The 127,904-nt window shown below is 43.1% G+C and overlaps 4 protein-coding genes across 11 annotated transcripts in view; 1 reads left to right on the forward strand and 3 right to left on the reverse strand.

Annotated features, from left to right (window-relative positions):
• Positions 1 to 19,979: 19,979 nt before the first annotated feature.
• Positions 19,980 to 24,479, forward strand: fhl1a (four and a half LIM domains 1a; the record flags this gene model as incomplete). Its single annotated transcript, XM_080745577.1, has 5 exons — positions 19,980 to 20,135; positions 20,904 to 21,081; positions 21,232 to 21,401; positions 22,778 to 22,964; positions 23,897 to 24,479. 5 exons carry the CDS (start codon positions 19,980 to 19,982, stop codon positions 24,049 to 24,051), a joined length of 846 nt encoding a protein of 281 aa, XP_080601703.1. The 3' UTR covers positions 24,052 to 24,479.
• A 533-nt stretch (positions 24,480 to 25,012) lies between these two features.
• map7d3 (MAP7 domain containing 3) lies at positions 25,013 to 70,372 on the reverse strand. Of its 3 annotated transcripts, none has more exons than XM_080745444.1 (20): positions 70,305 to 70,372; positions 54,990 to 55,094; positions 54,304 to 54,384; positions 53,302 to 53,465; positions 52,756 to 52,867; positions 51,815 to 51,892; positions 50,145 to 50,252; positions 48,996 to 49,091; positions 47,594 to 47,692; positions 45,395 to 45,520; positions 42,485 to 42,600; positions 35,967 to 36,097; positions 35,586 to 35,839; positions 33,332 to 33,461; positions 32,639 to 32,924; positions 31,451 to 31,504; positions 31,291 to 31,360; positions 30,415 to 30,604; positions 28,866 to 29,137; positions 25,013 to 28,334 (listed from the first exon to the last, which is right to left on the reverse strand). In XM_080745444.1, the coding sequence occupies exons 1-20, from the start codon at positions 70,348 to 70,350 to the stop codon at positions 28,327 to 28,329; spliced, it is 2,526 nt and encodes an 841-aa protein (XP_080601570.1). In that variant the 5' UTR covers positions 70,351 to 70,372; the 3' UTR covers positions 25,013 to 28,326. The 3 variants fall into 3 exon arrangements, with proteins under 3 accessions (XP_080601570.1, XP_080601569.1, XP_080601571.1); XM_080745443.1 differs by having other exon boundaries at positions 42,485 to 42,624; XM_080745445.1 differs by lacking the exon at positions 51,815 to 51,892 and having other exon boundaries at positions 42,485 to 42,624.
• A 2,302-nt stretch (positions 70,373 to 72,674) lies between these two features.
• Positions 72,675 to 85,113, reverse strand: LOC308302525 (uncharacterized protein; the record flags this gene model as incomplete). Its single annotated transcript, XM_080746781.1, has 9 exons — positions 72,675 to 72,943; positions 73,362 to 73,401; positions 73,562 to 73,706; positions 74,084 to 74,240; positions 74,903 to 74,953; positions 84,236 to 84,351; positions 84,483 to 84,661; positions 84,821 to 84,934; positions 85,066 to 85,113. 9 exons carry the CDS (start codon positions 85,111 to 85,113, stop codon positions 72,675 to 72,677), a joined length of 1,119 nt encoding a protein of 372 aa, XP_080602907.1.
• Positions 85,114 to 126,626: 41,513 nt separating this feature from the next.
• LOC308301687 (uncharacterized protein) overlaps positions 126,627 to 127,904 on the reverse strand; it is a 2,684-nt gene continuing 1,406 nt past the window's right edge. For all 6 annotated transcript variants that reach the window (XM_080745763.1, XM_080745764.1, XM_080745760.1 and 3 more), the window contains 2 exons: positions 127,599 to 127,713; positions 126,627 to 127,166 (listed from right to left, as the gene is read on the reverse strand). In XM_080745763.1, the coding sequence (XP_080601889.1) occupies positions 126,993 to 127,166; positions 127,599 to 127,713 (289 nt within the window). In that variant the 3' untranslated portion in view covers positions 126,627 to 126,992. The remainder of the gene's footprint in view (positions 127,167 to 127,598; positions 127,714 to 127,904) is intronic.

Below are 127,904 nucleotides of genomic sequence, written 5' to 3' on the forward strand. Positions count from 1 at the left end.
TTCTTTCTTATTATGAGGCATGCCTCTTGACATCACATTGCCCGGGAAACATTTTCCCTGACATTTTATACGTTTTTTTCCCTTTTTTGCTTTGTTACATTTTATTGTATAGAAAAGGGAACTGATGAAGAAGTATTTGCACTCGTCTTTTGACAATTGTTTGGATTTATTTTACGTTTGATTGTATCACAATACTTGTCTTATTTAACAGCTGCTTTTGGATTTTGTCTTTGTTTTCGAAGGTGGGGGGGGGGGGGGGGGGTTGTGTGGATCCATGGAATGGAACGGTGTATTCATCTTCAGCAGAAACTCAAAGGTTTTAACAGTCGATCCAATTGTTCTCTTACTCTTATCTGTAAACGAGTGTTTCCATTTTGCAATGGAAGTCAGGAATATAGAAAAATCCCTGTCTCACCACTGTCATCCAGTTCATCGCTGTGTATGTTAGCAACAGACTACTTAGAATGCTATTGCCGTGACCTACAGTATACAGAGCATGAACCAGTCTACATTCATCTTCATTGGTCTTGGGGGAGAAAAAAAAAGAGAAAAGAAACCTCAAACCAGAATTGTGTGCCGCTATTCCTTGACTGACACATTAACCAATGTGAACTCTGCAAAGGCCCATATAGGTCTACGTATTTTGCCTGTACTGCTCTGCCAGTATGTGTTCTTTCTCTGTACGTTGAATGGTACCTTGATTGGCTTTTGATCATTGGAAATCATGTCTGAATTAGCTGACCAAAGGGGCTTGCTGTGCTCTTGTGTTTCCAGACAGTCCACCTGTCTTTATACTGCTAATTATGTGTGTCTGCGTTTGTGCACGAATGTGGGGGTGTACGTCTCTGTATGTGTACACGTGGGTTTGTGCCCATGCTGATGTGTGTGTGTGTTTCAGAGAGGGGAGATGCAGTATTGTCTCTTTTCCCCCAGTGTTACAGGTACTGACTGTTTACATCTGTGTAAATATACCCTTACCTGTTCATGTCCGTGCAACAGTCAATAAACGGAAGCCTGTGCTTTTGATTAAAATTCCTTCCTGAAATGCCTTCATCATTTACTGTACCTCTGCAGGCAGCAGACCCCCTGATTTATATCGTCATTGTCGAGTGGAAACCTTGTATGTCCAAAACTGTTCGTTTTGCATTTATCATTTTGAAAACGATTTTAAATAGTGAAAATAGCCGATCTACAAGCACACAAGGCCTAGCGGTGGTAGGCCTTGTGTGCTTATCGATCTGCTATTTTCACTAGTTTTGTGCAACAGTCCTATGATGGGGAATTTACACAAAAAAAAACGTATGAGTTTTCTGCCCGACAGTGACCATATACAGCACCATTTGAACCTGGAGAAGTGATGATTGAGGTTTATCTCATCAGATGTGAGTTACATTAGTTGTCAATTACAAATTAATATAAAGATGACTTTCAAAGACATCCTCCTGGTGAATCATGTCCTATTTGATACTCATGCATTTCCCCAAGTAATAAACCCCATCCATCTTCATTTGGTGCTTCACAAAGGTTAAAATGGCCAAATACAACTTGATCCAGGTCTGTTTTTGTACCATCAGATGTTTGTGTATGATGTGAGAAAGTTACTTACTCCTAGATAGTTAGAATTGCACAAAGTAGCTCCCAGTGGTAAGTTAATGACTTGTCACTGAAGAAGCCAAAAACATTACGTGGAAAAATACCATTTGAATACCATTCATATGACATGATAAATTGTCACACATCTCTCCAGGGAATGGAAATGGAGGCAGCTCTCTCCACAGTGGGTTTTTCTATTAGATATCAGGTAACATTATTCCTAATATGGGCACAACTCTCTCCACTCTGCTCGACAACGCCTGTTTGCTGGCGTTACAGTCCAGGAAGGAAATATTAGCTTTAGGGCGCGTAACTTGGCACTGTTCTGTTCTCTCCGATTCTGTTCATCTGCTTGTTCTCTCTCTCTCCGTCATCCTCCCTTCTCTCTGATGTCGCTGAGGCTTTCATCCATTCGACCATGTGTGTACTGTGTACACTAGGTGTATGCATTGAGTAGCTATGCGTTGCACCCCGAACTCGATGACCTTTGTTGCGTGTCACTCCCCTTCTCTCTCTCCCCTTTTCCTGTCAGACTACTCTATAGATTAAAGGCAAAACAAAAACAAAAATATATCTTGAAAAAAGAGAATATGGGGCATGAGTAACTGTTTTTGTGCCATGATAAAACATCTCCAGAGTCCAGTACACATGAGTGCAGTAAGGCCCTGACCAGAAGCTAAAGACGTCTCATCAATATCTGGATTTGTAATGCAAGGTTCCTTGCTGTTTGTAAATGATACTAATAGAGCAGCATGTGTTTACATTCATGCAATGGGTTACTAAGTGCTTGTTTATATAGAAGTGATCTGTTTATTGCTGCGTCCTATAGTAGATGACCGGGGCATTCCCATTGGGATACACAACATGTTTTTGTTCCACACAGTTCTCTCTCTTTCTGTATTTGTGTGTGACAGTAGGGCCTATGTGTCTCAATTGCTTTGTCATTCTAATGTGCATTAAAGTGTATCAGTATGCTTGTAAGTAATACGCATCAGATGACCAGTCACACTCAGCTGTAGTAAAACAAAATATACTGAGCTACTGTTCAGCTTGATGTTTGGGTAACCCAGACATGACCTAAAGCCCCCACACACCCTCTGAGCAGAGGGGTGTGTGTGTGTGTGTGTGTGTGTGTGTGTGTGCGTGTGTGCGTGCGTGCGTGCGTGCGTGCGTGCGTGCGTGCGTGCGTGCGTGCGTCGCGTGTGTGTGAGGAGTACAACTTTAGTCCAATCTGTATTGTAGAATATGTTAATACAATATTAGGGGTTTTCTCCCTGCTCTTCTATTGAGACATTTGGACCTTGTCAAAGGTCTCACCTCTAGACACAGGGTCTGACACAATTTTCTGCCTCCATATATGGGCAGGTCAGCCATAGGCATTGAGGTCAGCTATAGGTGTTATGGACCTACTGTTATGGACCTACTGACAGGATGTGCTGGTTTAATAGCTTACAAAATATCTCAGTTAATAGCTTGTATAATATGCATGAAGAGAGTTCACTCTTGCCTGCACCCTGTAACTAATAAATAAGGCTCAAACAGTCCGTGTATGCTCCAGTACATTCCTTCAGCTTATATAATATCTCAGTTAAAGGAATAGTTCACCCCCAAAATGACCTTTTTCTATTGATTAGTCACACCATGGAGACTTGAGTTCAATAATATGTTTTTGTATTTGTCGCATTCCTAAGACAAAAACATGATTATATAGTAAATTTACCCCCATTGATTCTGAATGGGAACCCAATTGCATGGGCCTGGATGGGGACCCAAATACAAGGCCCTGGATGGAGACCCAAATGCATCTGGGTGAGAATCAATGGGGGAACATTTAGGGTTAAGGGTCAAGTAAATTTACCCCCATTGATTCTGACCCAAATGCATTTGGGTCCCCATCCAGGGCCTTATTTGGGTCCCCATCCAGGCCCATGATTGTGGGTCCCCATCGAGAATCAATGGGGGTAAATTTACTATAATCAGTTTTCTTTGTCTTAGGAATGCGACGAATACAAAACAAATATTATTGAACTCAAGTCTCTATGGCGTGACTAATCAATAGAAAAAAGGTCATTTTGAGGGTGAACTACTCCTTTAATGTATGTTTTGTAGATTAATCTAAATCTGCAAAATACCCAGTAATGAAAGCTGTCAAATAATTGCAGTGGAGCAGAAAGTAGGCTACAATATTTGCATCTGCTCTGAGTGAGATGTAGTGGAATTAGTATGGCCTAAAAAATATGAGTGGGATTGTGGATCAAAGAAGATGATGGAGTCAGTCAGGCAGTGCTGGGCCTCTCATCCACAGACTCCCTCTCCTTGTAGTCTAGTAATTCTAGGAAAAAAAAACACTCAGGTTGGAAAAAATTGTGTTATTTAGTTTCTCAACTGATTCTGACAGGAAATTAGGTCTACTAGCCAGGATAAAAAATCTACCATAATCTGCTCACTGCAAATACCCACAGTGGCCAAATCAAGTTGGGCTCCCATCGACTTTCTATACAGGAGGAAAATACCCAGAAAAAAATCTGCTTTAAGTAGGATGTGAGGGGTCTAACTAGGGGTTTGTCATGATGCTGAATCCATTGCAAGCATTTGTTTTGCACAAAAAACATTCCTTGGGCTAAAAATGGCCCCAGAAAATGATGGTTTAGTGATGAAAAGTGATGAGTCATCACTTTTCATCAGTTTTGTGGGCGTTTTCTGGGGCCAAGGAATGTTTTTTGTGCAAAACAAATGCTTGCAATGGATTCAGCATCATGGCAAACCCCTAGTTAGACCCCTCACATCCTACTTAAAGCAGATTTATTTTCTGGGTATTTTCCTCCTGTATAGAAAGTCGATGGGAGCCCAACTTGATTTGGCCACTGTGGGTATTTGCAGTGAGCAGATTATGGTAGATTTTTTATCCTGGCTAGTAGACCTAATTTCCTGTCAGAATCAGTTGAAAAACTAAATAACACAATTTTTTCCAACCTCAGCTTTATTTTTACTGGACTATTGCAGCATGGACCTCCCTCCAGCTATAGCCTAATTACAAAATATACCCATGAAGTATAGACCTAATATATAGCCATATAAAAACGAATCCATCAACTTTTTATGGGGTACTTGTTTTTATTCTGTTGCTATAAACAATGGAAAAATCATTCATGGATGATGATTGTGTAATTGAACTGCATGCACTGTAGTGGTTGTTAAAATGATAGGTGAGTTTGCAGGCTATTGTATTTACTCTGGGTTTAGAGTGAGTCATCTTGATGTAATTCCTCTATGTTGACTATTCTTTACCAAAGAAGGAGGCAAGTGAGCGCAAAATAGGCTACGTAACACTTGGATGAGAGAGGTACGTGCTAAGTAGGTTGGTCCATCTTTTGTGAACAGCATGATTGAAACCGTGCCAGAGGAATTGATCTTACGTGGTGACTGCAGTGAGTGGCAAGCATGGCTAAAATCACATAAACTGCTATAGTTGGCTGCTTGCTTATACCTTTCTGCCTCTCTCAGAGGCTAAGCTGCTCATTTGTGTTAAAAGTTGTAGGCTACAATATTTACTTTATAATTGTACACAAGCTCCAGTCTAATAGGCGAATGAGAACGGCATTGGTAAAAGGCTAAGAACTTGTAAATTCCTGGCTGAGGTCATTGTTTAGGCGAGCGTACAGAGGTTTGGATCATATCCTGCTGAGTTTTTCTCCCTCCCCTCCCTCTGTCTTTTAAGGGACAAACGACACAGCTCTAGGAGTGGAGTAGGCTAGGTACCACCTCTTTGACAAAACCCATCGGAGGCGCAACTGGTGTTGAGAAAAGGCGCACATCTTTACGCATAGAGAGGTGAGTCGAGGAGGGACTTTCTTACTGCTACTATTTCACTGGTGTGACCAGTTATTTGACTTCAGTCACTTCACATACTAGGCTACACTAATTTGAATTGTGCTAAATTATCGACGTTATGTTTGATTGCAGGTGCAAGTGTGTTTGTAATACTTATCCAGTAGCTAATCAGTGTTAATTGGTGTGAATAAAAGGGTGCCTCTAACGTCTCCAATGTGCACAGAGTCAGACAGCTGCACAGTGCACACGCAGGATGTGAATGAGAGAGGTCTGAGACTGAGTGATGCCGCTTTGTATCGCCGCCGGCAGTTTAATAATAAAAAGATCTGTGGCTACTTTAATAGACCTATTCCTATTCGTTTCATATCAATTTCTTGATTGACCTTCACCTGGTTTAGGCTATGCCTGTGTATTATTGCAAATTGAGCTTAAGGGATTGATTGATTGATTGATTGATTGATTGATTGAAGACTGTTAGAAGTTTACATAGGAAAAGGTATAGTTTCATGACAGTACAGTTCACTGGCAGTGGTAGAAGGTCAACTAAAATGAAAGCCTTTGAACTTGTTTCAATTGAGGTCATTTTTTTACTCATATAACATTGAATGACAGACAAATAGTACTATGTAGTATTGTAAAACGAAAATAAGGGGAAAAAATTAAAACACAATGCAAAATAAATTTGTATTTAGTCTACAATGGATGGAGAGTGGAGATGACTTGTTGTCTAGCGTCTGACTTTAACATAGATATGCAAATGTCAAAATCGATAAAATGCCATGCACTATCATCTCCCCAATGAAAATATTGGAAACACTTTCTCATAACCTCCAAAAAAAAACTAGTAAGTAATACTTAAGTGATACATTAGTTAACTATTACTTAAGCATTACTTAAGCATTTATTAAGCTTCAATTTATGATGAAGTACAAGGAATTCATCATTACTTACTGCTTTAGTAACACTATTAGTTAAGGGTGTTACTTAATATATCACCGCTCCACTCGCATCCGACTCTGGGGCCTCGGCCTCGGACCGCAGAGTGGGGGACCACCCCCGGGTACCAGGGAACCCCCAGGACGGATGAAAAAGTGGTTGGAGGGGTAATTTTTTCGCCAGGGGGTCCCCAGAGCTCTGCGATACCTCCAGGGGTCCCTGGAGGGGGTCCCTGAGCGTGTGCCACTCTGCAGTCCCAGGCCAAGGCCCCGAAGTCGGATAGGAGCAGAGCGGCGGCCTCCTGGTTCTCCAGAGCCATAGTCCACAGTCATATCGCCAGAGGTCCCTGGAGGTGGTCCCCGGGGGTGGTCCCCCACTCTGCGGTCCGAGGCAGAGGCCCCAGAGTCGAATGCGGGTGGAGCGGTGAAGGCCCCTTGCGCCTGGTTCCCAAGTCCCAATTTCCCCCTCTAGCCCTGGATCCTTGGTATCCTTCCCCTAATACCAGTAAGACTCCCTAATCGGGAGATAAGCGACCGTAGGTGGCTTATCTCCACAAATGGGGCAAAAATGTGTTTTTCCCAAATCTTCCTGATCCATGTTGATGACATGAGTGTAGACATGCTGTGTAGTGATATTCGTGATTTTAGGGCAAAAACTGTAGGAGCAGTGTCCAAAAATGTGTTTTAAAAATCGGCCTGAAGGTGGCGCTAGCATAGGGCCATGTGAGAAATGAGGGGTGGGGTCTCGACGTTGCCTTGGCGGACGAATAGGTACCGGCCCCGGCTCTCCCGGACGCTCCTAGCCCGAGTTACGGCATTTTATGTGCGCTGCAGTGGCAGGGGGTCCTCCACTGGGGGCGCCACCACTTTTGCATCCGTTCTGGAGCAGCAGGAGTCGGTGGTCCCCGGGAATTCCCTGTGAGCAGCCCCGTTGGGGTGGTCATTTGGTCATTTTTGCACATTTGGTCATTTTTTACATCTGGGGGTGGGCTCCGGGGGTCCTTGGAGGTTGTAGTTTGGCAGGCAAGGAGTGTGTGTGTAAAATCTGGCATGGATCGGGTCAACGGGTGCGGAGATATAAGCAGGGAAAAAGTGTGACGTGTGACGTGTGAGCACATCTGGTCATTTTTTACATCTGGGGGTCCCCCAGGGACCTGGGGGTCCCTGGGGCTCCGGGGGTCCTTGGAGGTTGTAGTTTGGCAGTTAAGGAGTGTGTGTGCAAAATTTGGCATGGATGGGGGCAACGGTTGTGGAGATATAAGCAGGGCAAAAGTGTGACTCACTGACTCACTGACAGACAGCCTGTGGAGGTTTTGGTAGTAAATGCGACGAGCACTCGTGCTGGGCATAAAATTGACCGAAAAAAGTAGATCTACAACCCCCCCCCCCCATGTAGGCTCATATGAATTCATATATTAAGTAACACCCTTAACTAATAGTGTTACTAAAGCAGTAAGTAATGATGAATTCCTTGTACTTCATCATGAATTGAAGCTTAATAAATGCTTAAAGGAGGAGTTCACCACTTTTCTTCATATAATAGGTCCTCACTAATGTTCATGATAAAATATCACAATTTTTTTCTACTCAGTCTAAGTCTCCTAGGAGAGATGTGGGAAGTTCAGAATCCATCGTCTTGTGACATCATAATTTTCCAAAAAAAGAATTTAATCAATATTTTTGAAAAAAAGATTTAGATTTTTATTATCGCGAGAACAATGGCTTCCACTCTAAAATTGCAACTTTTCAGGAATAGAAAGCCTGCAGTTTCTATAAACTGGATTGGCAATCGATGATGTCACAAGACGATGGGTTTCTGACCTGCCCACAGCCCTCCTCTGAGAAAAAAAAAAGAAAAAAAAAAAGAAAAAAGCTATTTTTGAGTGAGGACCAATTATATGAACATAGGTTGAAAAGTGGTGGAGTTCCCTTTTAAGTAATGTAATAGTAATAGTTAACTTAAAGGAGCTATAGTCAACTTTTTCTTGAAAAACGGATGCTAAAATAAAAATAATGTTTCGAAAATATTTTATAAAAAAATAAGCTTCATTTATGTGTTTCAATTAAAAAATGACCACAAAAAGCGTAAAATAATGATAAAATAATCATTTTGGCCCTTTGTTTACATTTACAGGGCCCGTACTTTGTTTACATCCTAGTCTGTAGACTAGGATGTACACCTACAATGAAAAAGTTGACTATAGCTCCTTTAAAGCTATACTGTGTAAGTTGCTCAACTAGTGGTCAGTAGCGTTATAGCAAACCGCGGTCGCGTCTGCTTTTTTCGGCCGTTTTTCGCCGCGGACCGGGCCTTCAGACCACCGCATCCGCCTCGCCTCGCCGAGACCTATCCATAGAGGTCTTTCGTGTCCCTCTACGAGCCTCGGTTGGGGAGCTACATGCTAAACTCCTAGCCCAGTGTAAACACTGCAGTGTAGTTCCTGAAGAGCTCGGCAGTGTATGATCTGGGCTTTGATTGGCCGGTAGGGAGACACGTGTACAGAATGATGCATATGACAATTTTGCCGGAAAAACAGCCCCGGTCACGGCCACCAGGGCTCAGTAGAACACATATAAAGAAAAGGCTTTGGGAGCTGAAATGAACAGAGTGGGTGTTCTAAAACTTTAGCGATTTAATAATTAGGACAATTTTAAGATTTGTTTTATTAAAAAAGTTACATAGTATAGCTTTAAGTATTACTTACTAGTTTTTTGGGGGGGAGGTTATGAGAAAGTGTTACCAAAATATTGAATGCTGTCGCCTACTATCTACTGTAGGAGTCAATGCTTCTCTGCATGCTTGCTTAATAGTGCCATAATGCAAATGTAGTGCCTGATATCTAAGTGCTTGAAACTATTAAAAACAAACAATAGCTTATACTCTGTCCTCTATAATGATTTTCTCTGGTTAAACTGGTAATATTAAAGGGTTAATGGGGCAAATAAATCTTGGGCAGCTGGCAAGCCAAATGCATGATGTCATTAAAAAGACCTGGTGTCCTTATTCTGGCACTGTGGTTCCAGTGTGACATCACTTCTAGACTGGAAAAAAAGCCATTAAAACTCTGTGCTTAACTGTAAGTTTGAGAGCACACTCCCCCCTCCCTTAGAAGTGCCAATGATGTCATGTTTGACATTGCTTCTTTATTGCTGCTTCTATTTATATATTTTATGGCTACTACTTAAAATAATCTATTCCATGTGAAATATCTTTATATCACGATATACAGTAATTATGTAAAACGAACAGTATAGGCTAGTCTGGGCCTTGTGTACAAAATGTAAAACAGATTAACAATCGCTCCATACATAATGCACTAACGTTACATCACTGTGAAGTATTATTCCTAATTCCAAATTAGAGAAAAATGTACAGTTCTCATCAAGGAAGCTGCCAAATCACATGGCCTCTGAGGTGTACTCTCCATCAAGTCCTTCAGATAGCAGAATGGCTGTCCATGAAGGAACCTTTTGTCCCAGCTGTTTATTCTGCTGCAGTAAAGTGTGCAATGGAGAGAGAGAGAGGGAGGGACGATGAGCAGATTGATAGAAAGAAGTGTGTGTGTGTGTGTGTGTGTGTGTGTGTGTGTGTGTGTGTGTGTGTGTGTGTGTGTGTGTGTGTGTGTGTGTGTGTGTTTGTTTGTTTGAGTGTAGATGAGTGAAATGCATGAAAATGGCAATGGCCCCTTGCGATTCCTAATTAGGCAATACTGGTTGGCTGGCTGAAGCAGCATTCTCTCCCCCCTCTGTGGAGGGAGAACTTTACATCCTCACCTCCAAGTCCAACCTCTTTAGCCTGAGAAATTGGAACATAGCCACTTGGTATGAATGAAAGTCTGAGACAGCAAGAGGAAAATAAATATTGAAAGAATGAAAGGGCGAGGGAAAGAGGAGAGGACTGTAGTAGAGTTCCCAGATGTATTTTCAAAATGATGAGATGTGTTTTCAAATACACGCTTGGCTAACATTTGAACATGTATGCTCTTCTGAGAGAGAAAAGGTGAATGGTAGCCTACCATTCATTAAATAGTAAAGTGGGAGTAGGCAATGTCCTTTTAAAATGACAGTAGTAGGTCTACTGGTTTGGTCATGGTGGAAGGGTGGTGTTGGTGGTAAACAAACATTGGACGATTATGTGTTTCATTTGTTTGACCTTCTGCTAGATCTGTGTGACACTGGTACTGTAACATGCCTCCACATGTGATACACAGAAGTAAGTATGTGATTTATACAGTGACCATTGACCATTGAGTATAATAGTCTCGCGAGCCAGACTGTTGCCTCCCACAATTTTCAAACGTTTCCAGTCTGGAACACAGAAGCTCTGAAAATGTGACGCCTCCTTCCCACTTCCGTTTCGTGTTTACAGTGGCACGAAATTATTCAAATATAAATCAAAATCACCTAAGCATAATATAGATTGCTGCTTAGCAGAAATTGTTTTGTGTAAAGATATTTTTAAATATATTTCTGCGAAAGAAAGGTTGAACAGATGACAGTTTCCTCTCTCGGATTGAGTATAATGGTTTTATGGTTCATTATTGTTAATTGACAATTTTAATCAAACCGATCCTTTTTTGTGTAGTAATAGAACAAGCCTTGTATTATCAGGAGGGGTCTGGCCATCCATGAGTCATGGTTCCGAGTAGACCAACGAGAATAAATGTGTTCGCTGGCCCACTGTAACATTTTTATCTGAGTGGAGTGTGTGTGTGTGTGTGTGTGTGTGTGTGTGTGTGTGTGTGTGTGTGTGTGACGTGTGTGTGTGTGTGTGTGTGTGTGTGTGTGTGTGTGTGTGTGTCAGTATCTTATCTAAGACGTGTGTCCCTTGGTAAGGAGTGTGAGTGCACTGACAGATACGTATGTGCCCTTGTGGCCTTTCGAGCAGCCTGAACTCACACAACTTTGACCTCTGTCTGTGTCTAGTGACCGCAGCTGACTTCTAGCTGCTGTTATAGTGTTGTGTTGTGCGTCAGCTGTGTGATGGTGTGTGTGTTGGTGTGCCTGTGTGCGGGGTTTGTTTCTGTTTGTATGCCTTTGTGAGTCACCGCCACTTTCCATTACCCTGACAGAGATTAGGTTGTTCTATTTATCACCGGACTGTCAGTCGGTCTGCTAACCAGGAATGGAGGATGACTGAGTCAGATTGCTGCTTTGGGCGAGAGGCCATGTAGAGAAATGGGGCCACGCATACGTAAACTGGTCTTTTGTGTCGCATCTGCAACCTTTCCATGGGTAACAGTGGAAAGACAGATAGAGAAAAAGACAGAGAGAGAAGGGAGTGGGGATTACGTACTTGTTCCAGGGATGCTCGAGAGACCTCTTGCTAGTTCAGCAGCTTCAAACCCAGACTTCCTGTGAGTCTGGTTCTCAACCTGCTGCTAGAGGTGAAAATTCAACAGGAAATGCCTCACAAAAGGTCCATGTTCCAGATGATATCTTTGAAAGGTTACATGGAAACATGAACACACGTTTGATCATTAGAGCTAAGACTGCCAGAGGCACCAACATGAAGACCTTTACTGTATATGTCTAAGCAATTAAATTGTTCTTTTGCCCGAAACACATTGTAGGTCATCCTTGCTCCGCTAGATCAGTGGTTCTCAAAGTGGTGTCCAGGGACCATCAGGGTTCCTTGTTGAGGGGCCTGTGGGCCTGTAACTCTGAGAGTATACAAATGGAATCAAATGGACCATACAGGTCCATTTGGTTCCATTTGTAGTTCGCTCTCAGAGTTATGCGGGGTCCTTGAAATTAAAAAGTTTGAGGACCACTGCACTAGAGGTTGTTAACCCAAGAAGTCCCTTTTGTTCCCAATCAGCTCCCATGAATGTTCTTAGCTCTGGTCATCAGGGTTAATGGAACCCTTCCATTAAGTTCAAGACATTTGTGTCTTGATCTTGTGTTGACCTGGTGTCCATCACAAACTAATGTCAATTTATTCTTTATATTAACTGATTTGTTAGACGTCTGAATTTTGGAAATCAATGTACATTCAAGTACTGTAGGCTATCTCATTATGCTGTGCAGTTCACTCCTACCTATTTCATACCCACATCTTTCAGTTGATTTCCACTGACTACATTTATACCCTCCAAAAAGAAAAATTAAGTCTGCACACAGGATCAGGCTCCAGAAGTGATTTATTGAAATACCACAAATTAGTACCGTCTTTGGTGGTAGTGCAATAATTCACTTGTGGGAGCTTGATGCAGTGTGCAGACTTTATCTTTCCATAAGAAGAGTGTGCTCATGTCCTGCAGCTGGCATTTCATTGCTTGGATGTGCATCATGGCTGCGTGTGTTCTTTGTTTACTTTTTGCTTTACATGAGAAATGTCGCAGCTTGTCTCCGTCTGTCTGTTTGTGTCAGTCAGTACACATTTTACAGTCTATGGGTTGGTTCCCTTGTCACTGTGACATCACAGGTGATATCACCTATGTAAAAGTCCATATAAGGGTATTCCCCAGAATCCCTTTTATGCCCATATATGAAGATCCCTGAAGATCCATATGGGTAACTGTTCCGATATACATCACTGGCCAGATGGCCAAGAATCGGTGTCGCCCTGAGGCATCTTACTAGTAGTACCCTAGGACCTCATCTTTCTATCCTAGTGAGGATTTGGTCCTCACAAGGATCATTCACATAATCATTCATTTAGGCAACCACTTCTTCTCAATGTTCCCCTCAGACAGGCCCCAATCCATGTCGGATGAACAGAAAGGGGAGGACTGGCGAGGGATAGAAACCACAGACACATTTACTTGACACAACAACTGCTGGGACAAGGGATTCATGCAGAAAGCATGGAGAGAGGACAGCTACAAGGAGGGAGAAAGGAGTTAAGGAAAGAAACCTTGTATGTCTTAAAGCAATATTTACATTAAGCATGAATGCAGTAATACTTAATATTTACAAAAGCCCAGACAGATTTATAACTACTTTCAACCTGGCATCCCTATTTTGAGCATGTCATTATACAGGCAAACAATTTCAAAATGTTTCAAAAATTGTGAAAACAGCAGATCTATTAGCTCACAATGTCTCACATTGTGAGCTTGTAGATCGACAAGTAACAAATATGGAATGAATTCATGAAAAAAATGAAGGAAAAAAAACAGTCAATGTGGTATGAGGGGGAAACAGATTCTTCAAATGAACGAAGGACATATCGTGGGAAGAATGTTCTCGGGTCAGGCCCTCCACTCTTCCACCATGGCGCCGTGCTGCTCGTTAATTAGCCTTTGTAGGTTTAGTTTAATTGGGTGAGAGATTATAAATGTGGAGCGTTATTGAAAGGACAAATAATGTTCCTACAGTAATGGACCAAATCAAATCTGCAATTATGTCCAGATGCCCTTATGGAATCACCCCCACCCCACACACACACACACACACACACACACACACACACACACACACACACACACACACACACACAAGGCGAGTTTTGCTTTGTTGTACTGGACTGCAAATAACAGCCTGAAAGTTAGCAGTGTGACAAATAAATGGAAGGACGGACGGACGGACGGACAGACGGGTGTACACAGTGTGATATTGAGGTTTCCTTTTTTGCGTATGAAATCAATGTTTTCTTGTGCGTCTGCCGTCTGAATGAGGAATGTATGGACATGATCCAATCTTCTTAAAGGAAATATTCTCCTTTGGAATCCAAACTGCTAATGTCAAAGAGAGAAGCTTAATCATTGCTCAAAATAACCAGCCTGGGATCCAGCCTGCTATGCTATAGCAGGCTGGATCCCAAGCTAGAAAATACTGTAACATTTGAAACTACACTTCTTTCTCCCCCTGCCGCATTTTCATGTGCGGGGTTGAAAAAAATACTTGCGCAGAATAGCTTTATCACCTTTATGTACAGGCCGACCTTAACGCAAACGCCGCAAACACGCACAAACACTGCAATGATGATTTGAGAAGTACAAGGCACAACGCTTTATTCCTCCTTAACTCACTCAACAAACGTCAAATGACAATGAGTCATACATTTGACTTAATGATGTTAAGTGATCCAACGTGTCATACCAACATGACCTCAACAGCATTTGGTGATGGGGGCAGTGGGAGTATCTATTATCCCCAGTGGTTCTCATTCAAAACCTTTGTACATTTCTTTTTTACCTTCTGATGTTACAGCAGTGGAATCCACTGATGCATTCCCTAAAAAGGAGTGGAGGAGTTGGTTTTGGGCCTGGGGGGTGTGTGTTGGTGTTAGGGCGTGGGTCAGTCTGGAGTATATACAGCAGCCCATACTGTGCCTTAATGAGGTGCAGGGCAACTCAAATCTGACCCTGTGTGGATGCTACTCTCTCCTCCTCGATTGCTGCTTTTGTTTTGCCAACTTTTCTCTGTTCCCTCGCTGCTTACAGGAAGTAAACATGGCGTTCAGGCACTCAGGTAAAGAGACAAAAATGCTGATGTCAGTGGTGATTCAGAGATGCTCGTAAAATTGTTAAATGTGTTAAGTTAGGACCCAGCGCCAAAGCAGAGATCTATGTGCTGTTGGCCAAGGTACTTTTTCTCAAGCCCATTATTTATAACATAATTTTAGGAGAAAAAAAACATCTTTGATTTTATGTAACTCTCTTTAGTTTCTGACTTCTGACTTTTTAATCTGTGGCTGGGTGTAAATTAACAGGGGAAGGTATGAACAATGCACATGAATCCTTCCTGACAAAGTCAAAGGTTACAAGACAAGATGGGTGGATGGAAATTATAGTAGTGCAACGTTTCCTCTATGATATGGTATGTGGGACCTTGTATTGATATGTACAGTATTATATTATATATATATTATGAAGGTAGGGGGTCCTTCTCTTGATATTTGAATATATATGTGTTTATTTAAAAAACATTTCCCCCCGAATTACCTCCTTAACTTGATGGTTATAAGCTTAGATCTACGGGTTGTATCATCTAATTTCCTCCTACGTTTTGTAACTCTGCACTGTTTCAATTGAGGGCTCCGCCCCAGTGTGTTTTCATTGCACTGATTAAATGTTCATTGAAGTTTAAATAACTAATAAAAAGGACCTAGAGAGCACTAATGTAAGATTCTGATTAAAGTTTATTCATTAATTTTATTATTTTATTTTACATATTGCTTTTAGGGATTTATCGTTTACAAGATCTTATCATGTTTCTGCAACAAAGTACCGAATTGTAATTGCATGGTATATATACATTCTTAAAATCCTGAAACATACACATACTGACATAGTATGCTCTATTGAGATTCTCAACAGGACAGCACGTTCTAATGTGTATATATTACACATTCTGGGTTGCAGTCATTTGACTGGTGGTGGAATACACGTAAAGACCTACTGTACTTTCTAACTAGCTGGTTACAGCTTTATCATTCACCTATGACTTTACATTTACTAGATATAGCTGTATACTGTCAGTAGCTGCTGTTTAGGGTGATATGTTGGCTGGGTCATGCTGGTCAAGTTGTCTTTGATCTACTCAACACCATGTCATGTCCAACGCATGGCCACTCTGACTCATCGCTCAAAGTGGTCCCATACTGACCTTTTGATGCTTAAGTTCTCCCCTCCCCACAGGGACTTTAGAGTGTAGTACCCCAGCCCCGCCTCCACTGAGTGATGGTGCATGCCATGGCTGTTTTTGAGGTGGCAGCTGTCAGACTTGTTTGTAGAAAGGATTAGAGCTAAAGTACTGGGCAATCATATATGGCACACATCAACCAAAGTCACAATGGGTGCATGGGCTCCGTTGCCTCCCCTCTGCCTTTGACAAAGGTCTTTATGTCTTCTCTGGAAGGTCAATGCCCTAAAATAAGCAATCCACATTTAGAATTGATCTCTGCTCTGGCTAACTGCACCAATGTCACATCACGTCATGTGTGATTGGATAAGATTGCCTGTGTTGGACTATTATTCAGCAGGGCTCTGCCCAGTCTTTATCCCTATGGCACAGCTGCAGACAGGCCTCACTGGTCATCCTTCCACAGAGGCTGGGGCCACATGCCTCAGCCCTGCAGAGGGCTGTTTACTCCATCCCACTCAAATAGCTTCCAACCTACCGCTAGCCAGGGGTGTCGCACAACCAAATTCTGGGCCCTGGGTACCTTAACTATTGAAAAATAGCAGATATACAAGCTCACAGCGCGGCACTTTTGAAAAATCTTGAAAATCTGCGCAAGTCTTTGAATATTTCAAATCCCTCTAAGGTTTTTTGAAAAACCTATGTTTCTATGTCAATGGTGCTCAAATTTGTTCATGTTAAGGACCCCCAAAATGATATGTATTTGGCCACGGACGCCCATCTCAAAAAAAAAAAAGAAAATAGCAGATCTACAAGCTCGCAGCACTGTTTTTTTAATAGCTAAAGTATAAAATAATTCCAGGCCCCTCCACCTTGGGCCCTAGTAACTCAGTCCCACTTTCCTCCCCTTGTGACGTCCCTGCCTACCGGTAGCTAAGAAATATTTGCTGTGTTCCTATGGCAACCAGAGCAAAATGGTGTTTCCTCAATTGTAATAAACTGGATTAAGATGCCAAGACCTGATAATGATGTCACCAACGTTCGGTAAGGCAGTGGTTCTCAAACATTTTCAACCCAAAGTCAATATTTATTGGCCACGGACCATCTTTTTAAGACCATCGATGGACGGATCGGGTTGTCGCATAATATTCTATGACTTTTCAAAGATTAGTGAAAAACTCTCAGAAAGATGATGTTTTGATTCTGGCAGTCAATGTGTCAAAACTGTTTAAAATACAGTAGAGTATATAACATTTTTCGTATTTTTTCTATTTTAAATAGCAGATCTACAGATGACGCCTCGGGACGGCACTAAAGTGGTTCTCCTCCTACCTGTCGGACCGTACCTACCAGGACTCATGGAAAGGTTTGCTTTCATCCCCCCGAACCCTCCAAACGGGAGTCCCCCAGGGATCCATACTTGGCCCTCTGCTTTTCTCCCTGTACACCAAATCCCTTGGTGCTGTCATCTCTGCTCACAACCTATCCTGTCACTGCTATGCTGATGACACTCAACTGTTTTTGTCCTTCCCCCCTTCTGCCACCCAGGTGGAAGAACGCATTGCTGCATGTCTGGCCGACATCTCACAGTGGATGTCAGCCCACCACCTCAAGCTGAACCCGGACAAGACAGAGCTTCTCTTCTTCCCAGCTAAGTCTTGCCCCAGGCAAGATCTCACTATTTCCATAGATAATGCATTGGTGACTTCGGTTCCAACTGCTAGAAACCTTGGTGTGGTCCTGGACAGCCAGCTATCATTCAAGGCACACATTGCATCAGTCACCCGGTCCTGTAGGTTCACACTCTATAACATCCGTAAAATCAGACCTTTCCTCACCCAGGAGGCAGCCCAGCTCCTCATCCAGACATCTGTCATATCAAAACTTGACTATTGTAACTCTCTCCTCACTGGTCTCCCGGCATGTGCACTTAAACCTCTCCAACTGATCCAAAATGCAGCGGCACGACTGGTCTTCAACCAGCCTATAGTTCTCACATGTCTCCCCCTTCTCCGCTCCCTCCACTGGCTCCCGGTTGCGGCCCGCACTGAATACAAAACACTGATGCTGACCTTCAAAGCAGCCAAAGGTATGGCTCCTCCATACCTCCAAAACCTGATCAACCCCTACACCCCCACCCGTTCACTTAGATCAGCCAACACAGGGATGCTGACAGAACCCTCGCTAAAAGCCTCAGGACAAAAATCCACTTGTCCGAGACAGTTTGCCCTCCTGGCCCCCTAGCTGTGGAATAAACTCCCTGTCGCACTTAGAACAACGGACTCACTCGCTAGCTTTCGCCGTGGACTGAAGACTCACCTTTTCAGACTCCACCTAAACCCATAGCACTACTGATACACTCAATGACCATACATGAAGCTAGTTAGCATTTGCTTTTAGGTTTTTTAGAATCCTTTTTTTCTTTACTAATTATATTGTTTTTTTTTAGATTTATATTCATATGCATTTGTTATATTGTTGTTGATGTTCTGACATGTTATCTTGTTTATTATAGTGATGTATTATCTGCTTATTGTAAGTCGCTTTGGATTAAAAGCGTCTGCTAAATGCCTAAACTGTAAAATGTTGTAGATTGAGTATTATCCAGGGTTAAAGTGTTTAAATTGATTTTGATAGTTTCTATACTTTTGCTGGGGACCCCTTGGAAAACACTGCTGTAAGGGACTCACTGTCTGACGTGCTGTAAGACAGTCGTCGCTTTGGTATTGAGGACATTGTTGTTGTTGCTTAATCACATGAACCCTAGCATTCCTATTCTGGTCATATCATGATAGTCGAACATTCTTCAAAAATATTCAATCTGACAAGCGGACAACCCTTTGCTTATGCGCCTACCCTACTCTTGGCAAAGCAATTTGGTGTTGAGGGTAAAAAGAAGGGGACCACGTGCAGACCCCTGGGGGACCCCAGTCAACCAAGTATATAGGGCTAAAGATGTGTAGGACACATAACCCCACACCACACAATCTGTCCAGGAAGATGGCTTTTCTCTGGCGGCAATGCAGGAATGTTGATGTGTGTACTGTATAGGAGGAACACAATGGACTTTTTGATGTCATAATACTTTTAGCCTTAAAGTTTTACTGGACCACGTGCTGTTTACATTTCTGACCTAAAAAGCCACTAGCAATACTCCTTGACGCTGGTTAGTCTATTGGCCTATAAAATTCACTGACCAAAGCACAGACAAGCAAGACAAAAAAAGACATGAGGGAGAGAGAGAGGTTAGATAAAGGGGTTGAGCCAGTATTTCTAATTATATAACATCACCTTTCCAGTCAGACCCTGATAAACCAGCCAACCCCCATCCCCCTGTGGAGCAGAGTCCAACACACTGTCTGTGACCATAGGCCAAAACAACCAGACAGACATCCCAACACATTCCACACACTTGGCTCAGTTGTTTGGTATGCTGCTTGCTGCGTGGAGCCAGTGACAGCCTGTGTCTTGCTGCGTCTGATTACATAGAAAACACTGGGCAGCATGTACTGTAGACTACGGCTGGCACAAACTCTTAGTGTTGGTGTTTAGGGGTTTTATGTTGGAACACTATTCAGATTATGCAGTAAGTGTGAGACTTGGGCATTGTTCTGACAAAATGTCAAATGGTAGCTCACTCTGTAGACTCAGAGCTCGTACATCCTACCCAATAAGTCCTTGCCGCAGCCCAGGGTTTGAATCTGACCTGAGGCCCTTTGCTACATGTCAGATCCTCTTTACTGTCACTATCAGCGAATGCAAAACATACTAATTAAAACAATAATGTGTCAAGAATTAGTGTCTCTTAAAAAGTAATCCCTGGGGGTATTGTGCAGTAGTCAGTGATCTGCCAAGGCAACACTGCCCCCATGTGGCATCTAATATGCAACATCCAAAAACATAGAAAAACCTGTATAAAAATAAGTTGGTTTCCTGATTTCAGGGTCAACACAACATTCGAGCTGTGTTGCGAAAGCTAGTTGGAACGCCACTGGGAAAGAAACCGCAGAGAAACCTTGTGTCCTGTGCCTCTGTCATTAGTTTTCTCCTGTGTTTACAGGCAGTCCCAGGAGTTATCTCACCTCCACCATGACCGAGCGCTTCGACTGCTACTACTGCCGTGACAACCTGCACGGGAAGAAGTACGTCAAGAAGGATGACAAGCACGTGTGCACCAAATGCTTTGATAAGCTCTGTGCCAACACCTGCGCTGACTGCCGCCGCCCCATCGGTGCTGATGCCAAGGTGAACACATGGCATGTTTGAGTATGTCAGGGAGTGAGTTAATAATGAAACCAGAGTAGAAGAGATACATTGATTGATAGCTAGACAGTGACTTTCGAAAGAGTTATATAGTATGAGTTCGTTTTCACAACGAGACGGCAGTGGCTCAGGAGGTAGAGCTTGGCATCTGGAAGGTTCCCAGTTCGATCCCAGGCTCCCCCAGAGTTACTGCCAAAGTGTCCTTGAGCAAGACGCGGAACCCTCAATTGCTCCTGATGAGCAGGTTGGTGCCTTGCATGGTTTCCTCCGCCATCGGTGTATGAATGTGTGTTTGAAAGGGTGAATATAATGCACAACCTCTGTAAAGTGCCTTGGATAAATGTGCTATATACGGTAAATGCACCATTTACCACAACTCTTCTCCTATACATTCAAATGAATTCAGCTGAAGCCAGGCGGCTGTTATTCTCTGACAAAAGCCTCTGCCACATAGCAGCTCTTCTTCCATTAGGGGCCTCCTCCTTCAAAATGGAAACTCATCACCACTCAGTCACACATAGTTACCTGTGAGAGAATGCTGGACAGTTACTGCTTAAATCACACTTAAACACTTTATCCTGTCCATGAGTGGCTTCACGGCTCAACACATCCCAAATCACTTTGCTACCCACCAGATGTTCAGTGTTCTGGCCCCAGGCCTCAGTCCAGATGATGAGTAAACTATCTCCATTAGAAAGCGGCACATACTGTATGACATGTCCTCACCCTTTGCCACATCTCTGTGTCCAGGAACTGCATCATAAGAACCGCTACTGGCACGAGGACTGTTTCAAGTGTGCCAAGTGCTACAAGCCGCTGGCCAATGAGCCCTTCAACGCCCGGGATGATGGCAAGATCATGTGTGGGAAGTGTGGCTCCCGTGAGGACGGTAACAGGTGCCAGGGCTGCTACAAGGTGGTGATGCCAGGTGGGCTTGCAATAAATTATGTAGGACATCTTCCTCAGTTTATTTGGTATCTGTCCAACACCCCCATTTATTCTCAGCCTAGCCAGCAGTTCGAGTGAGTGGATCGAGCAGTGCATCGCAGACAGTTTTAATTTGTATTTTGTCTTTCAGGATCCCAGAATGTGGAGTACAAGAACAAGATCTGGCACGAGGAGTGCTTCACCTGCTTTGAATGCAGGGAGCCCATCCGTACACAGAGCTTCCTCAACAAGGGTGATGACATATACTGTGCCCCGTGCCATGAAAAGAAGTTTGCTAAGAAATGCTTCCACTGCAAGAAGGTAAAAACAATGACCATGACCACTTAAACCCTATACTTAAAGGAGCTATAGTCAACTTTTTCATTGTAGGGCCGACACTTTGTTTACATCCTAGTCTATAGACTAGAATGTAAACAAAGTGTCGGTCTGACAATGGCCAAAATTATTATTTTATCATTATTTTACGCTTTTTGTGGTCATTTTTGAATAGAAACACATATAAACTTATTTTTTTATAAAATATTTTCGAAACATTATTTTTGCCAGACCCAGGGGGTCGGCCTACATAAGGCTTTGTCGGTCTGTCGGTCTGTCGGTCCCTCTTTTCCTCAGTGTGCCTGTGTTTGCCTCTGACTGCTCATCTGCCCCTCCCTTCCCTTGCTCGGCTGATTGCCTTGAGTGCCGTCACCTGTACGGGACCAGCTGAGTTGAGTTGGCTGACGAGCTGCTGAGACTATAAATTCCTGTGTGTTCATGTATTAGTTCAGTGCTGCAAAACATTTGCCCCACAGCCATACTAGTGAAAACAGCCCATCTACAAGCTCACAAACATTTCCAGCTGCTCAGCCTATAAAATCCTGTGTGTTCATGTGTTAGTTCAGTGCCATACTAGTCAAAACAGCCGATCTACAAGCTCACTACGCTTTGTTGCTGAGACTATAAAATCCTGTGTGTTCATGTGTTAGTTCAGTGCCATACTAGTGAAAACAGCCGATCTACAAGCTCACTACGCTTTGTTGCTGAGACTATAAAATCCTGTGTGTTCATGTGTTAGTTCAGTGCCATACTAGTTTTCATTGCGGGTCTGGCACAACCAGGTGACCTGGTCTAGTTATATTAGCATCCGTTTTTCAAGAAAAAGTTGACTATAGCTCCTTTAAAGATGCAGTGCCATGATTCTTTCCCCCCCTAAAACATGATTATCAGGTATTATGATTATACTAGGAGGAAGGGTTTTTCCAAAAAAACAGTGATTTCACACTTTGTGAAATCACTGTTGTGATTAGAATGTTCACCCCAGAAAAGGACACTAGGGTTCATACGCTTGATCTGTTGAACATGCACAATTCTGTCCCCTCCATATTCGTAATGTCATGCTTTAAAAACCAAAGAGAAGTTCTGATTCATGGATAAGTGCATATCGTCATTGTCGGGTGGAAACCTTGTATGTCCAAAACCATTCGTTTTTATCATTTAAAACAAGCGCACAAGCGAGGCGTTGTGTGCTTGTAGATCTGCTGTTTTCACTACTTGTGTGCGACGGCCTTGTCTGATGAAGCAGGACTTTACTTCACGAAAAAAACGTACACGTTTGAAACTTGGAGATACAAGGTTTCTGCCCGACAGTGACGATATGCTTCAGATTGAGATGAATGTGTTCCTCTGGCCTTCCTAAGCCCATCACCTCTGGAGGGATCAGCTACCAGGACCAGCCCTGGCATTCAGACTGCTTCGTCTGCCGCACCTGCAAGAAATCCCTGGCCGGAGCGCGCTTCACCTCCCATGAGGACAGCGTGTACTGTGTGGACTGCTACAAGACCGAGGTGGCCAAGAAGTGCCACGGCTGCAAGAGCCCGATCACAGGTACTACTATATTGGCATTTTCATAGTATGATGGCACTGTAGACTAGTTAATAATAGTGTAGTCTCGAGTGGCCAGACTGTTGCCTCCACGATTTGGGAAATGCTCGCGGCATACAGTCTGGCAAACGGAAATAGAAACGATGAGTGCGAGATAATGCGGATGTGACGCAACCGCTCCCTTGGTGCAGTAGCAATAACATGTCCTACTGGAAACGTTATGTTTCCTTTCAATATTTCTGGGGGCGTTATTTCATCTTTCTCTGGTGTTATTGGTGTTACCTCCATGATGTTTTCAAACATTTTCTTAAACTATACACCCATAACAAGAATAGGCCGCTCAAATGACTTTGTCTGAGCTATTGTGTTTCTGTTATGTTTCCAATGGGACTCAGCACTGGCTACTTCTGATACTCGCCGTTCGGTAGCTGCCGTTCCAGAATCTATATAGCATTCGGAGATTGTGGAATAGTTGTCTGGCTACGCGAGACTAATAATAGTGTGACTTTCGTGTGTGTAATGACTGGGATTTGCTTTCACATCATATTTATAATAATAATAAACTATAATAAATGTATTTGTGTTATTTTTTTAAAGGAAAATAGCCAAATTTACAAGCTTGTGAGCTTGAACAGCTCGTGGCTTGTGAGCAATCTTTATTTATTTTGTGTGACACTATTGTGCGACACATTTGTGACACCGTCAGGGGTGTAATGGTACTTTTAGAAGTGGGGGAGTACTGCTGCCCTACAGTCTACCCCTCCACTACACCCCTGGACACTGTTGTTGTACTTGTAGCACAAAGAATTAAAATTAATCTATTAGCACACATGCATGCTTCTCGATTATTCAATGAATCAAAAAAAGGTTATTGTGTGTGGGGCACAGCCCTACCCCTGAATGACAGATGTTCTCTCCTGCGTGTGGTGATGCAGGGTTTGGCCATGGTACCAACGTGGTCAACTATGAGGGCTACGCCTGGCATGAATACTGCTTCAACTGCAAGAAGTGCTGCCTCTCTCTGGCCAACAAGCGCTTTGTCATCAACGGAGAACACATCTACTGCCCTGACTGTGCGAAGAAGGTGTAATGATAATTCTTTAAGCAGAAACAGTCAAAGCAATTACAATTTGGGAATTTCTTTGGACAATGCCTGCTTTTGAAAAATAAAAAGCTCAAAATGATTTTCCCATTGAACCCTATTTGGGTTTGGGTTTTTAATTTTAGTTACTTAAACTGAAATTACGCTTTCAACAAAGTATGTTCAACAGATAAGTGATAAGCAACTACAGTATACAACATGGCAATCTGTTTCAGGGTCATGGTTTAATACTAACATACCAATGGGTTTTCTTTTGTGGATTTGTGATATGTAATATTAATCAATTCTAATTCAGAATGTTGTGCTGCCTTTTAAAGCAAACCCCTTTTCAGTGCCTTACTGGAATTGTTCAAGGAGAATACTGTGCTTTTTACATGCTTACCATTACTCATGCATACACATTTTTGTGAATCTGATCTCTGTCAAATCTATCTCTGAATAGATTATTGGAAAATGCTGTGTGAGCAATTAACAGAAAAGAAACATCTTTATCGATTGTTCCTGCAATATAAACTAATATTACTCAAGGCTTTACTAATTTTACACAATGCTTTTTGGTGTGAACCGAAGAGTCTGGAACTTTAACATGAAATAAATGAAAATCACGATCCGAGTTCTCCGTTGTACTTTTTATGTGCTCATATCAAAGATGGCGAATGAGTAGTAATCACTAATAGTAATAATTCAACAGTTACAATTTCGGACATTTTATTACAATTGGCATGTGGGTGGACCTTACACAAAATGTCACAAAACGTAACATGTCAACATGATGACATACTGTACTGTTTAGCGGCACTACTACATTTTCTAGATGGGAATCTGAATTTGGTAATATTTTGCAAAAATAATCAAGAAATTAAAATAGTATCAAAAACGGATGACAAAACAAGCTTTTTGCAAAACTTTATTATTTTTTAAACAGTTCAACATCTTGGTACACTTTAGATATATTTACAAATATAATTTGTGGACAGGTCTTAGTTAGGTTTCAAAAGCCTCCAGAGGGAAGTTAATAATTCAAACGGTCGCCCTGGTCGGGTATAGACTGATTGTCATGGCCGAGGTAAGGACGTGACACATTAGTTATCTTTTTAATAGTTATATGACCAAGAAAGAAAAAAGTAAAAACTAAATCTCAATCTAAGGCACCATTCTATTCTACTCTGATGACGGTCTTGAGGATTAAGAATGCTTGGCTCGCCACTCAAGACCTCCATGTTGCAGAAATGTATAAGGAATTAACAAGAGTAGGTCCTCCTGGAGTATATATATATGTATCTGTTCAAGCAGCAACTGGAATGGTCCCCTAATAGGTCTGGTCTTATTTATGACTGGATGTACCCCAAGTGTAGCAAAAGCCTCTTAACAAGTGCCAACCCTAGGTTTCACTGCAAGGGGTTATGGAGTGGATAAGAGTGTTGTGGAGTTTGGGCTGTTAATAAGCATGCTTTTGGGTTATGGATCAAAAACACACGTCTGGATAAGCGAAGTAGACAAACAACTTTCATTTCCTTCAAGAGCAGCGCTGCACTTCAACTCTGAGGAGTCGGTACAGTAAAGCTACTCCTCAGTAACCTTCATAAATTCCCAAAGTCCTTTATCCAACACAGGTGGGAATGAAAACTGAACGTGGGCTGCTGTGGAAGACATGTTGAATGATTCAGGGGGGCATTTCATTGAATGTTACATTCGTTATGCTGATTAATCAAAACTAAGCTCTACACAGCCTGTAGTGTAGACAGAAGCTGGGTGTACAAAGCTGTTTTACTCAATGAGGAAGGGAGGAATAAGAAAAACAACAGGGTCCACAAACCACTAGTTTGGACTATTCAAGCATAGGGAAATTCAAGCTTTCAAATGTTATTTTTTTCTTTTTTGTATACACACCAGAAGACAAAACAATGGTCATGCAGGACAAGTCTACGGCCAAATATCACGTTGTTCATATCTAAATGTTTTGGGTGGATTGATTCACACTTTCGCGCGCAATGTACAAGCTGACAACACGACACATTCCGATTTCGTAGAAATTAAAAGCGCTGGAAACGGCTCTGCGCTCTCCCTACTTCTCCACTTTACAAGGGAATCAAGGCAATATTCAAGGCTCAGGGGTTTTAAACGTACACACAAATATACAAACGGTACACTCACAAACACTCAAACACACACCAATCCTTGGGCGACAAGTAGATCCACTCTCCCTGCCCTGGTTTTGCAGAGTTCTAAAGAGGGAGTTGTGTAAAGCTTGGGTTTTGAGGCTGGGCCCGACTATGGTAACAGCACTGACTGCCCTGCAGCGGGCAGGAGTCCAACACAACTCTTATTAGTACAGTAACAGACACCGAACATCCTGACAACACCGCTCCACCAAAAACACGGCTTCGCGGGCCTAATACTGATTATATACACAATGTAATAACATTTAAATATGTAGAAATATATTTTCATATATATATACTGTATATAAACAGACAGCCAAATTATATATTATAAAAAATAGTTGAAATGATTTAGCCATGGGAAGTATAAAAGCAGCAGCTAGTGTGTTCTCTAAAGAATCTTAGGCCTTAGTAGCAAAGCACTGGAACTGTTTAAAGGGAGAAGAAATAAAGCCACGCAGATGGAAGGGTAAAAGAAAGTGACCATAAAGAGTAACGCCTAATTTATACACCAACGTACGATGATGTATAAATCAGGCTTGACGCAGAAAAACGTTTTCGCCGCAGCCCTGAGGAACTTTAGGCATTGTGTGACAGAGAACCCCGGACCTTTCAAATTCAGTTCATGGACTAGTAATGTACATTATTCATATGTGCACACACTCTTTAGACTTTAGTGCCCATGAATAATAAGTCATGGACCTTATTTGTACAGAAACAACTGGCATTACAAGTTACGGTCCATCGCGTAGGCTAGTTGAGTGGAACAGATACATAGAGGCATAGACTACAGGCAACATCAACTTTCATCGGGTGCAATTAAATTAGATTCTGACGCATGTAGCCAACATGGAGTCTATATACACACATGTAAAACCTGTAAAGTGTCAACACCTCAGACAGTGACACCCGACCAAAACAAAAACAAAAAAACACCACATGAATGCAAACTTAACAGCCAACAGGTGAAACTTCACTGAACACATGTATTAATTACAGCGTTCTCTTGAATACCCACATTTGTTAGCTCCAAAGATAAAGTAAGAGGTCCTAAAGTCTCATTTATACTTCACAGAATGAAAGAAACTGCATTTGGGTTGATGAACAAAGTATAAATCTGACTTTACAGTTGGGAGTTGTGCTCCTTAAGCCCTCTACTGGTCAAGAAAGGAAAGACACGGGGTGAAGGAAGTGGGGAGTCTGGAGGGCTTTGGGAAGAGCGATGTGTGGCATGCATGCCAAGGGAGGGCACCATGTGATGCTGCACTTAGGCCCACATTTAGAACCTGGCATCACCAAACAGCACGCAGACAAACAAAGATCAACATCACCACTCACAAGCAGCTTGGGCGTTTGGGGACAAGACAGTAAGGCCATGTTGTCAGACGCTGTGGATAAAAAGCCACTGGATCAAATCCAAGACTCGATTAAACCTTAAATCACATTTCCCAGTTGGAATCGTAATTAAATCCTGAACCTGGGACAGTGCAAAACGCTCCACATACCTCAGCAGCCTCCCCACCACAGAATGTCTTAATGATCCTTCCGTTTCCTCACAATACCTTACACTATTCACAAAGCCATGAGTGTGCATGCATTCTGGAATATTCTTAGACAAGACAAAAAATAATAATAAGAAAAGTACTACACATGTGGGAACAGAATTTACATTAACACATAAGCCAAAATTAATAAATTACAACAATGCACCATTACAAACAAGAATAAAAAGAAACAAAATATGAACAAAACAAATTATAAAAGAACTGAGAATCAGTAGAAGAGAGAGAGAGAGAGAGAGAGAGAGAGAGAGGAGAAATGGAAGCAAGAACATTAAGGAATAATCTGAGATTTCCCTGAACTTGAATCATACTTGTTTCTTTCACGTTTTTTTTTTTCCTTTTCTTTTTTTTTTCTCCTCATCACACTGGGTGCAAACTTAGCACTGGGTGGGTGGACTCTCCCCTCCATCTGGTGGTCCTCGTCCGGGCAGGGGCGGAGCCGAGTGGAGCGGGTGGAGGAGTCTTTTTGAGGAGCTCGGCCGGACAGAAATTCTGGGAGTGCAACAGGAAGGCGTCCCCCCACAGTGAGGAGAGCAGCATCACATTTCTAACAGAGAGAGAGAGAGAGAAACAGCCAGTAGGTATTGGGGTTGGTGCGGGCAACATGTAAAGAAAATGCAGTAGTAGTTTCACACCGGAAAAAGGCGTGCGACGCTCTACAATAAACCCAAAAGAAAATTCAATCCACTGGGAGATCAGTCATGCAGGAATGCGCCCCCTCCTTACCGGACGCTATTATTGAATCCGTAGGAGACGGTGGGGGAAGGAGCGCTTCTTTTCCCTTCACCAGCGTCGGCAGGTTATAGCTACTCACCAGCGTCAGGGTTACTGAGGTTAGGGTTAAGTTTAGGCATAGTTTTACTGAGGGTAGGGTTAGGTTTAGACATAGTTTTACTGAGGTTAGGGTTAGGTTTAGGCATAGTTTTACTGAGGTTAGGGTTAGGCATAAAGGTTAACATTCACCCGCCACGGTCCAAGTGACCACAGCCGAGCACTCCAGACCTCCGCTCGAGCCAATCACAAGCCGCGCCTTCCAATTTATTCAACCCCGTCTCCTACGGATTCCATTATGGCTTACCGGACAGGGCTTCGATGGGTTGACTGGAGGAGTGGAGGTTGCCCACGGCGGTCCCCTTGTCCTCGAAGGCTACCCTGGGCCCGTCGGGGGCCGTGTCGCAGTCGTCGGCCTCCATGAGCGGTCGGCCCTTGCCGTGGACGTTGAGGTCGATGAGCTCTTCGAAGCTCCAGGGACCGGGTTTACCGTTTAGACCCGGGACCAGCGCCACCTTGTTGGAGTCCACCTCATTGAGGAACTCCGAGCCTTCCACCAGACGACTCTTAGGCACTGGACTGGAGAGAGAGGACATATCGTTGCTGTCGGGCAGAAACCCATCATCTCCATGTTTGAACTTTTTTTTGTAAATGTACATTTTATTTGTAAATTAATGCCCTACTTGATCATACTGTGCATACACAAAAAAATATCAAAAGTAGCAGATCTACAAGCTTGAAGCACGAAGCGATGCGTTTTGAGCTTGTCGATCTGAAACTTTTGCTATTTTTGAATTTGAACCCTGAATAGTTTTCTCCAGACGACATAATGTATTTATGGATAGATCGATACATGCCTGTCTTAACCACACAAACCCTAGTGTCCCTATTCTGGGCATGTCATTAGGTGAACATTCAGCAAAAATAGTTCACAATGCATTATAATGTGACGCATTGTGAGCCTGTAGATTGGCAAAGAGATTTGGTGTAGAGGGATAAAAGGAGGGGGCTCAAGATTAAGGCTTTGACCCGGTCAATTGGTTGAAGAGGTTATGTCACGGCCCGAAAACTAACATTAGATAGGGAGATAGGGTCGGCAGACAGAGACTACAGTACAGTAGAGGCGTCATCACTCATACATTAGCTGATCCTGATTTACTCCTTTTTTAATGACATACAGTCTTTAAATGAGGCAGGTCAACTGTACACACTGTGCAAGTGATCATCAAGAATTAATCTGCCCATCTATTTGATGTGGAAATCTAAAGCTATGTAGCAGATGCTTGGCTTTTGAAAATTATTAGCATTTGCATCACCTCACTTCAGTATATGGGTGGCAGTTACACACACCAGTAAGTACATTTAATGTTCATTTGCGCTCATTTAATGCAAATGTATGATAAATAATTATAGGGTAGCACGGATGATATGTCTGTCCTTTTTAATGCGCCAGCTGACTATATATTCTTGTAATTCTGTGCCTTTTTGGAAAATTTGTACTTAACGGAAAATCATTTATTATACTGATTTCCGACCACATCCATAAACTCTGGATGATACAAGCACATTACCAAGATCTCATTTCACTTTTCCTTCATTGTTAAAGTCAGGGGTAACATGGAAAACTTTATTTTGTGCTGTTGTGATTTCCTTAAACCAGGACTGTTCATCGGCGGTTACAAAGCCGAACCATAGGGCAAGTGTTTAAGGCACAAAATGCCCTGATCAGAGAGTCCCCAGTTTGGTTTCCGTCTGGTCTGACCATTTGCTGTATGTCCCCCAACAATGATAATATTGTCCCATGTCAGCCGCTGCAAGGGTGCAAGGGTGCAAGGGTGCCACAGCTTCAGTCATACCTCACTGCTTGAGTTTCATCCCCACTCATGCCGTTATTATTCTCTTGGTCATCAGTCTCTGGCTTTCCATTCACACTGCCCACGGGCTCCTCTCGTTCTCCCATCGGCCTGCCAGACGACAGGCCGTGCTCGTCTCTGTCGGCCACGTCCATGTCCATGGCGACGTCCCCCATCTGCTCTGCGTCGTTCTCTGAGAAGACAAAAGAGGGGAAGATGAGTCACGAGTCACGCAGAGACAGATGAGCCATTCATATAAAAGGCACAGACTTATGCCTTATTTCAAACATGGCAAAAATCTTGCAGATCAGCTATTTTGGGGGAAAGAAATGTAAACTTTACGCCTATAATGACTAGGTAGGGATGGGACGATATGAACATTTCATATCACGATTATTGTGACAAAAGAAATCGCGATTTACGATATTAGCGTGATAATCAAAATTCTTTATCCTGGGACAGAACATTTGCCAAAACATAGCAGATCTACAAGCTCACAACGCGTCGCTGTGAGCTTGTAGATCGGCAATTTTTGGGCAAAGACACTTGATAGAGAGATAGAAGACTGTATCGAGTACGTATACTGTACCTTTTACGAATTATAGAAGGTTTAAATGGTACCGGATATGCAGCTCGGCAAATAAAAGGTGAATTGATCCCAGTGCATGACAGAGGACAATATCACAATGAATTAAATCTCCACGATACGATTATCGTGAGTGTTTCTTATCACGATAAACGATAATATCGCTTATCGTCCCATCCATAATAATGACATGTCCAAATCGGGACATCAGGTAGAAAGTGGTTCAGGTGTAGCAGAATCACATACACCTGCATTGCAACCATGCATCAGTAGGCTGAAGCACAGACACATACCCCTGTATTCATAGTCCTCTCCGTCCTCTCCGTCCTCATCAATGTCTTGAGCATCCTTATCCTCGTCTCTCTGCAAGGGGAGACAGACGATGCATCAACAAAACGCACTCTGCCGACGAGCTCATTATCATAAAACGCTTGGCTGCTATAGCAACCTCACCTTCGCGTCGTTCTGCTCCCCTCCTCTTGTTCTCTTCATTATTTCCTCTATTCTCTGAAAGCGGAAAAGGGTGTGATCAGAATATGAATTAATCACTTCACTTTTATTCCTTATTGAAACGCTATAATGATGACGATGAAAACATTTAACTGTTGATGTGAGACTTGGGCCAAAAGTACATTTTAAACCAATGCAAAATAAATATAGCATCACTTTCTGTGATTTATGTTGCACCATCGAGTGGGTAAAACGATATTACATTCACCAATTCCTATTCGAATCAGTCCTCACTGTCATACAGCAACACAGCCATATGCTTTTTGTGGGTTCGACTCTAAAGCCCTCAGCCCCAGCATCCCTATTCTGGGGGGAACATTTGCCAAAAATAGTGGATCTACAAGTACGTAGAGTGAAAAATAAGTGTACCAAGTACGGTGTCAAGTATTGATGGTTTAAAGTCGGCTATGGGTCGTGACACAAAGTAGGGTCGCGGGAAGGTGCCATTGGTGTTGTGTATTGGCAACCAAAAAAAATGAAATGTGCGGTTGTCGCCACCAACCATAGAGTTAAAGGCAACTTGTCTACACACTCCGCCTCCAACACCGAGGGAGAAGCAGAAACACACAGACACACTGCAGAGGAATTATGTGAGCGGGACAGCTTAAAAGAGCCATTGTGGGTGTTTTTGTTACTCAGAGAGCGAGGTACATGCAATACATTGAGGTGATGGGGACGCCAAAAAAGTTTGTTAATAATATGGGGTCAAAAAGTTTGAGAACCCCTGGTTTAAGTGGTTAAAAAGACTGAGATTCTCTCCATCCCTCACCTTTTTCCTCTCCTGATGTTATTGTTACACTCATTGGATGTCAAAGCATTGTGGATAGTGCAGTACTTCTCCATGACATTGCAAATTAAATTCTAGTTCTTTAAACTAGATTGGTTACATATAGACATGTGACTAGTGATAAATAAGTAAGTCTACATGTACATTAGAGTTCTCAAATTCTGCCCGAGCCCGATGCTACCTGCCTCGGGCTCTGTCACTCAGGCAACAGAGAACAGGTGCATATCCCTATGTCTGTCTGTCTCTTTACCTCGCCAAAAAGTTTGTTAATAATATGGGGTCAAAAAGTTTGAGAACCCCTGGTTTAAGTGGTTAAAAAGACTGAGATTCTCTCCATCCCTCACCTTTTTCCTCTCCATGCGTTCATGCTGGTTCTGCTGCATGACGCGGTCTCTCTCCAGGCGGACCCTCTCCGCCTCCTCCAGGGCCCTGGCCTCGGCCTCCTCGCGCTCCTTCTGGAGCTCCAGCTGTCTCTGGGCCTCCTCCACAGCCTGCCTGGCCCTCTCCTCCTCCGCAAGCACCGCCTCTTCCTCCTCTCTCTTCTTCCTCTCCTCTGCCAGCCTCGCCTCCTCCTCCAGGCGCTTAAGGCGAGCCTCCTCCGCCAGGCGAGCCTCCTCCTCCTGTCTCAGCCTGCGGATGGCGTAACGAAGAGCTTGAGGTTAGGACCAGCCAATTAACAGGTGTTTTAGAACGATGACCTACTTAATCTTGCACATGGAGGTTAATCGAATAAATGAGGAACAGTTTTTCCCCACCTTACATCAACAAGTCAACACAAAACAATTCTAATACATTTTTCATAATATATATATAATAATATAATCTACTTTTTTGCAGAGGATCACTTTTACAACAACATTAGTGAAGCTGCATCTCCCCGGCCAGGGCCGGCCTAGCGGTCCGGGCACCTAGGCTGTATGTCACTCCCTCCTCGTTTCCTGTCTGTCTCCACTTATTCTATCAATAAAGGCAAAACAGCCCCAAAAAAACTATCAAATAAAAATATATATACAAAATGAATAAACTGCATCTCCCACCTCTCCTCCTCCTCCCTCTGTATTCTGAGTTGTTCCTCTCTCTCCTTCTGCTCTCGCATAAGTCGTCGGTTCTCTGCCAGGATCTTGGCAGCCTCAGCGGCTGAGTTGGTGCCCATCGTGGCCTTGGAGTCTGGAGGAACAGAGAGATGAAGGTTCGTTCAAGCAAAATCCATCTGTAACAATTTCTACGTCAAATTCATATTTTCTTTGTTTTAGAAATAGCTAATCTTTTACTCAAGGGGGACAACACAGGGCACAGGTTGATGATGTAATTTGTCCATGCGTGGTCCAGCAATAAACAATCACATTTAACCTAACATAACTAAAAAACAATGTAAGTGAGCAGCAAATGCATTCCATAGGGCTGGACCACAAATGAACAAATTACATCATTAACTTGTGAAATGAATTGGAAAACACAAAAAGAATGAAGCCTACCTTTCCAATGCTTCAAATCAAAACATACGTTTAGCTTGGTTCTTTTTAACTGTAATAATAATCAGTGTCTTCATTATATTGTCAATAGTGTTGTAACATATAGATTCGCGTTTGTGTCTCCAGGCTATGGGATCAAGGAAGTACTAACAGACATGACATACATTCGCAGGGGGGAGCGGAAACATTTCCATTGTAATGCCAGCTCCACCAATCAAAGATGTCGACGTCAGATGTTCCACTCATTGGATGTCACAGCATTGTGGATAGTGCAGTACTTCTCCATGACATTGCAAATTAAATTCTAGTTCTTTAAACTAGATTGGTTACATATAGACATGTAGACACGCGACTAGTGATAAATAAGTAAGTCTACATGTACATTAGAGTTCTCAAATTCTGCCCAAGCCCGATGCTACCTGCCTCGGGCTCTGTCACTCGGGCAACAGAGAACAGGCGCATATCCCTGTGTCCGTCTGTCTCTTCACCTCGCCACTGAAGCCTAACCAATGGACCAAGGATAATTGGTGATGCATACGGAAGTATAGCCTACTAGCGGCCTGGTTATTGGAATGACATCACAAACATAACCTTTGGATATGTGGTAATTCTGCCTCAGGGCAGATGTGAAAGCCCAGAATGCAAGCCAGATGAACACGTTTTTGGGTTTATAGATCTGCCCTGTCTGCTGCTGCTGTGTTTGGTGCACCACCGTTGAAGGACAGAATGTAGATCACACAGGCAGCGAAACGCCAGGGAGAGAGAGAACTAGAGATGTATGACAACAGGGATTTAACTTTAGCCTATTTTGTGCAGAACTTAGCATGTTCTATGAACAACTGAACACGTGAAGTTGCCATTTTGCCAACTATTATATGTCTGTTTTCTCACTCTGATATAATTTGAGACACTGATGCTGCCTACTGGCGATTTCTTTTTCCCTCTCTCTCTGGCTTTCGCGTTTTCAGGCCTAAAATGACGATAATTGTTAGGGCCCAGTAGGGCCCAGTTAAGGCCGGGCCTTAATTTTCAGGCCCATTGAGAACTCTAGTCTACATTGGATTGTTACGACATTATAGCCGATAATGAAATCTCTTCCGGCAACTCGCTGCGAAGGTCTATAATAGTGTTCAACAACTAGTTTATATCATGCCAATAGTAAGTAATACTGTGTGCAGACAGAGCATGCTTCTGTCCAGGAGGTGGCAGTGGCTGCATTCATTCCTGTGACAGGATGTGTCTCCAGCTGGGAGTTAATGGCTCCCCTGCTCCTCTGAGACTGTACTGCTAACTGACCTGCTGCCACGTCAGTCTCATAAAAACAAACCAAACAACTTCACAACAAACACCAAAACACCAACACATGACTGAAAGGACCGGGACATCAAAATAAAAGGAGGACACTGCAGCGCTTGTCATACAAAACTGACCCTATTCCTTATTGCAGCCCAGAACTGTCGCACACCTTTCTGTCAACATGCATAGGTGCAAACATCCTGGTCAGCGGCATAATAATCCCTAGTGACAAAGACACCCGTACAGGCATGCAGACCTATATGTCAGCAGACCATGCATTGGGCCTGGGCTCAATAAGCCACAATTACAATGGAAGGAAGTCGATATGGACAAAATAAGCGGACGGAAGCCACAGACTTTGCCTACGTGTCTTCCGTCATTGTTGACATTGGCAACACATTATGGTAGTAAGAGAGTTGTTTGGTATTAACCACTCAACATACATGTATTTTGTTGCATGACAAATAGTGAAAATAGCCTCAACATGTCGCATTGTGACCCGTTATGACCCGTCTTCCCTCACCGTCTTTGTCTTTGGCCTTGCTGGAAGTGGCCGAGGGGGAGGGAGAGGGACTGGGGGTGTGTTCAGCAGACAGAGGGGACACAGCCTGGACAGGGCACAGGTCCCTGGGCTTGGAGTCCCTCTTGCGCAGGGTGGGGGGTCCTGTAGGGGTCAGAGCCGGTTTCTGGATTGGTGGCGGTTTAGCCGACGTGGGCGCTGGGGAAGGGGGGCGCTGTTTCCCCCCGGGTGAAGGGGGGCGATTGCGGGGACTATGCCTGAGGAAGGTAAAGGGAGATTTACATGTTATGTTCGTCGGGATGGTTAATGGTACGCAGTCACAGTCACACAACTCAACAAATCCTCCCGGCTGTGCACGACAAGGAGGGTTTGGCGGTGTCTTACTTGGCTGCTGCCGGGGAGGGCGTCCTCTTCGGGCTGGGGTTGGGGGCCGGCGAGGGTGAGCGGTTGCGTCCCAGGGCATTGGAGGGGGAGGCCGGACGCTTGGCCACAGGCGATGTAAAGCGTTTGTCCTTCTGTAGTTCCACACAGAGAGGGGGAGGAGGAAGAGCACAGGAGTCAGAATTCATAAGACTTTCACTTTCAGTCTTAGCGGGTTCAGTCTTAATGCGTTGAGAACTCACATGGCTAATCCCCCAAATACCTCCAGGGATTAGAGCATGTCAACAGGCAGTTTCATAAACAAACATTTATACGTTATGTAACTAAATTGTTGGCAGCGACATCGGAGAGGGATCAAGTCTACACAACATGGCCATAATCACAGGTACGACTACCAGCAGGCAGCCACTGCTCACTCTACTCACTGTGCTGTGAAATCTTTTACAGGGATGGGTTCAGAAGTAGAAAAGTAGAAACTAGCAGGATTAAAGTGGAAACTAATAAATAACAGCCCATCATAATTGAAGAGCAGTAGTATGGTTAACATCCTTGAGGAGGGGAGCAGGGGAGAGATCCCGTCCTCACTCGTGACAAAGAAGCAACTGTAAAGAACGTCTAGAATGCCAACATGGAGAAGTGACCGTATCATTTGATTCACGAGACCCGGTGACTCAGTCTGTCTTCCCTGGCCTCTCTGCAGTAGTGCAGGCAGATCTCTGATGGTTTCAAATAACCCCGCTGAGGCGTGGTGGACATTAGGTGGCCATGTTGTCAGGCTTCTAATTCATCTATTTTTAATGCTCATGTGCCAAGCACTCTGCTGGGGCACGGCAAGGTCACCCACAGACACAGAGATACACATGTATTGTCGTATGTATGCACCTGCAGCCTAACCCTCCAGAAGATTATGTGCAATGCACACACATTGGATCAAATACGTGTTTAGGTAACATTTGCCAAAACTAACATAACACAGCATCATTGTGAAATCACAGACATACACAGATGTATAATTGCCAAATGAATATGCCAGATTTTAAAATAACATGTTTTGACTTTTGAGTGATGTGAAGTGGACATTCCTAGATAGTTAAAACATGCTGCTTGACAAAAATTATACGCTTTCAGACATCAACACTTTTCAGATGATCACCAGACACTTCATGACGAGGTACAGTGGCCCTCATTTATCAATGGAATTCATTTATCCAGCCACTTCCAGCGTATAAATGGGCTCACTCTGGACAACTGCTCCACACGGACTAGACTTTTCTCCCTTCTGGATTTCAAACTGCAGACTAAACTCTCCATTACAGTCACACTCACAACTGCCGACTCACTCTCAATTTTCTGCCGTAGTCTTAAAGGTGTCTCCACACCAAACAGCCTACTTCCAACGGCTCCAAACTGCCAGTCTGTTGTAGTCTGCTGGCATTAGTTGGCAAACTTGGCATTTAAAAGTCGAGTGATCATTATAAGCGACTTTGGTCTTGTTTTCCTGTAAAGTCTCTATTTGTGGGTTGCTTTTGTTGGGGCTTGTTTCTGAAGTGTAGTTGCTTATTTGGCCTTGCTTTCAAAATTCTTTTAGAAAATAACTAATGTAATAGAGCTCAAGTGGTGAAACTTTTGGTCTTGTTTTCGTAGACCTGGTCGCTTGGTTCACTAACAGAATCTGGCAACCGGAGATATTTCCTCTTGGTGCGGTGCGTTGATTTCTCTCACCAAAAGCACTATTACTAGCTTTGCTTTGGGGTCCATTAGTCTATAGGAATTGAGAGTTGAGATTGAGAATATGGTATTTCGCTGGTTAAAATGTGCGACGGGAAAATGTCTCTGGCTTATTTAGGCTTGCTTCTGGAAGTTCTGCACTGTAGCAGACTAGACTCTGGTCCATTCTAGTGGAGGATTTACCACCGACCGCAAGCACCGACTGAACAGGCTCAGTTTTCCATTGACGGGTTCCGCCAGCCTTATTGACAGCAAGCGCCTCTTGCCGATAAGCTCCCAATGGCTTCCTGTCGGCAACGACGCTTTTCGGCGGGAAATCGTCGGAAAATCTGTGCGGTTAAAAGCTACCTTAAGACTCATCGCTTCTTCAGACTCCACCTCACCCCCTAGCAAACTATTATTTCAATTGGAGCTATTTCACTGGCAACTGTGATATGTTTAATGTAGAGAATAGATATCCACATAATGTATTTATTTTCTTTTGTTAACAGTCAAAAGGGCATTGGCAATGTGGAAGCAGCTATGTTAAGTCTAGGTGACTCTGGACACGCAACCATCATCCCCAAGGCACTTTAAAGGACTGGTCATTTCCTCAAAAGTCTAGAAAGCATACTTTGGAAAATGGTCAGCAGTAATGTGACTCCAAATCACTGGGCCAAAAATGCAACCTTCTGCTTCTGTCTCTGTGGAGGACAGAGGTTGAGACAGTGAAGAAACCCACAGCCACAGGCCATTAACACCAGGCCCGAGGGTCAGGGTGTGGCTCTACTTTGCATGGTCTGACCTGTTCCTACTGCAGCCACCCTATTGTGGATCCCATTGTCTCTGGTTGGGACAATGTGGCCCTTCATGGCACGCAGGGGAACAGTTCGGCAGAAAGAGCCAGGCACCATGTCCCTACTGACTGAGACCCAGCTAGGCCTGATCACAGTTATCTAAGCTAACTTTCAATTCATCTGCATTAATGTAGCTGGATGAAATTAATAGTAACTAGAAGCTCGGCCGCCCGAAGTCATTAGTTTCCATCATTATGAACATGTTGCTATCCATGCTCACTATTTGGGGCATTTTGGCATACATAGAAATATTGCTAAAATAAACGATCTACAAGCTCATAAAGTGTTGCATCGCAATGCGAATTGATATGGACCGTTTTGGCCATAGTGGATTATGTATTTTGATTAATGGTACCACTGATTAGCCATTGAGTCCTGCCGCCAGCACTGACTACCGGTCATTGTCAGCCATTTCTAAATTGTATATTATTTAATCTCATATCTGCCAATGTTTGTTTACACAGCATAATGGTAAATGTTAATTGTACATGGACTGCATTTATATAGCCATTGTAGTATTTTTGACCCTTCAAAGCGCTTTACAATGTACTTCACATTTACCCATGCACGCACAGCCGCACACATTCACAGTACACACACTGGAGGAAACCATGCAGGCACCAACTTGCTCATTCAGAGCAGTTAAAGGACAACTTTAGTTTTTTACAACAAGGGTTCATATTTTAGATTGTAATTAAAGAATATAAAAGATGAGTGTTAAAATTATTTCATTTACTTCTTTCTATTGTTTTAGAGATTCTTATTTCAGTGGTTGGGGGCATGCGTACAAGTGGCTAAATATGTCATTTTACACAGAATAAGCCCGTTCCCAAGATACAACGTAACCTTTCATGGTTAGATGTGACTTATGGGGGCTAGAAGTGTTACTGTAATTAGCAATAAAGAAACTGCTGGCTTATTGTGTCTAAAAAGACATATTTAGCCACTTGTACACATGCCCCCATGCGTACGCATGCCCCACATTTTAGCACGGTAAACGTGATAAAACAATAGAATGAAGCAAATGAAAACATTTTAACACTCACTTTTTCTTTTCTCTAATTACAATCTAAAATATGAACCCTTGTTGTAAAAAACTAAAGTTGTCCTTTAAGGGTGGGTTAAGTGTCTTGCTCAAGGACACTTCGACACGCAGCCAGGAGGAGCAGAGGATCAAACCTGAAACGGTTGGATTCCAAGACAGCTACTCTACCTCCTGAGCCACTGCCGCATAAACGGCAAATAGAAATGTAGTTTCTATAATGCTCCAATGTTCAATTCGATGACAAAAACACAATTAAATCATTTATCGTGGACCCCAGGTAGACAAGCGAACACTTTGTGGGAGCTAATAGGGATTCTAATTTAAAATAAAGAATCGCCATTTGTATGAACATTAGCATCAACAAACATGTCATGATCATGACAGCCCTACCACCACACATCTGCAAGCACTAGCGAATACATCACAGACTAATAAATATACTTCGGTAGGATAAATGCAGACTGTATTTTCGATAATGAATATGTACAGGATTAAGAGCGTCTGCTAAATGCCTGAATTTTAATATGAGACATACCATGCAAAACACTGCTACTACTGGTAGTAGCAGTGGTAGTACTGTGGCATAACATCGTGACTGTATATGAGCAAATTCAAATCAACATTATGACCTCCGACAGTGAAAGTGCAGCAGAGAAACTGGTTTTCCCTATGACTACCATCTGACGGGGCTGTTTTGACAGGCAAATGTACCAGGATATTTGCATATAAATCTGGCATTGGTGCCTTGGATTCACTTTCCTTAAGCATGGTGATCCTGGCTTAAGTATTTGGCTGTCCATCCAAATAGCAAGGCATGATTTGGTTATCATTGATTTAAACAAGTTTTTCTTTTCATCTTTGTCCTGGGTCCCAGAGCACTTCTGGAAAAGTTATAAGATTACATTTCCGCGAGCAAAAATGTAACGTGTCATTAGTTCAAAATTGCTACAACAAATTGCAAAATGGTCAAAGCACTTTTCAGTCACTATCCCAAGGGTAACTGAGAATTGACAAATATTTTTCAGCACCTCTCAAGCAAAGCCAAAATAATTCAAAACATTTCTGTTGAACGGTGTAAAGATTTTTGCTGGTAATTGAGGAATAAACATACCATTTTCAACAACAAACTTATTTATAGCACTGGCTTATAAATCATCTCATTTTAACTAAACTGTATTCCAACTACTCTGACATTTTTTCCTTAACTAGCAACTCCTTGTTCTTTCTTATTATCTTTTTTCTGACTATATCTACTGTGTTCTATTCGTCTGTCATTCAATGTTATATGAGATACTTTAATGGTTTCCTGTGGAAATAAGCTTAGTCTTTTCTAGGATCGCCTTTTAGTAGACCTTGTACCAGTGAACTGTACCGTCATGAAACTGTACCTTTTCCTATGCAAACTTCTAATAAAGTCTTCAATCAATCAATCAATCACTCCCATTTTTATTTTTTTGTCTCATTCCTAAGACAATAATTAGATTTTAGTAAATGTACCCCCATTGATTCCGGATGGAGACCCGAATGCATTTGGGTCCCCACTCCCCATCCGGAATCAAAGGGGGTACATTTACTATAATCACATTTTTGTCTTAGGAATGCGACAAATACAAAAAAGTATTATTGAACTCAAGTCTCCATGGCGTGAGTAGTCAATAGAAAAAAAGTCATTTTGGGGGTGAACTACTCCTTTAAAGGGATATTTCATAAACTAAAACTAAAACTAAAAACCAATAAGGCTTTTGGGAGCACCTGGGACAAGTTGCTTGATTCATTTGATAATAATTTGATCAGACACGCCCCCTACCTACACAAACATTGTAACTCCATTTTAACCATGATAGATTCATCGAAAACACCTGTCTTTACTTTTCCTCTGGGACAAGCTCATAGCAACAGCAAGCCTACATCCATAGCAGACTTGTTTTGACTGTACCAAATGTTTTAGCCCGTTTAACATTTTCAAAATAGTTTATAATGTCAAATGTCAACAGACATTTAACACCTGTAACTATTAATTAGAGGGTTAGGGTTAGACTAAGATTTATGGGGACAGGCCAGAATTATTATAGAACAAGAAAGAGGCACTCCGTGGAGTGCACATCTCTGCCGGGAAAGGCTCGTTATTTCTATGTGTCATTAGTTCAACTAAGGGTGAGGTTTTAGGGTTAGGTTTAGATTTAGTTTTACTGAGGTTAGGGTTTGGATTAGGTTTAGGCATAGTGGTTAACATTCACCCGGTTAGCATTCACCAGTGTCGAACTAATGGGACGTCGAACAAATGCTACGTCGCAATATCGTCACGCTCCCATCTCTGCCAGGAGTAAAAGCATAATCTCTGCCTTCAAAAGACAAAATAAATAAATAAATAATAAGATTCAGACTGTGAAATACCCGACTATGTGATTTCAAAGACATCAAGTATGCACAAATGATTCGTTTTTACTCAGAGAGCCTCCATCTGACAGAACTTCATCAAAATAATTAATTCTTAAACTTTTCGGCACTGTATATAATAAGTATTTCCAACACACTTGTTTTACATTTTATGCTTTGTAAGTAACATTTGTATTTTGTACAATTCTGCAAAAATAATAATAACAGGCTAAGGCAGTCTTCCAACCTTTAAAGTATTGTATAAAACAAAGCATTTCCAAAACACTCGTACAAATCTTTACCTACAAAGCATAAAATTACAAACATGTCTGCAGAATAAATGAAAGCATTGCACGTGTGTATGAATGAATCGGCACCCGGCATTCTGTATACGGCTATCAGTGATCTAACAACCCTGGCCTCTTTGCACAAAGCAACTTGTGTAGTGGACAATGAGCCGTAACCATTCAGCCACTGAATGAACATTGTACTGCTGTGCACGGGTGGTGCATGAGGTGGTTGGTTGGGGGTCTTACCATTGAGGGGTCCAGGGCTCCGTCTGCAGAGGCGGACGTGGTCATGCCACTCTTCTGCCGGTCGATGCTGCGGCTACGCAGTGGTCCACGCGGCAGGTGCAGCGGGCTGGCGGTGGCTGAGCGAGGACACAGGTGACACTCTGGTCAAGGATACAAGTCATCGCAGGGGCCAGGGGAGCACAACCAGCGGGAGTGGGGGAAGCAGCCGAATTGGATCGGCGAAGCGGCAAGAAAGGCAGGGGGCAGAACGGGAGAATGGAAGGAGAGAGAGAGAGAGAGAGAGAGAGAGAGAGAGAGAGAGAGAGAGAGAGAGAGAGCAAGAGAAAATGGCAGACAGAAAGGCAATGGTAGAAAAGAGAGCAAGAGAATGGATGTTTTCGTAAGGGAATAAGAGCACAAAAAAACAAAGCTCCGTGTTAGGTATGACTTTTTAGCGGCACACTGCTTGGTTTGTGAAGCTTATGAGTTGGGGCTGCAGGGATGAGAATGAGAGACTCGTATACAAAATATGAATAGCCTGACAACTCTGTGGCCAAAGCCTCTAGATAAAATACTGAACGTTCAACAACACAGATAACCAACAGACAACGTGGGCAGTGGACACGTACCACCACCATAGCAATAAGGGACACATCACACAAAAGACCCACAGCACACCAAGCAATGGCCCACCAAGCATCAGCGGTTCACATAAAACATGTTGCACACACGCACACACACATACATACATACACACACACACACATGCAATGCATAGATAAAACACCACAATATCCACAACACAACTGTTCCATTAGCAACACTGAAAGCATGCTGAACATTGATACATTTAGTTTTAGCTGTATTTTATTGATAAAGGTGCAAAAACTAAGGACACCTCCTTAGAACTGTAAATAAGATATCGGATATGGTTCTGGGATATAACCGATCGTATGGTTGCAACGGTGGCAATGCTCTCATAAGAAAAGAAAATGATTGAATCCTGAAACAAAACATGTGGAGGTGCAGACTGTCTTGGCTAACCAATTTCCAGTGGCTAACGTAATGCTACTAACAAACCTTCGTGCCAAATGACGGAAAAGTAACCACAACTTCCTTGGAGGGAAGTCTGTAGTTAGCTAGTTGACTAAGCACTGTTGGTCCAACAGTTTTGCTGTGTCAGATTGGGGGATTAGCAATGATAATCCTAAAGCCCAGAGAGTTCTCCCTACAAGTGCCACATCACACAATGTGGCCCGTAATCCTGACCAAACACTGAGCAGCGATGAGGGCTGTGAAACACCCTACCACTGTTTCTCCTAAAGCAGGTACGTGTCATGTTTCTGCAGGGCTATATTTAGTGGCCGATCTATTGCGCCTAATGGGCTTATAATGGCTGATCAATAAAAACAGCAGCTCTAAAAATCAACTGAGAACATCTCAACAGTTTCCATGTGAATGAAATGTTATTTTCTTTATGGTTCCACCAGGCCATTGTGAATCGAGCCATACACTCAAAAACCACACTGATCACCTTGGGTCATCGGATGTGAACGCAGGCCTATCAGTGTTTGCTTAACAGCAGCAGCTGTCCCCATACTGCAGATCATTTCCACCCCAGCATTGGGCAAGAAAGAAACAGCACACTTCAGCACAAACTGAGGCATGTATGCTAGCCGAGCGAGATAGGAAAATGAGCATAAATGGCTTCAGAGCATATCAAACTACAGTATGCAAGTGCTGACTCAAAACCCAAGTTTGGGTATGTCCTGTGTTTTGATTAGCACAAGTCCCAGTCAGGTCTGATATTCCCCATCTGTGGTAGTTCCTGAAGGACTGGAGAACCCTGGCTCTCTAGTCTTGTTCCCACAATGCCATGTAACAAACAACGCTCTGGCCGTCGCGTGACTGAGGTAACAGGTAAGCAGCTTACAGCAAATCTCAGCGTGGACACTGAGGCGACGCCAACATACTGTACTGCTACCAGCCAAGTCCCTCTCTGCCCAACGCAACAGTCTCAGACCAGAAGTGCATGTGAGCTCAATCTGACAGAGTATGTGTGTGTGTGTGTGTGTGTGTGTGTGTGTGTGTGTGTGTATGATATGCATGCATTTGTGTGTGTCAATATTTCCAGCGAGTGACTTTGCTCACGTGAATGTATTTAAATACGGTATAATTAGCATTCAAAAGATCAGCAGCCTACGCAAGCAGCTTTCAACTGCAAGTTGCACTACAATACTCCAACCACCGGTCGTACATTTCAACCACCACCAAAAGTGTCGACATTGAGGCCACAGTTAGCTTCACAGTGATTGGTGCAGAAGGCAGCTGCAGTGAGTGAGGGTCTGCGATGGGAAGTGGGAAGTGAATATAGCAACATACTTATTTCAGAAAAACGTTAGGATTTAGAAGACATTCTGAGCTAGTGACTAGCTAGTGAGTCGATACTGACAGCTTGGCAGACTCTAGCGATGGAATGAGTTGGGTGGGGCGGGGTGGGGTTTTTTGTCCTCTCTGTGGGGATGGAGGGGTCTCCTCTGCGACCTGGCGTTTCCCAGGGACCCTGAGCGCAACGGTGGGGGCCAGTGGTGGGCAAGGAGGTAGGGAGGGAGCGCTTCGCTGTGTTCACTTGGACCGCACGGAGATGCCGAAAGTCGGGGGGACGAAGATTTACAATTCTGTCCATAACGGCACATAACTCGGTAACGGCGCTGAGTCGGCTCATGCGTCCGTCGCAATGCTCGACGGCGCGACTCGCTCGCTACCGCCCACTCGGCGGTGGCTCACTTGGCTCATGGTTGCCTGAGACGGTGCGCCTCCGTCGTCATCACCGAAAACAAGCGCTCCTTTCCCTTGCAGCCCCCCGCGCCCCCACCGTTGCGCTTAGGGTCATTGGGAAAAACGTGGACGCGTCTCCTCTGTAGAGGTTACCTGGGGCGTTGGCTCCTTCCGCTGACAGGGCGGCAGCGCTCTTGCTCCTAGCTAGTGAGGCCTGGGTGGGGGTGAGCAGGCGACTAATGACACCTCCGTCCACGATGCCGGCCAGCGGCCTGCGAGCTACACGACGAGAAACCACCCCACAGAAGAAAAGAAAAAAAAAAGTCCAAGAAGAAAGAGGAGGCAAGAGATGCGGGGAGATGGGGGGAAAATAACACAAAGAAGGGAGTTTGGGGGGAGTGAGTGGAGTGTGAAAGGTTCACCATGTGATTTAAACCAGCAGGAGAATCAACATAAAAGAACCAGAGGTTGCGTCTGAATAGTCTCACATGGGTTCCTTCCTTTTCAATGTTTGCCCACATCTTTTCACATCTCATTATCACCCAAGGAAACAAATGAGAATAGGAAAGGAAGGCATGGAAGAGTATTGAGACCCAGACCAAAAGACTGATTGTCCAGTAACTGAGGAGTGATCAAAGTGGAGGGGAAATGGGGTGATCGTGGTTCCTTGATGCAGAAGAGGGAGGGGCGTGCTGGCGGGCTAAAACAATGAACCATTAGTGAGCTCCAAAGACAGGAGAAGAATTGCTATGGAGCAGATGAGGAAAGAAACATAGCAAGGACTTCAAATTAAAATACGTAGGCAAGTGTTCATGACCCGAGCAAGTGCTTTTAGCTTCCACTGGGCAAATCCTTAGATTGAATAGACTAATTTGATTGGCCAAGTTAAAATGAAGAGTCGGGTGTGGCTTTGCCTACATACATAAATTAATACAGTAGACATAGTATAAGCCAGGGTAAACTGAATGACCCGACACCAGCAGAAACAAAGAGCACTTGCTTCCATGAGATGGAAGAAATAACACCTCCCCCCTTTGGGTCCAGTTTTCAACTGTGCCCCCTGGCCTCTCTCTTAAAGTTGAAAACAATAACGGAGGGAAAAATAAATACAAAAATAGTAAAAGAAAAAAAAAAAGAAAAGAAGGTGTTATTGGGCTTAAGTCACTATAAGGCTTCCTCTCTTCTTGGGGCCCTGACATAGAGGACTTCTGTTGCAGACAGATGTGTTTATTAGCTGTTAGCTTGGAGTACTAGCCTGTGGTGCAGCACTACATACTGCTTTTTGGCCCAGCCTTTGAAAACCAGGCTCATTAGTTTGAGCTAAAGTCAAAGCTGTGATGAGACGGTGCGTAAGAGATTGGGGCTTTGTTGTGTCAAGAAAGGATTGTCATCAGAGGCAAACTTCTAGCTCTGTTTGAGAAGTGAAGACAGTTGCCTTGCACGGTTACATTAGCGACCCTAAACATAAACAGGACTACTTAAAAAATACCAAATGTTAGGCACAGGACAGGAACAACGTTACGAAACATCATGTGCACATACAGGATTGACTTGACTATTGACCACAGTCACACGGCGGCTATTCTGCTCTTACTGCATACCCGAGGGGTGGTGTGATGCAATAGCAAAATGGTCACCATGTGAATATGATCAATGGGACAAACAAAAGCGGCGGTTAATAGCATTAACAGTTTCAGCAGCATGGCACTGACAAACGCCGTGCTGGGGCACGAGACCAGCGATCGCATCCAGCTCTACCGTCATCTGGCAGGGAGGAAACAACAAACACATTGTGAACAAAATAAACAAAACATTGTGTTAGTGCGAACTGCACACAAAGGAGCCAATTCTGGCACAAGGCTTGGACAACCAACTAACTATTACTATGTAGATGCAAGTGAAGAGAAAAAAAACAGTCCAAGAAAAAGACCAAAGAAGAAGTTGAGCCACGCAAGGAATTAGAACAGCATTCCTAATTCTGCACAGACAGGAGGGAAACATTTGAAAAAGCTTAGAAGCTGGTTAGAAGAGGTGGTTTTGTAGGCCAGTGAACAGAATCTATACACATATAAAGAGAGAAAGTGAAAGATGCAAATAGTCAAAGTGGAAGATGCAAGTAGTGAAGCCGTGTTTGGACCACTAAACCCAGTAGCACCAAAGGCCCTCAGCCGCACCGAAACACGAGAATGATCCTGCAACCTCAAGCAAATTAGAAAGAGCCTATTCTGAATGTAGGTTAAGTGAGCGGATCCCATCAGAAGAGATGCATGCTTGTTATTTACAAAGAGACCCGAGCGAGGCAGACAGGGAGCGCATTGAGCAAATAAATTTATCCTGGATCATGCTAGCCACCTGGATCATCCGTCGTCCCCTTATCAGGTTTGGTGGGGGTCTGCGCCCTGCCCCCACCTACTCGTGTGAGGGAGGAGCTTCTCTTCTTCAGGGAGGGGCCTACGGACAGGAGAGTTGGGTTATAGCCAATCAGGTACAGCGAGAGAGCTGCACAGACTCTCATGAGTACCCTTACAAACCGTGTCTATTTCATTTGGCTTCATATATATATACTGTATATTTCAATAGGCTGTGGCTAAGAGCAGCTCATGTCCAACAAGAAATGGATTGTGCCTGAATTTGTATGCTGCAGCTCCTCCTGGTTACCACTTTAGAGCTGGATCAAAGCATCTACCACATCAATCTTTCTGTTATCTTTGTCATAGCTCTGCTGTCACTAACGCTAGTTTAAAGCACAGTTATTCTTAAAAGTTTCAGGATTTGGATTTGATATCGCACATCCCAAGGTTCTGGTCAAAAAGCTATAAACCAAGTGGGGTGGTGGAGGGAATATGATGGTATAAGTCGTATAGCAGGTATGCGCAAGCATAAAGTGAGTGGCAAATCGAGTGGCAAAGTGAGTTGCAAAGTGAGTTTAATGCAATCAGAAGATAGGACTTTCCTGTTTGGATGTATGGGCTGTCAAGGCCAGAAAGTAGTTTTTTGCCACTCAGTAGGCGTTCCTGCATTACTTCCGGGTATGATGATGTCAGTGGGCATTGCGTACACTCAGTTCTAGTTTGCACAGAAACCGTTTCATTATGATGTGTTATGATGAATATAAACAATTTAAACAATTAACAAATGTGGATGTTTCTGGGCTGGTGACAATGTGAACTTTGTGAATTAATAACGTATACCCTCATAACTCTAGTTTTCTTTAATTATCTTGCAGTCACGACATAGGCTATATCAGGCATGGCAATATCAGGCATACCTATAGTTTTTTATCTTTTAGTCAGAGCACACAATGTGTATTATCAATCGCATGTGAATAAAGGCATATTCTCACTGATTGATTGCTCATTCAGAACCATACATTTCTTCAGTAAATGCCCACTTCTACAAACACTATTACACCACTAAATAATAGGGGCTACCGTTATTGAGAAATGTCGACTGGAAGCTTGTTAGCATTTAGTAGCAATGCTAATGCAAACGCATGGGTACAGCTAGCCACAGTTTTTTTCCCCAAGAAAAAAAGACACTTGCTAGAAAAAATAATATTTGTCCAGAATCTTGTGATGTGCAATAAAAAATAAAAAAAACAACCACCAACATCCAACCAACCAACCAACCAACCAAACTACCCCTTTAAAGTTAGTTTACTGTCTCTCCTTGCTCAACACCACTGAGGTTACAGATATCCATGAACAGATACAGTATATCTGTGCAATGAGAATATAGAGTGGGTCTTCTGCACCTGTCTGTTCCACCTTTTTGCTGTCCTCCTTATTGGGCTGAGAGCCATCTTTGTTGCTAGGCAACCGGTTACAAGACGCACTCCTCCTCTTAATACCTGAGAGATGACGATGAGATGACGCATTGAAGTGACATTGTTTTGTTTTTCCTTAGAACTCAATGACACAGACCTGACACTGATGCATTCACACACCGGCATGCACACGCACGCATACACACTCAAAGATCCCTCACCCCCACCCCCACCCAGTGCGAATCTGTGTCTGTTTTCAGAACCCTGCAAGAGGAAACTGACAGTGCAATATTATACACAGACAGGTTGAGATGTAGGGAGGAAAAACTGCATTATCAGAGATGAACCAGCGTGGCCGACCTCTAGGCCTGCAGAGAGGAAAAGGAAGCTGTGGAGAGTAGTTTCTGATGATTATTGCTACTGCTACAGAAAAACAAATAAAAATGTTAAAATGAACACTGCTTGTTCTTGTAAATCAAATCATACATGATTAGAATGAAAAGGGGAAACAGAATTAACATGAGTAAAAAAAGATCAGTGCTGCAGAGTGGAATGGTTTGATGTCTGTGTATGCGTGCACATGCAGTGGATGCAGAGGAATCAGGAGATCATGCTGATTAATCATTGGCTGGGAGGACAGGAGGGGACAGCGGGTTTACCGTTACTGATATCTGACAAGACAAATGATGGCATCACATAAGGTGCCCGTAGGGCTGGGTGATAAAATCATGTTATCTAATACAACAGACACTATATCCAAATGAGTGATGTGGAAAAAGGCGTTCTCCAGATTAGTGGAAAGATTATTTTAAAATTGTGTTAGCAATGTACAGTTGAAACTAATTTAACAAACTCCCATCTCCAGCCCTTCTGCTCCCCCTTACTCACAAATATGTTTCCAGCCAATCAAAAACCACTGATACATCGTTGAACTGTGCGAAGGAGAAAACCGGACACTGTGTAATACAATCATCAATGCTTGGCCTGTAAACATTGTGCTAGTGCTTTCGGGTGACATCGGTTAGCTCTAGGGTAGAGTATAGTCTGGAAGAAACACAGTCTGGGTTAGGAGGAGACGGTACGGAGCACGGATGAGACGGAGGGAGGGAGGGAGGGAGGGAGGAGGAGGAGACTTACTTTTGTCGGGAGATTTGACGAGAGCTGCAGAGGACGACGAAAGGCGCTTGTTGATGCCAGCCTCTGCCGGCTGCTTCAGGTTCATGGTAGATGTGGAGCGTTTGTCCACTGGGGAGGGAGGGGAGAGGAGGAGGAGAGACAGACAGGGAAAAGGAGGGGTTTACAAGGGAGCTCGGCCCAATGGGGGAGGATAGTTAGTGGGGCAGAGCGTTTGAGGGCTTTTCACAAGGTCCTAACACCCTCCACAGTAGAATCCCCAGAAATGTAACCAATAGCATGAACATTGTTACACTCTACGACAAAAGTGTCAAATTCATTTTGGGTCACATCATGCCTGACTGGGCAAAATTCAACTTCATGCTGGGCATACAAGTTGTGCACTTGTACGCTGCATTCATTCTTTTACAAACTGTCACAGTCTCTGCTATAACTCCGAATAATTCACTTCACAATTGTCATTACCACTGAGGATTCTACTGTGTAATAGTGAACAAGTTAACAGAAAAGCTAGCTAAAACAGTCTAGCATGATGCACATGACGGTACACAAAACGGCTAGATGTGACAGGCTTGAGATCAGCCTGATATTCTGCGACATCCATATTCAAAACCAGTACATCCAGGTGCCAAACCAAAGCCATTCCAGTGCCGTAGGCAGGCACACACAGAGGTTGTTAGTAAGGACAGCTGGAAAATCCTGTACAATTCACGACTGAAACATTCCTTCCATTCCACAGATTCACCCCCCCCCCCCCCCTCCCCACAAGCACAGAGCCTTGACAACAAAAATTAGCACCACGTGAGACAAGGCAGTTCCGTGACACGTTAGTCATCCTGAGTTTTGTGTGGAGTGCATTTCCGTGTCCCGGCACCTGGAAGTGCTTGAAAATGAGTGAGAGAGAAACCTGGGAGCCCAATGCTCCAAACAGACAGAGAAAATGCAGGCATCAGACTTAACCACTTTCAACCTGGCATCCCTATTTTAGGAATGTCATTACAGGCGAAAAACCGGTGATTTATAAAATAGGTCTTAACACATCGGATGCCCACGTGATCTCTGACGTCTAATTTGCTGGTGCCCATGGCAACGCGTCAAACGCGCCATTTTACCTACCGGCGAGAGTACTGGCGAGAAAAGTAATCCGAGTAAATGTAATCCGAGTATGTCCTGTTTATTTCGCGAAAATCTTTTCTTTCAGTCAGGACCGTTTTTTATCATTTCTAAGCCACAGTGTTTGTGTTACGGCAGGTAGAAGAGGCTGCCGTTTTGAAATGAAAGTGATTTAAAAGCTAGATTAGGAGAAAACAGCGTTTTTGTGCAGCCGCTAGACAGGAAGTCAACGACACACAGCACGTCCGGGTGACGTAATTGCGCGCTGCATGTTGGGAAATGGAGTTTCTTTCATCACCGCGGTAGCCAAGTGCAGTAGCTACAGTACAGTATAGTTTACTGTACAACGCGTCAAACGCGTCGTGGGCCTCCAGCGACATCAAAGAAATGTACTTGTAGACACCACGTGGGCACCCGATGTGTTAATAGAAGTGGTTAAGCGTGCTTGTTAGCATGGTAACTGCCGGTTAGAATGCAAGCGAGCATCCGTGTAAGACAACGGTGTGCCGCTACATGCTGCGTTGTGCTGCAAACCTGGAGGGTTAATTAACAACCACAACCTTGCTCTTTCCTTGGGGGTTTTTCTGGTGAAGCAGGGGAGATTATTATAGATACTGGTGATGAGGCCTCAGAGTCTCCTGTAGGGTGGGAGGGAGGAAAAAGAGCTCTCAGGTGACGAGCAGTAGATCACAACAAAGAGATCAGCGCAGGCCGTAACCTGTCTGTCCATCGATAGGTTTCGTCCTGTCGACATTTCCAGGGTCGCCTGCCGCGGGGCAAACCAATTTAAAAACAGTGGTGAATTTGAAAATAACAAGCCATTAAAAGCACTGCTCAAAGTACAACTACAGTTTCCTTTTCACTATAAAACTTTTACAATAAACTGTGAGACCAGTGGACACCCTTTGTAATTAGTATTTCTAATTAATGACTTTGAACATAATGGTACAATTAAAATGACATTTTGGGCAGTGCTGTGCTGCCAATTTTGTGGTAACAGATTGCAGAAAGCCGTTTCCCCATTTCATAATGCCAAACCCCTCTTGCCCCCCCACTCTCTCCCATACAGAACAGTTTTCTGAGATGAGTGAGGAAGCACTTGACTGAGTTCTGACCCAAATCCTATAAAACATCATTGGAATGAATTGGCACGCCAAATGCAAGCCAGGCCTAATCGCCCAATGTCAGCGTCTTGACCTCACTTATGCTCTTGAATGGAGGCAAATCACGCAACATTGATGACACTGATCATGTTGGGCGATTCACTGGAACAAAGGGCACGAATTAGAAAACGAATTATAAAGGGTATCACATTACTTTTGGTTATATAGTGAACATCCCTAAACTGCAGATCATGAGAGGTTTGTAAAATGGCCGTGGGTCAGTACATTTTATTGGCAATTTCTTACAGCTCTGGGAGGTGTATCGCCCTCCATTCGAAGCACTGCAACGTCCCGAGAACTTGTGCTGTAAATGGGAATGAATAAGACGCTCCCTTTACCTGTCCGTCCATCTGAGTCGGCGGACAGTCCTCCCCAGGACCACCGCTTCTGTCTCTGCTCCACCCGCTGGCTGCGCTCCAGCGTGCGCCGCATCACTGCCTCATAGTGCTCCTGCAGCACAGCACAGAGAGAGAGAGAAACGCAAGTCATCCTATGCAAGTTGTATAGCACAATTACCGGTCTGTAATGGAACTAAATGGAACAAAATGCATGGATCAAGATGTGACAATCATGTGACTATGCTATACATTAACTCTGGCAAAAAAATGTAAACACAAAAAATGGTTAAATTAGCATATCTCAAAGTTCACCTCGGATCATGAAGCGTTGTCGGCTAATTTTGCTGCCCAAAACGTCTCATGGCAAAGTATAAAATAGGGCTTGTGGGTTAAGTCAGATCCTTCTATGTAAACTAATCCTTAGGTTCAACAGGAGCGTTTGAAAAAACACAAACGTGGGTCCCAGTACCAAACACACTAGAGCCCAGCCCAGACTAGGCTAGGCCAGGCCACTTGGTCTTGCAGCTCCTTGTGTGCCAAACGTACCTTCTCCTCTTCCTGTTTCTGTTTCCTCTTCTCCTCCACGGCGGAGCGTCTCTGCTCCTCCTTCCTGCGTTGCTCCTCCACCTTCCGCTGTCGCTCCTCCATCTGTCGCTCTACTAGCAGCTTGGCCTTGCGCTCCCGTTCCAGGATCTGAGACTCTCGCAATGCTGAACGTGCGTGCGCATGTGCACATATGGTCATACATTGTGTGTGTGTGTGTGTGTGTGTTTGTAAGAACACAAAGAAAAACAGATCACAGGGACAATTATTAGACACATATTTTACTGTATCGTCTTACGTCTTGTGCTGCCACCTCACAAGACCTCATTGCCTGCATTAGCCCTCAAGCTCTATCACTGCTTTCCAGGAAAGGGCATTCTCAGTTATTTAGTCTCTGGGAAGAAAAGGACCCGTAAAAACCTACTCTTGGCCAAAGACCAAACAAAAGGGGGCTTTTAATGGGGGTATTTCCCTGAGGATGTTACGTTAAATGAGGAAGATTAAAAGCCACAACATCTTTGTTTCCTTAGATGAGTTCATTTTCTCATTGGGAAGTGAGAGGAAGAATAGAGCCACTTATATAACACTAAATCAGCAAGTCATTCTTCTCTGTATTCTGGCATACCTTTATGAACCTTTAAAGGAATACTTATAATACTTACAAATGCACATGTTTTAGAAGTACCAAGTATACAGCTGGATACACACACTTGCCCGGGCACACTTCACGTTCATATGTGAGACTGTTTAATAGTAAAGTTACAGTTTCAGAAGAGGAGCATACGACTAGATATTCTGTTGTATTCTTGTTAAGTTGTGTTACAGTTTCAGAAGAGGAGCATACGACTAGATATTCTGTTGTATTCTTGTTAAGTTGTAATTTCCCTATTTTTGCCAGGACATGTTGCTGTAGATCCTATTGATCTTATTCGGTGTGTGTGGTCAATTAGATGCATATGAATGCGGCAAGAGCTCTTCTTTGAGCTACTGAGATTATTCTCTCACCTTGTTGTTTGTCTGCCTCCTCCCGTCTTTCCTTAGCCACTCGGAGACGGTCGTCTATTCTAAGTGCGGCGCCGTCGATGACTGCAAATGCAAACACACACAATCAAGACACCCACATTTACCCTGACTGCCGTTGTCATAATCTGCACACCAAAGGACTCATGGATTGCGTGGATTACAATACAGTGCTGTGTCATGCAGAAGAGATCTGATGGGCAGATGTGTGCATGTGACAAAGACAATAATGGGATTTGTGGGCCGTTACAGTATATGAGAGGATAAGCGAGTGTAGAGTACAGTGAGGCACATCGACATGGTGCTGCGACCGATACACAATATGCCAGACTGCGGAGAACAATTACAGACACACCATGAGAACGTGGTGGAAATGGATTGGACACATGATCAGGCGGGAGAAAACAAGATCATCGCAAGAACAGCTCTTCACTCGACACTGGAAGGAACACTAAAGTGAGGAAGACCCAATGAAACCTGGCCCTTGAAACGCTTGCATAAAACAGACAGGAATGGAGAGAACCTTTGTTGCTGACATACATACACAATAGGCATAACGGGCAGTAAGCAAGATAAGTAAGTGGAGGAGATGGGACAATAGCGTGGTGGAGGTGGGGGCCTGTCGGATGTGACTGTGAATGTGTTGTGTGTGTAGGTGCGGTGTATGTTACCTGGCCGCGGCCCTTGAGGTTTGGAGGTTGTGTTTGCTGCTGTAGGTCCTGGACTGTTCCCCAAAAGGCTGCGACGCTCCTCTGCTTGCGCCTGCGCAGCTGCAGCTGTAGAAAAGAATGTGCACACACATACACTTAGTTCCAGTGTGCCATTTAGGGATGGGACGATAAGCGATATTATAGTTTATCGTGATAAAAAAACACTCACGATAATCGTATCGTGGAGATTTAATTTATCGTGATATCGTCCTCCGTCATGCACTGGGATCAATTCATGCATATTTGGTACCACTTAAACCCTCTATAATTGGTAAAGGTACTTATAATATATATATATATGTACTTGATACAGTCTTTTTGTTCACTATCAAATGTCTTTGCCAAAAAATAGCCGATCTACAAGCTCACAACGCGTCGTGTTGCGACGTGTTGTGAGCTTGTAGATCAGATCAGCTTGTTTATTTTTTGGCAAATGTTCCGCCCCAGGATAATGGATTTTGATTATGATACGATAATATCGTAAATCTTTTGTCACAATAATCGTGATATGACATTTTCATATCATCCCATTCCTAGTGCCATTGCATTGATTGTGCCAAACAACGTCAACAATGTGAATGTCGGTGTCACACATTCGTCAATGATGGAGAGATGCTTTTTGGACACGAGAAGCTCAATGCAGTTTGCAAACCGATTTGTTTTGTTCAATATAGGAATGCGAGTTTTGGGAAGATCCAGCGGATTTGAGGCTACAGAACAATCTAGCTATTCAGCCAGCCAGCCAGCCAACCGGCATTACCCCCGCCACCCCCACCCCCACCGCCCAGGCCTGGCCCCGTCTGTGGCTAGCCATTTACTGCTCTACTGTGCGACATGCTGGGAGAGATGTGCGGCCGAAACCACAGCAAAACGTTGAGGAAGAGGGAGAGGAGAGGCGAGACATGACATCCTTGGCATCAAACACTTGTTGTTAGTTAGCCTCCTCCTATCCAACTGGTATGCAGTCACACACTGCTTTTTTCTCCCAGTAGAAAAAAGCACTGCCCGTCAACAGATCGTGTCGTAGCCGGAACTGAAAGTGATTGCACACAGCCTATGAACTCCGGAGCTTTAAGAATGAGAGGAACTACTATTTTCCTTACTGTGATACAGATAAAATACAGTACACAAGCCTGTTTCTGTTTATGAAATGGCAGCAGCACTGTGACTGTCTACACATTTTTATATTCAAATAAAGGTCTTGAAATAAAAATATATACTACTACTACTAGTACTAATAATAATAAACTGCCTACCTACCTAACAAGTTCTCGCATTGGCCCTGGGCCCCTGTAACCTTGTTCTGCGGCTGGCCTCGTGACATCACATACTAACCGTCTGTCTGACTAGTAGTGACTACACTTCAAGTTATGCCCATGTCTTGCACTCCGGGCAGACAACACAGCACTGAATGCAGTCACTGCAGACACCACAGGAAGTCACACCACAACGTCACTTTAATATACTCAAAATGATAGTTAATAACAGACAGATAATAAATGTAGTGTACGTCAAGCTTAAATTAGCATATGGTGGCAAACTGTTCGCAAAAATCTGACTCGACCAAAGAAAGATTGATTTGCACATTGCATTGGAATTGCATGCCTTAGTTTTACTTAAAAATAAAGGGGGCTATTATACAGAGATCTGTTTCATGTCAAGAAGAGTAATAATGATGAGGCTAGGCTATAGAAGATTCTAAGTAGGAATCATTCACAAGAGAGCGCATTTCTCAGCACCATTCATGACAGAGAGAGAGAGAGCGGGGGGCGGCGTGGTCTGCGGATTTTAAGAGAAGTTTTATAGCTTACACATTTTTATATTAAAAATAGATACTTAACAGCAAGCCATACAGCACTGGGTCTGATTTTGGCTGGAGTCTGGTCGACACTTCATACCATTATGGGTTACAAAGGAGTCTCACAGGAAAAATACCGATTGCCATGGTTAACCGTTTTACCCGCAACCGTTAAGTTAATTGGTAATTGGTAATCGGTTAATACTTAATACCAATGGTTAACCGGTAAATTCATTAAAACATTTTTCGGTGAAAAGTAATTATTTTACCCCTAAAATGAAGCAGCAGTCACACCACAAAAGTACAACTGCTTATTGCTGGCCTTACCAAAGTGTTGTGACTGAATGAGGAAAAATAAACAACCTTACGCATTCACAAAGTGGCAGGCTGGCAGCTATTGGGATTTAATTCCAAAATGCCTTTTCACAGTGTTTCACAATAGAATTATGATTATGAATCAATATTTTGACAGATATCTCTCAGTATGTATGAAGTTATTCCTACCGGAATGGTAGGAATAGGAACAGTGTTTCCCCTACATGCATTAAGCAGCGGCAGGCCGCCGCTGCTTCAAATCTGGCCGCCACTGTATGATTTTCACTTTTTTTTTTTTTTTTTTTCTTTTTAGATTTTTTTCCCCCCACAACAATGTAGCGCTCATGTGAAGCATAGCGTTCTAACTTCTCTCGCTTACATACGGTTGTTAGGAGATGTATATGTCTTAGCCCTGAATACAGGACGGTCATATACATGACCGTCCTGGTGCCGCCTCAACTTGAGGAGTAGTGGGCAATCGAGCCCTTAAAGGTTTGAGCTAGGAACGTCAGATTTCAAAAATAAAGTGCTTACCTAAGCCAACTTTGCTAACAATTTGACGCTGCACAACGTTCATTACACGCCGCTACGGGATTGTTGAATAAAAAGCATTTTTGTCCGAAATTATTTTGCTTAACATAGGACCTCCGCCTCTAGTGGACAGTCGCGTCATCTCCGTTCACTACAATGATCAACCGGAGATGACGCGACTGTCCACTAGAGGCGGAAGTCCTATGTTAACTCATTGAGTGCCAATCCCGAACTAGTTCGGCTTTATTAGCGTATCGCAGAGTGCCGATCCCGAACTAGTTCGGCTTTAAAAAAAAATAATAATAATAATTGAAAAAAAAAATTTTGAATTTTTTTTTTGGACCCCATCAAATCTGGTGAACATGATTTCAATCGCGATTTTGCATGTTCCACCCCCATACAACCCCATCTAACATACAGGGCAGCCATTTTTGTTTACATAACATGTAAAACATAATGGCTATTATCTCAAGAATGCCTGAACGGATTTCCAATCGGATTTTTTTGTTTGAAAGCTGTGAACAAACTGCACAAATCCACTCCAATGCAATCCAGGATTGCATTGGATTTTTTAGAGCTCATTCTTCTCTGTTTTTTTCCCATGCATGAGGTGTGCAAGGTTTAATCGAGGCTAAATTGCAGAAAATAGATCTTCTAAAATGCTTGGTAGCCAATAGCTAACTTCAAGCTAACTTCATCCTCTTCCTGTACATGCACAAAGGAAAGTGTTCAGGCATGTCATGGCTGCAGGGCTTGTGCATATACCAGCACTGTCTAAGTAGAATTCTCTGGTCATTGGGGCCCTCTAGTGGTGAAAAAGGGGGCACTCAAAGAGTTAAGCAAAATAATTTCGGACAAAAATGCTTTTTATTCAACAATCCGGTAGCGGCGTGTAATGAACGTTGTGCGGCGTCAAATTGTTAGCAAAGTTGGCTTAGGTAAGCACTTTATTTTTGAAATCTGACGTTCCTAGCTCAAACCGTTAAGGGCTCGATTGCCCACTACTCCTCAAGTTGAGGCGGCACCAGGACGGTCATGTATATGACCGTCCTGTATTCAGGGCTATATATGTCTAGTTTCTCCCCCTCCCCTCTCATTCATCCAGTCAGTCAGGCAGCAGCCTTGTCGCGCTGAGCACCTCTGATTCTGAGCTGACTACGTCTTTGCCCCTCGTTAGCATATTTGCAACTGGTGTGTACAATTAGAAGATTTGGGCTGTGGATAAAAGCAGTGCCTCAGCGACGGGTTTGAATCATGTAGTTTACCGCTGTTGGGCAATAGTAGGCTTACTTGTCTCATGCTAATGAGAGCTAAGTGCTAACACGGTTGTCATTCACTCACTGGTTAGATGTGGAATAGAAACGAGGGATGCATCAACACCACTGTCATTAGGCAACAAACATTTTTGACTAGAAAATAAACTTTGCTACATGCACACACAGAGTGTGTAGCAGTGGTGTAAAGTAACTAGTAGTCTACATTTACTTTACAAGTACTGTACTTAAGTACTTCTACTCCACTACATTTATGACATGATGGCTATATGCAAATAGCCGATCTACAAGCTCACAAAGTGACGTGTTGTGAGCTTGTAGAGCTTGTAGATCTGCTATTTTTGTGTTGTGAGCTTGTAGAGCTTGTAGATCTGCTATTTTTATAGGATTTAAAAAAATATATACATTTGGAAACTGTTATTATGATTACTGAGAACTTTTATTTATTAAGTGTGCCTGCCATGCAATGGCAAAACACTTATTGTAATCCGCCATACTTATTAAGTGTGCCTGCTATGCAATAGCAAAACACTTATTGTAATCCGCCATACTTAATTAAGTCTTTCGCCACGAATTTCTGCACGTAATAACTGCCGCACAATTTACGCCACCGCCGCAATATATACATCAAAACGTGCGGCTCGGCCGGGAATGGTGTGCTATTACTTTTCTTTCCGATCCGCGTTACCATTGCGACGTAATTCGCAAAAAACGACGCCAAAAAACCCCATTGACTTAGAATGGGGGAAACTTCGGCACGTAATAACTGCCGCACGATTTACGCCACCCCCGCAATATATACATCAAAATGTGCGGCTCGGCCGGGAATGGTGTGCTATTACTTTTCTTTCCGATCCGCTTTACGATTGCGATGTAATTCGCAAAAAACAACGCCCAAAAACTCCATTGACTTTGAATGGGGGACTCCGAAAAAAACCCAGAAACTTTGGCGCCACATAACTCTGCCATACTTTTGCCTAGCAACGTCATTTAAAATGTAAAATGCTCACACAACTTTGGTCTTTTTCCGACCAATAGGGATGAGCTGTAATTGATTAAGCCTCGCCCCCTCTTTAACAGGAAGTGCCCTTCACCAAACAGGAAGTGCCTCTATAACTCATGAACCGTTTGTCGTACAGACTTGCGGCTGGTGTCATACCTTTTCTTTTTTTCTCAATTTTTTTTTCTCAATTTTTTTTTTCTCAAATTTTTTTTTTCTCAAATTTTTTTTTCTCAAATTTTTTTTCTCAAATTTTTTTTTTCTCAAAAAATTTTTTTCTCAAATTTTTTTTTCTCAAATTTTTTTTTCTCAAAAATTTTTTTTCTCAACATTTTTTTTTTCTCAAATTTTTTTTCTTTATTTTTTTTTTCTCAATTTTTTTTTCTCAATTTTTTCTCAAAAAAAAAAAAAATGTTTTTCTCAATTTTTTTTTCTCAAAATTATTTTTTTCTCAAAAAATGTTTTTCTCAAAATTGTTTTCTCAAAATTATTTTTTTCTCAACATTTTTTTTTCTCACATTTTTTTTTCTCAAGATTTTTTTTTCTCACAATTTTTTTTTCAAAATTTCTTTTTCTCAAAAAAGTTTTTTTCTCAATTTTTTTTTCTCACAAAACAATTTTTTCTCAAAAAACTGTCGTTAAAGTGCGACCCGTGATAACGGCCAAAAATGCTCCAAAACGCCACTAATTAGTCGAAATGGCTGACTTCCTGTTTGGTTTCTGATTGGCTGCTGGCCTTGTGACGTGGGTAGAGCTGCGAGGGCCTGGTCATCGCTGCTTGCAGCTTTAATTCATTAATCGTCCATGACCTTAATTGGGGCCTATTTCGCCAAACAGGAAGTGCCCCTCACCAAACAGGAAGTGACCCTTGATCTCGTGAACCGTTTGTCATACAGACACGCGGGTTGCGTCAAATGAAATAACGCTAATGCTAACACCAACCGCTACACAAGGTTGCACAGACTTAGCGAGCTGCAGGCACACTTAAAATTTCTTAGAAATTTTCTCTTCTAGTATAATAATAATAATCACTTCACAAAATTTCGGCACGTAATAACTGCCGCACAATTTACGCCACCGCCGCAATATATACATCAAAACGTGCGGCTCGGCCGGGAATGGGGTGCTATTACTTTTCTAAGAGAAAAGTTGTATCGTTTAATTGATATTAATTTATTAGTGAATTAATTTTACCCATTGACTTATAATGGGAATCGCAAAAACTCACATTCAATATTTTTTTTCTCGCAAACCATAGGGGCTACAGTTTCAAAACTTGGAGAGGAGATTTATAATGATATCAAGGATTAAATAAAAAATAATTTCGTCAGTTGGCCTCATGGTGGCGCTATAACAGTCCACTTTACCTTTCGGCCTGTAACTCTTGAACCGTGGGTCGGAAAATTAAAATTCCTTTTTCCCTGGATTCCTTGGGTCATGACGCATCTCCTCATATAGGCCACGCCCATTTGCGTCAGGATAGATTTTCCGCCATTTTGAATTTTCTTCAAAACACACTTTTTGTAAGAAGTAGCCATAAATCACAAACGAAACATCCAGTCAACACCAAATTTTAACCACAAGTGGGGGGCGCTATACTGAACATATACCCAAAAGCATTTCCACTTCGACCTATAGGGGGCACCACAAACGCGCAAAACGTAACCGTTTCATGCCAAAACGTGTTTTTCAGGGGGAACGACCCTCTCAAAACGAAACACTAACACCAACCGCTACACAAGGTTGCACAGACTTAGCGAGCTGCAGGCACACTTAAAATTTCGTAGAAATTTTCTTTTCTAGTTTATTGTTTATTTTGACACCAATACTTTTGTACCTTTACTTATTCCACTACATATTTCATTCCAGACATCTTGTAACACAGCATGTCTACATTAGAATGTTGATACTGTAGGCTACTTTTTCCACCACTGGTGAGTAGGATTGGTTCTCAAAGTGGGGTCCGGGGACCCCGAGGGGTCCTTGAGGGAGTTCCAGGGGGTCCCCAGGCCCCAGCCAAATGATAAATAGTTATGAACCAAATAGACCCTTATGGGTCTGTAGCGCAGAAGCAAATGGCCCCGTTCACCCCCAATTCTCCCCCACTCCTTCAGCTTCTGGCTAGGGGAAACACTGAGGAAAAAGTATATTTTATTCTTAACGGTTAATGGATAAAGCCCCAGTATGAAATGTTGGATATCAGTGGCCACTTTGGACACAAATAACATGGCAGCCAACGTCTTTGCCTTCATTACCTAATATTCTCTGCGTCCCTGCTCAGTCGCTGTAGTGATGTGACACTTTTTTGCTATAGAGTTACGTGATCTTTTGTCTGAATGGGCGTTGCTTTTCAGGAACACACCGTTGTCTGTCTTGTGCACTGGGGCATGCACAACATTGTTGTGTTTTACACACGTGGGTCATTTTTATACATGATGAAAGTGAGTTTTGTTTGTTTGTTTCAAGGGATATGGATTTTTTTAAGTGGAGGGGAACAAACTCAGACCACCTGCAGTTCCCAAAAACTAATTTAGTTTCACTCAACATCCTCCCATTCATTCTGTTTACATATGACTGAAACAAGCATGTCTTCGAGCACTCACTGTGATTGGCCAGTCGTGGCTTTGACTGGTAGTTCTTCGTGACTTGCCTTGGTAGGAAGGGGCGGTCTCCTTCCTGAATTAAGCCAATCGCAAGCAGCTAGGGGCAGCGCTAGAAGCATTAACAGATCTACAAGCTCACAATACACCTGTGCGACAATAGAGCTCGAATGCCCAGATGAAACTCATTGTCTGTCTCCCCTATACATTTTATGGGACATTATATGCGACATAGTTGTTCAAATGTTACATAGTGGGGCATTAATTAATCGGTAAGGACTAATGACCGGATACGACAGTTTGTACAAATGGCCATTACCCCCCCAAAGATCAATGACATGTTTTCATCCAAAAATCAGCACAGCAAAGTGGGATTATGCAGAGATGGTTTGAAAAGGGGGTAGGAAGAAAGTCAGGAAGGAAAGAGAATTGGAGAGGACGTGATCAGGATCTGCTTACAGCCTTACTTCTCTTTGCACTGAAAAGTGTGTGTGTGTGTGTGTGTGTGTGTGTGTGTGTGTGTGTGTGTGTGTGTGTGTGTGTGTGTGTGTGTGTGTGTGTGTGTGTGTTTGCCCTTGAGACAGTGCTGACAGAGCATCATTGGTCATGTGATATGCGCCCACTCTAGTATTGATGACACTTGATCCGGGTCAGTGGTCTGAGGTCCTCTATACTCAGAGTGTTTCCTAACTGTAGGAAACCAACTAGAACCTCTTCAGCCAGAGGAATTACCCAATGGCCAAATACAGCAGGTTCGCACTGAAAAAGCACTGTCACACAGTAATAGATCCATCACATTTTGACAGGTCTGTAATGAGAGAATGTCACAATGCCACTTCTTCCTTCCTCATTGCAGACAGGGCTATGTCAAGAAGGAAGGGGGCATGTTCTATTTGATGGCATGCACAACTGACGCACTTGGGAGGCAAACTGGAGCCGTTAGTTTGATGGAATTCATTGAAGTGAATGAAAGCCGGGTGGACAATCGTATGAACAAACACCGACACAAGAATTGGTTGACAGGCTGTCAATAATTGACAGTCTGACGATGACAGTCCTGCACCGATTATTTTACAATTATCCATACGCTTGTCCGTCAATGCATTCCTTTCAGCATTCGGCTCTAGCTTGCCTCGGGCGGCATAGCTCAGGGGTAGAGAAACCGTTATTAGAGCACGAAGGGTTCCCGAAGGGTTCCCAGTTCGAATCCGGGCTCCCCCTGAGTTAATGTCGAAGGGTCCTTGGGCAAGACTCTGAACCCCTAATTTTGCTCCCGGTGAGTAGGTTGGTGCCTTGCATTTTTTCCTCCGCCACCGGTGTATGAATGTGTGCGTGAATGGGTATATGTAATGCACAATCTCTGTAAAGCGCTTTGGATAAAAGCACTATATAAATGCACCATTTACCATTTACCTCCCAGTGCGACAATGCGTCCAGACCAAGAAAGTGATTTACATGTCCTTTCCTTCTTTATAAAGCCTTGATTGCAGATTGCAGGGGGAGAGCATAATAATAAGAAGTGACCTACACACGACTACTCCACTATCATCTGGGGAACAGTGGTGAGCTCTCGATTACATGAGGTGACCCTGACTTTGTTCAGGCAGTCAAACTATACTTTTCTCTGAGACTCTGCAGTGCAAGTGGAGGACAATGCTGTGTAGAGGAGGGAGAGAGTATAAGAGAAGATATGCTTGGTGTTAAGAACAACCACGCTGGCTCCTCGACACTGATCTAAGAAATGAGAACTGGTGTGGGTGGGTACTGCACACCGTTACTTGTAGCTCTTAACAGAGTAGTAGACACTGAGACATTGAGCAAGTCATCATCAGGTGATCAAAGCTCCATGGGTATGGCGAAAGGCATGGCCGAGACTATGATTTCGCCCTTGTCTGTCTGTCCACGTGTGTGGGTGCGTGTCCGTCCGTCTGTGGACAGCTAATCTCCGGCACAGTTGGCTTGATGGCAGCGAAACTGTGCACGCATACTCCCTGGGGCCTGTTACAGCACCACCAAGAGGCGGGTTTGTGCAAAACACATTTTTGGACAGTACTCCTACAGATTTTGTCCAAAAATCACGCGAATCGGTACACAGTATCACTATAGCCATTAAACGAAACAGGTCTTTCAGATTTTTCATATTCCATCCTGATTGGCCAACATTGGCTTCCAAAGTTTGCAGGATTGGTCTGTTTTCAACAAAATACCTCAAATCATGAACGCAGCTTGCGCTTTCCGTAAAACTTTGCACACACATTAACACTAGGTCAAGAAACAAATGCCAGCCTTTTCACATTGGCCTGTTATAGCACCACTAGCAGGTCAACTTTTCCAAAACAAATTTTTGGAACAAAATCATGCATGCAGCGTCCGATTGCGGTGAAGCCCGAAGAAGACACAGCACCCTTTTCACATTGACCCATTATAGCGCCACAAGGAGGTAAACTTCCTGACCAGGCGGAGACTTGTGCTCGGAAGAGCACTGCTTCTAGTTATCAAGGGGTCTTCTCAAAACAGGACAGTAAAATGAGGATTGAGCTGAGCTGACAACTACAAGGATCCCCGGCCCCCACCCAAATAAACAAAATGAAAACAAAAGACTTATTATCTATATAATGTATTCTGTCGAGAGACATGAGTGCTCTTGGGTCAGAGAGGATTACACATTACAGTGGGTCAAAATCTGTAGCTAATCCCCCAGAGGAAGTGTAGTAGTAGGTCACTTTACTTTTGCTCTCACTCAGTTGAATGCAACCCCACTGGTAGGAGGAGCGGTACTGGGTCAACTGACGGTTTGATCATGCAACAGAGAGGATGACCTTTCGTTTGGGGTGATCATGTGGCCCCCGATTGCCCTCTTAACAACTCACTACTAGTCGTCACTCGTCAGTCACTGATAAATGAAGTGCTTTGGACGGTGCAATGTGCTGATGATTGCTCCTTGGTATCATTAGAGGAGATTATGCGCATGGTATTAAAAAAAATGGAAATCCATGTTTCTCTCAGTGGAAAAGAGAAAATATAGGGTGACTTATCTGTACGCTGTTTGGCAGGAAGAACAGTGTTTTATTGGGGTCAGAAGAATTGATATGGATCATAAACATGTTTAAACAAACCCATATCTTTCTAGGAAATAAAGAGACGCCAATCTCTCTGTGTCACATCGCAACAGTTACTAAGCGACAAAGAGTAGCTGATGATAAGTGTTTCTCAATCAAGAGCAACTCAGCAGCATGCATGCATGCAGGGCGAGGGAGGTGGGATTTTTAAGCGAGAGTAACAGGAATTAATTATAAATCTTTGCATTTTAACTCTCTACATAGTAAATACAATCAGCCAATATATTCTCTTGGCGGTGGGTTCCCAGGGCCAGATTTTGATCTGCAAGTATTTTAGCAAATGCAAGAATTGCAAACAATTGATTAAATACTAACTAAACGAGTTGGTAATGAACTGTGTATAATTTCGGGGACAAAAATGAACTGAAACGTGTCGTGCCTTGAGAGTAAACAGGAAAGCAAAGGGGTGAGGAGGAAAGGGCTGAATAGGTAAAAGCAGTACACTGCTAAAAAATTTAATAAATGCACTCCATCTCTCCTGCAGCCACAACATTCGATTTATACTTAAGTTTAGTGAGCCGATGTCTTGCACCAAAAAAACGATTCACTAGCTTTATGAGCTGCCTGCATGAACAGGCGCATGACAGGCGAGTGCTACTTAAAACACGTTCACCAAGTCATCATCTCCAGTAATTACAAAGGCCACTGGCCCAGTATAACAAGCCCAGAATTCAGTCTTTCCTGTGCTCCTGTCACTAAAGACAAAAGGTGACTATAATGAGAGCACTCTCCGTCACATGTCAGTCATACACGATTCATGTGTTGATTTTGTCCCTTTTTTGTCCCTTTATAAGCAACAGTGAGCAATGTGTTATCCTAACAGATCTCTTGAGGGCCAGGTGTCCTTGTGGATGCTGTGTAAGAAACCAAGGGGACTGTGGCTGCACGCTCGACTCACTAACATCTCCCATCGCTATGGAGACATTCATTGATAGAATAAACACATATTTTCAATACTGGCCAAAGAAACAGTGTGATTTTAGACCAATGTTACTTGGAAACGAGAAACAAAACAAAAAACCTGTCCATTGATCATCAGCCTGGTCATTCACAAAATCAAGCTTTCTTAACTTAGTATATTATTTGGCATCAGATGGGAAGGGAGAAAAGCTTAGAAACACATGCCAGGGCTTTTTTCCACGTCGATTTATAAACTGGGCTCCACCCGCCAGGCGGTTTAGTTACTATGGGGGCAGTCGCCCCAGGGGTGGGGGTCCTGATGACCCCACTTTAGAGGCTGGACTGGGACTGGGAGGCCATAAACAGGAAACAGGCCAGCCTGTATTAGCTCACAGCATATCTACAAAAAAAACTAACATAACCAGTGAAGAGCTGCTCATTTGTTCATGTTCAGAGACCAACAGCAGCAGTCAAGCATTGATGTGAAATGGGCAAATATTGTTGTTAGGCTTTAGCCATTGAAAACTAAATCACACACAAACCACCACATATACACAACTGTCATGCATTTCTGAGACAAGGCGGGCATGAAGCCAGCTTGTTTTCAATATTGAGTCTAAGGCCACTTGGTCAGGTATCCTACCCCACGTTAGCAAGAATCTGTAGACACTTGGTGTGGAGAATAGATATAGTTGATGCCGAGTCAGTACAGTTTGTCAGGGGTAGACTGTTGCCCCCTCCTCCTGTCTGGGACACCAGCTGCAGCAATCTGTGCATGGGAGCATGACAAACGCCTCAAGTAGAAAGCGTCTACAGTCCACACTGCTGAAGAATACAAGCCTTCACACAAGAACATCGCACTGACACATGCACACACAGCAAATCTTCCATGGGATTACTTTGGACAGGTTCACGCAAAGGTAAGCCCCTGGGCTATTTCCGGAACTAGCAGATAATGACACGTCCCCATCCCTAAAGTTATTCCCACAGGAGTTGTCCGAGTGGGACTCAGGCACTCAGCACGGTCCCCCAGGTGTCATTGGAGACCATGGATGGAGCGTGGTGGGAAGTGGAACACGTATCAGTAAAAATATGGTAGTATATAAGTACAAATAGTATTCAGGGGTTGGCACTAAGGTTTTGATGCATTGCCTGCCTATGGGAGGTATTGCAACCCTGGATTCAACCGATTAAAAAAATAAATCTAGTGTTGCAATTTGCGGCTATGTTTAAGTGTAGCAACAGTGAAAACAGCACATTATAGGTAAATAGTGCTCTTATTTTACATTCCAATCCACAGACCAGTAGACAGAGCTATCTGGCCACGTTCAGGTGTATAGACAGATATCTTGTGTTATGTTTATAGACAGTTGTGTCACCTCTCAAACAAGCACTTGCCCGGTCAGGCAACCTGAAAGCAAACTCTACCTGCCTGAAAGTTCTATTTACCTGCCAGGGGCAGGTGGGCAACCTTTAGTGTCAACGCCTGCAAACAGGTATGATGCAGTAGTACTGTACATTAGATTGCTTCAGGGGTGGACTGACTTGTAATGCAGTCCACACACACAAAAAAACAAATAGATTTAGCATTCAAATCATCATTGTTTGCATGAATGCATGTGTGTGTTGGGGGGGGAGTGGAAACCATGGCAACACGCCGCTCTCCTCAGTAAGCAAGGTTAAGTTCGGGGTTAAATGAAAGCAGGGGTGGGGCATTTCAGTAGTCCTGCACTATACCAAGAAATCGAGGTTGGTCCGTTTCCTCCTTTGGTTAACTCCGACCAGCTCAGAAATATTTGTCATGCTTTTGATTCTGCAGCAGCGGAGGCTGAGCCAGGACGGGGGCTAGCCTTGCAGTTGTGACTCCCAGGCGTCTGATGATCTTCCTTCATAATAACAGGGTACATTTACTCCTCGCTCGCATTCTTGTGGAGATGACCATGCATAGGAACTGTTTAAGGTTGGACTAGGTTAGATTCCAGGCATTATTCTATTATTCCAATCTTTCAGTCTGGCTGCAGGCTGAGAGATCGAGTGGTTTGGAGTTGGACTGTTCAGAAACTGCCAATATCACCCTCTCCCGAGTCCCGATAACTACACACAGTACACAAAGGCCAGGATCACAACCATTCACATTGCTTCGTCTTAACTGGCTGGATATTTTCACAAAGCCACGAATAGTGGGTGGAATGCTGTTTCCAGAGTCAAATAGTGAATGGGAAAGTAGTAGGGGGAAACAGGATGAAGAATAGGCCTGCTTTATGGCCCAGTTTTAACCAAGAACAAAAAACAATTAGTCCTACACCCAGAATGGGTATGCAAGAAACCTCCCTTGCACACGAAAACACTGAAAAATATTCACTCTTAACTGCAGCTTGAGTCAAAACAAACTGGGCATTCAGACATTCTGATGCAGACACAGTAAACATCTGTGCCTTTGGCTTCCACTCAGGAAGAGGCCATGGTGAGGAATAGATGAGAGAAGCTTTCAAATAAATTCTGCTGAGGCAATGATGCCAAAAACACACAACAAAAAACTTTGCTTTTTTATATAACATCATTGTGAAAGGTACAAGTCCCCGACCAGGGGGCAAAGAACTACTCTTATCTTTGCATCCGAGAGACAAGTCTGACTTGCGGCCTTATCCTTAAATCATGTCTTTCAATGTCTGGACCTGCAGCTTTATCCAGAATTCAGGTCAGACATTGTTATAGCTAGCTACCCTGTCTAGATGGGACTGGGGCATGGGTTATGCCATATGTCAAATATGTTTCAATGTAGGCTAATGTCTGTGGGAATAGCAAGATGTCTACAGAGCTAGAATAGAGCCTTGAGTAGAATACTATGCCATTGCTCCTGATAATCAGTAGTAATAATTAAATAATTAAAGAACTGACTATCTGCTATTCTAGTCTGAGCACTGATGATGACTGTAACACGTTCCCTATATCCTATAAAGTAACTATTTTTGAAGAAGAGGGCGGTTTAGTGTCGATCAGCTTATCAGAGATGCTACATTCAAATTAAAAACAACGTGCATAATATACTCTAACTAAGCAATAGCTAATAGAGCTCTGGTTCCTTTCATAAAACAACCAACGCGTGTTTACTTGCATTGTTTCTTTTCTTTTTTTAAAAATTAACGTTATAGTAACTTAAAATGTTTCATAATTGCAATAATTATTAGACCCTGGCCTTGCTCCAGACTTGGTATGTCAACCGATTGTCTTGGGACACCACGATTTTTTGAGTGTGTAGTTATACTAGTTTCTTAACCATCCATTTCAATTTAGACAATGTGAGTCTACATTGAAAAGGCAACAGGGTGAATTGGTCAGATGACTGTGTATTAGTACTAACTGTGTACCAAGGTTAACGTGAACTAAGATGACTGTTCACTAACGTTAATATAATAATATTACCTAGAAGAATAGATGACTGTTTGTTGTTTAGATGACTTTTCAGCAACGTTAGCAGCTAGATCAGATGACTGTTGCGTTCACATTACTAGATGAGCACTTAATAAGGACTTCCACGTCCCTGTCCATTGTGTCAGCAGCAGATAACCGGCTGGAACGGAACACCGGCCAGCTCAGCTAGTAGCCACAGAAAGCTAACCCGTTCAAACTCGTCCAAATAAAGCGGCACCGGCGTCGATTTCCCGGCTGCACACATTTCAAAGTAGTCAGACCCTGTTGCCGGGTGGCAACGGTCGCACAAATAATTGAAATGTCTTACCCATTTGGGCTCGTAAGCCTTTGAGAGACGATGAACCCTCCGCCATTTCTGTCTGTGAAGTTTGCCTTCTCTCTCTCTATTTTTTTTTTTTTTTTTTCTAAAGCAGAGGCGCGCAACACTTGGCACCCGGGTAGGACGACAGAGCAGTCTACATCCCATAGCCTGGATGGGTGGATGCACTGTGATTGGCTACTTGGTTGTCAGACAACCACTTTTGATTGATTGATTGAATGAATACTTTATTAACAGTTTCCAATTTGCACAGTTTGCAATTTGCACAGAGGTGCAGTGGTGTAAAGTAACTAAGTACAATTACTTGAGCACTGTACTTAAGTACAATTTTGAGTTATTTGCAGCCTACTTTACTTGAGTATTTCCAATTTCCAATATTTTTACTTCTCCACTTAGGCCTACATCATGATCAGATCCAAATATTGTACTTTTACTCCACTACTAGGCCTACATTTATTTGAACTTGAGTTACTAGTTAGGCGGTTTAGGCCTACTTTGTAGATTTGGATTATTATTAGGCCTACAAAACATACATTCCACTTCAACCTCGATGCCACGCATAGTGAGCTTGTAGATCAGCTATTTTCAATGTTATACATTTGAAAACTTGAAATGGGACATTGTGCATAATGAGTAGCCTATACTTTTACTTTTGGTAGGCCTACTAACTTTGGTACTAACTTTTACTTGTAACTATTTCTATTGCAGTGATACTGCGTTTGGCCCATTTTGTGAAATAAACAAACACCTCCATTCACTCATCCCATTTCCCAATCTGCATGATATGTATTCAAAATAAATATTTTTTCCCAAATCATAGTTTTTTATTGAATGGCCCTGCTGCTGCTGCTGCCACGAGTCCTAAACTAGGCCACCATTTGGGAATCTCAAATAATCAATAAATACCAAAAAGCCAAATGTTCCAGGCGTGGTTTTAACACGTTTAATTGAGCTATAATTATCGAGTCTTTAACAGCGTAAAGTCAGATATAATTTATTATACAGTAGCTGTATTCTTTAGACAATTAACTCTAGACTAGCCAATGACAGCACATCCGTCCGCCCGGGCCATGGTATGTAATGTAAATCAAACCTACCTAGCGACCCGACCCGACACCCAACAGACACCCGACACAAAAGTAATGTGGACTAGCAAATTGATATGGTAGGCAATAGTGACACCTAGAGTCCATGTAGGATTCTTACAACTGCACCCTGCCCTACCCAATAGTCATAAATAAATAATACTGCATATTCATTTCATACAAGTTACAACTGCAACGAATAGTAAAACACACCAAGAACACAAGATCTTTTCAGTCAAGTTAAATGAGCAAACTGCATACCTTGAGCAGAAACCAGAGCAAAGTAGGCTAATACTCCCATTCCATGAACATTAGGCCTAATTTTAGAATTCAGAATATTTCCACAGAAAGGTGCAGAATTACATAGGCATTCACTGCAACCTGTGATATAAACAGCATTTGTAGGCCTCAGGGGTTTGATTCCTCTACCTTTCCTGTTGTAGGCCTATAATCTATCTTAATGCAATGTGGACTGTGCACTGTAGAGGAAGACTATAAGGAAATAATTAGAGAGCAGAGCTCACCTTATTGAAGTTGCTGAAGTGTCCGAGGAACTGGATAGAAAACTGAATTAGTCGGTGAACACTTCCCAATAAGGACACAACATACTTTCCCAATTCCCAGGGCTCTGGCTGTGTTCTCTTTCTAACCGTGAACACTGCATCCTCTGTGCGAGCCTGTCTCACATGCCTTAGCCAGAGGGACTCTCATCTATTTTACATGGTAAACAGGAAGAAACACCACACGTAGGGTACAGTTGCACTTCCCTGAATAATACAGCGCAGTATGTTATTTAACACTCACATTACAAATAATGCCAGGCTTGGTGAGGAAATTGTATACGTGAACATTGTGAAGATATACTGTACAATAACACACAATAGTGTACTGGTCAATGTTTAATTATCTGACCATTTCCATTATTCAAAATTATATTCTTTTAACATTTTTGCAGTTGAAAAATAGATAGAAAAATGCGCTATTCAGATTACCAATGAAAACAGACTATTTACAAGAACACATTAACAAACTATATCTATTAGCCTAAAGACATGATGAAATGTCAAAGGTTGAAGTTAAAGATATTGTGTTCATTTGCACACTGAACGCTTCCAACCTGTTAATTCAGTTCATTTCTGTGGCATTATCATAAGTATTAGATGAATTGGGCAATCCGGCAACCCATAATGCACAGTGTCATTGTCCAAAAGCCGATCACAGAGGTTAAAGGTTTAAAGTCCTGGCAAAACACATCCCAGTGGTGTTCAACATTTCACTTGTTCACCACAGCTCGATGTATCCTCGCAACAACCTCGGGGCTGGGCAACAGTGCTGCAGCTTGCGCCAGTTGGGGCAGAAGCATATAAGTGGAGGTCCGCAGATACTGGAAGAGGTCCTGGAAACAGTGGAGATGAACGAGGATCTGGGGGGGGACGCCCAAGGAACGTCCCAGTCTCCTCAGCGTGCTGCCCTGACTGGTGGAGCCGAGCAGTAGAGTAAGATCCTGGACGGTGTCATAGTCCAACATATCGATTCCCTGACCTGGGTCCACACAACAAAACGGAAGAGTCAGGTGGATGAGTTATCACTTGAATTCTTACCAAGACTATATAAAGCACTTTGTGTGTATACTACTGCATACTGTATGTGCCAAGAACCCACAGGGCATGTAGGCTACATGGGGTGTATTTGCAGGACATGTACGTATGCATACACATGGGGTGTATTTCTTATTAAGCACTTTCAACCTGGTATCCCTGTTTTGGGTATGTCATTATACTGTAGACAAAATTAGCATAAATAATAATAATAATAAATAAGATCTACATGCTCACAACCCGTCACGACGTGAAGCGCTGTGAGCTTGTAGATTGGCTATTTTTGCATGACACCATTGTACGACATAGGTTTTATGTGATTATGGAACTTAACTAACGATGGCTTGAAAAAATAAACATACCTTGAGCCACCTCCCATATTTTGTGTAGTTTCTGTTCCATCTGATGTTGACATTGGAAAGTTAGGAAGGAAAACCAAGTTATTCTACTTGCATACTGTACCTTGGAACAATATGGTACAATATTGTACCACTGTACGATGTTTGAACTGTTAACTTTAATGCTTTGTTACTATTCGTCTCATGAATGTGAAAATAAGTACCTCCCCCATAGAGTAGGGGCCTCCTTCTCGTCCTTCCCTGAGGTTGTCCTCTGTATTCTGACCAGAGGGCTTGATGTTGGTGGTGACGTTAATGACGATAGAGGCAGGTTGAACCTCATTCTCGTGGCTCATTGAGCTAAGGCCTCTGGGTAGAGAGAGTATATAGTATTACATTGTCATGTGTCTTGTATATCGTCACTGTCAGGCAGAAACCTCATATCTCCAAGTTTCAAATGTGTAAAGCCCTGCTTCATCAGACAAGGCCGTCGCACAAAAGTAGTGAAAAAAGCTGATCTACAAGCACAGAACGCCTCGCAGTGCGAGGCATTGTGCTTGTAGATCGGCTGTTTTCACTATTTAGTTAATTTTTTTTAAATGATAAAAACGAACGGTTTTGGACATACAAGGTTTCCAGTTTCACCTGACAACGACGATATGAAGATGATATTAGGAAAATATGTACGTGAAACAAACTCATCAAATGTTGAGCTGTTCCACAAAAATAACTACTTTTCCAGGCACCTGGGGGCATCTTCAGCTGGAGTGATGGTCAGTGAAGGGGCCTCTGGCCATTTCACAGCGGTCTCGGAGTGACTGGAGAGGGTTGAGTGCTGCAGACATTCTGGCTCTGCCCTGGAGAACAGCCCTTCAGGTTCAGGCCAATACTCTGGCACCTGTTCTGAGAGCACAGTTAAAACCACTTAAACCCTATGGGTGACCAGAGTCCCTGATTGGTCTATACAGACCGTGGTCTACACCAGACCGCCCTCTTTTTCCCCCTCTTCACCAAATGTCTTTGCCGAAAATAGCCGATCTACAAGTTCATTCAAGTACTGCGTTGCATTGCGTTATGTGCTTGTAGATCTGCAGTTTTTGCTAAATGTTCGCCAAATGTTCACCAAATGTTCGCCCCCAGAATATAGAAGGGATTCTAGGGTTCAGGTGGTTGAGTTGGACCATAATTTAAACAAGCCATTGTCTTTTTGTGTCATCCATTTGATGTTTTAACCTGTTGTACTGCCTGTACTAAAATCTTATTCAACAAATCAATCAAACACATTCAATTAAGCAAAGGTGAGAGACAAACAATTTAAGGAAGCGAGAAGAGTTCAAAGTTGAACTTACTGAATCTCTCAAAGGCGAGTAGGAAAGCCCAGAGCAACAGAATTAGCAGGAAGGTGGAGCATGCTGTGGCAGATCCAACAAGAACCATTGAAACAGAAATCGCCTTTGTCCCTTGATCAAACACAAACAAAAAAATAATAATAATGAATACCACTGCGCACAAAAGGTACACAGTGTACAATCATTTTGACATTGAAAATCTTTGTGGTTACTCACTCTCCTCTGTAAGGTCTTTCATATCTCTCCTGGACATGGTTACTGCAATCTCTGGGATAGAACACAAATAATACATTTCAAACAGGGGTCATCATCCCCATGCTGGCTATTACCTTCTCAATCAATAAAAAACCCTTACTAGTAAGACACCTCAAGGCGACAACCAACAAGTGACCTCGATGGTCGTCTGGCCAGTGATTAATATCGGACCAGTTACCCATATACGGTATGGAGACTCCTGGTACCCATATATGGAGATCCTTGTACTGAATATGGAGATATTAGTCAGGTCCACTATGTATTTTTGTTGGATTTTCTTGGAGATTTGTAAAACTATACATTTCTGGAATCTTCAGAGCATGGGGAATCCAAAAATCTTTGTTTGCATTTGCACAGACACCTGCAAAGCCGCCATTTTGGACGTTCAAAATGGCCGACATAAAATACATAATCTGTGCTATCTTGGCTTCTAGACAACCTTGAAACATAATTAAACATGCCAATCCTATGTTTTCTGGGTCAAGGAATCGACTGAGTAAATGATGGATGTAAAATGTTCCGGACCCCCACCCCGTTTCTGGGGGTTATCTATTTTGGGACCTCCCAGAACAGTACGCCAGCCAGTTAATCTCTGATTTTCATAATATTAGAGTTTTGTAGGTTTTAAAGTTGATTCATTAGACTTTTAAAGCAGCCAGAATAACCATTCTGACTTTTGGTTGGGGTCTTTCCTCACCTGGGACCCCCTAGGCCTAGACAGACCCCTGAGCCTATCTCAGTACTCGCTCTGCTCCTGCTCCAGAACAATGTTAAATTAGATCATAATTGAAGCATAGTGCGACGATTCGTAAGGATCAAAGCTAGTTCAGGGGGCGGTCCCAAGGGAGCGCGCGCGCGGAGGGGGGTGGGTCACTAGGTCCTGCCCCCCCCCCTTACCCATAGTTCATAGGGAAGTCAGATGGTGGGACTCAGTCTTGTTGCATAGCACTGCTGCTGCTACCACGCTGCAGTACACACACAAGCGCCACACTTGTTGCTTGCAGGTAGCTGTGCTGTTGCCCACCGCTTGGAGAGGGTGCCTAACTTGGCTGAGTATTTCTGGCTGTTTCTGCTATTTTTACTATCGCTCAATTCATGTTCTTTAATAGCTGCCAAACTAAGAAGCTGTGTTCTTGGCCAGGTTGTATGGGAAGTTTGAGATTGTTATTCTGGTAATCGCTGAATTCTAAACTGCTGTTTCAAGGTTCAGATGTCTTGCTATCATTGCTGGTGCCTAGCTGATTTCTGTACTTTCAGTTGTTTGTTGCTAAAGCTATTTCAAAGGTGCTACAGGCTTGCTAAAGTTGCTAAAAGTAAACTCAGTATCAGAGAAGTTGGCTGTGGCTACGGGCTAAATGCTAACTTATTTCGTGCCCTGGTGGGCCTTTACTGGGCTACCATGAGTTAAAGTAATCTCAGTTGTTGGGTTGTCGATAACAATGTCAGTACTTTGCAACGGCGCGGGCCGTATCGGCTAGCGCGGAACAACAGGTTCATGTACAGTCAGCTTGGAGCTAGCTGGTGGCTATTGCTAGCCGGCTATTTCGGTAAGGATGCTGTTAGCTGGTAAATCAATGTGCTAGCCATGTCAATGCATAGAGCGGCGGCCCGCGTGGAATCATGGCCCCGTAGCAAGTAATGAATCACGCTAGGAGGATTCAGTTTGTAGGTTGCAGGTGTCTGTAAACGGCAGCGTTCACCTAGCTCTGAGCTAGCCGAGTCACGTCAAGCGGTGATTTACGGCATGACGTTCGGCAGCGAATACTAAGCACTGCGTGTGGGAAATGTAGTTCTCTATCATGCCAAGCCTCGGCGTCGTGCTAATAGCAAGAATCGTATGAATTACTAGTCACGTCAGGCCAGGAGGAAGCTTTCGATTCAAGCTTCGCTCGCAGCGTGCTTAATCTAGTTAGTATGGGGCCTATATTGCTTCTGCCTCGCCTCGGGTTATGTGTATGTTTACCTCTTTTACACTGTCTGGCCGTCTTAACAGCTGATGCTTATGAGGTGCTAGTTGCTATACCATAGCAGCTAAATGGTTTCTGTCGCTTCTTGGACCACAGTAGGGCTGCTGCCAGTTACCGTGGCGTAGAAGCCCTCGCGGGATGAATTATTAAATACAGTAATCGCCTCTCTTTGAGAAGCCTATAAAGGATGTTTGTCTGCGTGGGCTCCTGAGAGGAGGAAACCCGCAAGCTCATAGGTGCCACAGTTTACGTGCAAACAATGTTTTGTTCCGCTAACGCAAGTCGTGCCTGTCTGTCCTGACGTCACCAGTTGAACTCGCTAGTGCACTGCATGCAGGGAATCGTAGTCTTCTCTAAATGCTCGGTAGCTCCAGCTAAATATTCTCTTCTGCTACGGTAGGAGCCATCGTTCATTCCAGCCAGGCAGCCACGAGCTGTCTGTTGATGGTCGGCTAGCTTGCAACTCAGAACTCATGTAGCTAAAGAGGTTTGCTAACGTTCCGTAATGACTCTTCAAGCTGCCTATTCCATGGGGGTTGCGTGTGTCCGTGGTCAGCAGCTACCTAGCATACAGGCTAGCAGAGGGTAACGTCACGAAGCGAAGGGTGGCGCTCGGTCGGCGCATTCTGAGCACATGGGTAATGTGGCTCTCTAGCATTTTAACCTCCATGTCACCTGGTCCGTTACGATTCGTTTTCGTTATTATATTATTTTATGTGCACGCGCAGTTCAATAGGGCAGGGATGCGCATGTATTATTAATGTCTATGCTTCGCTTGTGCCCACTGTTCAAGCTTAGCACACAGGCTTCGTTTGCTGTTCATGAGGATTTGCCTGGTCTCTGTTAATGCTAGCTTTGCCCAAGCTGCGGCTGCCTGCTGGCATAGCAGCTGATGATGGTTGCCGATGCTACTCTGGTGAAAACGCTAACATCTGTTTATGTTTGCAGCTCGGGCCAGAAACTGCCGCGTGTCTGTTGGCATCAGGGCGGCGTCGAGTGTGGCAGCGTTGAAGTTGAAGTCATTGGATACTATCCTCTATCGATCTGCCGTATTTGTTTCAATCTAAGGTTATAGTTCTGGGTCACTGCGTATCGCACTGTATGTCCTTGTGGTGTTTCCGTAGCTGCGGCACTCGAGCTAATAATTACAGCTAAGGCTACTGCTAGTGAAAAATGACGAGTTGTTTATCTTTACAATCACATTAAAGCGGCCACAGGACTGTTGCATCATGTTCACCATTGCAGCTCCAGGATAAAGGCTGCTAACGCCATGCTTTCTTTTCAGCTCAGGCTAAAGTGCTACACGTCTGTTGCTGCAGCTCACGCCAAAGCTAATACTTGTTTCGGGCCACGGCTGCTACATGTTGCTGCTGACATCATGTCTGTCCTTTCGGCTTCTTGTTGGAGCCGCTGCATAGCGGCTGCTACAGCATGCCATCGTTGCAGCGTCGCGCTGCAGCGGCTGAGTGTTTTCTGCTAACATGTTTATTCTTATAGTTTCGTCCACTACTGTATAGTTCCATGAGACCAGTCAGGAGTCGGTTGGCACTGGAGAGGGCGTCGCTACTACAGCTTCCGCTGCTTCTGCCGCTGCCATGGGCTGCCAGCCTGCCCACCCGCCCTCCTGCCTGCCCGCCCGCCCGCCTGCACTGCCTGCCCTCCTGCCCGCCCGCCCTCCCGTCCGGCTGCCCGCCCACCCGCTACAGCATCAGTTGATGCTATTACCGCTGCTACCATGAGCATGAACCAGCGCTGCGTCGTGCTGGAAGCCTGGGGTGCCGGCCCATCTTCCGGGGGCGCTGTCAGGCTGTGACCGTCGTCGCCACCACCAGGTCGCAAGGGAACATGGGAAGCTGCAGTTTCAGCACCAGCGGTGGGAATTCCATTCCTCTCGCCAGCTGCAGCTTTCCCAGATGCACTGAGGAGCCACACTCTAGCAGGTAAATAGCAACGCATTTGCTTGTTCGATTCTGTGAGCGTTCAGCCGCTCTCTAAGCTGCTAATAATAGGCAACCATAGTTACATAGCAGCGACTTACTTGTACTGAATGTTGGGCTTTAGCCGCTCTCTAGGCTTGCATAGCTTGCCTTTAAAGGTCAAGACGGGTATCTCGTGGAGATTCTTATATGTGCAGCAGCAGACTCTGCAGCAGAGCGCTCTGTGGGCTGCGAAAAATTTCTCGGTGATCCTAAAAGTCAGCGACCCTAGGCGTGGTCTCATTGCTATGGTCAGCTAAAGCTAAGATTGTATTTCTGCAGCAAGCACATGCGGTCACCAAGGCCAGGCTTAAGATGTGACTAGCACATGGCCTCTGAAGATTGCAGCTCGCAGTTAAACCAGGGAAGGTACACCAGTGTCAGTCGCAGAACTAACTCTCCCTTCTGTCCTTTCATGTCCATGCTGAACACCGGGCTGTCTGCCCGACGTCCTCGTCACACGACCCCCGGAGAGAGCTGCTAGATTGGCGGCCCGCCCCTCTTCACTCTGCATTCTCTCCGGATCGGTGCAGCCACACCACCAGCACTTCTGGTGCCCTCAGCTAACTCAAGATCCTGCACGCCCAGCTATCAAGCACACATAACACAGGACTGACCGAAGCGTGATGGTTCCAAGCTGGAGTTGGACGCGCTTCAGTTAACGCTTCTGCTGCTGATGCTAATAGTGCTGCAGGCACTATTAGCAGGGTTGTTCCATAGGGTTTCACTTGCTGCTTCTGCTGCGTTACTCGGGGCACGCGCCCCTGATAGGTTGCATGTTTTCTTTGCTGCTTCTGTTGCGTTACTCGGGGCACGCGCCCCTGATAGGTTGCATGTTTTCTCTGCTGCTTCTGTTGCGTTACTCGGGGCTCGCGCCCCTGATAGGTTGCGGGCCACGAAAAATTTTACGCTTTAATATTTCAATATTGCAAAAGCTAGGTGGTTGCTGGGGTGTTAGTTAGGTAGGATGTGAAGCTGTATGGCGCTGTAGTTATATGAATTAAAGGTTTCATCGCTGCTTCTGGTTCTGCTGTCTATATATATATACGTCCATGTTGCTGCTCCCGCTTTTCTCTAGGGTGTTTTAGTATGGCTTCAGTCAGATTGCAGTATATCGTTATAGTCAGCAGTACCACCTTCCTCACCGTTGGTTCGGTCTGCCAGCTGCTAACATTCTTAATTATTAAATTGCTTTAGCAGTACTTATAGCGTTTTGGCAAGCTGCCAATATCATTGCTTAGTATTTTGCCTTAGTAATATTCGCTCTGCCAGATGCTAATATGCTTAATTATTATTTTTGCGTTAGCAGGAAAGGCAGTTCATAGTTTGCCCCGCAGTAATGATAAATTAATCGCTAGAGTCAAAGCAGAGCTGCCTTCCTCGCAGTTGGCTAGCACTGGCATGGGATTCTGAGATTTTGGCGTGCTTTGGGGGTTTGTAGTTTTGGGGGGTATCGGGCCAGGGCTCGCTGTAATAAGATTATGCCCTCGATGCTCATGGTAACATGAGGATCGTGGGTTCAGCGAGCCATGGCCCGAGGCAGAACCCCATGCCAAACCATGCTAACTTAGGCTATAGATTCTATGCTGTCTTATAGTAGAGCTAAGGTAGGCTGCCAATACTATGCGCTTATATATAGGCTTAGATTCTATGCTGTCTCTATAGTAGGGTGCTCAATATGCCACGCTGTGTGATGCTTGCTTTCTGCCTTCATTCTGGTCAATAAAGTATATCTTAACCCAAGTGATCGTCTCCTGAAATAGTGCGACGATTCGTAAGGATCAAAGCTAGTTCAGGGGGCGGTCCCAAGGGAGCGCGCGCGCGGAGGGGGGTGGGTCACTAGGTCCTGCCCCCCCCCCTTACCCATAGTTCATAGGGAAGTCAGATGGTGGGACTCAGTCTTGTTGCATAGCACTGCCCCGCCACCACCCCAGCGCCACCTTCAGGTTCTGCCTTAGATCCCCCTCGGGGGGTATCGGGCCAGGGCTCGCTGTAATAAGATTATGCCCTCGATGCTCATGGTAACATGAGGATCGTGGGTTCAGCGAGCCATGGCCCGAGGCAGAACCCCATGCCAAACCATGCTAACTTAGGCTATAGATTCTATGCTGTCTTATAGTAGAGCTAAGGTAGGCTGCCAATACTATGCGCTTATATATAGGCTTAGATTCTATGCTGTCTCTATAGTAGGGTGCTCAATATGCCACGCTGTGTGATGCTTGCTTTCTGCCTTCATTCTGGTCAATAAAGTATATCTTAACCCAAGTGATCGTCTCCTGAAATAAAAGTTGTTGTAGCTGGGCTCTGAAAACAAAAATGAGTAAGCAAAATACCAGGTGTCTTCCTCAGGGGGTCCGGGACCCTTGGGGGGTCCTCAGAGTTACTAAAGGGGGCCCACCAAATCTTGATGGGAAAGGATTTTCTTTTTAAAATTTGAAACTTTATGTTTTTATGTATCCTGGGTTTATGTATTGTACTTCAATGATTTATTAGTATTCTCAGTATTATTTATACAATTTTTGTGTTAGACAGTTATGGTTGACAGGTGTTACTGCAGGGATTAAGGTATTGCAACTTCTCACTTTGGGTGTGCAGACTAACGTGTCCATTTATTGCACTGCACTCACACTGACAACACACACACACACACACACACACACACACACACGCACACACACACACACACACACACACACACACACACACACACACACACACACACACACACACACACACATCTTTGTTAATCGTCACCCCAAAACCCTCACCCTATCCTCTTAAAGAGCTCATGGTCAATTATGCCCAAAGAGATTCACTACAATACTGTACATGACTCCACCATAGCATTTGCAGGGAGGAGTGCAACCTGCTTTGCAGCCAAATTTGATGGGCTCAAGTACTGCCTTTGGAGCAGGGAGGGCAAGACACCTGGCTGAAACATTCCCTCCAAATCCGCTAAATGCCATCTATTTTCTTCGATTGATCGAAGCTTGGGGCCTTAGTAGGCATCATAATACGATACCTTCATCAAGGGACATGATTTTGTGGAAGTGCACACACATGAAGAGGCTGATACCCTGATTCCTCATCAAGTCCTTGCCTCTGAGGCTTATGGTGCTTTGCAAAACATATGAGTTTGGTCACCCGACACCAATGTCCTCCACTGATGGAAATAGATATATTCAAGCAAGTTCAAGTTATTGGATGTCACAAATGTCAAGGGTTCCTTGGCCTACACAATTTTTCTGTTGCTGGCTGGGGAAGAGCATTTGTTGGAATCTCCAAAAAGACATGGGTCAATGCCTACTTGAAGCCTGATGATGACGACCAAGTCATTAACCACTTCAAGGATCCTTCCATTCCTCCTGAGCTTATTAGTGGTGAGCTTCCATCAACATTGCGGTCCAACAACCCTGCGATAACTCAGATGGGAACTATTTCTGTCAAAGAACTGAGGGTGAGATGCTACCTCCAACTCGTGCTGCACTGCTACCACATATCCTCCGTGACAACTACTTCACAATGCAGGATAAATCATACCTGACAAATTGCCCTGAGCTTCCACCAATCAAAGAAAATAGATGGAATTCAGAGAGTGGAGGGTATGTTCCAGTCAGGTGTCTTGCCCTCCCTGCTCCAAAGGCAGTACTTGAGCTCATCAAATATGGCTGCCAAGCAGGTTGCAAGGGACGGTGCAGCTGCTCAAGTAACCTGCCTTTCACTCCATGGTGGAGACTGTGTCAACACTATTAGGTCGGACATTGAAGATGAGAATGATGAAGACAATAGATCCTGCATGTCTGAAATGACTGCATTGTAGTGAATCTTTTTTTGAGCATAATTGACCATGGGCTCTTTAAGAGTATAGGGTGAGGGTTTTGGGGTGACAATAACAAAGAGGTGTGTATGTGTGTGTGTTGTATGTGTGTGTGTGTTGTGTTGTCAGTGTGAGTGCAGTGCAATAAATGGACACGTTGTTCTTCACAAGTGAGAAGTTGCAATACCTTCATTATGTCAAATTCTGGGTCTGGCCCTTGCCCTTCCCCTGTTCTACCACACTTTGCTCGCGCCCTCCCCTCCTGTGAACCTGATTGTCAATCTGAACTCCTCCCAGCTTCACAGCTGTGAGCTGTTGCCGGATGACTACCAAGTTGTCCATAAAAGGGATTTGGTTTTCCTGGCATCACAGGGATCTCCATATATGGGCATAAAGGGGATTTGGTTCCCCTGACATCACAGTGATGTCAGAGCGGGATTTGGCGGACCCCCTGTAGTAACTCTGAGGACCCAGCAGGGGTCCCGGACCCCCTGTGGAAGACCCCTGGTATTTGCTACTACTCATTTTTGTTTTCAGAGCCCAGCTACAACAACTTTTATGCTTCAATTATGATCTAATTTAACATTGTTCTGGAGCAGTAGCAGAGCGATTACTGAGATAGGCTCAGGGGTCTGTCTAGGGGGTCCCAGGTGAGGAAAGACCCCAACCAAAAGTCAGAAAGGTTATTCTGGCTGCTTTAAAAGTCTAATAAATGAACTCGGGATGTTTTAAAACCTATAAAACAACTCTAATATTATGAAAATCTGACATTAACTGGCTGGCGTACTGTTCTGGGAGGTCCCAAAATAGATAACCCCCAGAAAGGGGGTGGGGGTCCAGAACATTTAACATCCATCATTCATTCATTCGATTCCTTGACCCAGAAAACATAGGATTAGCATGTTTAATTAAGTTTCTAGGTTGTCTAGAAGCCAAGATAGCACAAATTATGTATTTTATGTCGGCCATTTTGGACGTCCAAAATGGCGGCTTTGCAGGTGTCTGTGCAAATGCAAACAAAGATTTTTGGATTCCCCATGCTCTGAAGATTCCAGAAATGTATAGTTTTACAAATCTCCAAAAAAATCCAACGAATAAACCTTTATTAACACAGTGAACCTGACTATATGCTGTGAGACCCCAAACATGCTTACTCAGTTATTCGTTGTGTGAAAATCCTATGACGTCTATCACATCTGACATCATACATACAATCCCTTTGTGCCAATACATGGAGAGCCCTGTCTAAACCAGCCACACAGATATGGGCTGTCTTACTCCATATATGGGCATTCCCATATGAAGTCCTGTTATAGCCTATATGGGCTTAATATTGATGACATCAGGGATCTCCATATGGGCATAAAAGGGATTCTGTCCCATGACATCACAACATTCAATCCCTTTTATGCCCATACATGGAGATCCCTGGCTGAACCAGCCACACCACTGTGATATCACCTGTGACCTATGGTTGCAATAAAAATATATTGTGGTTCTTCAGCAGGCTTTGGTTTGATCTTGGGATTCTTACCTTTTTTAGAAGTTTGAATTTTGAAAGCCAAGCACTCTTTTCGAACTCTGGCCATGCCGTGGCAAGGCACGCAAGCTATCTCTACCTCTCCGGTCATGCTCCTGAGCTCATAATACCTGCTCAAGAAAAGAAAAGGCTAATTCAGAGACATATTAGAGTTCCAACATGTATGCATATGCGTGTATGTAAACACAGGAGGTGTACATGCACAGATCAATGATTGGCACTGTGTGCGGCCTCTTCTCACCCTGGGAGGCAGTGTCCACACAGGGCATTGCTAACAGCTGAGCATGCTGCTCTCTGCTGGCGGTTCAGTAGACTGCACTGGGTACAGCGCCAGCAAGGATCCAAACCAGTCTCTGGGCTGAACTGTCCCTCAGGACATGCTATGCACAGCCCCTCTCCACCATCCCCGAAGCCACAGTCCTAGGACAGGGTGAATAATGGACAGCCATGGCCGTGGAGACGCAGAGATTGATGGACAGAAAAACAAGGAGATGAGAAGTATACAAAACAAAAAAAACAACAACAATGAAGCAATACTGCACTGATGACTAATGACTATTGCTATGTGTCCTGTGTTACCTGAGACAGCTGTTCTCCTGGCCCGCATACAGGACACTCCACACACGTGCCATTGGTGTGTAAGAACTCTGTTTGATCACAGCCGGGCTCAGACACTGCCAGCGCACACCAAGCCTGCAGACATAAACATGTACACTGTGTGTAAGGCAAATACTCATGTAATCACTGATGCACATGGAGTCAGGCAAACTGGCGTCATGTGAGGTAAAGACATCTCAAACCCAGGGTGATAATGGGACACCTACCACGAGGAGAACAATGAGGAGACACATCTCCATGGAAAAACTGTCCATGGTCCTGCATTATGGGAAAGCAAAATAAGTTCGACAGATGATAAACACTTGAATAAATCACTGGACGGAATGGATATTGTTACCCGGACCAAAGAAACCTCAGCAAAATATGTGATACAAAAAGTGATAACTATTCCTTATTTGCAGCATCTAGAATTAAAGTTGGGCACAACAAAAACTAAATCCAGTTTAGTCAGGCTCCTGCATGTTCTTACCTTACCTGCTGAGTCTCATAGTATCCATACAATTCATTGAGCAGTATAAGCCTGCTGTATATCTTACACAGAATGTGGACTATAGCTATTGACTAGCAGCTACCCTCTGGCAGTATGGTTTTCCTCCCTCTACAGGCCCCTCCCATCCAGAGGGGCTTAAGGGGTGGGAAACATCCATGGGAAACCCCCTTGTCCTTCACTGGTGGACGTTCCTCCCCTGTGACGCAGGAGAGAGAGGTTCCCCGCCAACACCATCAGCCGACACAAGGCCTACACTTGCTGCCAACCAGGAGACCCCGCGTCACACCCGGCCTTCTCACATTCCATCCCTGGGGAACCCTCGTACGTTGGCTCTCCCTTTTTTCCCTCTTTTTTGGAGTTGGGGGAGGGTGGGGGGGTTGTAACAGGTAAGTTATTAAAATGTATGAATGGACCCCTTGTGAAACCCTTTTCACAAAGAGACTTGTGTTAGTCAGTTTGTGTGTGTGTGTGTGTGTGTGTGTGTGTGTGTGTGTGTGTGTGTGTGTGTGTGTGTGTGTGTGTGTGTGCTTGTGTGTGTGTGTGTGTGTGTGTGTGTGTGTGTGTGTGTGTGTGTGTGTGTGTGTGTGTGTGTGTGTGTGTGTGTGTGTGCGCGTGCGTGCGTGCGTGCGTGCGTGCGTGTGTGTGTGTGTGCAACTGTGCGTGTGTGTACCATTACCAAAATAACTCCAGACAGTTGCTGGCAAGAAACATCACACAGAGGCTCGAATTGAGACGTGTTGTAAGGGGGTTAACTGTCCAGCTGAACTAGTAAAGGCCTCACAAGACAGCACTGTGGCACTGTACTGCGGTGTGACCACCGAGTGGTAGTAGAGAGCCACAGATCTCAATGTCCCTCCTCAAGTCAAAACCTTATTAGAACTCTATGGTCAAAACACCTTTTACTAATCTGATAGAACATTCTGGGTCCTCCTCAAAAAGAACAACACTTTATTTTACCATCCCCTATAATACCACCAGTTATTTACGTGAATTTAAGCGAATGTCATGTGTGAGGAGGACAGCCCTCACCCACCCTGCTTGTTGCTGCTGCTAAGGCTGATTGGCAGTGTGGAGTCTGAGGGATGGGTCAGGTAGATTAGGGTACACCTGGGCTTGGTGTGTCCAGGCTAGGCTATTAGCTAGCATGCATGTGCCTCACCTGACTCCCTCTCTCCTTTCCCCTCCCAGGTTGCCTTAGTTCATGATTTATCTCTTTGGTTTACACCTTCACATTCACATTTACTAAATTTCCCCCTTGGGATAATAAAGGTATCTATCTACATTGTACATACACCTCCACCCATACATTGCTGACACATGGATACTCACCTTACTCACAATAAATACTTTTTGTTATCAGTTCCAGTGTGCCTGAGTCTCCCCTGTGTTACAAATGTGAGCCAGTTGTAACAGATAATACAACAGTATTAGGAAAGTATTAAAGTACTAAGTTATTATCTAGTAAGTACATGGAGAGTTAGAAACTAGATGTCAAAGTTACAGTTTTTTGGAAAATATCCACATAAATGGATATTGTGAATACAACAGTAATTGATTACATGATTGGTTAATACATGTACAGTAAGGAGCACCACAGTGCAGTATGCAAGCTGTATGTAATATAATAACCTTGATATTATATATTCCAACAAATAAAAGTAGACTTAGTAGGAAATGTAGTGTACTAGTGATGAAAGTGCTTGGTATTTATAGGGAAATATGAATGGCATTATTTCAAAGTCCTAATAGATGTTTGTGCACACAGAATACAGAAAGTAAGAACTAAGTATCAGGAATCAATAAAGTACTTATCATATCTTATTATATCCAAGGTATAATCTGTAAGAATAGTTATACTATACCTTTATTTGGTCACTGTCTTTTAGTGGCCTTCAACCAACTGTTGTGTTGTGATTGTGTACCCCCATATACACACACCAAGGCCACAGTGGAAAGGTAAAAATGTATAATGATAATAATAATGCTGAAAATAAATACCTAGAATGTTATTATCAACAATCTACTCTCAACCGGCACATCTTGTCCGCCTATCTCTGTCTGTAGGTCATGCCTGACACTGTGGTTCCCCTGACACATCACTGTGACAGGTGACATCACCTATGTAAAAGTCCATATATGGTTATTCCCCAGAATTCCTTTTATGCCATATACGTATGAAGATCCCTGATGTCATCGATATACATCACTGGCCCATAGTCTATGGGTACCAGGGGTCTCCATATATGGGTAACTGGTCCGATATACATCACTGGCAAGATGGCCAATAATTGGCGCGACCTCGCCCTTTCGAGCCATGTATTAAGAACGTTTCTAATAACTACAAACTTATTTTTTTTTTTTCCGAGTAGGTATAGTACCTTCTGGCTTACAGGTTCCTAGTAGGTTTCCATGTAGGAATGATGTTTCATTTACTATCTTTTTCTTGGGTACTTTCCTAGTAATCTCAGACATACCATGGGTTCTTCTGATATTGCTTTCCTTGTAACTATATTTGATTACTATCAACTTTCCTCATAAATACCTGGTATAACTTGTAAACAATGGCAAAAGCTTTTATGTGACATGAAACAATCTACATTCTGTTTGTTGAGGTCATACAGGCATGAACAAGGTACGATGTACAAGACTAGAGTCACCAAAATGATTATGGAGTCATTGTATTTCACCAAAATGATTTTGTTCATCCTCCAATCTGCCTAATGTGATATCTTGTGTGAAAAGTTACCATTTGGACCTGAGGGTGGTGCTAAACAAAAGGTCATGGGGTCACTCAAATAGTTAGAGTTCATCTAGGCTACTAGTCACAACAAGTCGCAGCAACAGCGTGGACATAATGAAATACCTCTTTTCCCCTTTTTGTTATCTAGTGTACAAAGATAGCAGAAGTTGTAGTCGTGAGGACAGGGGAAGTGCAGGCAACCACGGATAAGATGATACAATGACACAGTCATTGTGTTTCATTTTCCTAATGTCAGATAATTAATTAAAAATAATTAATTTACATTTTTTGACAGTACTCCTATTTGTCCAGAAATCACTCAAATCCGGTACACAGTATAGTCATTAGACAAAACGGTTGGCTCCCAAAGTTTGCAGGAGTGTACCATTTTGAACAAAAGGCCTCAAATCATGAACATTGCGACCGAAGGTCACAGTTTAGTATGTGAAACGGCACATCCGGACTCCGTCTAGACGAGTACACCTTTTTACGGTCTATGGGTTTGCCGCTCTGACATCACGCTCTGGCTTCACTGTGATGTCACACTAACAGAATCCGTTTCATGCCCATATATGGAGTTCCCTGATGTCATAAATATTAAGCCCATATCTAACAGGACTTCATATGGGAATGCCCATATATGGAGGCCACATCGGCCACATACCACACTAACAGAATCCATATATGGCCAAGACAGAGGGCCAAGACAGCCCACATCTGTGTGGCTGGTTCTAGAGACAGGGATCTCCATGTATGGGCATAAAAGGGTATGATGTCAGATGTTATAGACATCATAGGACTTTCACATAACAAATAACTGAGGGGGCCAGGGGGGAGGCCCGTTAAATTGTTGCAAATCATGAATGCAGCATCCAATTGTGGTGAAACTGTTCACACACATTAGCACTAGGCTGAGGATGAACATTTTCAAATCAACCTCATGGTGGAGCTATAACAGGCCAAGTCACGTGACTTGGCCTGTTATAGCTCCACCATGAGGTTGATTTGAAAATAAGTGGGCAAAAATATGTGTTTCACATAAACCGACCTCCTGGTGGTACTATAAAGGAAGATTAGATGGCCTCTAGTACCACCTCCTGGTGGTACTATAAAGGAAGATTAGATGGCCTAGAGGCCATCTAATCTTCCTTTATAGTACCACCAGGAGGTCGGCTTATGTGAAACACATATTTTTGCCCACAACAAACATTCCTGACTTGGCGGAGACCTGTGCTTGGAAGAGCACTTTTTCTAGTTGCTAGAGTCTCCAGCTGCCATGGCCTCCCCTAATAACAAGAAATCTAGTGAAATAAAATGTCGTCAACCAATCATCAAGGACGATGATACATGAAAGAAGAAGTAGATCATTAGATATTCTATTTAATGTCTGGGGTACAATTATTGAAAAGTAGTAAAAAGAAATAAAGAATACTTCATTATAATAATGTATACAGTACCTATACTCACCCTGTGAAGCCTTGGATTTGATAGTTGTTTGTTTTTATTTAGTTTTTTGTCTCATAAACTCCAACAGCTCTATATGGAGTATAATCCAAGTGTCTTGTATCCAGTCCACATCCTCACCTCCAAAACACCACATATTCACATAAACCTTTCTATTTTTAACACTTCTGGCAGTAAACATTCTCATGCACTAATGACACATGCCTGGCAAGCCTCTCTGTGCATTTGAACTCACCTGTGTTGAAGTCCACAGGCACGCCCAGGCATGTGCCTCATTAGTGCCTATATGCTCTGTATGTCTATGATTAGTGCATGAGATGGTTTAAATGGTATAATTTCAGCGAAAATGCATGTGTTTTGGAAATACAGGACTGGACACAAGTAACTTGGACTATACTCTGAGAGCTGTGTTGGAGTTTATACATGGATTTGTTTATTCTTTTGCTGTTTGTTAATCTGGACCCAGAGTAGGACAAAAAGTTATTTTGGGGTGAAGTATTCCTTAGCTCTGGTCCATAGTGTTAGAAGGAGTTCTCCTCCTTCTAACGCTATGGACTAGAGCAAAGTATTCCTATAAGGATCTGCCCAAAACAAAATACTATAATGTGTGATAAACTGACAAACATAAATTGACCAACCATGGAATTCCATACAGCCCTGCTAATCAGAGGCACACATGACTTTTTCTCCGGCAAAACCCATACAAGTAAAGCAATATAGGGGTCCTTATTGCTTTACTCGTATGGTTTTTGCCAGAGAAAAAGTATAAGGTTGGAGGGGTCCTTGAGGGGGTTCCAGGTGGTCCCTAAATGATGGAGTTGGTAACCAAATGGACCCTTAAAGATCTGTAACTATTGAGAGTGTAAAATTAAACCAAATGGAACCTTAAGTTTAATTTTATGCTCTCAAGACATAAATTATTGTTAAACTTCCACATTACTTAATTTACAAGAAGTCTACGCCACAATTAGAGAATGTAGAAGAATTGTTATTTTGATAAATATTTGCTTGTTATCTCTCCACATGAATACAGAATGGAACAATAACAAAATATTGTACGTTTTGGCTCTGAGTCTGAGAGGTGGAATCTCACAAATGGCAGTCCGTGGCTCAAATGCCAAATAAATAATGGACCTTGATATGAAAAACGTTGACAACCACTGCACTAGACATGGGAGATGGTTTGCTGAGGTGGAGCGCCACACCTGCATGGCTACCATCAGCTCCCAGTACTTAATCGTGTCATCATTGTCATGTGACAATAAAGTTGATTCTCATTCTCATGATGAAGGTACACATCAAATGACAATCCAACCATTGGTTTTCAACATATCTTGTATACAGTAGGACCTGTGAAGTCCAGGCAAACCAATGGAGCCAAGCAACCAAACAATGCAGGACCAGCAGGTTTCACACTGGAAAGCTAATTACGTCTGTTTTGAGTAGCAATCAGTGAAGCCTCATTCTGAACCACCAAAGAAACAGCTGTTTACAGTACATTTATCTCATGCAGCCTGCCATACACACACACACACACACGCACACACACACACACACACACGCACGCACACACACACACGCACACACACTCATGCACACACTGTACACACTACACACTGTAAACACTAGATTCTGTTGTCTCTGGCTAAGCAGTGATTATGTCCAACTCAAATGATAAGGCTTGTGTTTGCTCATCTTCCAGTTATGTACTGTACATAAGCAGCATCATAGTCCTTAATTGTCCCATGCTCTCACAAAACTTGCCATCTTATCTCCTTGCTTTATTTGAAACCTCATCAGAATGATGTCTGCCACCAGAAACTTCCACCATTCAGGAAATACAAATGAAAAGAGGAAGAACATCTCTCATATTACTGTGAATTGTAGACAAAAGACTGAATTTGTAAAAATGTGGTTGGTATATATATTCTTTGTAAACAACACCACCTCGTTTCTTATTCCCATATGAGACAAAATAATGAATCACAAAGAAATAAGACAGGAGAGAGAGTGAATCAATATTTAGATTTTTACTGTGCTGAGAGAGGAATCAGACAGAGGTAAACAGTACAGAAATAATGGTTCAAAGGTTTGTGCTCTCTCTGACAAATGATGTTTTGGTCAGTCAATTGGATGACATTTAAACAGTTCATAGGATGTTTCCACGAATGACAAGACAAAGAGTTCAAATAGGTTCCTGGGGGAAGAGATGTCCTTGCTGGTGTCGGCATGACACCAGATATAAACCAAAACAATTCTCATTGTTTTAGGTACAGGCTCCATGGCAGTAGATAAGGCCTGTTCCACCAGACAGAGACCTGTCCTTGTGAATGTTGTACATGACATTATAGCATGGCACAGTCATGAGCTGGGCCTTAGGGTCAGATGGTCCGTTATTCATCAATATGAATGGATAAAAAGATGATATAAACCATAACCAAATACCTATCAGTGGTCTCTTTTTTATCTTCACCCAAGTGAGGACATATAACTATACTGGCAATGGCATCCTCAGACACTACAAAGTCAGGACAAATAGCCTATATAATATCTCGGTGAATGGACTCTAACAACATGGTTTGTTACATTTTCACCTTCCAGTGAAGAATCTAATTACTGAAGTAATGGTTTGAGCGTCATGGGTCTTATGTTAGTTATGTTTATTGCCTGTGATTAATGAGTAACTCATGTTACAAAAGAGGCAGGGCGGGGAGGTCTGCTTAGCAGTAGTCGACCCATCGCAGGGATTGCCGTTGGGATACTTTATTTCTCACATATCAACTTAACCTACAGATCGATACGGTCAGGGGAAGGGGCGTGACACTGGTAAGTCATACCTTTAGTCCACAGAAAATTAGGAAATGTCATTTTTAAATGGTTTACTTGTGTATACAAAATCAAATATTCCCTGTTTCCCTGTTTCCCTGTTTCAATGTTCCTCCTTATTAATCTAGCCTATTGACAGTTCTCCTTTTTTTTATCTGTTAGAGTTGGCATGGCATCAGTCAGGAACCCCTTTGCTATGTTCATCATCGGCCTGTATATACAGCTCGCTCTGTGTATTCTGGGCACAGGTATAGGTATCAGAGCATTATTTTAATTACATATTATTTAATATCATATTCTTGATTTTAGATATTATATTTATTTATACTAAATAATTAAATATTACTATACCAGTGTTTCTCAAAGTGGATTCCAGGGACTCTGTGGGTTCTTTTAGGGGAGTCTAAATGGACCCATACAAGTCTGTAACTCAGTGTACAAATGCAACCAAATGAACCCTAACGGGTCCATTTGGTTCCATTTGTACACTGTCAGAGTTAAGGTGAGACGTTGAAATTTAAAAGTTTGAGAAACACTGGCCTATACAATATACTTTTACAAAATATGTAATGTTAACCATCAATAGAAAAAGAAAAGCACATTCACAATTCGACGTACATCATTTGTGCTGTTTTCAGCCCTCTCTGCCAGGCCCAGTCTGTGGGGTAAGAAAGTGGTATTCAACGGTCGGCCATGTGTGTGGCGTTTGGACCCACAGGTTGCAGTGCCTGCACTGGAGGAACTGACGGTCTGTGTGCTCTTACGCCGCAGTATTGCTACAGAGTGGACTGGTTTTGTCTACAAAGGTCCAGGAGCAAGTCACGTTGAGCTTGGACTGCGTGGCAAAGGTGAAAACATGGTGGCATGGCTATTTGGGCAGGAGTGGCCCTTGAAACTGGAACTGCAGCTGAATGCCTGGCACACTGTATGTCTTACTTGGTCCGGCCAAAGACGGCGGCTCAAGCTATACGTCAATGGAACCGATCACATAGATGAGCCTTTGAATGCCACGTCCCCCCTGTGGCTGGCCCCAAACGGCACCCTCACTCTGGGCATGTCTCATAACATGGAGAGCGGACATCTGGAACCAGAGGACGGGGCAAGCCTCGTAGGGGCGATCAGCCTGTTCAGGATGTGGGACAGAGAGTGGAGCGATGAGGAGCTGAACAGACAGAGCTGTGCAGATGGAGATGTGGTGAGCTGGGACCTCCAGCACTGGGACTACCAGCACGGGGACCACAGCTGCCCTCCTAAACCTGACGACACACTCCGCTGTGGTGAATGACTAACGCTTTCTGTGTTGTTTCATTATGCTGCCATTGCAGTCTAATTTCTGTTATTCTATTCTGTCGCTGTGAGCCTGAGCTCTGATTTATTATAGTCTGTCTGTACTAAGCTGTACAGTATATTTAATTATCCTTTAACCTAATATACTGTATAGGCTAATCCATCATAGTAAATAGTCAGTGTAAATCATAATGCACATTCTGTTTTAGAGGTGAAAATGTGTTTCGATGGCTGGTGGCTCAGCCAGTTAGTGCACAGACCATGCTCCAATTGTGTCTGTGAGGACTCGGGTTGAAATTCAACCCCTGTCTATCTCTGCCCTTGGTTTCCTGTCTCCCCACACTGACCTGATCTGAAACAAAGCATATAAATGGCAAAAATAAACCAAAAAATAAATCAGTTCTTTTTGGAGAGCAACAGGGTCATCCGACGAAATTAGGCTTTAGCATTTACAGGGAACAGTGGCCCTGGGGAGCCCACCAGGCTGTTCAGTAACCATAGCATGGGAACATTGCATCAGATCATAAATCCAGCAGGAACTGAACCATGTCCCTGTCCGAACAAACCAATTTATATAACTACTTCCCTGGGGGAATATTTGACATTATGCTCCCAGCCTATTAAATTCAATTTGCTGTATCTGAATTATTTTCTGCATATCTTTTTCAGCATGGCCGTTCTACAAAATACAAATGCGGGCGTCCATTGCCCACCATCAGCCAGTGAAACGCAATACATCCCTGGAGAGAATCGTCAGAACCTGGGTACGGAGAGTACAGCGACAATTTGTCATTGTGATAATACAATTCACCTGTGACTGATATTCAAATCAAGACATTGCAGAGATATATTCACATTAGTTGCATATTTTGTCGTCTTCCATCAGCTCGAGAGCGCTTTCTCTCTAAACGCTTCAGTGCATGACATCTTTTTGTCATCAGAAAGGTAAGGGAACATTATTCCTCTTGGAACTCAGCAGGCATTGGTTGGTTGGCTTCTTAAGAAAATATTTTAAAATTCTTCAGTGACTCTTTCGTTTGAGTCTGACTCAGACGAAAGATGCAGATGTCATACAGCCTGAATTTTATGAACTCCAGCATCCCTATTCTGTCAGCGAACATTAGGCGAGAGACTGTCTGAGTAGTGTGTGTGTGTGTGTGTGTGTGGGTGTGGGTGTGGGTGTGGGTGTACTTGTACGTGGGTGTACATATTATGCAGAAGCACCTGCATGTTCAGACGTTAGTGTCAGTCTGTTAGCAGATAGTTTGCCCAGACACTGTTGCTAGTGTCCATTGAGTAAAATTTGAATAATTTGCAAACTCATTGCTGTGCTGTGTGGCCATATCTACATTATTTACATGGTACTATACTGTGATGAGCACAATGCGGAAAGATGTCCCAGTTGTTAATCTCTGTTATCTGTGTTGTCTTACAGCCAGACCTGCTGGGAGGGTAATAATACTGTCGTAATGAAAGCTCAGGTACATCATTATTAAGAGATAACTTCATTTGCCACAGGTAGAGGCAGCAATATCCTATTAAAAAAATAAAAGAGTTCTTCTTTTAGATAAAGGACATTTTTTAGATTTCCACATCAGATGCAATGGTTGGTGTGAAACATACATAAACATAAGCATAAGGAAAAGCATTCAACTCTGAAAAAGTTATGACCATATGTTGTTTGTTCCAGAAATCAAGAGAACTACGGAACTCCACCTTTAAACTCTGGTAAGATTAATTCAAGCAGTATTGTTCTTCACACATGCTGAGCCACATGCAGAGGAATCAAATTATTCAGGAATAGATTCTTTGTTTTACTTGGCGCTCTTGATGGCTGCTGCCCAAAGCCATCCCTGTGGACAATTATGTGTACTGTAATATGCATACACTGACCAGCTTTGACTGAGATCAATCTCCTTGTTTTCTGTGGTATGTGACTTTCCATAGTTTTAGCAGTGAGGTCTATATTAGTGTGCATCCAGAGACTCTCGTTGAAGAGGTTCAGGCTTACATCTCCGAGCAACTGAGTCCTGCCTTCCCCTACAAATTGTACACCCTCGAGGCAGACCCTCAAAGCCTCAGCATACAGCCTGTTGGTGAGTACGCAAGTATTCACACACACAAACACACACACAGTAGGTGACAGCTGGCAATTATGTTTACTGACAACAGCAACACATTAATTATAGCAAAAATGCGGAATTACATTCACACAGATTTACAGTCCCCAACTGTGCAGTGTTTGGGGCTGACATTTTCTTGTGTCCTTTTCAGAGTCCCTTCCAGCTGTGTCAAATCCACCACCCACTGCCAGCACAGTCAGCAATGTATCAGGTTAGCAAATTAAAATAAAATATATTTGTGACTATACCATGCTTTACCACAATCTGAGAATATTATATTAACCAAAGGATTAAAACAAATGAGTGTTTTTTGGGTCTTCTAGTATTAATCTTTGAAATTCATCCTGCAGAAATAGTTACGACCCATGGCTTGCCATCTTATCCCACTCACAGTTCAACAACGGAAGATCCTCTACATGACTGTCATGACAATTTCACTTCTGGTAACTAATGTGTTATTAGCAGACAGAGTTCCTTGGAAGCTAGTGATCAGTAAACTTCTGCATATGTCATACATCCCGAATTTTATGAACTCTAGCATCCCTATTCTGTCAGCGAACATTAGGTGAAAATAGCAGCTGTACAAGCTCACAAAGTGGCGCATTGCAACATGTTGTGGGCTTGTAGATTGGTAATTCTTGGCAAAGATATTTAGAGTTAAACGAGGGAGCCAAGGGGACTCTGGTGGACTAAATATAAGCGATTTTCCGGTTAATGTTATATTTTTAAAAATGTTCCTTCCCCTTGCAGTCACACCGGATAAGTTCTTCAGGGTGAGTGGGACCTTGAGAATGACTGGTACTCCCCAAAAACCCAAGAATGTCATTAGGCAATGGGTAAGAGGTTGACACATTTGCACTTACTTAAAAAGTTCATTCATTCACTGCTAAATGTTTATGCTGTGTTATCATTTCTTTGGGCAATAGCTGAATGAAAAACTGGAGCGGAATAGAACCATGGCTGTATTAAATCTGAAGATAGGTGTCTTTAGCAGGTTGGTTCTCATAACATTCATTCATTGTCAGATGACGATGGCCATTTTGTTCTTACGTCATACTCGGAGAGTGGGATGTATGATATATGAGCAAAATGGCATGTGTAAATATGGTCATTGGTCAATTATCACCATTTGAAAGCTCTGTGTACTCATGCATTGATCTGTAATTTACTGAACAGGCACATGGAGCAGAATAATGAAGTGATGGTGAGTGTGGGCTTTGTTTTAACCTGGACACAGTTTATGTCAATAAATAAATGTTTTATGGCGCAATTTTACAAGGACAGCTGATAAGGATGTACGCTTCAGCAGAAAATGATACATGGCCTACAGATATTATTAATAACAATAAATTGTACTGAATATTCAGAGTGACATTTCTGTGGGTCTCCTCTCTTTTAGAGCCGTGTCCGACAAAGGTAACTATGGGTAAAGTCAGATTTTGCTGATGGTTGTGAGAGGCATCATGCCAAGAATAACAATTTATAAGTTAGATTCAGTCACTCTGACTCAGTCAAGTCTGTTTTAACCGTCTGTATTAACCATTAAACCAGTATTTCATCAACAGATATAAATGCATCTTTCATGTTCGAGCCTACAACACACCAGCTGTAGAAGAAACAGAAGACCTCATTCATGCTGCATTGGCCTCAAAGTATGAAATTAATGACATTACTTTAACTGAAACAACGATGACCATCAAGCACATTGGTAAGATGAGCATTTTCACATTAAAGAGAGAAAGATTATGCTTGCTTTTGTTCTCTGAAATACACTCCAGGCCCATCACGCATTGTGTGAATATTATTTATTCTTTTGTAGTGCCCAACAACTGTCCTACAGACCCCACAGAGTCGATCTATGGACCCTTCGAATGGCCCGAATCGTGTCCTCAGGTCAGGCAGGAGATGTTCTGCATACGTCCCAGATCAGCGAAAGCCTACAGGCTATGGTGAGATACAATAATACCTTCATCTTACCAAGAAGGTTTTGATAAAAGACCGGCACAGAGTGAATCATCGAATCTGGTCGCCAACATTCTGCAGATCGCAGGTCCATGCTAAACATTTCCAATGTTTTAGAGCAGGGGTCTTCAACAGGGGGTCCGGGACCCCTAGGGGGTCCTCAGAGTTACTACAGACCTCCAAATCTTTGTGTGATAGAAACTTTTTTTCTCCTTTTTTTCATTAACGACTTGAACCCTAGCGTCCATATTCTGAGAATTTTAGCCAAAAATAGCAGATCTACAAGCTCACAACGGAGCTTGTGATCAGCTATTTTCAGCAAAGAGGTTTGGTGTAGAGGGGAAAAAGAGCAGACTGAGTACAGAGTGAAAGGTCAAGTAGACCGGCACGGCACTGGTATTGACGTTTCAAATGGTTAAATATCTGAAAATACACATTGACATGAATCCAAAATACACAATGATTGTGCTGTCAAACGATGAAACTATATGGAATCTATGAAAGGTTGTGGGGGTCCCTGCTCCATTTCTCTCTCAACTAAGGGGTCCCTGGCTTGAAAATGTTGAAGACCCCTGTTTTAGAGGCTTGAAAACACTGAGATGGTCCTTTTGTTGCATTACTTGTAAGACAACAACATATTACACAACGATCTGCCGTTCTTTTTCTCAGATTATGTACTGGAACTAGGCCTGAGTCATATACAGTGTCGATAAGGAGGAGTGGAAGAGACCTGGGGTTTTTGTTTTGCTCAAATCTTGCTTGGATCATGCAATCACCTGTTTCCATAGAACTATTTCAGCTAGATATGAGAAATCCCTCAATTACAGTAATGTAATAACACCCAGTCCTCCCACTTCATACAAAAGCTTCATCCCTGCATGCCTAACACTAATGGATCACTACCAGTCAGCACCTCTGCAAAATTCTATTTCCTTTAAGTGAATTATTACTGTAATGAAGGGGTTCCAAGTATCCTTATATCATGTCTGACAAGTTGTACATCAGAGTGCCAATTTCTGGGTGATAACAATAATCAATTTTATGATGGTGCAGTGAAACACAGCGCTGACATTTATTAAGACTCCAATACAATCAAGGATTGTAAATGTTGCTAAGATGAAGTTCTTGTTCACCCTCTAACTGGAGATAGAAATGACCTTGCTCGGTGAAGACGGAAATATAATTGTGATCAGCCCAGATGATCAAATCATCTGGACTATTTCCACTCTTTGATGTATGAGACCAATTTGACAGATGGATTGGGCAAAATGGTTTGTAAAATAATAAAAATAAATAAAAATAAAATCAGAAACAACTATTGTGACAAGTTTACACGTGTAAAGAATTTGGTTAGGGAGAGTAGGAAGGAAAGAAAATGAAATATTAACCCATTCAGACCTGGTGCCACCAATAAATTGTTATACCTTTGAAACCGGATGCCACCTCTGTGTCTCATTATTTGCTATACACATGGCAACATCATACATTTTACCTTTTTTTAAAGGTTTTCAGAAACCTAAGGTTAGGTTTTAGAAGGTGTTTTTAGAATCGGCCTCAGGTCTAAATGGGTATAAGCATTGAGGTTAAAAAAGGTTGGCTGGAACAAGACTTAATATGAATCACATTAGAAAGCATTCCTTCTCATCCTCTGCTCCTGTTTTACTCATTCCTTCTTCTCTATGACTCTCCTCTTCAGTAAGCTGGACATAGACACTGACACAACCAGTTGGGCTGAGCCTGACATGAGAGGATGCACGCCACTCTACACCATTCCAGACCTGGCTAATGTTAGTGTCACTGCTGGTAAGGAGCCATCTCGATAACCATGGAACATTGACCACTTCCAAGTCCTATTCAAAGCAAATGCAAAAATAGACGACCAACAGGCTCACAACGCATTGCATCACAACATGTTTTTTTTGTGTGTGCACAGTTTCACACAGTTTTGGAAATATTTTCAAAATAAATGGAAAACCTTTGGATAAAACACACAATAGATCAGTGGTAACTTCTCAACCTTTTCAGGCCATGACCCCCAAAATATTCATATTTGAACTCACCCTGCACAAGCACTTGGAATTTTAGGAGTTGGCATTACAATTAGTTTTGACTCGATCGCTTCCATTGTGAAAATAGCAGATCTACATGCTCACAACGCCTCGCTCTGCGAGGCGTTGTGAGCATGTAGATCGGCTATTTTCACAATTTCTGCCTCTAATATTTGTCAATTTGACCGATATTTTACCAGAGGTACTAAAAAGGTCTTTAAGGTCCTTAAATTGACGTTAAGTAATGTGCAGATACCCTATATACACTTATACTGTGTGTTGGTCTGTTTACTGCTGAGTGAGAAAACAATGTTAACATTTAGCTAAACATCTGGGGACCCCCCCAAAATAATTTGGGGACCCCTCTGGGGGTCCCGACCCACAGGTTGAGAACCACTGCAATTGATGACACGTTTATAGGATCCCACCAAAAAGTAGGGGGGGGGGGGGGGGGGGGAGTTACCGTATATTTTCTTCGTTTAACACTATTGTTGTCTCTTCCAGATAATGTGGACGAAGTTGTGGGCATTATTCATGACCTCATAAATGAAGAGATGATGGATAGCGAGGAAGGCGAGGGGGATCTATCTGCCTCCCAGCTGGAGACGGTGGTGGGGAAGTTAGCTCAAGTGGTGGATGTCGGCCCGGTCACATCTACACTCGGCACAGACATAGTCCATATTGTTGGCATCATCCTGGCTTCTAAGAACACTGACGTTGCTCCAGTTGGCAACAAGTGAGGGCAGAGGGTTCAATTCACGCATGCTTGATTTAAATCCTGTCCTCTATACCATTGGTTCTCAATGGTATAGGTTCTCCCCAGTTCCCTTTGAAATTTCAAAGGGAACACCTAAGCATCAAAAAAGGTCCGCAGCACAGTTGTTGATGAGAAACACTGCCCAAGGGTAGGTACCCTCACAAAAACATGCAGTAATCCTGGTCTCTATACTTTGTGTCCGCGTAGCTCAGTCGGTAGGGCTCTCGCCTTAGGTCATGGGTACGATCCCGGGCACCGCCAACTCAGCGTATGAGTAGCATGGCATGGCTGCGGCAAGTCATGCGGCAAGTACTGGGAGTGGATGGTACAGTAGGTGTGGCGCTCAATCCATCTCTCAGGGGTCTTGCGCATTGTAATGGGGACAGACACCCACGCATTACCGGCTGCTAGACAATAAGCCACTCCCGGACTACTTGTTGTTTGTATACTGCCTCCCCCTGGCCAGCGTGTAGCGCTCAGGATTATATTAGACAATTGACACCGGGTGAAAAAATAAAAAGGGTAAAAAAAATGTGGATCAAGGACCCCTGGGGGTTCAGAGACCCCCAGGGGCCCTTGAGTGGGTTTCAAGGGATAGTTAACATATATCAAAATCATTTTTTTTGACAATTTCTTGTTGTGTTCTATGTGTTGTTTGTGTGTTTTTATTTGCTTTGTTTGTGGTTTGTTACAAAAAGTATCCTGAATCTCACGGGACAATTGGGAGACATGATGTATTTCCCAGAAGAGTCAGCCAACGTGACCGTCCCCCTGCTAGCAATGTCCATGCTCAATGTGAAGCCAGATAAGTTCAGGGGTCTCACTTTCGGTGTCACCTCTACTTCACCCAAACCTGAGGTGAGAACATTCTGACTCGCTTAGTCGCTTACATTCAGGCACAAACAGTCAATCTCAATATAATTACATAGTTTTTGAAGCGGTGAAAACCGCTTCCAATGAGTGGCTTTGTGTGTCCCACGCCCATATATGGTCATTTCAGTCCAGAATGAACAGGTTTTCTCAAAAACAAAATGTGTGTTTCATGTCCATATATGGTCATCTCAGTCCAGAATGAACAGGCTTTTTCAAAAACAAAATGTATGTCACCTCATGTCCATATATGGTCACTCCAGTCCAGAATGAATAGTTTTTTTCTGTCCCGTACGTCCAGAATATCAGTCCAGAATGAATAGGCTTTTTCAAAAAGCAAAATGTGTGTCCCATGTCCATATATGGCCATTTCAGTTCAGAATGAACAGGTTTTATCTGTCCTGTACGTCCAGAATATGTGTGTAGTGTCCCTCCCGGTCTGATGAATGGATACTTTGAGGAATGGTCAAGCTTCACATGATAATTTGGCCCTCCATTCTTTATATATTCATTCAGAATATATAAAGAATGTAGAATTCAGAATATATAAAGAATGAATAGATCACAGAGTCCATAACTGTATAGATGTATAGATCACAGAGTTCATAACTCTAGAACACATAGAATAAAAGTTCATCGCTTCACTTCGAACCGAGGTTTGATTTTTCTGATGCAAATTGCAAAGGTATAATGTGCAGATATCCAAGCAGATGTGCTCTGGGACACTTTCTTTGTGTAATAAACAATAATTGCTTGGTTGACTGGACTGTATTTTCATTCCGCTTGGGAGGGATGTGATCCATAGATATCCTGGGCAACAGAGGTGTGATTATACAGGACATAGAGTTGCGGAACAGGCTGTGTGGCCTCAAGTGGTCATCATGACAGGTTGATCAGAGCTTCAATGAGACAGAGCAACATTCAACCCAGACAGAGCTATAATACTCATGAAGAGTTTGACACAGTTGTCAACGCTAACTCACAGAGATTTTTAGTGTGACAAATAAACATTCAAAAAACATGTAATGTGGCATTGTCATTTACCTATCGTCACCGTTTGGACAGAAACCTTCTATCTCCAAGTTTCAAATGTGTATGTTTTTAGTACCCTGCTTGTGCTTCATCATACAAGACTGTCGCACAAAACTAGTGAAAATAGTAGATCTACACAACGCAGAGGCTTTGTGTGCTTGTAGATGAGCTATTTTCACCAGTTTAAATCATTTTTTAAATGATAAATACAAAATGAACGGTTTTGGACATACGACAACAACGCTATGTTTCCCTCCTCCCCGGCAGATTTTCGTCAACCATAGCTTTCTGAGCCAACCGTTCCCTGACACAGTAACAACAATCTCCTTGCCACCTGAGCTCCAATACTTCCTCCAGCCTGGAGTTGGAAAAAGAGCACGTGTTCAGTTCCAGTTCTACGGGAGGCAGGATCTCTTTAATGTGCGCATTCTGCTCACCCTCTTCTGTTCTTTAGAAACTATTTATGACAAGCTCCTGGAGCCAGCACTCAGCGAGTATTGGAGTCGATACCAACCAAGACATACCATAACCACACCATATAAGTCATACACTAACACAATTGTTTTACCCAAAATGGGGTCAGTAAAGCTTCATTGCTCATTGCATTGCAAATCCTATATTCACTGTTAATGTTATATTCCAAGACCCATAAACAGTTGCATTTTCTTCATGCATTTCAATCGGCCAAAAGTATTTTTGTTTGAGTAATGAGTATGTCCAAATAAAACAAAATGTTTTATTTGAACTTTTGGCACGAATGAGGGATCAACTATATGAATAGCTTTGATGCAAAATGTTTGCAGGCAAGTATTTCACATTTTCGCATCATTTATTTGTCGTGCCCCAGGGTTTGTATAGGCCTTTAGAGTCAAATTAACATTTAAGATTTGTGTGCCTTACTATTTCTATTACTATTTACAGCACTTCTACAACTGGCTTGTCACCTCTTTTAACAGGACCCAGATATAAGTAAGACACCTGAGAAGAACTGGACATTGAATTCCTGCATAGTATCTGCCAGCATCAACAACAGCCATGTCACCAATCTCAAGCAACATGTGGTGGTGACATTCAGCCATCTCCATCCCGCTAAGGTGAAACACCACAGTGGTACTGTAGCATCAGACGGAGCAATGTTGTTGTTGTTTTGTTTTGTTTGTTTTTTTTGCTTGAATTTTATTCTGTCTTTTTCCCCTCACAGGAAGGCAAGGTGCAGTGTGTGTTCTGGGACTTTCAAGAACATGGTTAGTTCCACGTTGTTTCATACCACGCATATAGGACATACTGTATGTTAAGTTTTGTATGATTACATTCATACATACAGGGATTTAGATTAAATGAATGTTCTATAGATGTTCTGAGGTTCTCGGTTTGGCTGTGGTACAGCGATATGTGCACTGCACACATGTAGCAGCAATGGAATTCATTGTGTGTGTGTGTGTGTGTGTGTGTGCGTGCGTGCGTGCGTGCGTGCGTGCGTGCGTGCGTGCGTGCGTGCGCGCGCGCGCGCGTGCGTGCGTGTGTTTGTCAGGTGGCCAGGGCGGCTGGAACAGCAGTGGATGTAGCATTGAGAACACCTCTGCTTATCAGACCAGCTGTCACTGTAATCACCTTACTCACTTCGGTGTGCTTCTGGTGAGTCATTAGTTTAGTTTGACTCATCCACACAGCACACTCACTGCTGATTTAATAACATCCAAGTTACAGCCGGTCAATTCCGGACCACACTGTAAGCCTGTCAGTCAATAGATCATTATGATGTTTGAGTACTAGATCGTAACATTTCTGTGAATGTCCCAACACTCTCTGCACTGTGTGGTGTTGCAGGATGTGTCCGAGGACCCGCTCAGTGACAAGGACGATCGGATCCTGACAGTGATCTCCTATCTGGGCTGTGGTATATCTTCAATCTTCCTGGGAATCACCCTGCTCACATACATGGCCTTTGAGTAAGTCAAGTCGACCGACAAAATCTAGCATGGCGTATTTTCAAACCCTCAAATTAATACATTTTCTTTGTCTCTGTCTGTCTGTCTCTACTCTGTCCTTCTTTGTGATACTCAACGGAAATAATCATATATTTTGCAAATAACCACCTGCCATTTCAAACTCCTACTCCTATTTTGGGGTGTCATATTATGGGGAACATTCTTAAAAGATTTTCAAAAAATACAAGCTCATAATGCACTACATCGCGGCACACTTGTAGATCTCCTATTTTCATGTTCGTACAACAAACTATAAAAAGGGCTTGAGTAGATGTGCCCGGGTAGCTCAGTCGGTAGAGCTCTTGCCTTTGTACCGCAAGGTCATGGGTTCGATTCCGGGCACCGCCAACTCAGCGTATGAGTAGCACGGCTTGGCAAGTCGTGCGGCAAGTACTGGGAGCTGATGGTAGGTGTGGCGCTCCACCTCAGCAGTCCATCTCCCAGGGGTCTAGCGCATTGTAACGGGGACAGACTCCCGCGTGTTACCGGCTGATACCGACAATAAGCCACTCCCGACCTACTTGTTGCGGCACACTTGTAGATCTCCTATTTTCATGTTCGTACAACAAACTATAAAAAGGGCTTGAGTAGATAGAAATAAACATACAGGCATAACTCTCTGTTTTCTCTATGGCTCTCACCTCATTGTAGGAAGCTGCGTCGGGACTATCCCTCTAAGATCCTCATCAACCTGTCCACTGCTCTCCTGGGCTTGAACATGGTCTTCCTTATAGACTCTTGGATCGCATCCTTCCCCAGCTATGGCCTGTGCATTTTCACCGCTGCCGCCCTCCACTACTTCCTACTGGCGTCCTTCACCTGGATGGGCATGGAGGCCGTCCACATGTACTTCGCCCTCGTCAAAGTCTTCAACGTCTACGTGCCATTCTACATGCTCAAGTTCTGTGCCGTGGGATGGGGTAAGGTACAGCCACGTCAGGGAGGGTTGGATCAGCCGAATTTGAGGTTGCCGTTTTTAAATTGGAGTAATCATGAACATTGCGGGAAACTACCAAAACCATATCTACAACTAGAAATACTGTTCCTACGAAACAGTGTGGGCTTGCATGTAACACCTCCTCTGCATGACACTTTCACCTCTGTTATGACACTTACGTCGACTCCCATTGTAGGCGTGGAAAGCTAGCTTAGCTTACTGGAGCCGGTTCTCATTCTTAGCTAGCCTTTGTTGCACTTCAGCCCCCATTATAACCGAGGCATTTTCACTCGCTGGTAAGTAGACTAAATCACGTCTTTTTTCTCCCTTTTAATAATGTTGTCTACCTTGGAGAGGCCTGTGAATGCGTTAAAAGGGGGAAAGGAAAAAGAAGCGATTTAGTCTACTTACCAGCGAGTGAAAATGCCTCAGTTATAATGGGGGCGGACGGGGCTGAAGAGCAGCAGATGCTCCCTAAGAATGAGAACAGGCTCCATGTGACACCACTTCCGGTCTGCGGCGAGATCAAAGCGTGACGCCACTCTCCTTAAACAACGCTGCTCTGCACTTGCCAGATCTCATCTAGAGTGCGAGATGACTGCATGGAGTCATTAGCTTGTCCTGCACCTGCTCACAATTAGTCATTTGGGAGTGGTTAATGATGTGCTGCTCTTCTAACTGACTATTCCTCCATAATAGACTGGTATTTTACTCATGTATCATTTATACACAACATCTATAATATAGCAAAATCCATGAATTAATTAATGGAACAAGAATCCCATTGATTGGCGTTTCTTTTTAAATGGTTCATCAAACAAGGGTCTACAGGTTTTCTAATTTGTATCTGTTTTACTGTGTGAAAGAGATGGCTGGTCATGGACCAAAAAGACAGCAACTCATTACCTTTTTCCACAGAGCAGTGACAGTTTAAAAACAAACGCAACACATTTTCTTTTTATAAAAAACGTTTGAGGATGGTCTGATCTGAGTGAAACGGTGTGTCTTCACAGGTATTCCCCTGGTCATCATCATCCTGGTGTTAATCATTGATAAAGATGTCTATGGTCAATCTCTGCCACAGGACCCCACTGTGAAAGTGACTAACATGCTTCAAAGCTCTGAACAATTGTAAGTATACTGTAGCTGGCCTGTAGTCAAGACAACCTATATTCAGTTTTGAATTAAGACTAACTTGGATTTATTTATTTGTTTTGCTCCATAATGACACTAATTTGGATGATTAGAGTAATGCACTGGATGAAGAAATGGATCAGCTATGCTCCTGTTATATTTATTGATCAAACATGCAAATAAGTTAATGCAGTATATTAGCCCTGTCTGTAGCCCAGAAGCCCATCTGCCGTGGCCGGGGCAATTCCCTCTCGGCTGACGTATAAACAGCCAAAAGATGATTGTTTTCCCACGTGGGAGATCAGGGTTCAAATACAGGCAGGCTCATCTAGGATCATGTTGATGACATGACTTTAGAGATACTGTGTACCGCTTCGCGTTATTTTAAGGCAAAATATGTAGGAACAGTGTCCAAAAATGTGTTTTGCAAGAATCAGCCTCATGGTGGCGCTAGAAGAGGGCAAGGTTTTGCAGCCAAGGAATGTGTGTGCAAAGTTTGGCAAGGATAGGGGCAACGGTGGCGGAGATATGAGTAGGGCAAAAGTGTGACGGACAGACTGACGGACAGACTGACAGAGGTTTTGATAGTAACTGCGACCTGACAGTCACAATCACGAACCAATATGGTAACCTTTCTATAAACTCCTGTGACAGTTCTATTGATTCAGCGATGATGCGATGAATCCCTTACCCTCTTGTCCCTCCAGCTGCTGGCTCCAGAATGACGACGCGTTCTTCTACGTCACGGTGGTGGCGTATGTCCTGCTCGTCCTGCTGTTTAACGTCATTGTGTTCGTTGTGGTCCTGGTTCAGATCAGAAAGATGAAGACCAACAGTCCGGTGGGGAAAAGCAGCGGCTTCCTCCACGACCTGAGATCGGTGGCCAGTCTCACTGTCCTCCTGGGGCTAACCTGGCCCCTTGCCTTTTTCGCACAGGGCAGTGTCAGGGTGACAATGCTCTACCTGTTTGCCATCCTCAACAGCCTGCAGGGTAAAGAGCAGGCATGGGAAGAGTCTCACAATATCCTTCTCAAATATGAATCAAGTATAAAATAAATACTTCAGGACAAATGAGTAGTTAAGTGGTACAAAACAAGCCCCAAACTCATTCAAATATAATTTAGTGACACCAATGAAGCAACATCACAGTAATACCTCAGTGTTAAATGTTTAGTATAATGAAGCAATAAGTCACATAAGGCATGTAATTACCTGGTATTTTATAACGGCTGAGAGGTTGTCTCAGCCGTAACACAGGTAACCACTTGCCTCGCATCAGAATCAGAATCAAGGAATGGAACTACCCGTTTTAGAACAGCATATTGAGAACATGCATTATGTTCTTCCAAATCAGACACATTCTGTAGTGCATGAGTTGAAATGTTATTGTGAGGAAAGACTCTCACAAGACATATTTTGGTTTGCTTCATGGTGAATATTAAAGTCAGGTATGTGCTTATGCTGCTGTATATACCTGTGCATTTCAGGTTTCTTCATTTTTGTGTTCCACTGTCTGATGAAAGAGAATGTGAGGAAACAGTGGAGAATACACCTGTGCTGCGGCCATTTCAGAGTACTGACTGACTACTCAGGTACCTGTACTGTCAGTGTTGATTTCCTCCACTAAAAATATGATGAAAATATTCGTCGACTACCTTTTTTTCACCGGCGAAAACGTAATAAAAACGAAACAAAAACTACGCTATGATGACTAAAACTAAGACTAAATATATTGACAATTTCGTCAATAAATAAAGATCAGACCAAAATGTTAGGGAGGGACTATAGTGGAGAAGAGATCCAGTAGAACTAAAAGAAAGTGATTTTATTTGTTTGGTTGTGCTCTGAAATCAGCTGTAAATCGCCGTGGATTAAGAGTGTCTGCTAAATGCCTGAATTGTAAATTGTACTATGACTAAAACTAAATGAACATTTCCTGTCAAAATCAACACTGCCCACTGTGCAGAATTATCACAGCAGTCTCCCTGGAGCAGTAGGACACCCCGCTATAATCCTGATTGAAAAAAACTGCAGTAATGACATGCAGATTGTTCAAGGTAATTTTTAGTCTTGACATCTGGGAATGGAATGTGACCTTTCAAATGGTCTGATTATGCAGGCACGTTGTGCTACAGTACAACTCTCCTGAGACAAATGAATCCCATTTTGAGTTCTTATTCAATTGTAATTAAAATAACCCCAGGCCTCAATCACTGGCAGTGTTTTCAAGGTGAATGACAGTTTGATCATTGCCTTTTGCAGTGGTGTAAAGTAACTAAGTAATGTACTTAAGTACAATTCTGAGGTATTTGCAATTTCCTGTACTTTTACTTCTACTCCACTACATCTCAGATCTAAATATTGTTGCCTACTTTTACCCCACTACATTTATCTGACAACTTTAGCTACTAGTTACTTTGTAGATTTTGATTATTATTACCAAACATACATTAACCACTTCAGTTTTGGCAATTTGAAAATAGACGATCTACAAGCTCACAATGTGTCGCGAATCGCGATGCATTGTAGTTTTCAAAAGATCTTTATACATTTGAAAACCTCAATTGGGACACTCTGCCTACTTTTTAAATACATTTTGATCCGAATACTTTTGTGCTTTCGAATACCAGACTTGTACTTGCAAGTATTTCTACATTGCAGTATTGATACTTTTACTTAGGGCTGTCACCATTATGACATTTTACATGACGATTAATTGTCACTCAAATAATTGTGATTAACGATTGAATTGTGTTTTTGTCGTTGACAATTACATTTCTGTTTGGCTTTTAGGCTTTGAAGTTGCACATGGTAGATATGACACATAACCTAAATATACAAAGAAATTACTGTAATATTGACAACTTTATCCTTAAAAAATAACATTGATAGTGGAAATAGACTATCTACAAGCTCATGTAAGCTTGTAGATCTGCTATTTTCACTATTTTGGACTTTAAAAAATAGACCTATCTTATATATACATTCCTCTAAGAGCCGCATCCCACTTCACGCCCCCTTTACATCGACTTCAACTCATAGGTAGTCGTCTAGGACGTAAGGAGTACCGCCCCTAACCCTATGCCGTCCGCTCATTCGCTAAGCACGAGAGAGAGGAGGCAACAGGGGAGGGGGTGCGGGCAAGCGAGAGAGAGAGAGAGAGAGTGAAATTTGACACCACTGTGTTTGCATGTGCCTGCTGCAGAGAAATAGCAGAGGCTTAACAGTCACTTCTCTCCAGTGCGTCCGGCGGTCAAATATGTCCAACCGGAAACGTGCGCTGCGCCACAATAGTTCCGCCACAATAGTTCCGCCACAATAGTTCCGCCACAATAGTTCCGCCACAATAGTTCCCCCCCCCCCATTTTTTTTTTTTTTTTTTTTTTTACTTTTTTTTTTTTTTTTTAGCGGGCATGGACTCTAGATGTGAGCGGGCCGAAGGCCCGCGAACCTCTAGTATATGAACATTTTTCAACATGGAAACGATTATGACAATTATGAAAAATAAACGTGATTAGACGATTATGTATTGTGACAGCCCTACTTTTACTTACCACTGGCCTTTCGTCCCCTGTGTGTGTCCCCCCAGGCTGGAGCCAGTCTCTGACTCAGGGAGGCCGATCCAAACAGAACCATCTGGTCCATTCCAACAACTCCTCCACCAGGAAGATCTCCAACCTGTCCACCGATACAGCACCAGGCCACAGCCAGAATGATTAAAACCTGGCTTCTACCTGGACAGAGTTTCATGATGAATACACAACTGCCCCCCCCCCCCTCCAAGCTACCCTTGTTAACTTATAGCACTGATTCTCAAACACTGGTCGGGACCCATTTGTGGATCGCGGACACATTTCCCTTCATTTTTGGTTTCCTATGTTTTGTTAAATTAATATTTAAAAAAATTAAAAATCTAAAAACATTACCAAAAAAGCAAAAACAATCATGAATTAAAAATACAATCAATATTTGTTTAAGTAATTTCATAAAGAAAAAAGAAAATCAAAGAAATTCCATAAATTAGAGAACAAATGTCTAAGAAGTTGTGAAAATACGTGTTGTGAGCTTGTAGAGCTGCTGTTTTCACTAGTTTGGGTCCTGGGCTCTTTTGGGTCACAGGCTAAAAAGTCTGGGAGTACAGTATCTAGCACTGAAGTTGAATTAAGATATGCTGCAGGAGATGTAGTTGAACATTTGAACATGAAAAGACAGCGCCACCATCTGGCTGCTAGGAAGGTTTTCCTCAGTCTGAGTTTGCACAATACACAGTATGTGTGTTCCTGAAGGGTTCATGTCTCTAGCATTTACCATCTTGTGAAAAGCTGAAGGAAGAGGAAGAACTATAAAACAATAAACCAACAGAAAAAGAACCCTTTTGGCTTGAAACCTGAGTATAGTTAGTTAGGCCTACACTACAGTACAGTCTGTCTTCATCTGCAGCACAAGCACATGATTATGTTTCACTGAGCATCAAGACCTCTTACCGTTGATTTGTAAGTTCCGTTTATTTTTGGTATCAACAACAACAATAATTAAAGAATAGTAAAAAAAAAATAAAGAAAGGTTTGACCTTTAAACATGTTTTCACATTATTTAAAGGCATCTGTTCATATGGAATGAAAACTACAAATTATATTCATGAAAATATTGTCTTATATTGTTGTTTGATATGGGCGACAGACAGTGGCTCAGGAGAGTATCTGTTTGGGACAATCCCCAGCTCCTCCTGGCTAAGTACGTACCACCATCCATAGTTAGGATGGTATGTACAAATTCCACATATGTGCAAATTCCACATACAGGTATGTGCAAATGTACTTGGACATTATCCAATCAACTAAAAGGGGACACATTTATTATTAGACGTGCAAATATTGCCTTTGATTTCCATTAAAGAAAATGCATGTGTCACTATAAATTACATGCTACCACACAAAGTTACAGACACACATTGTTTTACCTGTTTTCTGAAAAAGATAGAGAAGACAAAATGACCAAACATTGTCCAAATTGGTGTACGCACAGTACACAAATATAACTTCTCTTTAACATTTCTCTGATTTTAATTATTTCTTCACAAACCTGTGAGTAACCTTTTTAATCTGATGTCCAGTATCAAGTGAAAACCAAATACAGTAGGAATTGTTACTTTACAAGTTTACATGTTTATATGTAAAATTGCTTCCACTGTAGAAAATATGTTCTACCCTATTGTTAGTGAGTCTCTTCAGTGTCGTAAAACAGTGCATAACATTATGACAGTGTGACACTGAGGGTTTTTTATAAGGTGTCATTCAGGTTCTGCCTTGGTGGAACCAGCTGGATGGCATTCTGTTCATACCTGCCATGAAGCATCACACCCTCCAAGTCTAGCACATCAAACAGTCTGGCCAGAACAGTGGGTTCAACCAACCGAGGTCTGTCTGCAGAAGGAAGGGAAAGGAAAGAAAGCCAACACAAACCGGCTATTTCAATTTAATGGATGGGATTGTCGAAGTCAAGGGACATTTATTCCAATTTTGGCTCTCGCTCATGTAAGCAAATACACCCGCTTTGATCAGCCGGTCAATCCAAGGACGTGGTCCTTGGTCATCCTTGAACAGTAATCGCCTGGTCAGGTAAGGGAGAAGATATTTAACTTAAATGCAAATGGCACACAGTAAAGTCCTCCGTAAATGTAACTCTAACAGCGTACAACTGGATAAATGAACACTTTTTACAATTTAATCATAAACTGGGTTGGTTTTGAAATGTGTTTGTGAAAGTGATAATTCTGCTGTAGAATAACTTTTTTTCTTTGGCGCCATGCAGTGGATATACTGTACAGTAGTTGAACAACACAATTTGTGTTATTATAACTAACAAGTTTGTGGCATTTCATATTTATTGTAGAGGAATATTTGCATCTCTAATAGACTGAGTTCATGAATTGTGCTATAGACTCTGAGAGGGCATCTGTCAGATTTTATGCCATCCCACAACCACACTGCCACCCACACAGAAAGTAATTTTTATCACCAAGTGATTTTGTGTTATTTTAAAATCTGCAGTCTGTATGCCTTCAGTGCAATGAATTTACAAATGGTCCAGTATGGTTAGTAAGCTTTGTTTAAAAAATAAAATGGCGCTTGGGTGATTTGCAAAACAACACAACAAAATAAGTAGTTCTGTAACCATAGATCATAGATCCGATCGAACAAATTAAGAACATGTACTTAAAATGTCTTCTTCAAGAATTCAAAATCATGTGTAAGACAATGTTGACCAAATCACACCAAGAAGTATTTTTTGGTGATTTCTTTATATCACCAAAGGCTTTTATTATTACACAGAATTCAGTGGATCATGCTGTGCTTATGTAAGGCAGGCCAGTCCACAGACAACACAATTGTTTTAATTTGTTTCTGTTTACAGGCACGTGCACACATAGCCCTTTTATCCGTCTGTAAAATAGTGCCCTCTTCAGACCATGAATGCAAGTAGTGAAAATAGCCGACCTCCAAGCTCACAAAGCGTCGCGCTGCGACGCGTTGTGAGCTTGGAACGCGTGAGCTGGGAGGTCTGCTATTTTCAATATATTCACAAAAAGATATTTCGGCCCCTGCCACACTAACATTCTCTGCACGTCACTGTCTGTTTATCTGAATACAGTTTCCCAGTGAGAGCTGACATATGGCAGACCACGCGGGGAACCCCATAACGGTAAAGGTGGAGGAACATTCTCAGAGCATCGTCCTGACATACTTCCAGGGGGACATAGGCAGTATGGTGGACGCACACTTCACCCGCGCCCTCAGCAAATCCTGCAAGGCCAAGGCACCCTCAGGGAAGAGCAAAAAGCCTTCCCGCAAATCTGTCAAAACAGGTGAGTGCATAATAATCTACACATTCTACAGCCTACTATATTGACGGGTTGATTGACCAATCGATCGATCGACTGACTGATTGATTGAAGCTTTTAATTGCCAAAAATACATATACGTCAACATAATATGTTTACATATCTGTCAAAGAATAAAACACAAAAAAGCTTGAGAGCTTACAGTTTTTCATTGTCTTGCAAATGTGTGTAAATTGAGTAACATGGGATAGGGGGAATTGCAGAGACATACAGAAACAATAAAATCAATAACAAATACATTCATAAAATGTCAACATAAGCTACTAGACAACTAAAATCTAGGGGGGAAAAACAACAACGACAACATAGGTAATGCCCCTGGAAATCGGAGGCATTCCAGTGCTGCTGTGTTGTCAAACCGCAAACAAGCTAGAAGTTTGCTTTATTTGGTTGACAAACAGTACAACAGACCGTATGCCCACTACAGTACTGTTCTTTCTCTGTCCCTTCCAGAGCAAGCAACGTCCTGTCAGTGGAGCACTGCTCCGTCTACCTCCTATTCCGAGGTGCAGTTCCAGTCCGTCTCCGGAAGCCATCAGCTGAGCAGCTCCAAGGAGCACTCTGGCCTTCCGCTCGGCCCTTCAGACGACCCTCCCAGCTCCTGGTCCTCCTTCCCTGGCAGGCATTCAGGCTTGGGATTGCCCCCCATGCCATACTCCCTCTCCCCCGACGGGTTGGGACTGACCGGAGTCGGACAGCAGTACGCCACTTCTTTGCTCAACCTCCTACACAGTGACCGAGCGGAGGTGGGCCAAAGCATGGGTTCAGGCTCCAAGACAGACCTCCTGCCCAGCTGGACGGCCCCTCCGGGGTACAGGGATCCCGTGGACCCGGCTGTAGGCTTTGAAACAGGTAGGGCCTGACTTCACTCTTCACAGAGCATTGTATTTGTTCCAAAAGTTTATAAGATGCTCACTAACATATATACTGTACAGTAACACCTGAGTCCACAGGGGTTCCATTTTGAAACGCTTCATGCTGTACTTGTCTCACTTCTTTCAGGACGAGACAAGAAGGACCTGTATTGGTATTGAGAGGGGCTGCAGGGGGAGAGAGACAAAGAGAGACGTTTACAACCCATCACACTTGCTTACGGACCCACCGGGCCACGTGGCTCGCTGTTCACCTTTGTATAGCTGTGGGGCGGATTCTTGCCAAACAAGTACCGCCTCCTCCCCAGAACCAGGAAGAAGCTCTTCCATTGCCTGCTCCATGTCTCGGTGAAGTGACCTCAGTGCCTTGAAACGCAACAGCTGGAACAGCCTTTGAGAGACGTTGTTCGGTGTTCTCTGACAAACCTGTTCGTCCACTATCTCACTACTCCTGTACAGCTCAGTGACGCCTACAGTCATGCAAGTTGTTCCTACAAATATGTGAGCAGCAGATTTTGAAAAGGGACATTTTATTGTGAGTCAAGCAGGGACAACCACAGATCAATATTAGTACAGTGTTAAGTTATAAAGAAAACCATGAAATCTTCTTATGTGTACAGTATATAGGGAAACTATGTCAATATCGGTTTAGAGTTGGCTAAATGATAGGTTTTGTGTAAACTGTCACCATGAAAAACATGTCAAATGTAATAAAGTGTAATAGAGATATGCGCAAACAGAAAATCTCAAATGTCATATATATAACGTTGAACTAATAATGAACATCACTATTCAGAATGTATGCAACAATACTGACACCCAATGGCCAACACTGACACCAAATGACCAAGATGCTATTACTGTATTTGCTTAATTGTATAGACAGGTGAACACAATAGAGAAAACATTTGAATAAATGAGTGGAGAAACATAACAAATACATGTATGTGTACTGCATGAAAATGTGAGTAATTAACAACCTATCATGCACTGTAACATGCATTGAAAATCTATATAGGGTCACAATTGTGGATGAAAGCTCACATTCGATGACCGCGATTAATTAGTGTGATAAGTACGGAAAAACAAGTGACTGAGAATGTCAATGCAGGACTGTTAGCAAGAACAGCCCGTCAAATAACTACATATAGGGAGGGATGTTACAGTAGGGTTGCAGTGCATAGACCCCTCATTACAAAGACGAATGAACATTTTAGAGTTCAGTGGTGGAAAAAACATAGGAAGGACTGGTCTACACATCAGAGATGTGGGGAAATGGGATATTGTCAGATGAGTCATCTGTCACCATATTCTCCACATGTAGACGAGTGAAACTGGGGTACACCAAGGGAACGATACAGGCCTTACACCTACAGTGAGGGGGCACGGTGGCTTAGTTATTAGGGGTGTAACGATACATTTTAACAGTGATACGATACGCATCATGATACATGGTTGACGATACGATACATAGACGATAATATGGTTCATTCATGGCGATACAATACGATACAATTCAATGATTTAAAATCGATAAAGTAACTATTTAGCAAAGAAATTAAATCTGTGTCAAATGTGTGGATAGTGCAGGTTTTTTAAGGGAAACATTTATGCATATAAATAAATAAACACAGTGATTCTCTGGCAAATACATGGACGTTGTATTTGAACACATGGACAAACCCGCACCTTGACATGAACACAGAGAATACACACATTTTATTGATAGACCAAGTGTAGCTATGGAATGGAAAAGTAATTAAACCCCTCTTTTTATAATTTTTTTCTTCTTAAAATTGCTAAATACAACGCACAAGTACTTTGTATCCAATCGATTATTTGCATTGCAAAACAATATACAAAACAAAGTCAACCGATACGATATGTTGCTGTTTACCTAACGGTAAACTTCAATTGTTGAAATTAAAATCGATTTTACGCTGCAGTTACTATATCGTTACACCCCTATTAGTTGTCCTGATGGGAGTGGCTATGATGACACAAATGTCTAGTTATTTTTCAACAGACATCCATCTACTGTATGAGAGGAAGTGCATAAAAGCATGGCCATTAGAGCTAACATGTCACTCTGTCAGCGGCCCATTTTAACACCACACCGTCCACAGATGAGATTTTCTGTGTAAATGGGTCTACTCTACTCTGACACTTCCTCTGCTCAGTCATCTTAATGTTCTTCACAGCTCCATTCACTCCCTAGTCGCTTTGCCCTCTCATGCTTTCACACCAACTGTTCAGATTAACAAGTTGCAGTGCAAAAAGAACATGGAGTGAAAGAAGATTTATTAAATCAGGCAGAGGCAGAAAAGAGACAGGGCTTTCACAGAGCACAGAAAATCCTGGAGAAACCAGCCCTTTGAGTCCCTGTTGATGCAAACTTTATTGGAAGGTGTGTGTGAGTTATATAAATCCAAGCTATTATTATTATTATTATTATTATTAACAGCCACAGGGAGCTTTTTGGAGAGTATTGAGGGATGTAGTCAAGAATTTCATCTTTTAAGGGGCAAGGCCACTTGGCTTTTGATGTTGTCCATTGTTTGAGGGCACAAAGGCCAAATGCCAGGGCAAGAAGCCCATCAAATAAAACACGGTTTTAGTCCATCTATACTATAATTTTGCGAATGTCTGAGCGAGTGAGTGAGTGAGTGAGTGTCTGTCTGTCTGTCTGTCTGTCTGTCTGTCTGTCTGTCTGTCTGTCTGTCTGAAACAGCGTTTCTCCTCAGTGGCTGGAGCAATTGATCTGAAATCGCATCACCATTAGCATATGAACACACCTGACATAACTGTGAAGCCCGTTTGTCACTTTCACAAATCATATGCTGTATATTAGCATTTTTATGGTGTATCTACTATCTATTCTGCATCTAGCATGAGGCACATCTATTCTGCATCTAGCATGAGGCAAAATGTTTAACCAGCTCTGTGTGTGTGTGTGTGTGTGTGTGTGTGTGTGTGTGTGTGTGTGTGTGTGTGTGTGTGCAGGCAGGCGGGTGTGTGTGCAGGCGGGTGGGCGGGTGGGCGGGCGGGCTGGGGGGGGGGGACAGTATCTCTGTAGCCATTAAACGAAACGGGTTTCTTACATTGATGCTCCTACATCATGCAAGCACCAGTTAAAGTTACTTTCCATCCCTCATATACTGTGTGCACCCCCATAACCCACACACTGCACATCATTTTGGAGCTCATATCTTTGAACGGGTAAGGGCTAGTTGAAATAATTAAATGAATTTAAGCGTTAAAGATGATATAAAATGTATGACTATGTGCATTGAAATAAATTATGGTATATTTGCAATCTGATCCATGCTCAGCCATGCACCAATCAAGTTACTGGTTTGGTTTAAAAATGTTGACTCAGGGGAGTTAAGAATTCAGAATCACAACAAAAGACACTGGTGTCTACATGACAAGAAAGACAGACACACTGGTGTCTACTTATTGACAAGAAATAGACAGAGGATATGTGGTAGGCCTACAGTCAGCTGGGGCATTAAGGCCACTGTGGCCTCAGTTCATGCCATTATTTTGAGGGGCACAAGGCTAAACTGAGGAGCAACAACGGCCATGGCCTTCATGGCCTCCCTGAAGTTCCTGCCCTAGGACCATTTTATTTAGGTATGAACCAATAAGAAGAGAAGATCAAGATGTACCTGTTTCTGAAACCATGGTGTTTAATTGGAAATACATGATTTAAATGAATACTGTTGAAGTATTATCTTTCGGATGATACCCAAAATTAATATGCCAGTTAAATATTCAGCAGATGCTGTGAGTTAGTAGGACTCTGTCAAATACTTGAGCAAAGACATAGCTACAGTAGATCAATTTGATTATGTATCCCAGCACTCACAGGTAAGACTGAAACATCAACAACTGAGTGAATCAAGGAGTCTATGATTATTATTGTCAGAAACAGGGTTGCCAGATCAGGAAAAAAACATCCCAATTCAATAAAAACTAGCCCAATTCGGCATAACCGCAAAATCTAATTTGAAATGCAAAACATAGGCCTACAGATACAATAACCAGTAACTATACACAATGAAACGTTTCCCTCCCTCCTGCGTCGGCATTAAACAGGTGACAGTGACAGGCTACCTGCAGCTGCATACTGGCCGGTCAAGTATGATACAGTGGGTGGTTATAGATGCGTTATAGACCGGATGAGAGCACTGAGCAGTAGAACGAAACCAGGCATTACACACTGTACCACGCAAAACACGGATGTCGTGAGATTAATAAAACCCACCAGATATGTTAAAAACTCACTACTGTTTTCACCATGGACTATTTTCAGATACCTCAATGGCCATTTCTTCATGAGATTCTGGCTATAGCCTTGAGTAACACATGATGACAAGTGAGCCTCATGTGTTCAACATCAGCCCCCCAACTGACATCTAATAATCAACTGATCCACCCCATGGTCTGCACCTCACAGAGCCGTTCACAGATGGACGAGCAGCCATGGCCACATGCCTAAATGTGGTTTATTGATGGTTCTGTGCTGATATTTCATCCATCTGTTACTGCAGTAAGCAACATTAAGAGATCCAGGCAATATTACAACCATCACAATCACTGAAAATTAAAGGCAGTGGACAAATGTTAAAATGTGGGCACAAATGATAAACATACAGTGCATATTTGCTACATGATGGGAGGGAGAAGAATGTGGAGGGAAAATAGAGAGAGATATTGGGAATATTCAGTTAGAGAAAGGAAATGTGTCTGCACTTGCACTTTTATTATTTAAGCAACGGTCACATAGACCTTCTTCAGGCATCACATTAGAGATGTCTGAAGAAGGTTTATGTGACCACACACCTTCCAATAAAAGTATCAATACTGCAATGTGTGATCACAAACCTTCCAATAAAATTATCAATACAATGCAATGTAGAAAAACCTACGTTTTCATACAATTCACCCATTGTCAAGTCCCACCCGTTGTCCCGCCCCTCTTCACACCCATTGGTTGCTGTGTCTTGGTGGGACACTCCATTCACTACCATTTTAATTCAGTTGCTTCTTCTGAGATGTAGTGGGGTTAGAAGGAGGTTAGAAGTAAAAGTACAGAAATTTGGAAATACGCCATGGCCACAGGGCTCAGTACTCGTTCACCAGCCTGATGGCAGGCTGACAGGTGTCTGGTCTTATGGCTTTTGCTTGCCTATAGCCTGCCTGATGGGAGTGGTGTGAACAGATTGTGGCTGGGGTGGTGAGTGTCTTATATGATCCACACAGTATTGGCTAGCCTTCTCATATTATCCTGGAGGGAGGGAAGCTCACCTACACTGCCACTCGGCTGTTCGTACCTCCCTCATTAGCGCATTGCGGTCAAGCACTGTGAAGTTCCCATACCAGGTGGCAATGCAGCTCGCCAGTGGTGCTGTTGCAAACAGCCTGAGGATGCGGGGACTCACAATGAATTTCTCCATCCGTCTGAGGATAATTATGTTGTTGAGGCATGTTTCACTACTAGGTCCTCTGTGGTGTACAGTATATTAAGAAGAGTCACTCTATTGCCAATCATACAGTGTGTGTGTGTGTGTGTGTGTGTGTGTGTGTGTGTGTGTGTGTGTGTGTGTGTGTGTGTGTGTGTGTGTGCGTGCGTGCGTGTGTGTGTGTGTGTGTGTGTGTGTGTGCATGCGTGTGTGAGTGTGTGTGCACCTGCATGGGCTGCTCAACAGCACCACTGGTCACCCAGCGCTGGTATTGCAGCTCAAGCTACAGACAAACACAGCACGGACAAACATAGCTACACACACAGTCACGCTTAGGAGACGGTGTGTGTGCCACCGCTCAAAAACCTAGATACCTCATTCGCCACTGCAGTTCATTGGAGAGACCCGTATCACGGCCGCCATCCAAGGCACGCTGCCACTCAAAGTGATTACTGGCCAATCACAGCGTGTCTTTTCAGGGACTTATCAATTCAATTCAAAGGAGCTTTTTGGCATGAGAAAACAAACCTTTACATTACCAAAGCAAGTATCAAAATATTCACGCAGCCGAGCCTTCCAATGCAGTTATGTCCATTGAAGCAGGCGGCCTCTCCATTATTAAAATCATGACAACTCCCTGAAGATTCAATATTCATTCAACCAATATTCAGGTGGTTCATTTGTCCAGTTCCAGTTGCTGCATGGCGGCTGCCACAAGAGCCGTGTGCGAAAAGACTCGCCCCCACCTGCCTCTGATTGGCCTACCGAACGTCCCCTTCTGTGACACACGCGGAAGCTTGCCTTCTCTAAAATAGCACCCTGAAATACAGACATCCCAGAGCCGGGGAAGGCGTCTACCTTTTTATGTCTACGGTGCTATTAATATATGCTGAGTTGGCGGCGTCCAGGGTAGAGGAGAGTTATCAGTATCACAACAGAGGATTGCTCAGCCGCAACACACAGTGTGTGCAATTAACACAGCATATGGTCATCTTTGTGAAATCTGATCCCAGGGCACAAGCAATTTGAGACAGATCACACCAAGGACGGTTGAGGCAATATCCGTTTCAGAACAATCTGTTGGTGTTATGATATTATCACTTGTGCTATAGCGTTCTGCCTCAGGCCAGAATGGTGCATTTCATTCCTGCTCCATTCTCTTGTCTTGCCTCACCTTTGGTTGCCAGGAACTACATTTCTCTCTGTTTGGCATTGATGACATCAGGGATCTCCATATATATATGGGAATAAAGGGGACAAGGACTGACTGATACAGAGATCTCCATATATGGGCATATCAGTCAGATTGGCGGTGCGACCTAGGTGTGACAGCCACGTAGCGGGCCGAAACATCTAGCCTAGTAATGAATAAATACCGTTTCTTTGCGATTTCCAAATAGTCTTTTGACACAGAATCATCAATGTTTTATGGTCATGATTCACCAGGAGCCAGGATAACTTGTTTCCAGGCATAAAATAATAAATATAAATATTTTCTGAAATCTCTATGGGAAGAATTGATAGGCTTTCTATCGGCAGTAATTGGCTGGGTGCAGGTCCTTTAATGCCCTAACGTTTAGGCAGTCACCAGCCAAGGATGTCAAAGGCTGAAGAGAATCTGCAGTAAGATATTCTGTGGACAGAATGCAAGTTAAGGTCTGCACTGCTCAGGGTATCATGGAGAAGGAAGGCCACATACATTTTCATGGACACTAGGGATGGATTATGCACCCACATTATGCCCTGAGTCTTAAGCCCCCTTTTCTCCTTGTGCTAGTTCTAACCGGCCTGATCTGAAAATGGCCAGTATATGATTGTCTATCGATGGACGTTTCAACAAGGCAGTGACTTCAACCATAGAAGAAGAGGAGGAGGAGGAGGAGGAGGAGGAGGGATTAAGTGTTCATGGACACAATGAGTAAGTGTCAATGACCATCTTCCCAACAAGACGCCATTGACCAGCCTGGAAGAGATTTACAGGGATCTCCAGTGATAATGATAGCCTCAAGGGGCACAATGGCAGAGATATGGACTACTCATCTATTTTCATGAGCACATTTCCCAGTGCGATGGTATTGACATTTCCAAGCAGACCAGTAAATGTGTCAAAAAGGCAAATAAGCTTTCACATGCTGTCACACTGAGAAGAGATGCTTGTATCTTACTGTAGGTCTCACAATCTATGGTTAATATGTTTTCACTTTTATCAACAAGAGAAGTATCTAACGTCTATTTAAACTGGGGCGGCAGTGGTTCAGGGGGTAGAGCGGCGTTTAACTGTCAAAGTGTCTTTGAGCAAGACACTGAACCCTTCTTCTTCTTTCGTGTATCATCGTCCTAATTGCTCCCGATGAGCAAGTTTGTGCCTTGTATGGTTTCCTTCGCCGTCGGTGTATGAGTGTGTGTGGGTGAAAGTAATGCAAAATCATTGTAAAGCGCCTTGGATAAAGGTGCTATATAAATGGACCGTTTTATACCAGTCTCTCAGGTTTAAATATGTTTCTAATGATTTCAGAGGGAGGTAGTTAGACACCAGATATCTAACCTCTGGCACTGGAGTTGATGATATCAAGAAAAAACAAAACACAACACGGAACACATTTCAGTAAATCACATCACAACACACATCTATCTACTGTATCATGAGACTAGGAAATGGGTGAAAAGCTACAGCTGCCAAACAATGACTTGCCAAGTACAATGACTTGCCAAGTCAGATGGCACACTTGTCGACTTCCACTTATCGCCTTTCGCTGATGCTGTTGGCGTGTGTGACTTGTTCACAACACCATTCTTTATTTGTTTTAGAGTGACAAAATGAGCCCACACCCCCGCCCATTCAATCTAGTCCAACCAACCTAGCACCAATACCACCACAGAGTATTCTGATGGACTGTAACCAGTAAGACTCCCTAATCGGGAGATAAGCGACCGTCAGGTCGCATACACAAACTTTAGAAGGCAATGGTAGCCAATCAGGAGGGAATATGGGAAATGGGACAGATCCATGTTGATGACATGACTTTAGAGATACTGTGTACTGCTTTCCGTGATTTTAGGGTAAAATATGTAGGAGCAGTGTCCAAAAATGTGTTTTGCAAGAATCGGCCTCATGTTGGCGCTAGAAGAGGGCCATGTGAGAAATGAGTTTGGCAGCCAAGGAGTGTGTGTGCAACGTTTGGCATGGTTAGGGAAAACGGTGGCGGAGATATGAGTAGGGCAAAAGTGTGACGTGACGTGTGACGGACAGACTGACAGACTGACTGACAGCCGGTGGAGGTTTTGATAGTAAATGTGACCTGACAGTCGAAATCAGTGTCAGTATGTTTATTTTCTTGGTGTTGCCAGCCACATGTATGTATGTACAGTTTGTATGTAAGGCAAGCCTGTCTCATACTGATAACAGAAACCTACAACTGATAACAATACAACACAAACAGGACGGCACAGCACTGAGCACTTAGACACATGCCACTTCAAAAGACACGCGGTAACACACTGGCCAGCACTCACACGCACCACTTATAAACGCACACGCACACAGGAAGGCAAAGAGGGAACGAAAAGCACGAACGCCAAAGAGAGCACGGCTGCACGCACACACACTCAAGGGTAACAGCCTGCAATTTTGACCTTTAATTAGCAGCACCTGGGGGGTGACTTGCTTCAAGTGGCGCTGGACAGTAGCCTATTGATGAGAATAGACAGGGATTTATCAGTGTTCTAATTGCAACCGAAGCTCACAGTGTACTATGAGAAACGTCACAGTCTGTGATGTCATCAATATTAATGACGCCCTGTTAGAGAGATCCCTGTGATGCCAGGGAGAATAAATCCCTTTTATGCCCATATATGGAGATATGGAGATCCCTTTTATGCCCATAGATGGAGATCCCAGATGTCCACATATCTGATATGTCCAGAACCCTCGCGTGTTGCCCTGAGGCGTCTTACTACAGTGTATAGGCTTTAGCTCAAAGAAATAAACTCACCAAAGTCACTGCTTTGTTAGTGGGTGTGTGTTTTTACATTTCCCAGTGGGTTGGTGGTAAATGTTACATACATGGAACATTTACAAGCCCATCACTGTTGACATTTACCACCCCACACAGGGAAATAATTACATTCACGCCACGGGTAAATGTTAATAGGCCTATTTATGGTTTAACTTGATATATTTTGGTGAATTTTTGGTGAACTACCAATATCATTTTCTTTAGGATAACACTGCATTTTTCTGTAAAATGTAATAGTAAGAACCCATTCAGGTTTGCATTATATGTAATGCTGACTATGTTGAAATCTTTCTCTGTTGGTAACACAGTTTTGGCTCGGACTAAAGTGTGCGTTGCACTGATGCGATCGTGCTTCTGCACTCAAAAGCACTGAATACTTGACTTGATCAGCAAAATCAAGTCATTACTGCAGATCAGCAAAATCCCACCCAAACACATCATGTGTTCACTGAGTGGAAAGCCTCTCGATTGATATTGGAAAGAGCTTAATCTGGACCAATCAAAATCTGCCCCATATATTCACAGAGGTAGTCGATGACAATCAACAGAAGTTGATGAACTTGAGGCTTGGCTCAAAATAAACTCAACAAAACAAACTGAAAACTGCATATTGCATTTTAAATTTCTCTTTTCTAATTTTAAAGCTCATCATGGGGAATCAAATTGGACTGATTGAGGCAGGGAGACAGAGATTAAAAGAGAGGGGGAGAGAGAGAGGGGGGAGAGAGAGAGAGAGAGAGAGAGAGAGAGAGAGAGAGAGAGAGAGAGAGAGAGAGAGAGAGAAAGAATAAATGAATGAATGAATTCATTCATTAATGGAAAAGCATTTCATTCAGTTCAAGCCAAGGCTTGATGAACATTATTGATCTGGCTTGCAAACCTAATGACACAAACTGGCCCCCCCTGTTCCCAATAAATGAACATTCATGAACATTCAGCCCATTCCTCTAAACTAAAGTCCAAATTGTGGATTCTTAATCTTTTTAAATCAGGACTACACTTACAGCTGGTGGTGTAATATGCATATTGGAAAGAAAGAAAGAAAGAAAGAAAGAAAGAAAGAAAGAAAGAAAGAAAGAAAGAAAGAAAGACATTATTTAATATAGAGGAAATACACAGAGAAACTAGAAGCAGTGCTCTTCCGAGCACAGGTCTCCACCAGGTCAGCTAAGTTATTGTGGCCTCCTGGTGGCCCTATAATAGGCCAATGTGAAAAGGGTGCCATTTCTTCTTCAGCCTTTGACAGCAATTGGACCCTGCATTCATGATAGGCATTTTGTTCCAAAAATTTGTTTTGCTAAAGGTGACCTGCTGGAGGAAGGTTGGCATTTGTTCCTTGAACTAGTGGGAATGTGCAAAATTTCACAGAAATCGCACGCTGTGTTCATGATTTGAGGCATTTTGTACTAAATGGACCAATCCTGCAAACTTTGGAAGCCAATGTTAGCCAAAAAGGATGGAATATGAAATGTCAGACAAATCCGTCTTGATCACGTGACTATAGAGATACTCTGTTTCTATTTGCATGATGTTTGGATGAAATCTGATGGAGTAGGCTAATGTTAAAAAATGTTTTACATAAGTCAGCCTCCTGGTGGCGGTATAAAATGCAGGGCAAAGGCTTCTAGGGAGTGCGCGTACAAAGTTTCACACTGATCGATTGGTGGAGTTATAGGTAAAAACACGAATCAGCCTTTTATAGCGCCAGCCCACCATATATTAAAACACAAAAGACATAGGAGGTGCTCTTGGGCCCCTCATTGATTACGGAATCCTCGTTTGGTATCGCGATGCCCCAGTTGCCTTAAAGTTAAAGCTCCAAACAGCCCAGAACAAACTGATTAGGGTTGTGCTTGGTCTTCCTCTGCCAACGTAGAGGAGTTCTGCCCATACGTCAAAATTTGACTGGGGTTGAGTGAGACTGGGTTGTCCTCCTCGGGCCCACCATACCGTTCATCACCACGAAAGCGTGGGGTGGCTCAAAGTAGCTGACAGAGTACAGCATCTTGCAATGTGCCTGGTGTACAAGTTACACTACACCTTCAAGATATGCATGTACCTGACACACTACTTCCTAAAGGTCAAGGATAACACTATAAAAGGCTCTAATTAGTTCTCCAGCTATACCACCAACATGTGGAAGGCCATTCCGCAAGCCTCAAAGGAGTGCAAATCCCTAGCCTCCTTCAAAATGGGAAAAGTCACCTTCAGGCGGCTGCTACTCGAGACTTGTAAATAGACTAAAAGCCCCCATGTTTCCACCCCCCCTTTTTTCTCCCCTTTTTCTGCTTTTGTAATTGATGTTATCCTATATGTAAAGTACTATCCGTCTGTCTTTCAATGTTATATGAGCTACACACAGAAAAAAAAAGGTTCCAACTGGAACCAAAAATGGTTCTTCAGAGTGATTCCATAGAAGAACCATTTTTGGTTCCACAAAGAACCTTTTTCACCAAGGTTCTTTAAAGAACCATTTATTCGAATGGTTCGATAAAGAACCATTAAAGGTGCTTCAAAGAACCATCAAAAAATGGTTCTTTGAGGAACCATTTTTGGTTCCTCAAAGAACCATGTCAAAAAAAGGTTCTCTGAAGAACCTTTTGGAAAATGTTTTGAATAATGGTTCTTCAGCAAAAAAAATGGTTCTTCAGCTAAAAAATGGTTTTCCAGCTAAAGAAGTGGTTCTTAGGGTAATAAATGTTTCACTACACTTTAAAATATATCAGATTTGTTGGAAAAGATGAACACGAGATTAGTTATAACTCTTTGAATTTAATCAAATCATCATTTAATCAAAATTTAACATCAGTACAACAGTTTCAAAACATTTAAATCTCTTAAGTGCTGTGCAAGTAAAAAAGAAGAATACAAAGCAAGTCCACCTCATACAGGCTCCAGCCGCATACTTGACAAGAGTTCAAAACAATGTGTTTACTCTTCCAGAGCTTCTCATCAACAGCAATGGGTACCTCCAAGTTTTTAAAATGAGCCTGCAAGTTCAGTGGAAGTTCTTGAAGGAACAAGTCACTGACTGTTGGTTGCGCATCATCTTTGATGAGACTTCCAATCCCAACACTGCTGAAGCAGTGTGCGCCACGTAGCTCTTGAAGTCGATGTGGGACTGCCGTCCTGCATGGGCGACATCCACGTAGCTGGCGTCATTCACGTCCCCGCTCGTGCCGTGGCCAGTTTTGTTGGCGTCGTAAGCAGCGTCACTACTAGTGCAGCTGCTGTTTGCCGTGTGGTGATGGTGGGGAATGCTGAGGTACAGGGCACCCAAGCTGCTGCAGGAGAAGCCAGCCGGGTGCACATCCTCCTAGGAGCCATGGGAGGACTTGATGAGCCGGACGACTGGGACAGGCTGGAGCACAGGGGACACTGTCGTACACGTTCTGAAGAAGGGGGAGGTTCAGTTAGTCACATTTAAGATAGTTATGTCTGTCCCTTTTCATACAAAATGGAAAATGGTTAGCAGTAGGTTTGTGTGGATGCTAGACGCTAGGAATAACAGCACCTCCTAGTCTTACTGTTCTAAATGTTCACTTTCTCTTTCTGGGGCCAAAAGGCTTGAGTTAACATTTCTGAGTTGACATCAATACTAAAATAAACCTTGTATGTGATTCAGGTGTGCATGCACAATTAGTGCATTTATTATCCTGTTTACATTTAGAATTACAATTGAGGAAACAGATTGCTCCAATCTGATTTCAATGCATCTAGTGTTGTTTCTCAGCCCTTTTGGGGTCCGTGTCCCTTATCCAACATCCAATGTCATGATACAAATACTTTATATGATTCTGAAATTGTTTATTTTATGCCAATACCTTTTGTATGCAGAACGTTGTAGTCGAGGATGTTTTGTCTGATATCCTCCCAGCTCTCGTGCTCAGCAGGGACGACTGCCTTTCTGGTTCCATACGGTCACTGCTACCAGTACAGCTGCAACACACACATGCACACACACACAATGATTGTGGGTAAAAGACAGTATGTGCAAAAGGATAGTGCCGGCATGATGCTGGGGATAAACCAGAATAACAGCAGTTCAAAACCAAAGATGAGGATGTTTCTAAGTACCTGGCTTTAATCTTTTACTGAAGAACTGGTGGTGCTGTGTTCAGAGCGATAGT

This window comes from Nannobrachium achirus (assembly GCF_963921795.1).
Source record: "Nannobrachium achirus genome assembly, chromosome: 17".
In the NCBI taxonomy this organism is placed as follows: domain Eukaryota; kingdom Metazoa; phylum Chordata; class Actinopteri; order Myctophiformes; family Myctophidae; genus Nannobrachium; species Nannobrachium achirus.

What these genes read in the sequence shown, in the direction of transcription:
- map7d3 (XM_080745443.1), bottom strand. Translation starts at nt 70,350, where the DNA reads ATGGCGGAGGGTTCATCGTCTCTCAAAGGCTTACGAGCCCAAATGG. An exon ending in CGTCAAATCTCCCGACAAAA is followed by an intron (nt 49,092 to 50,144) that starts GTAAGTCTCCTC and finishes GTCATCTCTCAG; the next exon opens with GTATTAAGAGGAGGAGTGCG. An exon ending in GATGAAACTCAAGCAGTGAG is followed by an intron (nt 29,138 to 30,414) that starts GTATGACTGAAG and finishes CTCTCTCTCCAG; the next exon opens with TCCAGTGCCTAAGAGTCGTC.